The 124,268-nt window shown below is 44.5% G+C and overlaps 3 protein-coding genes across 4 annotated transcripts in view; 2 read left to right on the top strand and 1 right to left on the bottom strand.

Moving 5' to 3' along the window:
* CEP55 (centrosomal protein 55) overlaps window positions 1–42,225 on the top strand; it is a 46,153-nt gene extending 3,928 nt beyond the window's left edge. The window contains exons 2-9 of one of the 2 annotated variants that reach the window (XM_088476986.1): window positions 14,293–14,457; window positions 23,593–23,826; window positions 27,496–27,552; window positions 29,031–29,178; window positions 29,982–30,295; window positions 31,370–31,441; window positions 32,384–32,509; window positions 41,234–42,225. In XM_088476986.1, the coding sequence (XP_088333112.1) occupies window positions 14,302–14,457; window positions 23,593–23,826; window positions 27,496–27,552; window positions 29,031–29,178; window positions 29,982–30,295; window positions 31,370–31,441; window positions 32,384–32,509; window positions 41,234–41,437 (1,311 nt within the window). In that variant the 5' untranslated portion in view covers window positions 14,293–14,301 and the 3' untranslated portion in view covers window positions 41,438–42,225. The remainder of the gene's footprint in view (window positions 1–14,292; window positions 14,458–23,592; window positions 23,827–27,495; window positions 27,553–29,030; window positions 29,179–29,981; window positions 30,296–31,369; window positions 31,442–32,383; window positions 32,510–41,233) is intronic. The other variant, XM_088476987.1, reaches the window with a different exon arrangement.
* An 8,104-nt stretch (window positions 42,226–50,329) lies between these two features.
* On the top strand, window positions 50,330–115,275 carry FFAR4 (free fatty acid receptor 4). Its single transcript, XM_088476985.1, has 3 exons — window positions 50,330–50,863; window positions 112,231–112,359; window positions 114,728–115,275. Exons 1-3 carry the CDS (start codon window positions 50,330–50,332, stop codon window positions 115,118–115,120), a joined length of 1,056 nt encoding a protein of 351 aa, XP_088333111.1. The 3' UTR covers window positions 115,121–115,275.
* Window positions 115,276–123,495: 8,220 nt separating this feature from the next.
* Window positions 123,496–124,268, bottom strand: part of RBP4 (retinol binding protein 4) — a 15,529-nt gene continuing 14,756 nt past the window's right edge. Inside the window, exon 6 of the mRNA XM_088476910.1 lies at window positions 123,496–123,768. Coding sequence (XP_088333036.1) covers window positions 123,755–123,768 — 14 coding nt within the window. The 3' untranslated portion in view covers window positions 123,496–123,754. The remainder of the gene's footprint in view (window positions 123,769–124,268) is intronic.

Here is a 124,268-nt window from a genome sequence, read left to right as displayed (position 1 = left end):
TTATACATATATACACCGCTCTCATCTCACTTATACATATATACACCGCTCTCATCTCTCTTATACATATATACACCGCTCTCATCTCGCTTATACATATATACACCGCTCTCATCTCACTTGTACATATATACACCGCTCTCATCTCACTTGTACATATATACACCGCTCTCATCTCACTTGTACATATATACACCGCTCTCATCTCACTTACATATATATACACCGCTGTCATCTCACTTATACATATATACACCGCTGTCATCTCACTTATACATATATACACCGCTCACTTATACATATATACACCGCTCACTTATACATATATACACCGCTCACTTATACATATATACACCGCTCACTTATACATATATACACCGCTCACTTATACATATATACACCGCTCACTTATACATATATACACCGCTCACTTATACATATATACACCGCTGTCATCTCACTTATACATATACACCGCTGTCATCTCACTTATACATACATATATATACACCGCTGTCATCTCACTTTTCTACTTCAGGGTCCATAGGGTATCCACAGGATACCTTGGGGGTATAAGTGATGACGTCAGTCTTCAGGCACCTCAGAGTTAAAGTTTTCAGCCTCCCAGGATGCATCTGGGTCCCTCCTATACCCCGCCCCCGGGCCAAGGCATCTCAGTTTCGTCGGTGCCTGGCCGGAGTCGGAGGCACTGTGCAGAGGGGGGCTGTGAAGAGCCCCTGAAGTTTCTTTTAAAGGCAGCGCTGGCTGCACATCTGGGAGTACAGCATGGACAGTCAGTACTGACGTCCATGCCATCTCCCCTACACCCCGCCGGTACCAGAATGCCGGTACTGATCCGGGGATGCTGGTAGACATCTGGGGTCACGGCTAGCGGTGTCCCCAGATGTTTTGGACCATGGCCGGATCCAAGGGGATAGCAGGTAAGCAGCGGGGTCCCGCGGTGGGTCCCTGCTGGTCACATGGTCCTGAGTCCCCAGGCAGGGGGCTCCCTGGGGACTGGCTGCAGCGTGGAGCCAGGCGACCAACCTGCGCTTCCACTACCCCCTGGGACAGCGGGCCGCTGCTGAGCGGCATGCGCTGCGGCGTCCCAGGGGTTAAATGCATGCCAGGGGAGCGCGCTTTCCCTGTCTCACAGCCGGCGCCTCCCCTGCTGCACACAGCCTCTCTGCTCTGCCTGATTGGCCACAGTGTGTCAGCTGTCCTCCCCAGGCCGGCCTCCTTCATCCTCTGCTCCTCGGTGGCCATCTTTAAAGCATGGTGAACGCTGCTGGAAGCCTGTGAGCGGTGGCATTGCGGTCTGGGTCCCCCAACATACCTCTCCTCTGTTTGTCACAGGTCAGTGTATGCAGCGCTGAGTCCTACCAGCCTGAGGGTCTGAGTAGTTGAGAACCAGCGCTAATAGTGCAGGGATTTGTTTCTTCTGCATTGTATGTGACTGAACTGCTAGCCTGCTGTCTGTACTTTCACTTTCTACTGTCAGCTTTATTACTGTCCCTGATCTTGCTCTGCTCAAAGCCCTTGCGGTCCGCGGTGTGCAGGGTGTTATTCACACTATACCAATACGTATAGGTGTGAGTGTCACATACTTACCATCATGTCTGAGACTGACTTTCCTCTCCAGCTCATGTGTACTACATGTAAGGTACCAATAGCGGAGGGGGAGGGTAACGCGGAGGGGTTATGTCCCCAGTGCCTGGCACTGTCACGGCCGATTATGGTCACGGTCCCGGTACAGGAACCTCCCTGGGCTTGTTTCGCTAAGGCGCTTACAACCCTTGTGGGCCAGCTAGCTCCGCCACCTGCGTTTACCCAGACGGGTTTGTCCCAGCAGTCAGTGGTGTCGTCACCCATGCGGGAGTTCCCGAGACAATTGATGGTACCCCACAGTCTCCCTGTCCCTTCCCAGGTTTCTCCGGAGCCTGCGTGGGATAATACTCTAACTACATCGGTTCAACATTTGTCCGATGTTTTACAGGGGGAGTCTGTGTTGCGGCCTCATACGGCTGGTGGCGTATTTATCTGCTCCTTATGGGGATGACGATGAGACGTCAGATGATGGGGAGATTCTGGATCTATCTGACCAAGAACCTCTCCGTACCAAAGAGCCGGACGCTAAGTCCAAGGTGTATATCCCTGGTCTTATTCGAGCGGTCCGCTCGGCTTTAGTTATTGAGGATATTGATCCTTTGGTGGCCACATTCATATATGCCTTTTTAAGGATATTAAGGGTGAGGCTACGGTGTTCCCTCTTTCTGCTCAATTAGTGGATCATTTTAGAGGAGGCGTGGAAAAATCCAGGTAAACGGTTTCAGCCCCAGAGGCGCTTAGCCGTGGCTTATCCGTTTGCGGTCAATTATTTTTCTAAGTGGGAATCCCCTACGCAAGTGGATTCACATGTCACACGCCTAGTCAAAAGTGCCACGTTGCCTATGCCTTCGATGTCATCCTTGAAGGATGTCACTGACCGCAAGGTGGAGATCTGCCTCAAATCCGTTTAATCCCTTGCAGGGAAGCATCCAGACCGGCTCTGGCCCTGTGTTGGGTAGCCAGAGCTATGGAGCTCTGGGCGGATAATTTGGAGGCGTCTTTGGACTCTGACTGTTCGGCTGAACAGACCGAGTTGGTGGGCAATCTCCGAGACTCGGCCACTTACATTAATGAAGCGGCCTTAGATATTTGTATGCTCACCTCTAAGATCTCCTCTGCAGCCGTGGCTGCTCGTCGCACCTTATGGTTGCGTTCTTGGAAAGTGGACGCGGATTCCAAAAAGGGATTAGAAGGTCTGGACAGGTACTATTTGGTCCAGATCTGGACAAAATAGTAGCTACGTTGGCAGCAGCAAAATCTGCATGTCTTCCGTCTGCTACGATTCCTTCTAGTGCTGGTGGGACGTCCTTTTGGCCTCACGGCCCAAGGTAGGCCTAAAGTACAGTCCTTTCCACGGCAGGCTGGGACCAAGAAATTGTCCAAGCCCAAGAAACAGGTCTGGAGTACCAGACGTCCGGCTCTTAGGTCAGATAACAAACCTGCGGCCTGACGGTCCAGGCCTCCTTTTGGGGGTTCCCAAAGTGGGGGGCGCCTGCTTCAGTTCGACACTTGGGTTCAGGATGCCCTCTCCTTTCGGGACAGGCCTTCCGCTAGACCCGAGCAAAGCCTCGGAACTGCGGAAGGTTTTACACATTATGCTCCAGGCCGGAGTTTCAGTGCATGTTCCAATTTCCCAGAGGGGCCTGGGTTTCATTCCATTCTATTTTTGGTGCAGAAACCCAATGGGTCTTACTGTTCAATACTAAACCTAAAGGCCCTCAACAAGTCCTTGAGGGTGCCTCTGTTTCGGATGAAGACCCTGCGGTCCATTATTCTGGCACTGGAACCTGGGGACTACATGGTGTCATTGGACATCCAGGACGCTTAGCTGCATGTCCCTATTCTTTTGCGCCATCAGCAGTTCCTCAGATTGGCAATCTGCAACAAACATTTCCAGTTCCGGGCACTGCCTTTTGGCCTGGTGACTGCTCCACGGGTATTCACCAAGGTCATGGCGGTCATGGCGGCTCTCCTGCGGACGCAGGGAGTCCGACTGTTGCCTTATCTGGATGACCTCCTGTTAATAGCGGGGTCTCCAGAGCTTCTTTTACACCATCTGGATCTGACGATTGCGGTACTGCAACGTCACGGCTGGTTGACAAACTGGCAGAGGTCCACTCTCACCCCGTCTCAGGGGATCCTGCACCTCGGGGCCTTATTGGACTCCAGGCAGCAGTGGATCTTTGTGACGGAGGAAAAGATCCTTGCTTTGTAGTTGAAGGTGCGCAGTTGTCTGCAGTGTCGTCGAGTGTCGATACACTTGGCAATGAGGTTATTGGGCTCAATGGTGTCGGTATTCGACATGGTGGAGTACGTCCAATTTCACTCCAAACCTCTGCTGCTGTTGATCCGGTCCAGATGGAATGGATTGCCTCAGTGTCTCAAGTCCCAGACGATGGGGCTCACTCCGGACGTTCGCCTGTCTCTAACCTGGTGTTTGCAGACGACCCACCTCAACAAGGGTCGCCCGTTCTGGGTGGCGAGCTGGGTCCTGTTAACAACAGACGCCTGTCTCCGGGGCTGGGGAGCTGTCACGGGTCCACACTTGTTTCAGGGCAGGTGGACTCGGGCGGTAGCGGAGCTTCCAATAAACATTTTGGAGCTCCATGCGGTGTCAAGAGCTCTCCAGCTGGCACAGCCGGTTCTCCAGGGTCACCCTGTGCAGGTCCCGTCGGACAACGCCACCACGGTGGCCTATTTAAACCAGCAAGGAGGAACCGGGAGAGTGGTCTTTACACCAGGACGTCTTTCGGAGTCTGGTGGACAAGTGGGGTCTTCCAGAGATAGACCTCATGGCGTCCCAGCACAACAACAAGTTGCCGGTGTACGGGTATCGAACAAGAGACGAAAAGGCGTCTCTGGTGTATGCCCTGTCCGTCCAGTAGACGTTCCAGTTTGCCTACCTTTTCCCTCCGTTTTCCCTTCTTCCGCGGGTAATACGGAAATTCAAAGTAAGAAGGAGGTACGCTACTGTTGATAGCTCCCGAGTGGCCCAGACGGCACTGGTTCTCCGACCTCCAGAGTGTGTCAGTAGACGTTCCTCTGAGGTTACCATTACGACCGAATCTGCTGTCACAGGGTCCTTGTCTTCACAGGACCTGACTCGGTGTGGCTGTTGAAACGGTCATGCTAAGGTCCAGAGGGTTTTTCTGGCTCCGTGGTGCAAACCATACTAAGAGCTCGTAAACCTTCCTCGGCAAGAATCTACCATCGTGTGTGGCATACTTTCTTCCGGTGGTGTAGACCTAGAGGGTATTCCCTTAGGGAGTTCCGCCTGTCTAGGGTGTTGGCTTTCCTACAGGCTGGACTGGATCATGGGCTTCGCCTGGCTTCTCTGAAAGTGCAGGTGTCTGCCCTGTCAGTCTGGTTTCATAGTAGGATTGCTGCGCTCTCTGATGTGCACACCTTTATGCGAGGTGTTCTTCGCATTCAGCCACATTTTGTTCCACCGGTGGCGCCTTGGAATTGGGCTGTGGTCCTGAGAGTTCTCCAGGGACCGCCGTTTGAACCACTGGACTCAGTGGACTTTAAATGTCTTACAGCTAAAACCATATTCCTTCTGGCCATTGCCTTGGCCAGAAGGGTTTCGGATTTAGGGGTTCTCTCTTGTAGACCCCCTTTTCTGATTTTTCATAGGAATAGGGCGGTGCTTCGCACTCGTCCGGGATTCCTTCCCGAAGTGGTATCAAGTTTTCACATCAATGAAGAAATTGTTGTGCCGGCTTTCAATTCACCGGGACTTTCAGTGGGTGACGCCACTTGGGATGTTGTGCGGGCATTGAGAATTTATGTTGACCGCACTTCTTCTTTTAGGAAGTCGGACGCTTTGTTTGTCCTCTATGGCTTCCGTAAAAAGGTTGGCCTGCTTCAAAGTAGACTTTGGCAGGCTGGATTCGTATGGCAATTTCAGAAGCTTATCTTCATGAAGGTCTTCCAGTTCCCTCCTTGGTGAGGGCTCATTCCACTAGGTCTGTGGGTCCTTCATGGGCAGCTAGACATGGTGCCTCTGCAGTTCAGATCTGCAAGGCTGTTACGTAGTCTTCTGTCCATACCTTTTGTGAGGTATTACGCTTTTGGCACCTTTGCCTCTCAGGATGCTTCCTTCGGGCGGTGGATTCTCCTCTCAGCACAGGAGCATCCCCACCCTTAAAGGATACTGCTTTGGGACATCCCCAAGGTATCCTGTGCATACCCTATGGACCCTGAAGTAGAAAATATGAGATATGGTAAGAACTTACCCTTGTTATCTCTATTTCTACGAAGTCCATAGGGTTCCACAGGACTCCCGCCCTGTCGCACCTGTACTGCAGATGGGCTTTATTCTGGTCACCGGTTTTTCCGTCTCCCTATGGTGAGAATGTGATTCTTGCGAGTGTCCAGATTTTTTCTTCTCTCTCTTTCGTCTCCTCCTCCGGCCTATGGCTTGTGACGTAACTGAGATGCCTTGGCCCGGGGGGCGGGGTATAGGAGAGGGACCCAGATGCATCCTGGGAGGCTGAAAACTTTAACTCTGTGGTGCCTGAAGACTGACGTCATCACCTATACCCCCAAGGTATCCTGTGGAACCCTATGGACTTCGTAGAAATAGAGATAACAAGGGTAAGTTCTTACCATATCTCATATTATACATATATACACCTCTGTCATCTCACTTATACATATATACACCACTGTCATCTCACTTATACATATATACACCACTGTCATCTCACTCATACATATATACACCACTGTCATCTCACTCATACATATATACACCGCTGTCATCTCACTCATACATATATACACCGCTCTCATCTCACACATATACACACCGCTGTCCTCTCACTTATATACACCGCTGTCATCTCACTCATACATATATACACCGCTGTCATCTCACTCCTACATATATACACCGCTCTCATCTCACTTATACATATATACACCGCTCTCATCTCACTTATGCATACAGTCAGGTCCATAAATATTGGGACATTGACAGAATTTTCATATTTTGGCCTCGATTCACCACCACAATGGCTTTGAAGTGAAACAAACAAGATGTGCTTTAACTGCAGACTTTCAGATTTAATTTGAGGGTAATTACATCCAAATCAGGTGAACGGTGTAGGAATTACAAGGTTTCTATATGTGCCTCCCACTTTTTAAGGGGCCAAAAGTAATGGGACAAACTAAACAATCCTAAATCTAACTTTCACTTTTTAATACTTTGTTGCAAATCCTTTGCAGGCAATTACAGCCTGAAGTCTGGAACGCATAGACATCATCAGACGCTGGGTTTCATCTCTGGTGATGCTCTGCCAGGCCTCTACTGCAAATGTCTTCAGTTCCTGCTTGTTCTTGGGGCATTTTCCCTTCAGTTTTGTCTTCATCAAGTGAAATGCATGCTCAATCGGATTCAGGTCAGGGGATTGACTTGGCCATTGCATAACATTCCACTTTTTAGCCTTAAAAAACTCTTTGGTTGCTTTTGCAGTATGCTTCGGGTCATTGTCCATCTGCACTGTGAAGAGTTCTGAAGCATTTGACTGAATATGAGCATATAATATTGCCTGAAACACTTCAGAATTCATTCTGCTGCTTTTGTCAGCAGTCACATCATCAATAAATACAAGGGAAGCAGTTCCATTGGCAGCCATACATGCCCACGCCATGACACTACCACCACCATGCTTCACTGATGAGGTGGTATGTTTTGGCTCATGAGCAGTTCCTTTCCTTCTCTTCTCTTCCCATCACTCTGGTACAAGTTGATCTTTGTCTCATCTGTCAATAGGATGTTGTTCCAGAACTGTAATGGCTTTTTTAGATGTTGTTTGGCAAACTAATCTGGTCTTCCTGTTTTTGTGGCTCACCAATGGTTTCATCTTGTGGTGAACCCTCTATGCTCACTCTTGTGAAGTCTTCTCTTGATTGTTGACTTTGACACATATACATACACCTCCTGGAGAGTGTTCTTGATTTGGCCAACTGTTGTGAAGGTGTTTTTCTTCACCAGGGAAATAATTCTTTTGTCATCCACCACAGTTGTTTTCTGTGGTCTTCCGGGTCTTTTGGTGTTGCTGAGCTCTCCGGTGCGTTCTTTCTTTTTAAGAATGTTCCAAACAGTTGATTTGGCCACACCTAATGTTTTTGCTATCTCTCTGATGGGTTTGTTTTGATTTTTCAGCCTAATGATGGCTTGCTTCACTGATAGTGACAGCTCTTTGGATCTCATATTGAGAGTTGACAGCAACTGATTCCAAATGCAAATGTCACACCTAGAATCAACTCCAGACCTTTTACCTGCTTAATTGATAATGAAATAATGAGGGAATAGCCCATACCTGTCCATGACATAGCTTTTGAGTTGATAGTCCCATTACTTTTGGCCCCTTAAAAAGTGGGAGGCACATATTGAAACTGTTGTAATTCCTACACCGTTCACCTGATTTGATGTAATTACCCTCAAATTTAAATCTGAAAGTCTGCAGTTATAGCACATCTTGTTTGTTTCATTTCAAAACCATTGTGGTGGTGAATAGAGGCCAAAATCTGAAAATTCTGTCAATGTCCCAATATTTATGGACCTGACTGTATATATACACCGCTCTCATCTCACTTATACATATATATATATACACCGCTGTCCTCTCACTTATACATATATATACACCGCTGTCCTCTCACTTATACATATATATACACCGCTGTCCTCTCACTTATACATATATATACACCGCTGTCCTCTCACTTCTACATATACACCACTAATATCTTATATATTTATATATAGATTCCATAGACCAAAAACCTTGCAGTTTCACATGTCCATTAAGGCTTCTTAGACATGGGCCTGTATTCAATTGGCCATGAAAAAGTATCGGCAATTGTGACTTTTCGTCAGGCGGAAACTTATCTCTGTTTTCAATTGCAAACACTTACCGCGTGAGCGAAAATACAATACAATGTAATAGGCGAAAAAGATTAGTCTATGAATAGGTTTGGAAAAAAGTGCAAAATCGCTATTTTGGGGGTGCAAAGGGGGGGGGGAACCACTCAGCACCTTTGGGACAGCCCCCCAAATGATAACTGCATCAAAAAACCCCATAAAAAAGTGAGGAACACCCCAAAAAAGTCCTTTTGAAAATGGAACAGAAAAGTGCAAAGTCGGGGTACAAACTTAAAAAGTAGCGAAATAAACTTTTGGGGGGTCTGCAAGTATGGGTGAGGTGGTTTTTTTTGATTGCAGGTGCTTGCATCAGGTGTGGTTTTTAAGTTTTATTTTTTTTAATTTACTTTAGCGTCTTTAAACCATGCTAGCACCCATTTTCAAGTACCCCAAATTTGACAGGACTACTTATTTTCACAAAAAAAAACTGCTTAATGCCATTCTTCACCACTTGTGCAAATACGCTAATAAGATATTGACACACCTTAAGTACCCCAAATAGCTTTATTAGGGCTAATCGAGGGCAGGTACATTGATCCCTAATGTTAGTGCATCTTTTAGGGGGTGTCAGGCTGGTTTCCCCAATTCTGACAGCACTTTTCGCCTGTTTTGCATTCGCCGGGTTGCTTTTTCACATCTTTTGGAATTGAATACGGCAAATCATGGGGACACGCTCAATTAGTTTCTGCGGCTAAATACGCAATGTAGGCGAAAAGTCCGGCATGATTGTTCCCAAATACTATTTTTTTTTGTATGTTTTTGCCCTGAAATTTTGGCATGCAGCTCCAAGCGACCCGTCCATGCCAAATTTCAGCTCTGTACATTCAATAGCTTTTTAGCCCCTCAGGAATTCTCTATGGGAAAATAACGTTCATGGACACTGCTGTCCTATCTATTAATGTTCACTCTAGGTCCAGCGCCGGACCTAGAGAAAGGGCACATTTGCGCGCGCCCGAAAAGGGGGCCTATCTTTAAGACGCATACCCTTTTCGTCACTCTTGGGGGCGTGCCGGGCCGCCCCCAAGCGCTGCTGTCAGTGTGAATGGATACCAGGCGGTGACTGCTAACACCGCAGTTTTTCCCACCTGCGGGACACTGCGACCCGTGGGTGGGGGACAGCACCCGCAGGTTCTTTCAGCGGGATGCCGGAGAGCAGGGTGGCATTTTGCCCTTAAGAAATAGGGCAGGGTGCCCCGCTAAAACAGCCTAGTGGGATCGCTATGTATGATATCCCTTAAATTAGATGAATGCAAATAGTATCCTGGAAAGGCGGCTCTCCTCAGACTTATGATTAAATCAAATTAGAATTGAAAGCATAAATCACTACAGCGTTTCATGGCTGCATGGGTCACCCTGAGGAAAGGGCTCTACGTGGTCCTGAAACGTTGGAGGGATTTATGCTTCAAAATATAATTTGATTTTAATTATTTTATTAAGCCTGAGGAGAGCCACCCAGCCCTTTCCAGGTTTTCACTTGCATGTACCTCGTATATGTGTGTGTTTATATCTCTGTATCTATATATAATAGATCAATGCTATCCTATAACTATGGCTGAGGTCGCTATAGTCTCCCATGGTGTGAGTGCTAGGGTAACCAATCCTGCCCCATCTTTGCAATCCCGGGATTCGGGACTGAATTGCACAAAGATACTATTAAAAAAAAAACCACACACACAGACACTGGCCCCCTCAGGATAAAAAAACACATTCATTGCCCCAGCCTCCCCACTAAAGAGTGATCTGACCTCACCTGTCAGACTCTCACTATATTTTAGGCTCAGCCACTTCAACTTGCAGAGTGGAACGCAGTGGAAGAAGAGAGGAGCTTCCAGTCCCTGCCTCACCTGCCTCAGCAACTTCACTACTGCAGAGTATGTGCAGACAGTCCACTATGCGGACTGGACTGATGGAATGCGGCTGCGTGACTTATGATGTCACAACGCCGCATCGCCGTTTATAGGTCTTGTCTGAGCCACCAGATGAGCCCAGAGCTGCCCAGGCCAGAACAAGTTAGCACTGACTGCCTTTAATCCCGAGCTTAAGATCCCAGACTTTTTGAGGCTAAATTCTGGGATCCCGCGGCTTCCCTAGTCAGTGCCTTTACCCCATAATTATCAGTATCCTAACATCAGGCAGTACAGCATGTTAGGTGATGTCTGGCTAAGTTATCACCCTTCTCCCTGCGTAGTAATACATATGTGTCCAGCCACAGTTGTGCCAAACAGCTCCTCTCGGGGTGCGCCAGGTCTCTGGCGACTTGGTCCCGCTGAGCGTTTTGTTTAATAAAATTGTGCATCTTATTGGCATAAATCAGCTGGAAGTGACCAAACTACTTTGCTAGATTACACTGATCAATCAACGCAAGCTGTAGTTTTACACATCATTCGCAATGTCTCCATGATCACAAGGTCCTAAGCAGGCCAATGCGATCCCTGGGAATCCTGGGCGGAGTCCAGGAGGTGGCTGAAAGTGCTTGCAAAAAGAGGGTGGTCTGTGGGCGTGCTATGGGAGTTCCAGGGGTGTGTCTGCGCTCACTGCTACATTCCCAATCACAGAACCACAGACTTAAAGGAACGTTTTAGAGAAACAGGTCACTCGGAATCTGCGCAGAACAGGACTCACTTTACCAGGACTGACTTGAGCAGTCGATGTGCGTCTGATGTTGCATCGATAGAGGTATGTTCTCAACCCCCGGAGGATCTGCAGACGGGACGTGGGTGTAACAACACTTGCACAGTCCGTCACACAGTATATCAGGCGGGGAGTCTGATAGCGGCATTAGCATATTTCCGTACATAAACTGAGAGCACGATTGCAGCTGCGAGTGTAGGAGTGTACACCTCTGAATCAGGCCCCTAGTCACTTTCAGCTAATGAGTCTTTGCAGTATTTGGGGTACATAAAGGTAGCTGAAGGCAGCATGTGCCTGATGCTACATAATACTCTGTATATGGGGGTTAGAGAGGCTCATTGGGTGTTTTTTCGTGTCAATCTGCCTTATGATTGACAGCCTGGTGGGGAGGGCCTTAGCTCACATACTAAAAAGGGGGGAAGCAGGGTTACTTCCTCTTTGTGACTTGCAAATTCCCACCCGTCCCTACCCAATTGTTGATGCATTGTTTTTTTTGTTATTTATCTTCTTTCAGTTATATTGTGAGGCGGAAAAGCATTGCTTCTCAGCGGCCCAACAGGGCGCAAGTGGTAGTTGCGGGGCGCCTGCCTTTCCCAGGGCAAGTTGTCTCTGCCCTTAAGGGGGGACCTGGGTTTCTTCCTAGCAGTGGGGCTCAGTAGTACTAAGCCAAATGAAAGGGGGTGTAGCCTATCGTAACTCAGGTTGCGTCAGAGGCCTTCAGGTAGCCTCATTTATAGTTTATTCGTGGGCTAGAGCTCGGAAAGCAATGCTTTTATTCGCCACCAAAGAGATGTGTATTTTAATAAATATTTGTTCAATTTTTGATTCCACTACAGTTGTCCGTGTCTTCATTAAGGTCAATTAAGACAATAACATCTGTGTAAGGATCTAACGCCTCAGGGCATAGAGGGCTTATGTCTGTAAGGTGGGTTACCAATGTTTTAGACAACTTTGTAATAATGTAAAAATCACTTTGTTTCCATCTGCAAAGTCAAAGAGCGCTTCCCCATCAATATTATCACCTTACTGTACATGTCACACATTTACCTTAATTATGAGCTTTTTAGAGAAAATTGCCTGAAAATTGACTTTATTGGCCAAATTATACCATTTAAACACCTCCTGCTTGATCATCCATTGAGAGTGGTGTATCGACGGTTCTGCACGGTCTCAGCATGTTTACCATAAAATAATTACTTTAGCCATCATTTCCCCTGCTCAGGGGGTGCAAAAAAAAACAAACACGATTTTGCTGTGACAATAGTCTGGGAGTTCGGAATTTAATTGCAAAAAAAAATTTTGGAGATGACTTTTACCTGCAAATTCCTGACTCATCACGCAGATGACCCCCTATGACTACAATGCCACTGGGATTTCATATTCCGAAATAACCTGGAAATTACTGTTGGCTAGAACAATGTACATCTTGCTTATTGGCATTTTTTTATAATCCTGAAATTATTATTATTATATACAAAAGAAAATGGATTGATAAAATATATAGTCTGTCTGTGTAAAATACTGCTTCCATGGTTGGACCTTACTCTGCGGAGAATGGTTTCTGACCAGAGGAAGCTTCTGGGGTCTGGAAAAGGGTTTTCCGGCACCATTATTGCCGGTATGTGTAGCTGACTGTGGTTATCTGGAAAGTGGTTTAACCGGTTGTGGGCAATTGATTCATCTGTCAAGGGACACACGCAAGGTATTTTGTGTAGCAATAAATAGGCAACCTATAATTCTTTAACTGTGAGCCCCACTACCCAATGAGGGCCTTTCCTTAACTGGGGGTGGTCAACGGACTTTATTTTATTTATATTGTGCACACCTCCAAGAAATGCTTAGTGGTTCTTGCTTTGACATGAATCCACTTTTCAAAAACCACAAAAAGCAGAATTCTGCATGCGTGATTCCCTAATGGAACCTGCACGTGAAAATGCATTTTGTTTCACTAGCTTTAATAAAATGGATAACGTTTTGGAATAATACAGTAGCTCAACAAAGCGTAATATTTTGAAAATTAGGCAAACTACCACATCAAATGATTTATTTTAGGCAATAGAACCTCCATTTCTGGACTTCTTATTGCCGTGGGATATGTACTAAAGTGTGGGTTTTTAGAAGTGCAGTTGTTGCCCATAGCTACCCATCAGATTCTACTTATTTCTCTAGCACCTTCTAGAAGATAATAGCTAGAATCTGGTTGCTATGGGCAACCACTTCACTACTAAAAACCCGCACTTTGGTAAATGTAGGGGGTAACATTGTTTGAATGAGAGAATTTCCCTTTTTTAAAAGGAACTTGCCCAGGTGTATAGGTGTCGGGATGGGTGAGCTTGGGCACTTTAAGTCCCCTCCCTGATTCCCTGGCTCCGTTAGTATTTCTACATTACAGGGTGTTCTTGTCTGATCACCAGATATTGTCCACTAAGGGGCCACTCTTCTTTCAAATGGAGGGTGCCCAATAGATTACTGAAGCCCAGATGAGGGATATACGTTTTTGCATGTAATTTTACATGGATTATTATTTATTTTGAACAATGATTGGGGGGAATTCAATTCAGCGCGATGCTGTATAACCCTGGGAGGGAGCTCCTGCAGCTATTCAAGTCAGCGTGCTGTTTACTTTGTCGGGAACCTGTTAAGTCAGTGAATGCTGATTCATGTGACTCAACCTGGGTGTTTAGTCTTGAGAACCGTCATTCTCCGACTAAAGTGCCCACCGCGAGGCTGTTAGCGCTACGCTAAACCATCAAACAGCCAACGCGGCAGGCTCTTTAGTCAGATTTCTCCTCTCACCCTCAGGAGGGTGCAAGAAGAAATCCTATAGTCGGAGCAAACAGCGCACTGAATTGAATAGCTGCAGGAGAAAACTCTCGGGGCTATTCAGCATCACGCTGAATTGCATCCCACCTCCCATTGTGTATTTTAATTTTTTTACATTGATTTAGTTATTGTTAATTTTACTACATACCTCTGGCAGTTTGAGGACCTATTTTTCAAATAGTGTTTATAGCTGTTACATTTGGACCAAATGTATATAACTACTGTTATGTATTTGCTGTTGAGCATGGTGTTTTAAGTTATTCTCTTTATAGTATGTGGATTGTTGCTTCTTTTAGGAAGAAAAAATGAACTCAAAAAACAAGCTCGGCGTAAGATCTGCCATCACCAAATCTGACAATGAATTAGAAAAACTCAAGAAAGAAAATGCAGTCTTAAAAAAGAAATTGGAGGAATCGTCCAAATCAAAAATGTCAGATGCCGAAAGGAACAGACTGTTGGAGGTAATCTACATACTGATGTTCAGTGACGCTTTCTGTTAGTCCTAGTAAAGTGTCATTGGAGCATGTTGTGTGGTCACAGGTGAAATCCTCAGTGTTATGCTGAGAAGCATACTCAGGCCATAGTCAGCTCATTTCTTGATGTAAAGAGAAATGTTTAGTGTCCACAGCACATTTGGGCAACATCTGGTCTTAGGCAGCCTTCCAATGTCATCCCAGCACTAGCTGCCAGGATACAGGATTTATGAAGCTCTCTCTATCATCTGCTCCCAGTACAGAACCTGTGTAATTATGTGCGTCGCTGTCTCCTGACGGGATGTGGTGAGAGCTGCTAGATTAAGCCCATCATAGCTATTCCTGTGGCTAGATGGTGTTGTGCATTGTATTGTCCAAAGCTAATATGTAATCTGCTGCCCCATACAGTACATACTCACAGAATTGGGAGTTTGAATCCCCTGCTTTAGTGCGACTCCCGCAAAGAGTAGGAAGACCAGACAAAAGACAAGGGGGTGTCCAAATATTATTATTATCCTTTATTTATATGGCGCCACAAGTGTTCCGCAGCGCCTTACAAAGTACATAAACAAATAATTTGACATGTGATTTACAGTACAATATACGACAAGGACATGGATAATATATATTGCTACATTAGTGACCATAACACCTAGTTATGCAACAGAGCATAAGCAACCAAGTGTTAGGTGCCCTGGTGGGGGGTAAGAAGTAGATGAAAGTAAGGAGAAGCACAAGAGGGTAGAGCCCCTGCTCGTTAGAGCTTACATTCTAAAGGGGAGGGGCAGACAAACAGGTGTGACACAGATGGGGTAAACAGGATAGGACAATTCTTTTAATTTATAGATGTTGGAATGATTTTCATAAAAGGCAAGTCTAACTTTTTTTTTCTTTTCTACCTACCCATTGGCAGCCATTACAAGGGGTTAAGAGTCCATTCTTGACAGGTAGCAACCGGATTGTACATAATGGGGAAATTTAAATTCTCATTGCGGGAGTGTAGCTCCCAGGTTAAGTGCCCGGAGCTATGACTCTCCGCCTCGTCTCCTAGCTGCAGGCAGGTAGCATATATATATATATATATATATATATATATATATCTTTTTTTTAAGATTTAGTTCACCTTGACTGGGGTTCCTGGAATGCACCATCTTTTGCTGCAGGTCCTGGGCTGGCTACCCTGGGCACTGCAGGCTGCAGCCTCAAGAGCAGTTCTGCCAGCTTGAAAAACTCCGATATATCCCGCATGTTGCGGCAGAATCTGGGGCGCATGCGCACATGTCAGGATACAGGATCAGGCTGGGGCACGCTTTAAAAGGGAAATGGAAGCTACATGTCATGAGCCACACAATGTTACATGGCTTCATCTGCAAGCAAGGGAGCCTGAACCTGCCAGTAAACTTGAGCCTGGCTAAGTAGCTAAAAGACACTGCTCAAGGTAAACAGAGTTGGGCTATTATTTCATTTACTTAAATATTTTATTCTTTATTGAAGAATGTGGCAAAAGGTATACATCGCACTTTCATAATTATACACCGGAAATCAGATAAACAATCAGTGCAACAGATCCAGAAGTTGTACAAACAAAAACTTTAACTACGATTATACATACTGCAATACCTTTTTACAAAGGAGTGAACCCTGACGGGGAAAAGTGGGGTAGGTAAAGCGCTACACCTATTGGGGAGATGTGTGTATTGGTGCTTATTATACAGTTGCGCTGAATATCTGTTCCTCTGAGTAAGTACACATGTAAGTTTGTATGTGCTGATGTGGTCTACCGTTATAATGAATAGTGCAGGAAGCTCCCTGGGGCTTGCGTTTGCCGAGACCCAACCTTAGGGTCTCGTCGCAAGCCCCGATGGTCGCGATGGTCAAGACCATCGCGACCATCACCCTGGTCGGTCGCTAAGCTGTGGGTGGTAACCCACAGCTTAGCTAGCGACCAGGAAGCCGCACTAAAAAAAAGAAGCGGCCTCCCTCATACAGAGAGAGTGATCACTTCTTGCGACCGCCTCTGAATGAGGGCCTAGGTCCCCAGAGCCGGGCTGTATTATGAGGTGGCCGGGGGGCTCATACCGAACCCCAAGATGAAGTTTGCAGAGAGCGCGACCTGGGGCACCAACGTTTGTCGGTACAATTTGGCATAAAGGTAGTAGGGACGGGTACTGAATTAATTGAACCCAAAGAGTAGGAGAGACAGTTTATAGTATAAATGAGTGGGAGGACAATATAAGGAGATGTATATACCATATCAACAATATAAACTGAAGTTCAGTAAGAGAGTGTAAGCCCGATGAGCATAAACATGTATAAAATGAACATAAATAAAATCTCCTTTTAAGTGTTCAGAGTGAACAAAAGAAATGCAAAGGACCTAAAAGTGCTCCACACTTAACATGTATACAAATGGGACACCAATGTGTGTTCACACAGAGATATAGACCATAATCGCCAAATAAAGCTAGCCTTGGTAATTCCAGTTCCTGAATTCCACTGCAAATCTGTTAATAAAACCATAGTTTTCAAGGCATACTGCACTATTATTCCACTCTCTCTTTATATCCCTCCATGTATATGGTGTTGCAATAAGGGAAACTGAGCAGAACCTCAATATAGAGGCATATCAGTGGAATTCAGGAACTGGAATTACCAAGGCTAGCTTTATTTGGTGATTATTGTCTATATCTCTGTGTGAACACACATTGGTGTCCTATTTGTATACATGTTAAGTGGGGAGCGCTTTAAGGTCCTTTGCACATTTTTTTTTTGTTCTATGTACGTCATTGAGTATTGATTTGGGTGTATACTCTTGTGCATTGACTTAGCTGTACCCTATTTTTAACTGCGCAATTATTTCCTCATTTATTTCCTGGAGTGTTCAGAGTGGCCGCTAGGTTTGCTACTAAGCGAAATACAATCAAGAATGTACTGTATGCAAGTCCTGAGTTACACTAGCAGAAAAAGACTTGGCTGGCAATTAAAGTAACCACTAGGTGGCTACAGTAAATTATTCTTGGTAGAACACAGGCAGTGACACTAACAGTAAGAAGATATGACACTGTATAACAAATAGTACAAATACAGAAATTGAAGCGACAAGAAATCAATAGACTTAACAGCCCATGGACTATTAAAAAATTTGATGGAGGACAAAGTGTTCTTGTATGCACACCTGCGCGGGTACGAAATGCGTGATGTTTTATTTTTTCCTGGCTTGCCCACACTTCCAGCGGCTAGAATACCCAGGGTGTATGACTGAATACCAGCTTTCACTTACCGCTAAAATAGTACAGTTGCCGGACTGTCTTCCTCTCTGCTTGCCTGCACTACCTGCCGCTAGAGGTTCCATGTCCCCGAGATGTGTGATTGAATTCTAGCCTTCGTACATCGGCTAGCAGTGCAGTTGGTTTGCGGTCATAATGGGCGATCTGTCTGCGGATTTACTACGAAGTGGTCATCCACTTGACCACCCACTACAATGTTCCTCTTGATATGTAAGCTCTTATGAGCAGGGCCCTCTACCCTCTTGTGCTTCTCCTTACTCTACCTTCATCTACTTCTTACTCTCTACCAGGGCACCTAACACTTGGTTGCTTTGCATTGTTGCTTATCTGGGTGTTATGGTCGCGAATGTAGCAATGTATATTATCCATGTCCTCTAATGTATTGTATTGTACTCAGGGCCGGCGCTAGGCTGTGCAGCGCCCAGTGCCGTATGGAGTTGCCGCCTCATACCTCCTCCGTTCCCTCCCCGAGCTTAAATATTTCCTCTACCCCCGGGAGGGTGGTGGGCATTTCCTGCGTCCTCCGAATACAGTGGCGCTCCGGGCGACGGACCAGCTTGCCCGTGCCTGGAGCCGCTACTGATTATACTGTAAGTCACTGTAAATCAATCTATTTATGTACTTTGTAAGGCACTGCGGAACACTTGTGGCACCATATAAATTAATGATAATGTCATTTCACCGGGCGTCTGCACACTGCTGGTCACCAGACATCTGCGTGGACTGAGGGTCTTTATCCTGGAGTGTCACAGTTAACACAGTGCTCCGAGCTCTCTTAGTAGGGCTGTATTCGCATCCTCACTGGGACCGCAAAGTTTGATATCCTCTTTCGATCTCCCACTAAAGTGCTGCAACAATGTAGCTGGCACATTCTGAGAACTGGCATGTCTGTCTGTGGTTTTAAAATTTATTATAATTGAGGAACAATTTGATACAGATTAGACCCAAGTTTCCAATTTAGATCCACGAATCCCACTCTCTAGTTCATTCCCTGGAGAGAGATTGAGCGATTCAGAACTTTAGATGAGTATATAAAGAAAAAGCAGTGTCACAGGGAGCATTGCTACCAGAAATAAAAACAGCCAATAACAGGTACTTGCCTACACTGGATACTTGGGAAAACCAGGCAGCAGAGAGAAAGTAAGGACAAAGAACAGGGTGCAGGAGGACCACAAACTGAAGAGAAACACTGACACTCGATTGAATGGCAACAGGAGAATCCCAGCTGAGAACTGAGGCATATAGGGTCCGCGGGTTGCAGGAATTGTTCAGACAGTAGAGGCATAGAATGGCTTCACTATAGATCCTACTGGCAGACCACCATAAGTAATTAGCACCAGAAGGAGAACCCCCACAGTGAGTATGGAGGCACTAGAGTTCCGTGTGACAAGGGCACCAGTAACTGAGACTGGCTATTAGCCTAAAGCCAGAGTTCAGTGGTACATATAGTGGGCACGGAGGGTATGACTGGTAACAGAACTACCTCAGTTAAGTCCGTAGAGGAGACAGGGTCTCTGCAATAAGATGGCATCGGGGGGAAAGAATACCCCAAATCCTCTGAATGCCTTCCACTTCGGCGGTGGTAGCTGTCCCCGATTGACCAACAGACTAAACAATGTTGGTGGCGGGAGGAGAGAGGTAGTCCGTGGCGCTCGTTCCCATACGTGGCATATGGTATCAGTGGCATCTGGACCTCAAAACTTGACAGCTCATACATCCAAACCAGGGAGACAAACCATGCACCAGCAGTGAAGCAGAACACAGTGACTGCAAGACCTCAAACTCATTGGAGTGAGGAAAGGCCGATAATGTGGACCAAGATGATTAGTGTAAGGTGACAAGCTTAGTTTACTGCCACCACCCCTTGTGGGGAGTCAGTTGCAGGAAAGGTCCTCAGTTGGTGTGAAAGCTCCCTGTTAGGTTCGTGAATAAGGCCGCACTCCAAAGAAGCTGTCTACAGTCCCTAAAATAGATGCTGATTCCAGGAGAGGGATCCCTTAATTAAGAAATATTTTACTCTCTTGTGAATTGATTAGGCCTTCCGTAAAGGGTACTTTTGTCACCACAACACCAGGGAAGAACAGAAGTGGTAGATGCACTGTCACTGCCATGGAAGTTCATATTCCCTGCTCACAATACGTCTCGCACTGACGTCAGTAGTGGAATAGAAATACAGAACCCCGAAGAGAAGCAGATAGTCTCCCACCACAGAAGATACTGGGTGGAATTGTTGACCATCATTCCAACTGGTTGACCAGTTTCGTGGAACTGGGTGACAAGCTTTCCAAGCCTGCATACATCTCTCCCATTGAGGGGTGGAGAGTTCCACTTGAAAGGACTGATCCATTGCACCACCTGATGGATGAGAAGACTGAAACCTTGGACCCCTAGGTCTAAGTGTACTAACCGGCAAGAAAGGACTCTTTCACCTTGTGGCCTGCAATGTGATCTTATCCTCCTCTGGTCTGAAACAGAACTCCTATGAAAAAAGAACAGGTTCCAGAGTTTTCTTACATTCAACATTCGTTTGCCGGAGCATAATATACAGTAAACCGTGCACAAAAACTGCAGAAGCAGAAATTCTCACCACAAAATGATCGACATCCAAATCTGATTTACCTAGTCCCTCTAAGGCATCTAGCTGGTGCTCCACCAAGCTTAGCAATGCTGCTCTTGGCCTACTTAACAGCAAACACCTCGGGGAGCGCACCATCCATTTGTCCACTGTCTTAATCATCCAAGTGTGTGCTATAATGGGCCTAAAGGAAGAACCAGTCGCATCAAAATTGTATTTAAGTAGGCTCCCACTAAGATGTATCGTCCAATAGGAAAAGGATAACTGGATAAAATTTAGATTCCGGGATGTCTAATTCTTCGTGCTCACCTTTGCCGTTCCAAGGCCTCGCCGCCAGGTAAGTAAAAACCTCCAAATCTGAGCCCCACTTTAACCTTTTACATGGGATGCAATGTCAGATTCTTATCCCAAGCCTGAAACTCTTCCACAAAGGAGCTGGGACATGTGAAAGATTTTTGCAAGGACATATTCATCAGCTTCTGTAAGATATGAGGCAAGATCTATAAACAAGCCATCTCCTCCTCACCAGCTGCTGAAGGTTCTTGACCAGCCAGACTTGGAGGCTTCGTTAGCTATAACAGGAGGACACCAAATGAACTGGGAATTAGACATCTGCTAAACAAGTGGATCAAGGGAGGTAGCCCTGGACCCGGTCCAGGCTAGTTCCAACACCACGGATGCAGTACTCCCTGGCAAAGCCTACCAGGTCTCCTGATTGGCAGGCTGTACAAATGGGATAACACCAGTAGGTACAACTAAACTATTTAGTATGGCAGTGGGATAAGGTAATTCCCTCGATAGGGGGATGGGTATGGGATCCCGGAGGTCAAAATCCTGACACCGGTATCCCCACCAGATTACAATCCCGACTCCTACAGGTAAGTATGCGTAACCCTCCCCGCAGCCTTAACCTAACCTTTCCCTTAGTGCCTACACCTAATCCTCCCTTCCCGCAGCCTAAACCTAACCCTCCACCTAGTGCCTAACCCTCCCCCTAACCCCAGTACTTACCTTCGGGTTCCCTGTGGTCAGGATGCCGGCGCCGGTATTATAAGTGTTGAGATTCCGGCGTTGCATTCTGAACACCAGAATCCCAGTGGTCGGGATTATGACCGCATTACCTCGATAGGAGTAGCCCTCCCAGCCTTTGCCAGCTTTTCTGTCATGTATGAGGAGAACAATCAGCCACCGGACAATAACAATACCCAATTGGATAAATTAAATTAACCTGCAAGACAGCCCATAGAGTAAACTAACCACACACAAAAACTACCCCAAAACCTGGTACCTCACAGCAGGCTGAGAAGGTCGGAACCACATTTCCCCAGAACCCAGTCCAAACATGATAGCCATCCCTAAAGGCTACTTTAATCCTTAGCGGGGTCTTGCTGCGAATAGACACAGATCCATGGTCACCACGACTAAGCAAGAAAAAGCTCTCCCAGAATGTGGGAGAGGATTTATCTACTAGGCAGGTACAGTGTGTGTCCCCTCATGCATTATTGCTGTAGTCGCTCCAAATAGCCCTGCTCGGCGCACCAGATCCCGTGCGACTCAGCTTGTGCCGAGCATCTTTTTCGCTCTAATATGCATCTTGGTCGCAATGCAACAAAAACCTACTTAATGAGACTGCGCTGATTTTCTATGCAACACTTGTGAGAATGAGTTTGAATCTGTATATGAAGTGCTACCAGGCAGCGCCTGCAGATTTTTTTTTCACACCAAGTTCTGTTCTTTATCTGCGACTTTGTGCATATTTAAAACTCGGGACCCCATTTATTAACGAACCTAAATACCAGCGGCATATTTCGTTTAGTATCCTAGTGATACAAACAAGTATGCCACCGGTATTAATAATTACTTACCTCGCCGGTGAGGTCCAGTGACCTCGTCCTCGGCGTGGTCCTCACCTGATGGCAGACTATCGCTGCCAACTACGGACTTCTATGTCATGCACATGGTTGGTTTGCACATGTGCATGACTGTTTAACCCAGTGGGGACCTGGCAGTGTCTGGAAGGCTTCGCTGCAGCCTGAAAGGAGATTGCTAAAGGAGCTATGTATCGTTGTTAAATGGGGCCCTAATTTCTGTACAGTTAAAGTCGCAGCCTTATGTTTCTGGTAGAGATTGGGTGGTATTTTGCTGCGTCTCCAGTGCGAATAACATATAGATATGCTACATTGCTCAGTACTGCTCACTCATTTCGCATGGCATATTGAGTGTATGAGGACACATCTGTAAGTGAACCTGCTCTGCCAGTAGAACCAGCACCAGACTTGGGAGCCCCGATCCGGAGGTACCAATATGGCACCACTAGCTATCGGCTGCTTGTCATTTCTGACTGCATTAGCGGTCCCGTTATCACAAAGAACAAAATAAAGATCTAAACTAAAGCTTCATGTGCAGCACCAAAGGAAAGTCTCTACACTTAGGGGGGAGTTAAGTTTTACTTTACCAGGTGTAAAAAAGGGTGGTAGCCTCGAGCTTTAATTATTATTACCAGTTATTTATATAGCGCACACATATTCCGCAGCGCTTTACAGAGAGTCCATTCACATTATTCCCTGCCCCAGTGGAGCTTACAATCTATGTTCCCTACCACATGCACACACATACACACTAGGGTTAATTTGTTGGGAGCCAATTAAACTACCAGTATATTTTTGGAGTGTGGGAGGAAACCGGAGTACCCGGAGGAAACCCACGCTAACACAGGGAGAATATACAAACTCCACACAGTTAGGGCCGTAGTGGGAATCGAACCCACGACCTCAGTGCTGTGAGGCAGTAATGCTAACCATTACACCATCTGTGCTGCCCCTTATGCCCAGCTCTATTCAATTAGAGCCCCTTTTCTTGCCCGGTAAATTATTTGTTAATAGGCATTAACACACAGGATCGGGTGTGGCACCTGAAAATAGGCTATTTATTAGGGATTTATTTTCTTTCCGGAAAAAAAAAAAATCCCTGTTAACAGCTGTCTTCGGGGCTAATTAAATAGTCCCGGGGGGGAACAACTAGCCTTATGGTAAGTTACTGCGGCTAATTGAATTCTTCCCCCTTCGAAGAGCTTCCATTAAAATAAAGTGCTTACGACAGGCAAGGACTATAGGATTAAGGAGCGATGGACAAGTCTTTAGAGTTAAAGTGCCCGCACTCTTCCAGCACGGCCATAACCCAAAGTATTCCCAGTGTCTCCCCAATAGGCAGAAGAAAATGTTTCTGATCTGATGAGCCTAATGGACTGTTTCTTTTATGCAGACAATTCTTGACTTAGAGACGCAGAAGGTGAAAAATGGTCAGGATCTGGCCAGCCAAGGCGAAGTTATGTGGAATTGTACAGATGTGCTGAATGCTAAATATAATTCCCAGGCGTTAGCTGTAGACACGGCAGCCGGAAAACTGGAAAAAATGTCCAAAGATATTCGGGAACAGCTGCCGGTAGTTCCAGGTCGCAAAGTTGAATCTAAGGCCAGAGTACAACATGGCGTCCAGGTATTCACAGCTGTCTGTGTGACCGCTATTCATCTGTCATTACGTTCAGAGGATTTGTGGCCAGCTGGAGTAATCTTGTCTGGACTAGTTCTTATCTGTGTATACAGCACCAATCTATTCCTCAGAACCATACAGTAGTGATAAAAGCAAATGTGCATTAATAGTAAGGCCGGCAATTTGGCGCTTCTAATTGCCGCCGATGGGGCTATCCAATTAGCCCCACAAGCTGCCGCATACCGGGGATAGTTTAGGCAGGTGAAACAAAATCCCCGAAATCCTCCCATGTATGTGTCCGCGATGGTGAAAACACAGGTTTCACGGACCCTTTGTTTTATCACGAAAACGGGACATTTTACTCTCTGAAAAAACAGGCTTTAATTGGATTGCCCGATAATAACCATCGGATAAAAAAGATTTCCGTGATAAAAATGTTCGTGGCTAATAGGATACTGGCCTAATACAGGAACATTAAAGGGGAGATGTTCTGAGCCTAGGAAAGCGATAAAATGGAGAGAGATAAGGTACCAGCCAATCAGCTCCTAACTGTCCGTTTACAGGCTGTTTGAAAAAATGGCATTTAGGAGCTGATTGGTAATTTATCACTCTCCAAGGCTTAGTACATATCCCCCTAAAAGAGAGTGGTACAGTCGCCCCATGCATACACTTTACCAAATGTCCAGTGCTCATGAACCTTGTACCCAACCAGCTTCTGTTAAAATGCAAAAATAGAGATTTTATTAATGTCCTTTAAAGATGTTCATTTTTGTGTCCATTATTTTTTCTTTGGGAACCACAAATGAACTTTTACAGTATTACCCAGAAATACTATTACATACATTGGTGGAGCGAGAGTAAAGGATTACAAGCCTGCACGTTTCAAATGGGATTTTCCGATACTTTTAGTGACAATAGGAGTCCCCATGCCCTAAATACTCCATAATAAACAAACAAAAAACAGTGCAAAGATGGAATATACCAGGTGTAGGCAACCTGTGGCACTCCAGCTGGTGTGGAACTAAACACCCCAGCATGCCCTGCCACAGTGTTATTATGCTCTAACAGCAAAACTGTGGCAGGATATGCTAGGATGTGTAGTTCCCCAGCAGGAGGAGTAGCACAGGTTGCTGAGCCCTGGAATATATCCTTATCTAAATATGTGTATAAAAATTAAATGTACAAGTGGACAGAGCAATCAGCAATTATATTTTCTGCTAATATTGAAGTAAAAGTTTATGAATTCGCCAGAGTAAATTCTATATATTTTTTGTCATAAGTTCCTAATTTTTGTGTAATTAGTAGCTGAAGATATGGGCACTGAAGTTGAAAACATGTTCTATTAATAATAAACTAATGCAGATAAAACATGATGTGCTAAAAGATGTGGTGTATAACATGCTCTGTATTGCACACGTTATCCTGTATTGGAGTGTCCTAACTCAGACAGACATTGGTAGTGAGAGTGGCGTTCCAAAATATTGAAATGCTGATCCAATCGAGAACCTTATCTTTCACAATGTACGACCATGGCCAAAAGTTCTGAGAATGACACAAGTATTGGTTTTCACAAAGTTTGCTGCTTCAGTGTTTTTAGACCTTTTTGTCAGATGTTACTATGGTATACTGAAGTAAAATTACGAGCATTTCATAAGTGTCAAAGGCTTTTATTGACAATTACATTAAGTTTATGCAAAGAGTCAATATTTGCACAGTTGACCCTTCTTTTTCAAGACCTCTGCAATTCGCCCTGGCATGCTGTCAATCAACTTCTGGGCCACATACTGACTGATGGCCGCCCATTCTTGCCTAATCAATGCTCGGAGTTTGTCAGAATTTGTGGGTTTTTGTCTGGCCACCCACCTCTTGAGTTCTCAATGGGATTAAGGTCTGGGGAGTTTCCTGGCCATGGACCCAAAATTTCGATGTTTTGTTCCCCGAGCCACTTAGTTATCACTTTTGCCTTATGGCAAGGTGCTCCATCATGCTGGAAAAGGCATTTATTTGTCACCAAACTGTTCTTGGATGGTTGGGAGAAATTGCTCTTGGAGGATGTTTTGGTACCATTCTTGATTCATGGCTGGGCAACCCCACACATGAATGGTCTCAGGATGCTTCAGTATACCATAGTAACATAAAAGGGTCTAAAATCACTGCAGCAGCAAACTTTGTGAAAACCAATACTTGTCATTCTCAAACCTTTTGGCCATGGCTGTACAGAGCAAAGTGATAGTTAAGTACTGTACATTATTTCCATGTTCTCATGCGGTAGACCGCAAGGACTTCCTGTGTATGGTCGCCATCTGTTGACAAAATTAGTGCCGACACGTGTCATCAATGTATTGGGCAGACTTTCCCAAGGGGTTTGTAGAGTCCTTTTTCTTTTCTAAAAATGTACATTTAAAAACTTAATAACCTTAACAAGCATGCTTTCAGTTGTATGTGTCATTTTTGTTTTCAAAACTCTCTCACACCAATAAAATTGTGATTGTGGATTTACACCAGACATAAATACATACTCATTTATTTTTTAAAAGTAGATTTGTCAGAACTTTTAAATGTTTATAAGATACTGTATAGCTGAAAATCCAAAGCGGCCTCTAGTTTATCCCGCTCAGCCTGCCTAGGAAAGGAATTACGTGGTTACTGGCAGTTGCCCCAATCGGTACTGAAGACAATTGGGAAGGGTGGGTGATTTTTATGTCAGCCAAGACTCCTTCTTTTGCAGAACTGAGATGAGATTGGTACTAGCTGGCTCACATTGTTATGGATGTGCTCTATTAGAGAGTAACTCATTTTCTTTTCTTGCATAGCAGACCATAATTTAGACACATCCTAGTTTTATGTTATGAAATAGCTAGTAACTAACAATTAAGAAATTTTAGCTGCGTTATATTAAGTTTTATCTTTCGTACATACTGTAGAAAGAAAGCTGGTAATAACATTCATAAATATGTCAAAGGTTCAGGGGTTGATCAGGAACAAACATGTTGATGAATCTGGTAAGCAATTTTCCTGTGTACACCACGCTGCTTGGTGTGTTTAAAAGAGCAGTTGATTGTTGTTTTCTTTTCACAAATGACTCCTGCAAGCTACGTATTTTACCTTTTTATGCAGTCCCCTTGGTAGTACATGGCTCATTCCTCTAGATGGCAATATTTCCCTATCTCCGTTTCAAGAGAGAAATGCTTAAGCAGGCCCCAAAATTAGAGAGTCAGAGAATATATACAACCAATTTCGCCTACCGTAGGGCAAACATTCAGTGCAGACGTATTTCATAACACACGTGCACGCGTGATTGCAGATCGGTACTCGCACAGTGAGTTTCTAAATTTCCTCTGGTGTCTGGTAATGCGACTATAAAAAATAAGCAGGATGGTTTTTATGGTCTTGTTTTATAGAATTAGATTTGTATTGAAGGTCGAGTTTATATATTCATATCCAAACTGGCGTTTCAGAGAATAAAAAAAAAAATACTTTCATCAGGGCATATATAGTGAATGAAGGTAGAAACAGTTCTCTTAATTGACTTTTCTTTTTTTTTTTTTGGTCAGCATTTAGTGAGCACACACCATTTTAAAAACAATTGAAATAGTTAGTAAATGACAAATGGATGAAGCCAGGAAAGATACAGCGTGAATTACCAGTCATGATTGATATGTGTTTTTCTTAAAGGATCCTCAGAAAGAAGCTACAAGTAATGCCTGTGTCCTGGAGGCTCAGTTAAAAGATGTGAGTACCTGTATTTCATTCATTGAAGCACAAGTCCTTTTATATCTGTCGGTTACGAGCACATTATGATCATCCCACAGAGTTGATTATAGGTTGATTTGTTAAACTTATTAGCACTTAACAGTAGTTTGCCTAACACTTGTAGCTCTATATCTGCTTTCTGAAGTCTAATAAGATTCCTTTTGTCTACCTGCAGTTACTGTACCTTTTTTTGCTCACTGATGCTGCTTGCATATTCCAGCTACTTTATCTGTTTTTCTCAGTATATGTTTCTATGTATATTGAAGTTTTTAAAAATTGGAAGTGGCTATAGCAGCCTTTCACTGGCAGGACAATTACTTTACCTTGCAGAGCCTCCAAAGAATAACTAAACAGGATACAAAGATGTAGAAATATAATTTCCCCCCTTGCTGCATGTGCTCCTATGCCCCATTACTTATTACCTTATATACCAGCTGTGGGATCTAGGGGGGTGTCACAAAGCATGCAGCTGGTCGGCATCACTGATTGGCTGTGAGCAGTTGGTGCGTGATCTCAGGGACATCCTGATCCTGTGCTCGCTGCTTGTTATGAGATGTACGAATAGTTGGGTGAGGGCGGATATGAATTATGAGAGAGGAGTTACAGGGTATGAGAAATGAATTACTACCAAAATGTAATCCTACCTGACATAAGAGGCCCTGACTTTGTGTAATGCCTTTTTTCCTAATCAATGAGTAAGCTATGTTTTCTACTGTACTTGGTCATTTATAAGAGCCACCTGGCTGGTATCATTTGTGCCCTTGTTTAATGATATTTGGATAGATTATATCAGCTCTGTTTGCTTTAATAGCCCTATTATGGAGTATTGTCCCAGTTCCCATTAGTCAGCAGCCCACACTTGTCCATCCTTTGCTGGCTATTATGGGTACACAAAGCCGATGTTCTGTACAAACATTAAGTGTCAACATTTAACAGCACAAAGAGATTGTTATTGGTGATCATGTGTCCTGAGATGTCAGGGTTCACCACAACACTGCATATAACCCTACACCCGCCTACTATAACCCAACTATTCTGTCTGCATCTGGTGATTAGATGACCCTCAGTCCCTTGTTTTCCTGACTGCCAATGTCCATTTCTTCAGGTGATAGGTAGCCACACCCTTGTGTTCTTTGCCACTCTGATCCCACCCCTCGCCCTCCAAAAACATCAGCACTGTATCAGTAAAAGCTGGAAGCTGGTAAAGCTCTGGTGCACCTTGGAATAGGCCACCCCTCCTAGCCCATCACCATTGTGACTGGGATTTGCTGATCCCTGGGATTTACCATTTTTTCATATTCCAGTCCCCTCCATTACCCACACATCCAAATGTATGTAGAGCACCCACCCCTGTTGTAAATATCTGCTAGCAGTGGTAATGTCCTTTTGGGTTGCGGTTGAACTCTTCGATCATGCACTTGCTATAACCATGATTATATTTTCCTTCCTCCGGTCAGGCTCTGGAGAAGAACCAGCAGTGGTTGGTGTATGACCAGCAACGTGAGGCTTATGTGCAGGGATTAATGGCTCGCATTTTTGATCTGGAGAAGCAAGTTGCCAATGCAAAACAAAACGAAGAACAAGCAAAGGACAGTAACTCTGATGGTATGGTTTATAGTTTTCTGGGCAAATTGTACTGCTCTCATTTTAAAGAGACACACTAATTTAATTACTGCAGCAAAGTTTGGTTGCCATTGCAGCTAGAAAATACATGCTTGAAACCTTAAGAGTGGGGCGGGTTATTATTGGTGCTGTGGAGTGTAGTCCACACTCTCACCTATCTACAAGAAGACACATACTCTGCCAGGGATTCCCTGCGTCTCAGCTGCAGGCATTGCATGCTCTAGGTATAGGCACTACTGATCATAGCAAATTAAAAAGGATGGCCCGGGGAGCCACTTTGTCCACGGCCCCTCAAGCAAATCAACGGTCCTGATGTAAGCACAGGTTGCTTCAATTTGTATAGTTGCAAGCATTTTCCGCATAGATGTATATTAATAGTCCATCATTCCTATCCTTGTGGCAGAACGTTACATGCAGTCTCTGTGCATGTTCAGTGTGGAGAGATTTGCAGTGGATTGGACCTAATGTATGGTCTCATGTGAACACCGCTTCCTGTAAGACGTACAACACCCTGCTGGATAAAAGAGCTAAAGATAACTGGAGTCGTTGTGGACAACATGAAACATTGTTAAATTCCGTAGAAAGTTTAATGTTAATACAAATACAATGTATTCTTCCCACTGTGTACATACACAATAGCCATAGATAAATTATGTGTTTAATGTACATAGATCAAATGCCTCTGAAGTTTATTTTAGACTTAGGCATTAAGACTGAACTTGGGTTCACCCTCACAAAATTAACCCTGCCATATATTTATTGTATTACATAATTGGTCATTTCAGCTAAAGAAGAAGAGAGACAAAAATATTACGATCGGCTTCTACTCACGGCCAAAAAAGATCTAGAAGGAGAAAGGCAAATCACAGGCCAGCTAAACTCTGAGCTTTCTGACCTGAGAATGAAATACGAGGATAAGAAGAGAGAGGCTGGAGATTTGTCCACAGCCCTAAAATCCCTGCGGGAAACGGAACGACAGAGGCGAGAGGATGACAGGCGGCTTTATAAGGAAAAGATGCAGATACTGAAGAATGAACTTGCTGTTTATCGAGAGAAGTTTGAAGAGGAAAAGATGAAAAACTCTGAACTTTTTAATCAGGTACAGACTCCGCAGTTCCATTCTAGCACGTTTGAGGACACTACTGTAGCTAAGCCAAATGATAAATGTCTGCTCAATGATCCGGATTTTATTTTGAATTTATCACCCAAACGCTATTGTCCGTATATTGACAGCGGCAGTGTTTGAGGAAGGATCTGGTTTCTCACCTATTAAGCCAATGTTTCTAAATGTTTGATTTAAAAGCCATACCAGACAGATGTGTCCTTATACACTATTGCTGCAGCCCTCCTTGGCGCGCCAGGTCACGTGTTCCTAGGCTTGTGCCGGGCATCTATTTCACACCTTTTTTGGCCAAAAATACGTCTGTCTCAAAAGGATGCAGCAAACAACTTCACAAGACTGCACTGATTAATTTGGTATGTGACACTTGTATATCTGTGTGCCTACTGAGTCTATCGGTATATGAAGTGCTACAATGCTGCGCCTTTTTTCCACGCCAAGTTCTGTTGGATTAGTAGGCTGATTCGGTCACACACAGATATACAAGTCACATATCAAATGAATCAGGGCAGTCTTGTGAAGCGGATTGACACATTGTTTGCGAATAGGATGCATTTCTGGCCGAAAATGACAAAAAAAAAAGTCACTGAGTCGCATGGGTTCTGTCGGCTCACTCGTGCCAAACATCTCGTGCCGCATGGCATGTTGAGGCTAGGTGTATTTGGATTTATCTGTATCAGCACACCATGGCTTTTTTTTTTTTTTTGAAATCATAGTCACCATTACATTTATGAGATACTGTTTACAATTTTTCCGATACATTTTGGTAAAAAAAAATGATCAGAGACTACAGTATTGCACACCCAGCTGACATGTCTGTTCAGTCGTCTTACTCCCTTGCTCACTATGATACAGCTTGGTCAGCAGTCCCAGCTACTATTTTATATTTCGTAGAGCAACATTTAAAACAATTTTTTTTCCCAAATATTAAGACAATAAAACATCTCATCAATTGGGTTTTGAAGTTGGTGGTATTTCGACTTGTCTTCAGCCCCTATAACTGGACTGAAATCTTCTTTTTTTTTTTTGTTATTTATTTATTTTTTATTTTAGGTTGAGTTGATTCAGAAATCAATATTGAGACAGAAGGAGGACCAAAAGAGGGTTGCTGCATTGGAAGAGCAGGTACAAATCCAGAACGGTTTCACATCTTATATAGAATATGTTCAGTGTATGTCATGTTGGCCATCCTTTATTTAGAAGAAATTGGTCACAATATAAACAATAGTAGACAAACGGTACGTACACACGTTATCGTTCAGTCATTCACTATATCGTCCATTTTTTACACCAAAACGATGAACGACAACGCGCATTCCCGCGGGTCTTTCGTCATTGTCGTTCATCGGGTAAACGTGCAGGCCAACCTGACAATATTGGAGATGTTGGGGAATGAGGGAGAGAGCCGGGCGCTGAACGATATCATTAATTATATCGTTCAGCGGGTGTGCTCAATGTCATGAACGACATTGAGCACACCCTGCCAGGGACACGCTAGACGATATTGCTCAGGGAGCATATCGTCTAGTGTGTATGCCCCAAAAGAGGGTACTCAAGTCAGTGAAGTAGTATGGGGGTATGTAAGCCAATCCTGGGATCGGGATTTAGGGCAGAAATGTCAGGATTTCAATCTCTGGATTGGTGCCTCCAATCCTGGGATTTTAGGGATTAAACTGCGCGGATGGTCTTCAGCCCGGGGGCAGCACTGAGCACTAGTTCTGTCAGCTCAGACGCTGCCCCCAGGCCTCCTGTGTGTGACATCATAAAGGTCACGCTGTGCAGCTGCACACCAGCCCACCCCCATATACGCCCGCACTGGAGTCTGTGTGCGGCCAACATTGATTAACTCAATCCTGGGTATTCCAGGATTGAGACTTTTTTTTCAATCACGAATCCTGGGATTAAAATAATAAACCAGGTTGGCCTCCCAAGAGCAATTTGGGTTTTCAGAACAATGCACCATTTACTTGTTACTCTTTGTGTTTTTAATTCTTTTAAGTTTATCGTGTTTAAAGATCCTAGCTTCTCATAGACTATTTATGAGATTTTTTTTTCTTCCATTACCAGATCCAAAGGTGCACATCCGACTTAGAAAACGAGAAGATTGACAGACACAGCGTTCAACATCAACTCTATAAAGTACTGAAAGAGCTGCGCAAGACTCGAGAACAGATAACAAAGCTGGAGCCAGTGGTAAGTCCAGAATTCTTACCAGAGACCGTTACAGAGAAATGTTAGTTGGATGAGATATCGGACACCACAAAATGGGATTACCTACCCTTTTAAAGTAGACCACTTACTCTCTGTTAAATACAATCTCCCACATAGGGGTGAACTTACTAAGCCTCAGCTTGTAAAAGCCGCTGTTTCTCCGTGTGTATAAGCAGGAAATATAAATCGGTGACACTCTGAAAAACGCGCCATGTTTTACTTTGAATAATATTGCCATTTTACATTTGCTGCCAATAATCCACCTTCCAAAAAAGTAACAGGATTGTATAATGGTGGTTTTTACAAAAATAAAATCTGCACTCGAAATAAGTATGCATTTTTTTTTTTTTTTTAATTTTTGCTGTCTAGATTTTAAATTCTTCCTTTGTGTAAAAAATATTGTAGCCCAACAAGGCTGACCATTTTGAAAACTAGACAACCTACTGCATTAAATGAGGGATCGCTTACTTTGACACAAGATGGGGGAGACATGGGCTTTATAGCTCTCTATACCCCCACCCCCCATCCGTCTTTGCACTGTTATTGTCTGGTAATCACTAGACTATAACTACTAAGGGGGCACCTCGCTTGAAAGCGGATTCTCCCTTCTTCCAAGACAGGGTGCCCCAATGTATGTGTGGACCAGCAGAGGGAAGTTAGAACACAATGTGCTCTTATCCTATCTATGGAAAGCAATTTTTTCCATAGTGCGGGGTGATATTGTCTGGTGACCACCAGACAATAGCTACTAATGGGCCACGTAATTTGAAAGTAGCTACTCTCCTCTCTCATTGGTGTCCAATCATTTGCATGTGTTATGGGTGTGTGAGGTCACGTAGCGCCCCTCCTATATACGAAAATGTAAGTTTTCTGTAGCATGGGGTAACAAGTGTACACAAGGCAATAATTACTAAGAGGCCACAACATTTGAAAGTGGGGGGAGTCCCCTCTTCTAAAATTGATGCCCCTTAATTAAACCATTGCTGCGGATAACTTGGAAGTATCACTTTAAATAGGTGATCTGAGCGATGAAGTACTGCAAACTGCTGAAAATTAATTTATACTTTAATGCATAAATTTATTTTTTTACAATATTTTTCTGAAAATGCCTTGGGTTGGTTGAAATGTAGATTACAACAGTCATTCTTCCATAGATCCAGTTATTCTTCCACAAAAGAATAATCTCTCTGGAGTCATGAAAAATGGTGGAAGTCTTTTGCAATCCAACTCCCTCGTTGTTCAGGCCATCACTGAGAAGAGGCCCTGTTGGTGTATCAGTGTTACCCCACAGCTTACCTACTGAGCTGAGCAGTGGCCGGCATGGTATGCTAATGTAACCCCACAGCTTACCTACTGAGCTGAGCAGTGGCCGGCATGGTATGCTAATGTTACCCCAGCAACCCTTCGCTCAGAAGCTGTGCAAGACAAGTGGAGTTTATGCAGGAGACTATGGTCACCAGGGGTAGTCAAAGAAAGGTTTAAGCAGCCTTCTTACAAGGATGGGGTTCTTTTGTTTAAAAAATATTTCTCCTTCATCCTCTAGGGGACACTGGAGTTACAAAACTGGGGTATAGACGTGGGTCGAGAGAGCCTGGCACTTTAAAAAATTCTAAAGATGTGACTGGCTCCTCCCCCTCTGTGCCCCATCAGCCCCAGTTTTAAAAATGTTCCCGAGACAAGCCAGAGCACTGTGGGCTGTCTCCAGCTCTTTTGATATATTTTTTTATTATTTTAAGCCTTTTTTTGGTGACGACAGGCAGGCTGCTTTCTGCGACAGCCTGCCTGCTTCGTGGGAGCCGCTTGGGAGGGCACCGCCACGGCTACTGCTGCCAGTGTCCGGTGCCCTGTTAAGGAATTATTTGAGACCTCAGTCTGTGAGCCCGTCACGGCAGAAGCTTTGAGCTGGTGCCGGTCCTCACTCTACTGCAGCCCAGCACCCCAGCTGCAGCAGACACCGCTCCTGATTAACAGGAGCGGTGTTAAGTCTGGGCTCTCCTCCCGCTAGCAGGGCAGGAGAGCTAGTGGCTTTCACAGCGCGGTTCTCCACGTCCATCACACCCCCTGCTGCTTCCCACAGGCAAGTACTGTTGAAGGTGGGGAGCGTGTTAGCGCCAATAGCCCTATAACGGGCAGCTCTTGCAGCACGGTAATCCTGTAACTGGGTCTCCATCAGTGTAATCTCCCTGCTTCTCCCCACGGTACAGGAAAAAGGCCGGTGGGAAGAAGTATAGCGCAGCATAGCCTCCATATATTCCGGCCGGGGACCCGCGACGGAGGGTGCGGAGCTTAAGCATATATACTGAACTGAACGGCGCCATTTTACAGAGGATTGATGCTGGTGCTGCAGGCTCTGCTGGGTTGCCGCGGTCGTGGGTGAGCTAATCCAGAAGTTATGTTTGTTAGCCCCCTTAAGGCGGGAGCTTGTCTGTGGCCTGCTCCTCTCCTTCTATCCCTTTCTCCCTTCCATTCTGTCCTGTCCTTCAGACGTTTGTGTGTGTTTGTGTGTGTGTGTGTCTGACTGTATTGGAATATGACGGCAAGAGAGAAAACCTCACAAAAGATATTTGCTTGCTCTAAATGCAAGAAGAAATTCACAGCTGTACGTTCAGAGAGTAATTCACTATGTGATACAGAACAGTCTATTGCTCCACAGGATGTGCATATGCTTCCATCCTGGATGCAATATTTTACTGTGGCTATGGCGGATCCAACTTCTGAGTTAGCTGCCTCCAGAAGAGAAAGGGAAGCTGCTCGGGTTGGTCCCAGTACTTCCCAACCAATGAATGGGCACAAGGTTTATCTCGTTCGTATGACCGTTTAATGCATATGAGTTCTTTTTCCAGACCATCGAATGTCTGCGTCAACTGGCAGCCCTGAAAATGAACTTTACCAGCGGTTCTCCAATCGGAGGAAGAATCTAATGGAAATGATTCTTCACAGGAAGCGGAAGGTGAGAAACTGTAGGACTCGGCTGTGGAAGTCTTCTCTTACTAACCAGAACCATCGTTGCAAGGGGTGGAGGCTTTGATGCACGCAGTTCGTGAGGTACTTCAGGAGTCGGATACAGATGTGCAGGAATCGGTGAATGCGGACCTGTTTGGTAAGAAAACGAAATCCACTGTTACCTTTCCAGTTTCCCTGAAATTGGACGAACAGATGGCGGCTGCCTGGAAACATCCAGATCGGATGTTTCAATTTCCACGCTGTTTTCTGTTTCTGTATCTTTTTCCCCTAGATAAACGGAGTAGATGGGAAACTCCGCCGCAGGTGGACTCTTCAGTCTCTCTCCTTTCTAAGATTACCCTCCCAGTACCAGGCGCTATGACCTTGAAGGACGGATCAGATCGCAAGATAGATGTCGCGCTCAAGACCATCTACTTGGCTGCAGGGACTCTAGTTAGACCGGCCCTTGTTTTCTCCCGGGTCAACAAGGAGGTGGAAAAGTGGGCTGAGCAACTTGTGGAAGGTCTGTGAACTAATGCGCCTAGATCGGAGCTTTATCACCCTAGCGGAGCATATACAGGAATCTGCTGTATACCTGGGAGAAGCTTCGCATTATATTGGACAGGTAGGCTCTACTATCTCGGCCTCTGATGTGGTGGCTCGTCGAGCCCTGTGGTTGCGCTCCTGGCAGGCGGATGCGAAATCCAAGTGTGCGGTTGAAGGGCTTCCATTTACGGGTGATATTCTATTTGGTCCCGAATTAGACAAATGGATCTCTCTAGCCACGGGTGGTAAAAGCACTTTTTTGCCTTCTTCAACTCCCTTCCCACGCCGACCCTTTAAAAGGCCTTCCTTTCATTCCTCCGCTAAATTCCAGGGCAGACCCAGGGGTGCTTCGTCTGCTACCAGGGGAGGTCGTGCTAATGGACACCAAGCTACCAGCTCTCGTCGTCCTGAACCCAAACCTGCCAACAAGCCTGTCACATGACGGGCTCCTGTCTCACCTCGGGGACTCCAAGGTGGGTGCTCGGCTTCTGGGGTTTGCAGAGGTCTGGGCCAAGGCGTCTTCGGATTCCTGGGTTCGCAGTTTGGTCAGTCAAGGCTACAAGATCGACTTTGCTTTTCCTCCTCCGGTTTGTTTTTTTACCACAGGTCGTCCTGTCAACCCGAAGAAACGTTTGGTCCTTCAGCAGGCAATCAACAGGCTTTTGGCTTCAGAGGTCCTGGTTCCAGTTCCAACTGTTCAAAGGAACCATGGGTTCTTCTCAAATGTTTTCATAGTTTCCAAGCCAGATGGTTCGGTCCGTCCCATCTAAAATCCTTAAACCTTTATCTTTATTATCACAGATTCAAGATGGAATCCCTCCAGTCAGTGATTACGGGATTGGAAGAGGTGGAATGTCTGATCTTATTGGACATCAAGGATGCGTATCATCACATCCCCATTTGGAAGCTGCATCAAGCATTTCTTCGCTTTGCAATTCTGGATTCCCATTACCAGTTTCAGGACCTGCTGTTTTGGCCTATCATCAGCTCCCAGGGTCTTCACCAACGTGATGGTGGTGATGATTGCCAATCTTCGCTCACAGGGAGTCAACATTGGCCCATATTCCGACGACCTTCTCATCAAAGCATCGTCGAGGGAAAGTCTATTGGAACATGTAGTCTTGACACACCGGTTCCTAATTCAACACGGTTGGATCATCAATTTCCAGAAATCCCTGTTGATACCATCTCAACGGCTTCAGTTTCTGGGGATGATCCTGGATACAGTGTTACTGAAAATTTTCCTTCCTCCGGACAAGGCACAGGCTATCCAGGACTTGGTACGGTTAGTCCTCAAACCCAAACGTATTTCTGTCCACCTTTGCATCAGACTCCTGAGGAAGATGGTGGCGTCATTCGAGGCCATCAAGTTCGGCAGGTTCCACTCCAGGACGTTCCAGTTGGATTTTTTGTCCCAATGGTCCGGATCTCATCTGCAGATGCATCATCTGGTTACCTTCTCTCCACAATCTCTGGTCTCCCTACTTTGGTGGCTCCAGACGGATCACCTACTGGCAGGATGTCGATTCGGCATTTGGAACTGGTTCCTGCTGACCACGGATGCCAGTCTCCGCGGTTGGGGGGCAGTGACCTTGAACAACTAGTTCCAGGGCCGCTGGACACGCAAGAAGTCTCTCCTGACAATCAACGTCCTGGAACTTCGAGCAGTCTCTTGCGCTCTCGTTGCAGCGGCTCCTCTGTTACGGGGGACACCGGTTCGTATCCAGTTGGACATCGCCACAGCGGTGGCATACATCAATCGCCAGGGAGCGACTCGCAGCCACAGGGCCATGCGAGAGTCAAGACACAGTCTCAGGTGGACAGAAAGACACATCCCGGCCATCTGAGCGATCTTCATTCTGAGAGTAGACAATTGGGAAGCAGATTACCTTAGTCAGCAGGATCTTCATCCGGGGGAATGGGCTCTTCATCCCGAAGTCTTTCGGCATCTGGACTTCCGTTGGGACGTTCCTCAGATCTCATGGCCTCCAGGAACAATCGCCATTTACCTCTGTATTGCTCCAGGACAAGAGATCCCAAGGCAGTAGGAGCGGACACTTGGCCTCTACCCTGGCCATACGATATGGTGTATCTGTTTCCTCCTTTCCCTCTAATTCCACGGGTTCTCAAGCGCATCAAACGCGAATCAGTGACTGCCTTTTTGGTGGCTCCAGATTGGCCTCGCCGAGCTTGGCACTCGGATCTTCTCTCCCTCCTGGCGGACGATCCTTGGCCTCGACCCCTTCGCTCAGACCTTCTGCAGCAGGGCCCTTTCGTTCACCCCGATTTACGTCACCTTTGTTTGACGGCGTGGTTGTTGAAACCACCATTTTAAGAAGTCGGGGCATCCTGAGGAAGGTGATTCTGACCATGCTTCGGGCTCGTAAGCCGGAATCCTCAGCGCATTCCCATAGGATTTGGAAATCTTATGTGTCCTGGTGTAAGTTGCGTGGTTCCTCCACTTCCTCTTTCCATTTACCTCGTCTCCTTCTTTTTCTCCAACGAGGCATGGATGCGGGGTTTCTGTTGGGTTCCCTTAAGGTGCAGGTTTCTGCATGATCTGTTTTCTCCAGGGAGTTCTTCGTGTACAAACCTCCCTTTGTTCCACCTACGTCCCCTTGGGATCTTAATCTTGTTCTTTCTTCAGTCCATGCTCTTTGAACCTTTGGCTGACGTTGAATTGAAATACCTTACCTGGAAACTGATTTTGTTGTTGGCACTTGCTTCTGCTAGGAGCTTTTCGGAATAGGGCGCCCTTTCTTGCAGTTCTCCATACTTGGTTTTCATGAAGACCGAGCGGTACTACGTACCTGCCTTCTTACCTAAGGTGGTGTCGACTTTTCACCTAAATCCAACCGTAAGACTGGTGCTCTTTTTGTTCTTTATGATGCGGGCCAAGCGAGGTTGGCCGCATCCAAGCAGACATTAGCAAGATGGATCAGACTGACTGTCAGGCTTATTTGGCTATATCTTTTCCCCCCAGCCCGTTTCCATTACAGCGCATCCTACTCGCTCAGTAGCTGCTACTTGGGCGGTGCGTTGGGGGGGCATCCGCTTCTCAACTTTGTAGAGCGGCTACTTGGTCCTCTCTTCATACCTTTGTCAAGTTTTACAGGTTTGATACCTTTGCGGCCTCAGATGCTAGTTTTGGCCGTAGGGTGTTACAAGTCTCACAGCGCTCTCCCTCCCATGAGGGGGGCTTTGGGACGTCCCCAGTGTTGTAACTCCAGTGTTCCCTAGTGGATGAAGGACAAAACCGGATTTTGGTAGGTACTTACCGGTAAATCTGTTTCTCCGATTCCACGGGGAAACTGGACGCCCTCCCTGTGTTGTTTTCTTCTGCATTCTTTGCTACAGTGTGTTGTGGTTACTGGTGTGACTGCTGTATACTGTGCAGTGTGGTTGGTTCGCAACGGTGCTCATTTATTTTTTAGCTGTTCCTTCTCCTTTTTATGTGTTTCCTCCGTCTTCTCTCGGCTCAGTTTTTTTAACTGGGGCTGATGGGGCATAGAGGGGGAGGAGCCAGTCACATCTTTAGAATTTTTTAAAGTGCCAGGCTCTCTTGACCCACGTCTGTACCCCAGTGTCCCCTGTGGAATCGGAGAAACCGATTTACCGGTAAGTACCAAAGTCTTGTTATATATATTTTATGGCTGTTATAAAGGAAAGTTAAAAGCACACTTTAAAGTTATCAACGTAGCTAAACGACAGGGGACCAGCGCGGCAGTCGTTTAACCAGTTTAATCTCACGCACAAGTGGTCAACGGCACTAAAATATTTAGTTCTACAGCAGCAAAAGAATAATTGTTGTGATGCTGAGACTATCCGAATATACTGACATGGACTCCGGGCCGCTCTGTTTTGTTAGTGGGTAGAGCAGGGGAGTGGAACATTTATAATTGGCTGACATGATTTCTACCTCTTAACAGCTCTTATTTAAGCATTGCACCAATAAACAATATTAGATGCAAGTTTGAAAATAAAAATAATTGTCAGTTCAATCCTGAGTTTTTATTAAAACAAAATGCTGTATGTCAGATATACAGTACATATGGAATTTAGATGGTACTGTACATAGAAAGGAACTCTTCCAGTTCTTGAATTTACTGTTCTTTGTAGGCAGACCCATGATTCAGCAAGTTCTCCAATTCTGTTGTCTCTGAGTCTGTTTGCATACAGATCTTCTGCAATTGTACCTGCTCCAGGGTGGACACCATGACCTTGAAATTAGGAGCCACCCACTTATTATAGAGAGGCAAAGAATCTGTGTGCCGTCTGGGGTCTATACAAGGCTTCCTAAAAAGTTACGTCCCGCGGTATAGCGGCTTATATACAGTACGTCATATTTTCTGCAGGTTTCTTCAAGAATATTGTACTTTTATACGGATGTTAGCAATATGAAAAGCGCACAATTCCCTGATTTCTAAGGTGACTGTCGCTTCGCTTAGACATAGTATCTGTAGAATCCACAAAAAGAAATGAGCTCTGTTCATTGTGAAGTTAGCATTTTTTTTTAGTAAGAATTCCTTAAAATTTTCTGATATGCACATTAATCCATCGCACATTCATCCTGCGTGTTTATAACACTGGAGATTACGCTAAAGCTGTTTCTTTTGCATGTGTAATAGGTTTATTATGAGCTCTTGTTCAGTATGCGGAACAAAGCAAGGTAAAAGAAGACTCATGAAAAAGATTATTATCCTCCAGTGATGATGCATCTTGTTATGGAGAGCTAACAAGACTCCTGTAACCTTGTAAAAGCAGACCCTCCACGCACACACTACATGGCACACAAGTGTTACTCGCAGTATATTTATAATCTAGTGTAAAACTATCCTACAATGCTCAGTCCAGTGGTTCCCAAACTGTGTGCCGTGGCACCCTGGGGTGACTCGGGACACTTGCAGGGGTGCCTCATGTTGGTGCTCAAGCACAAAATAAAATAATTTATGGTCAATGTAATGTAAATATGTGGACATAAGGGAGCTCAACCCTGTCCACCAACGAACCTAAGGATGACAGGTGAGCACAATTTACTTCACTTTCTCAATAACAAACTTTTGCCTTAGGGGTGCCGTGAAAACAATGCTGATACTCTAGGGCACCTTGATTCCAAAAAGTTTGGGAACCACTGGCTCAGTCTACTGTGTGTTGGCGATGAGCAAGTTGAACATTTAATTTTTTACTTTGTTTTTCTTTCACTTCTCTTACGATCAGAAACGTGACCTTTACTACGTGGACACCTCCTGCAACTTTGCATCTGACTTCAATGACAAGCTGAAGGTGCGAGAAGAGCATCCGTCTCCGAGGCACAACAGTCTCTTGGATGAAAGTTTCTTGGAGTGTCCGCGATGCAGAGCTGTGTACCCCACCAGCCAGCATCGGGAGCTCCTCGCGCACATAGACTTCTGCACCAGCTGAAGGAGAAATGCCATGATTACCGCTGTCTAAACAGAAACTGTATCGTTATGTGGAAGGGTCAAGTGAGGTTTTGACTCTGTTACACTCCTTATTCTGTTTTTTTTTTTTTTTTCATCTGTAAAAATTAATCTCAATTTATATTATGTACAATTTTATTTTTTTATTCATTATGCCTGTATGAACAGAAGTCTTACAAAGAGGTAATTAGTTCATGCAGTTTTAAAACGTCCGTTACTGGGCTTGCATTCCTTAGATGTGCCGGAAGCAATGATATTCCTAGTTACTGTATAAGCATTATAATGGATTCTATGACATAACAGGTATATGGACAAAACTACTGACCAGTCATGGTGATCTTTTCTCCTGGGGTTAATCAAACTGACACAGTCCTTTTACAAGATTAGGTTCTGATTCACGTTATGCACTTTCTCACTTGCCTGAAGAACATCGACCTCAAAATATCAGCTTCTAAGAACTAATGTCGCCTGTCGTGCACTGATTTCAGCCTGGCTGCCCTCCTAAATATTATGACTCCTGTTTTTTTATATATAGAACAACTTGAACGCTTTTAGCTAAACTGTTAAAACGATGAACAAATGTTCTGCTTAAATTATAACATTGCACTTTTTTATTTGCTGCATTTGTTTAAAGTACTCTGCTTATGGCCTCTATGGATTTTTTTTTTTTTCAAGCTAAATTTTTGACTCAGGGCCAGTAATATATTTAGAATTAAATATTTGTATATTGTTGGTATGAAAAATGGGAATTTAATAAAGGTTTTTGTTTTTGCGAAGAACAAAGCCTGTGTATGTTGAATATTTTTAAAAATCTGTTTATTATTACAGTGTAATTAGGAAGAAGACAGCGCCAATCAAAGACTTAAAAGTAATGCGGCACACTTTGGCTCTAAATGCTATTGTGTTAATGTATTAAATTAGAGCTAGACCAGGCGGTAGTTTGGCATCTGCTTAAGGTGGCAGTGTAATCAGAGGGGGGCGATTCAGACCCGGACGCTAAGCCGCGATCACTCGCATCCAAAAGGGGCCGGGTATGCAAATTCCACAATCGCACTGTCTGGTGTATGGATGCCCTCTATGTCTTAGAGAGCGACGGTAGAGTGAGCGCCCACACCGGTATAAAGCCGCCCACTTTTCTTTCTTAGCACACGTCATCTCCAGGAAGTGTATGATTAATCAGAACCATCGGAGCTGCACGCAGCCCTTGAGGTAGACTCTACCCCACCGCAAGCACTGCGATCACTGCAGGCTGAAATACGACCAAGTGACGTGTACAATGACACTTCCATACTAATTATGCACACCCTTAAAACTCCGTTTTGACGGCCAGGCACGTCTGCGTTTGCAGCACCTTCCCCTGTTACCACCCACAAACGGAACTATCTGTCACTCAAAGTAGCGCTCAGTCTTTGTGCTACGAGCGCACGAATTCCTGAGCACAGTGAGTGACTCGCGCATATTGACGCATGCTCAGACGGGCGACTATCGGCCATAGCATGGTTCGCGGTTTAGTGTCCGGGTCTGAATCACGCCCATAGTCCCTAGCTATTTTTCTTTTCTCTTTTTTTTTTCCTCTTAAACCAATGGTACTCTTTGTGATCAGAGCTGTTGGAGGAGTCTCCTGCTTCCCTGAGCTATAGATTTTGGTACTTCTGGAACGGCTTTTAGATTTGGGCATTTTGCAAACCTCATGGCGTACCGCTGTTGATTAGTGGTCTTACCAGTCTTCCTAAAGTGGGCCCCACTCTTCCCCCAATAGCTGCACTAACTATTCCACTTCATCAGGACAATTAATTAATGGCAGCTTGGTAGCTTACCTACCTAGGCTGTCTCTTAGCTTCCCTGCCCCACCAACAGGCCTGGAGGATGAGAAGCCCGCACATCCTGTGCCCTGCCAAATAATACACTGACACATCTCTTCTGCTAATATGCACATTTACCTGATCTCTCCTAGCAGCACTGTTTGCCAGCATTGCCACCTGGTGACTGCATCAATACTTACTACCACCTATATCTTTTAAAAGAACTAGAACATTTTTCTGTACTTGTGGGACCACTGATTCAGTGTTAATGTCTCGTAACAACTCAAAAGCATTGCATTGTTCTGAGCAATTACTTATTATGCTGTCCACATGAGCTAACTTTTAGATCTCCCACCTGGTTCTTAATAGTACAGACAAGACTTCTTGCTACAGTCATCTCATGGTGCGTAAATCTCCAGAGAGGGAAAAGTGGTGGCGTTCCCACCTCACACACCTTTGCCCTTCCTGATGCAGACATCGATTCACCTACAATACCTTCTACAAAGGCAAACCTCACAGAAATAAGTAACGTCATTATTGAACTGAGAAATTAGTTCTGATTAGATCTGCAGAAAGCTATTACCAACTTCAAAAATGAAATGACTGCCCTTTTTCTCAAAGAATTTAAACTGCGGAAACTTAAATGGACTCTAGCATTAAGTTCTAGAGTGAAACGATGAGCCTAGATTGCCTTTTAAAGAAAACTCATTTTTGTGTATCAGAAACTAGCTGAAGAACCCGGCGTTGCCCGGGTTTAAATCTTCAAGTTATTAAGTTGGGCATCCCAGACCAATTGCCACCCCTCTGTGACGTTTTCATCCAAATCCATCCAGTGGAAGGCCCACAACAGGCTCCCCAGGTTAAAGTTCTACCAAGCATACACCAACAGAAGGTCAGGACCCCAACCCCCCTAAAACCTGGCCAGGATACAACTAGACCACCTCGCATTGGTTTCATCCCAATCGCTGCAGGGGTGACCGAATGCATAACCGGACAGACAAACAGACCAATTTAATTGTATATATAAGATGTTCTGGAATGAGTGGTCCCAGGCAGCCTAGAACAATACCTAATCCATTAATTCCAATCTTTGTTAATGCGCCTCAATAGTCAACACTTGCATATAGAGAGCATTCACAGGTCTCTTTTACCCAAAGACTCAAAACCATAACGCAGCATAATCCTGAAATTGCTATCTTTAAAAACTTAAGGAATCTATTCTGGTAGCAGGTAGTAACTGTTGATATGTGTGTACTATTTGTGGTGGTATACAGGTTATGAATAGTAGATACCAGCGGAATCCAGATACAGCAGACAGTAAAATTACTTAACCAGTGGTTTGGTTTATTTAAGTGTAGTAGAGGTGTTTTGTACACCCCTACTAAGTTATACACACAGTGGATCTGGATGGAGCGAACATACAGAGGACCCAGCCGGTTATATATCAGGGTAGGGGTGGAGCAATGTTGAGGCAATTTTCCTTCAGAACTCTCAACAAACTGGGTTCCCTATGGTTCTTGTGGTTTGGTTGGATTAATGCTGTAAAAATGGACATTTTCACAAAGCTATCGCATCTGTTTTTACACAATACCTGTGTCTGCCTCTTTCCTTAGTCCGTTAAAACATCTAACCGATTAATCTGGAACGGTAAGCAAGCTAGGGATAATTATTGCTGCCCTGTGAAACCCACCAGCTCGGGAGATCTGGGCTTACCCATCTTTACAATATATAATTATTCCACTAAACTAAGCCACAATATTGGTGTAAACAAGTGAGTTGATATAGAGAATGCCAAAAATTGTCTCACTCAATTCGCTACCATGGCTTCACAGAAATCACAGACCAGCCTCAGTTTATGCCATTCCTCATATATGTTACACATTAGATATAGGTTAAAAGGCACAATCTTTCCAACTATCCCATTCCCCCCCTAAGCTTGATCTGCAGACACCCTTACTTCCCTATGGGAAACATTGAAAAATATGCTCTACCATGGACTTGGGCAAGTGTCATATGAGCCTATGCCCTGAGATCCTTCCATCAGGGAGGTAAAGAACTCCCAATTGTATTTACCTACCACCAAGAGATTGCTCTATGTAGGGTTCTTGATTGCACAAGGGAAGGGGGAAGGAGAAAAAAACTGGATGGATATTGAGAACTTATCTTCCTCTGTGCCATTGCAATTCCTTCCCTGGGACCAGAGAATCCAATCTGTGAACCACCTTGACCATAGGTCCTACACTGGTGATGTGGAGAAAATTAAGGTCCAAGGGATGTGTCTCTTCAATTTCCTCATCACTGCCCCCCTTCCTACATAATACCTTATTTCAACTGGTAGCTCAGTGGGAGGAGTTTTGTTTATGGATTGATGCAGGGCTGTCAAGAGCAGGTCTCCTTCTAACTAACAGTTCACTCAAATATTTTCAGGTCCTTCAGAATGAATTTTATTTGGGACAGATATTTAGTGCCTAAGGGGGACGAAGTAGTGTCTCAAAGTTATACAGCGCGTGTAATGCCTGCTCATGAGGTCCTTGAAACACACAATCCCTAGTATTAACAAGATGGTATAGATGTTCAGACACAAATCCATAAGTACTCAACTTCTAAGTCTTCTGCTGGAGATGTGGAGTAGCAAAAAGCTAAATTTTCCATATCTGGTGGGATTGTCCTCTTATAGTGACTTCCTGGAACAAGGTCATTGGTTTAGCCAAAGACTCAGTGAGTCCTTCTGTACTCTTATATTTCAGTGTCCTTATATAAAAAGTATTTGTTAAAACATATCCATGTTGGTACTGGTGATGCTACTGCTTGTATCGGCTATCAACAGATACATTTTTTGTTTTTCACAGAATGTATTACTCTCCACTTAGTCACTTTAATATGGGGATTTGGGTTGATTTGAACTGTTGTAGATGTGGGTTGTCAGAAGCAGCGTTCTAACATCTCATTTGGGATTGTCGGGATGTGTCCTTACTACTCCTATCTACATTGCCTCCTCTTGATCCATTCACATACAGTACTGTGCAAAAATTTTAGGCAGGTGTGGAAAAAATGCTGCAAATGAAGTGCTTTCAAAAATAGAAGTGTTGTTAATTGATAAAAATAAACTATTAAGATGCAAAGTGAATGAACAGAAGAGAAATCTAAATCCAATCAATATTTGGCGTGACCACCCCTTTTCTTCAATACAGCATCAATTCTAGGTACACTTGCACACAGTTTTTGAATGAACTTGGCAGGGAAGTTGTTCCAAACATCTTGGAGAACTAACCACAGATCTTCTGTGGATGTAGGCTTGCTCAAATCCTTCTGTCTCTTCATGTAATCCCAGACAGACTCGATGTTGAGATCAGGACTTTGTGGGGACCATATCATCACTTCCAGGACTCCTTGTTGTTCTTTACGCTGAAGACCGTTCTTAATGACATTGGCTGTATGTTTGGGGCCGTTGTTCTGCTGCTGAATAAATTTGGAGCCAGTCAGACGCCTCCCTGATGGTATTGCATGATGGATAAGTACCTGCCTGTATTTCTCGGCATTGAGGACACCATTAATCCTGACCAAATCCAACACTCCACTTGCTGAAATGCAGCCCCAAACTTGCAAGGAACCTCCACCCTGCTTCACTGTTGCCTGCAGCACTCCTTAATGTACCGGTCTCCAGCCCTTCGGTGAACAAACTGCCTTCTGTTACAGCCAAATATTTCACATTTTGACTCCTCCAGAGCACCTGCTGCAATTTTTCTCCACCCCAGGTTCTATGTTTTTGTGCATAGTTGAGTCACTCTACCTTGTTTCCACATCGAAGGTATAACACTTTGGCAGCAATTCTTCCTTGAAGACCACTTCTGGCTAGACTTCTTGGAACAGTAGAAGTGTGTACCTGGGTCCCACTTGTTTCTGCCAGTTCTGAGATGATGGCACTGCTGGACATCTTCCGATTTCGAAGGGAAGTAAGCATGATGTGTCTTTCATCTGATGCGCTAAGTTTCCTTGGGAGACCACTGCGTCTACGGTCAACGTTGCCAGTTTCTTTGTGCTTCAAAAGACCTTGAACAGCACATCTTGATACCCCAGTCTGTTTTTGAAATCTTTGCCTGGAAGAGACCTTGCTGATGCAGTAAATTCTACCTTGTGTCTTGTTGGTGTGCTCAGTCTTGCCATGGTGTGTGACCTGTGATATGAAACTGTCTTCCACAACCTCACCTTTTTGTAGCAGAGTTTGGCTGTTCCTCACCCACTTTTAAGCCGCCTCCTGTTTCTGTTTCAGTTAATGACTGTTTCAACCTACATATGAAAATAATGATCATTATCACCTGTTTGGAATGATTTGGTTAATCGTACACCTGACCATATTCCTGCAAAATCCCTGACCTTGTGTAAGTGTACCTAGAATAATTGATGCTGTTTTGAAGGCAAGGGGTGATCACACCAAATATTGATTTGATTTAGATTTCTCTTCTGTTCATTCACTTTTCATTTTGTTAATTGATAAAAATAAACTATTAGCACTTCTATTTTTGAAAGCATTCTTACTTTCCAGCACTTTTTCCACACCTGCCTAAAACTTTTGCACAGTACTGTATATCATTGGTTTCTCTATCGAAGAACCATTAAATGTTCTAACATAAGTTCCTGCCCTTAGCTAAAGTTATTATAGCGTGGAAGTGGTTGGTGGTTAATCCATCTGATTTCCAATATTTGGATATCACTGGTTAATGATACTGTCAATCAAGAGCGATACCTGTATATGGCTAGAGGGGCTTAACTGGTTGGAGAAGTGGAGTTCTTCCATCACTCTGAGCAGTGTATTTTTTTGTTTTTGTTTTGGGGGTGGAGAAGGGGCTGTAAGCGCACTATTGCTGTTTTTGTTTTTTTGTTTTTTATCCTATGTGTTTTGCTTCATTTGTTCTACATATTTTCAATGTGATTTCTATGTATTGTACACTTTTTGTCTGTTTGAGTATCCATTACGTTGTATGGTCTTGATGTTGGCAGGTGAGGAGCTTACATCCTGTTATGTATATGTTGACGTATAGGGCCTGATTCTGAGTTGGGAGTTGAGCAAACAAATGCAAGTAACTTTGCAGGTATTTAAAAAAAACAAAAACATGTGGCTCTGTAGGTGGTGCAGATGTAAAATGTGCAGAGAGATTTAGGAGGGGAATTAAATTAGACGTGGTAAGACAAACTTTTCGTGCATTAACTTATCAAACCTATCGCCCATTAATTTTAATGCCTGTATGCTTTCTGCCATTTTTAGCACAATTCAATTCGAAAAGTCGCCTTCTGACATTCGCACAATAATTCTTGCAGGCTTGTCATTTTAGGCCACTTTAAAAAAAAAAAAAAAACACCTTCAAAATTCATCTCTCAACAACCACCTGCACTCTTAAAAACACCTGTCCCATTCATACAGCACCCCCCATATACCTGACCCACAACAATTAACCCATTTTCCTGCAAATTTTTATCCCAGAAATTACATAATTATTGGCTAAATTAAGCTAATTAAATAAAATATTTTTGCCTAGTTAGTTATTAAGGAAGATGTCCCAATGGCTCTGAATCAAGCCCTGACATTTATACCTTAAAACAGGGATTTTCCCCAACTTTTCACCTGCACAGGAGGTTGTGAAAAAATTTTTGCATTAGAATATCACACATTAACTTGCAGTCTAATTGAATATCACACATTAACTTGCAGTCTAATTGAATAGGGTGATAAAAGTTTTTTCAACCAAAATTCACTTTTACGCGTGAAAGCGGGTTATCGCGGCTATTACAGTCCCCCCTTAGATGGGTATGCAGTCGGGAAGCCAGGGGACCTAATCCCGACAGCCGGCTTCCCAACTGCTTTATCCCGGCGAGGGTTAAATGACCGGCATCTAAATCTAGACGCCTGTCATTTTACCGACGCCGGGAGATCGGCGCCAGGGATCCCGATTGAAGGGATGCCGGGCGCGGACAGGAGGGTTAGGTTTAGGGCTCCCGAGGGAGACTTAGGGTTAGGCACCCCCTCAGGAGGTTAGGGTTAGGCTAGGGGGAGGGAGGGTTATGGTTAGGCACCCCTGGGTGGACTTTGGTTTAGGCGGCGAGGGAGGGGGTGGTTAGGTTTAGGCACTTAGAGGGGGGATTAGGGTTAGTAACTGGGGGGGAAGGTTAGGGTTAGGGGGTTAGAAATAGGTTAGTGAATACTTACCTTCGACGATCGGGATTTCCTCCTCTGCCGGGATGCCGCTGTCGGGATTCCAACCGCCGGGCAGGGGTCCGGCGGTAAATCATACCGATTCCCTTAGATGTGGGAGGGGCGCATCCGAACTCAAATCTAAAGTGCACTGTAAACAAAAAGCTGCCCAGTATTTGTGGGCTACATGCAAAAGCAGCCAGTATTTATCCTGCCTGAATAATAATAAATGTATTTGCACCTATTGATAGTTACTATAGTACCAGAAGTCATATTTATATCGTGCTTTTTCTGTTTTTAAGGGAAACTGTATATTTTTGTTGTAGTGCCTTCTCATCAAGGATTGACCATAACTAAAAAAGTAATTTCATAAGAAAATAATAATAAAAAACTAGTTTTCATTCTGCAGTTACCAGGTGCAGGCTAAGCATTAGTACGGGAAATACAATGCCACTTTAATCTTAGCTTGTGGGGAATTGAACAAGCAAATTAATGGAAAGTTTACACTCTGCAAATATTGCGTAAGACAATGAAACGTCCCTATTATTTGGTCGTAGAAAAGAGTGTATCATAAAAACACAACACCTTCATCTTTGCTTTAGATGGGTGGATATTTACAAGAATGCTGTGCAACTTCCTTGTTTGAAATGACATAGCAATCGTCTGGTCACCCTGCAGCATGCAGACCTGCACTGCATCTGACCTGGGCTGCTGTCACAGATTTGGGCTGCAATCCTGCTGCCAGCCCCCCCTTATGACATCTGCTTGACGTAAGAGTCCTCCTCTTTTTAAATGCCCCATCTTTGGACTGTGGCAGGGCACGGCTGGGCACACCATGCTTTGTTTTTGATTTTGGAATGCTGCTGGCGTTTGCAGAAAAAGAATAATGGGGCACGTGTCTCTCGTGTTTCGGTCTGAACAACAAGGAAACCAAACGCATTTTGGATTTTACTCCGAATTTAACAAGACAGTCGCTGTGACCGTGGTGGAGACGGTGTCCCTGTGCTTGGTGTTTGCGTTTTCGTGCCTGGCGAACATTTGTGCCATACTCTTGCTCGTCAGGAAGAAGAGGCTGGTGACATCCAACTGCTTCGTATTAAACCTGTTTTGTTCAGATCTACTCTTCGTCAGCATGATCCCTTTCATCGTGGTCATCCGCTGGTCAGAAGCCTGGGTCTTGGGCGATGTCTTGTGCCACTTGCTGTTCTATGTTATGTGCCTTAGTGGTTGTGTCATTCTGATCTCCCTGTCTGCAGTCAGCCTGGAAAGGATGATCTGTATCATGAAGGTGACGCAGACAACCACCTGTGATGTGAAGGTGGTAGTGGTGGGGCTTCTAGTCATCTGGGGCTTCTCGGCCATAACCGCATTACCTTTATGCTTGTTCTTCACAGTGGTGAAAGAGAGGGTGAATGGTGAGGTAAGTCACGGCTTGCTTACATAATCTATTCTTTATGAATATGTGAAATGCCATTTTTGCGATGGGGAGTCCCTTGGCGTATCTTCCAACATGACCTATTGCTGTGTAAAGGTTTGTTGCATTTATTTCCCAACTGAATTGTGTAACCCGTTGACTTCAAATGTAAATTTAATAACTCATTGCTTTTAAATGTGAGATTAACAACCGGCACTTTTTTTTTTAAACTAATTTTGTTTAGGTTACTTATTTTCTTTATTTTTACCCCATATGTGGTCTCTTGCCCAGTTGTCACTTCCTATTGGCAGGAAGTAGCCAAGATACTGACAAAGATTTCTGGGATCCTCATGCATCCAGATTTTGATTTGTTCCTCTAAGTGTCTTGTTTCCAAATGCATTCATCATTGTTTCCCGAGATTTATTGACTTTCAGATCTGCCTTTGCTGGGAGAAATCATCGTTCCTATACTCTCCTAAAATCTAATATAGAATGTTTTATAGTATATGCCAGAGGTTCTCAAACTCTGTCCTCAGGACCCCAAACAGTGCATGTTTTGCAGGTCTCCTCACATAATTACTAATTAAATAGTTAGCTGCACCTGTGGATTTTTTAAAATGTGTCAGTGAGTAATGAATACACCTGTGCACCTTCTGGGTGATCTGCAAAAAGTGAACTGTGTGGGGTCCTGAGGGCCGAGTTTGAGAACCACTGGTATATGCTATTGATTGTCGAACTACAAGTTGTGTTGCTCACTTTCTCAGGTATTCTTAAGATTGGGAGTAATTTCCAAAGTTGTTTTCTCAGTGTATGCTTGTACTTAATATACTTTAATAATAATCATCATTTGGATGCATAAATTGATTAAAAAAAAACTATTGAACCTAAAGAATAATTACTTTTTTCTGGTGTCACATTACATGTAAGAGGCAGCAGATCTATTGCATTTGTGCTTCTGTTGAAATATGGAGTGTGCTACCTCCAGGAATGCCCCTAAGTTGAAGCATTCTACCAGGGCCGGCTCCAGGCACGCTCAGTGTGTGCGGCCGCACAAGGGCGCCGGGGGCCGGCTGTAGAAGATCCCCACCCTACACCCACTTGTTACCGTAATTATTTTATTTCAAGCTCAGGGGCAGGGCACAGTGAGGGGAGGGGGTAGCAAGGGGTGGCGCTGGGTGCCAAGACACCTAGCACCAGCCCTGCATTCTACCTAACCAAGATGGCTGCCGTATGGTCTGTGCGACGCCCACTTATCACCGTGTATGACCACCATAGTGGGACACAGGCGTGTTCTACTTAGCTCCAGAGACCTTGCTACATTATTCTGCATATTGGCCTGTATATACTGCAAATCCTGCTAGGAACATACATCACCGGCTGATGCTCTGTGTGTTCCGAACCATCCAGATTAACAAGTATGTAACTGTGAGTACGGCTGTACCAGTTACTACTATTCCACTTATTAACTGACACCTGGTTGAGCACCTGGACTGTGTATCTGTAATTCTGCTGGTGTTGCTATTTAACTCTGCATAACACCGCCAAATAGCACTCGCATATCTCATCAGTTTCAAGGTCCATTATGCCGAATGTCACACACAAAATGTTTTACATAAATAAAGTATTTAAATAGATAATGAATCGGAACATTCCTGTTTCATTAGGATTTGAAAATGTTCCCAAAATTGTTGATGAGCTGTGGAAATAAGCTGCTTCCACATCACCGAAGCAGCATCCGCCCTGGGAGTAAGATCTCCAAGTTATTGCAGCAGCAGAGTTTTTAGAGTAGTATAATCCCAATTTTTCAGTCCGCAGTATTCAGTTCTTTCTGTATACCGTGTCTTCTCCTTACCCTTCACTAAATTCAATGAACAGCACAGGGGTTATGTACAAAGATTTGTAGTTGAAATGACTTGGGTACAGGATGCCGACGGCCAGAATACCGACAGATTTTTGTAAGTATTATAACCTTAACCCACCCCCAAGTGCCTAACCCTAAGAGCCGTATTCAATTAGAGTGGACCCGCGATACTTTTCCGCCTCCCAGACTTTTCGCCTACATCGCGTGTTTTGTAGGCGTAAAAGTATCGCGCGCGTGCCCGCTTTACCCCGTATTCAATTTGAAATTACGCGAAAACGGGACCCAGTGAAACTTGAACAGGTGGAAAGTACTGTCAGATTTGGGGAAATCAGCCTGACACCCCCCAAAAGATGCTCTGACATGGGGGTTAGCTATGGTACCCCCCGATTTGGCTTGTTGAAGGTATTTGGTGTTTTTAAACGGGCTCAATAGCTGCTAAATAGCATTTTTGTATAAGTGGTGAAGAATAGTATTCAGGAGGTTTTTTTGCATAAAATAACTTATCCCAGCAAATTTGGGGTACTTGAAAATGGGGGCCAGCATATTTTAAAGTTGCTAAAGTGAAGTTGAAAAAATCATGTAAAATCCACCTTCCACAAGCTCCTGCAATGAAAAAAAAACACTTGGGGCATACTTGGGGACCCCCCAGAGTCAAGTTTGCTAGTTTTTATCTTTGTCCCCCAACATTTTTTTTTACGCCCCCAAATTCAAAGTAATTTTTTGGGGTGTTAAGTGTTTTAAAAAAAATTTGACCGTTTATCTTTGGGGGATTGTCTGAAGGCTGTAGGGGGTTCCCACAACGTTGCACCCCAAAACCCCAATTCTGCACTTTTTTCCGCCTCCTATTCATAGGCGAAACTTTTTCGCCTATTACATTGCATTGACTTTCCGCCTAGGTGGAAAATCTTCCAAATTGAATACGGAGTAAAGACAAAACAGGCAAAAATGATGTCATCGGCGAAAAGTTTCCGCCAAAAGCACGCGAAAACTGACTTTCGCTTCAAATTGAATACGTACCTAAGTCTTCCACAGACCCTAATACTTACCTCCACAATCTGTCGGGCTTCTGACTGTCGGGATGCCAACTACATCTATCCCATTGCACATGTATCTAAAAGGAAAAAAAATGTGCAGACCAGTTAAACAAAATGGAAAGATTAGGAACTATGGCCCTCATTCAGAGCCGTACGCTCTGAGCAGAGCGCACGCTCTGAATGAGGGCCGCCCTCCATAATTCTGGAGCGTCCTCCTGGACGCTCGTATAGCTGTGGGTCACCACCCACAGCCTATACGAGCGTGCAGTTTGATGGCCGCGATGGTCGTTGAGGTTTTCAACCACAAGGCCCGGAGTGATTTTGGCTCTATCAGAGCCAAAATCACTCCCACTGACATCACTAGTGATGTCAGTGGGTCTGCTTCTGACGGTAGGCGTTCCCTTGGGAACGCCCCCGTCAGGGAGGCACGCCCACCAAAGGGGGCGTGCTGTCAATCAACATCGACAGCACGCCCCCTTTGATCAGACACAACGAGCGAAGGACTTTCCTGCACTTTCCCGCACGACGGCGGAGCTCCCGCCGTCGTGCGCATGCGCAGTGCTCAACATCTAACCCACTTGCGAGCGGACAGCCGCTTGCGAGTGGGTCTGAATCAGGCCCTATGATTCTTACAGCGTCGTATTACCTATGTATTTCTATATGCACAATATGGTGGAGGTTTGGATATTTGCAGTATTTCCTTAATGGAAGTGCATACACGCAATGACTACATTCAGTCAGTGAGAAACGCCTGTCCCTGCACATACACAATTCCGATACTGGGACACATGGATATAATAGCACTTCTGCTTTATGTCGCGTATCCACTAGCCGATAAAATACACGATAATGATATCGTTATCGTTCATTATATCGGCCAGTGGATGTGTCGTCCACTACCAGAAATGCGCGCTCCCGCTGGTCGTTGACGTCGCTCATCGTCCGTACTTGCACCGCAACCTGATGATATTGTCACGGATATGAGGGAGGGTGACGTCACTGAATGATATCGTGATTGATATCATTCAGTGTGAGTGCTCAATGTTGTTAATGATATTGAGCACATCACTGCCGGGGCCACTCTACACGATATCACTCATAGAGCGAATCATGTAGTGGATATGCGCCTATAGGGGCCCATTTATCACCGAATTTTATCATATGCAACAAGTGATAAAACTCCACTTCTCCACTGTTTGCACTGCTTGACACCTCAACCCCAGAGACGTATAAGGTAGACAGAATAAATTAATACATGGGGGGAAAAAAAAGCAGGCGCGCCAATAGCTGTGCCGGGCCTGGGTAAAAGGGGGTATGGCCTAATCACAGGAGGCATGGTCATGCCCCCTTAGGTAAAAAAGAAAATAAAGGTAGAATTTTTGTATGCGCTCTGGGGAGGTGGGTGCTGTGAGCCCCCTCAGCCCAACGCATAGCAAGTGGGGGGCGTGATCAGTGTGATCGCTCCCCCCACAGGCATAGGAGACTGCTGCGTGAGCAGTCTCCCACTAGTGCTGGGCTGCTGTGATGTAAGAGGGAGGGGGGCGGGGCCGAGTCGCTCCAGCAAGTACCCGCTACCCCCCCTCTTGGCGCCCCTGAAAAAAAGTAGGGAGGGCCCTGCTCATGAGAGAGGTTATATTCTAACTGGAAGAGGGCACAGCTGTAGCAAGATGAGCGAGTGGAGATCAGTGGATATTGGGACAGTTGTGAGGGGGTATTGGTGTAAGTAGTATAGGTGGGAATACTGTAAGGTAAGCTTCTAATAAAGAGAGAGGTTTCTACAATATACAATAAAAGCTGCTTTAGTTAAAAAGAAAAAAGTAAAAGATGTTGAAGATGACCCAGGAAAATGATTAAACCTCATAAAAGATATATCTTACATTTTGAATGTGACAAGCTATATCCTGTCTCCTTTTGTGTTTGTGCATATATATATTATATATAATATATATATATATATATATATATATATATATATATGCGCTACTCCTAACAATTACAATCTGATCTAATATTTTCAGAAACATAACCGCACATAAGATATGTGAAGCCTGATTGTGTCGGAGAGAACATTTTGCCTATGAACATCAGATTTCCTGTCAGTTTAACCCTAATATCTGATTGTGTAAATCTCCAGTGACCAGAAGTGATAGCTGAGGATAATTAAAATGCTTTCAGGTTTCACTTGTTCCATACTGAGAAAGCAGAGCTCATCTTGTGACCACAGCCTATATACAGGGGTGTAACTAGGTATTTGAAGGCCCCATAGCAAAAGTTTGTATGGGCCCCTATGTAGCACCCAGTGGTGATAAATGTATATAACACATGTAACTTTGACAAGGAAGATGGCCCCCCCTCAAGTCTGGGTCCCCAGAGTAGCTGCACCCCTTGCACCTACGGTAGTTATTCCCATGCCTATATATGAGTGCATCTGTCAGCCGCCAGCGCCAATGGCCACATGGGATCTGAGAAATCAGACTCATCACAGAATAACTGGGGGGTCTATTTACTAAGCAGTGTTAAGAGACAGAGTGAAAAGTGATAACATAGCCTGTGAGATGACGACAGTTAGGAGCGGATTGGCTGGTACCTTATCACTTTTCACTCTGTCTGCTAACACATCTCATGCGATTTGTTTTGGTCAGGCTGATAGCTGGTTGCACAAATTAGGAACTGGCCTAAGTGTATAGAAACACACCGCAAAGAGTCTTTTGGCACCTGAATGGCTGATAACGGATAACACTTACAATAAGGTAGATTACCAGGATATCTACATCTTTGCTGCCCATCATTCTCTATTGCATGTTTAGGGAGCCTGCTGATACATCTACACCACAATAGCTGACCTAAAAACTAATCTGTACATCTCTAAAGGAGTGTGAGATATGGTACTGGCTTCAGATGGATCTTGGATTTGGTAGGTGCCATTTTTAGTCCATCTGGTGCTTGGAGCCATTAGTGAGATGTGTCCACGCAGTGCTTGTAGTGATAAGCAGGCCACTACAGGGAACACAGCACAGAGAAATATATAACATACATTATGTACCTGTAATGATGTTTTCCATCTCCAAGTAGGGTGTGGTATAGAAGATTGACAGTGTCTACATAGACACTCAGTAGATCAACAACAGATGGTAGACAGACAATAGGTTGACAGGGACAAAAGGTCAACCGGTACAAATGGTCAACACACATATGGTCGACAGTGCAAGTGGTCGTCAGGTACATTGCTTGATTTGAACATATGGTCGATACAAAAAAATGGTAGACATGTTTTTTTTTTGTTTGTTTTTTTTCTTTAAGCCTAATCTTCACCCTAACCCTTCCCCAAGTGCCTTAGCCTAACCCTAACCGTCTACTTCCGCAGCCTAACCGTCACCCTAACCTTAAAAATGTTGAAAAAGCATGTCAACCATTTGTCAGTTGACCTTGTGTTCTTGTCGACCATATGGTGTCAACCCACTGAGTGTCTATCTAGACCAGTGTTGGCTAACCTTGACACTCCAGCTGTTATGGAACTACATAACCCAGCATGCACTGCTACAGTTTTGCTATTAGGGCATGCTAAAACTGTGGCAGGGCATGCTGGGATATATAGTTCCACAACAGCTGGAGTGTCAAGGTTAGCCAACACTGATCTAGACACTGTGGAGCTTAATCCAAGTACTCTCCAAGTAGTATATTTAGGGCTAGCCTAAAATGTTGTTTATTTCTCTGGAATCTATTGAAATAATAATGTTTTACCATGTTTGACTCCTATAAAACAAGCTACATGTGCCCAAAAGTGACAAGTGGAACCCATGGCAAACTCTGCTGTGCAATAGTGTGTACCATCACATTTCTGCTCACTAGGAGGCAGATGATTATACTTGTACTGTGGTTCTCATTTTTTTCACCCTGCGTACCCCCAGCCAGGGGCGCTGAGAGGGGAGCAGGGAGCTGGGACTATTTACCTGGGCCTGTTGAAGGTGCCTGGCGAGGGCCTGGTTCTTGCAGCCTGCCCCCGTCCCAGCCGTCACCGTCAAGGTCGGGCAGCAGGGAGAGAGGCTGCTGCAGTAGCAGTCAGACCTCCCTCCCTGCGTTATATGTGGGAGGGGGGAGCGATTGCGCTCTCACTCCCTGACACCTGCGCCCCCTATGCGGTGCATGTGGCTGAGAACATAGTCATTTTTTTTTTGTTTCGGAAGGAGGTGGTCTGGCCACACCTCCCTGGTTGGCCACGCCCCCTCCTGTACCTGGGCCCGGCAAAGCTGTCGGTAGCCCTGCCCCCAACTGCCCATTTCTGTTATATTTACAATGCAAAATGTGGCAGTATATTTACTGTGCCAGAAATTATCAGGATTCCGCTAAATCCAGATAATCTCCTTTATGCAGGAAAATTAAGTGATCTTTGAGATTTATCAAAGCTTGGAGAGAGAGAAAGTGGAGAGAGATAAACTACCCAACCTATCATCTTTTTCCTATCATTTTTCAAACAGCCTGTAAAATGACAGGAGCTGGTTGGTTGGTACTTTATCTCACCCCATGGCTTTCATAAAGCTCCCCCTAGGTGTCTATGGCTTACAATGTTATTGTCTCTGTATGTTTGTATTCTTTTTCATTTGTTTTGAGGAAGTACCCAAAAGGATAGGAATGATTTTGGGCCCTTAAACTATTGGATTTATTCCTGCACTTACCAAAGAGATTTGGATCAATGTTTGCATATGGGGTAACATTTATTCACTGATTAAGTAAGGTGTGCTTTTTAATTAGCTCCTCAACAATTTTCGTTGCTTTTTAGATGTAACTTTGCCTGCATTTTATTATTTTGTTTTTAACTGCTGTGACTCCTTGGCAGTCAGCTGGTGCTACCATTCAGCTAGCATAGGCCACTGCCCAGGGTGCCAGGGGTTAGGGGGCACTTAAATCCCTGAATAGGTGACCTAAGGTCACTCATCCTAGGATTTGCACAGTCGGCTGCCGACATGCAGGAGAAACAGTCAGCTGCTGCTCCTCCATGTCAGTTTTATGCTGGAAGTGTGGTGCCTGGTTATAAATGTAAAACCAAGGCCACACTACCAATCTGAGAATGTCGCCCCCTGCATGCAAAGGTAAGAAGCAGCAGAGTTGGGGTTGCCATGTTTGAATGGGTCTGGACGTGACTGCAGATGTAATGCAAATTGATATACTGTAGTTACTTTGGGCTATATTTGACATAGATCAGAGGTTCCCAGATCAGAGTCTGTCTTCCCCACCCCGCTCCCCTCCGCCAGCTACCTGACCGCCTGGACCCTGACAGGCTGTAGCCACGGACCCTGACCTCCCGCCTGGCTTGCTGAAGATTTTTTTTTATCTTCTATTGTTTTTTTTTTTTTTACTTTACTGTGTTCTGCCAGGAGAACAGAGTGTCAGAGCAGTAGCCGGAGCCGGAGGAGGGACCAGGGAGTGATGGAGGGAGCCGGAGGAGGGACCAGGGAGTGATGGAGGGAGCCGGAGGAGGACCTGCCCTGCTGAAAGCAGGTAAGTGTAACCCCACTATTAGCCACCTGACAGTGGCGTATAGTAACACCATCAAATTCCGAAAATACATAATTTTCGGAATTTGATGAATAGCCTATTTTCGACATCCCCATACTAATGTACTATTGTATGGGGAGTGTGGAAATTAACACAGGCGGATTTAACCAGGAGATATCAGTGATATCTCCTGTGTTAAGTGTGTTAGTGAATACTAAAATAACGGTAATTAAGGAAATGTCATTTAAAACCGTTATTTTAGTGTTGATGAATAGGCCCCTGAGGCACTAATTAAGTCACCTGTTGACAAGCATGGTTATCCTTAAAGCCTAGACCATTGGGAACCTCTGTCATAGGTTCTCAAACTCGGTCCTCAGGATCCCAAATAGTTAATGTTTTCCATGTCTCCTCACAGAATCACAAGAATAATTAGCTCCACCTGTGGATTCTTTAAAATGTGTCAGTGAGTAATGAATACACCTGTGCACCTGCTAGGTGACCTGGATAATATGAACTGTTCAGGGTCCTGAGGACCAAGTTTGAGAACCATTGACCTAGATATTTCCATTATCGAAAATCAATTATCGTCACAATTTAACAAGAAAATACTCCGCTACCAACGATACTGGCTCGTAGGTTCTCAAACTCTGTACTCAGGACCCCAAACAGTGCATGTTTCCCAAATGTCCTCATAGAATCGCAAGTGAAATAATAAGCTCCACCTGTGGATTTTTTAAAATGTGTAAGTTAGTAGTGAATACACCTGTGCCACTGGTGTAATCTAAAGGTGCATACACACGTAACAATTTTGTAACCAACGTCTGTCAGATTTTCCCTTGAAAAGTGAACGATTTTTTGAAGTGTAATGAACGATTTTTACAACAATGAACGAAAAATGTTCCTCCCCTTAATGAAAATCGTTATGTTGGACAGTCTGAAATGAACTACAAACGGGAGCGCGCTTGAACGATTTTCGTTTATTGTTATAACTCAGAAACGGAACAATTTTTTGAACAATAACGACGTTGTTATAGTTAAATAGTTAAAAAAATCGTTGTGTGTACTAGGGGTGAGCGGGTTCGGATTTCTGAAATCCGAGCCCCCCCGATCCGAGGCCGATCCGAGTCAGGCTCGACTTTTCCCGCCTGACTCGGATCTGAAATCGAGGCAAAACGTCATCATCCCGCCTTCCGGGTCTCGCGGGTTTTGGATCCTAAATAAGGTACCCGCGTCGGCGCCATTTTCTCACTCGGCTGTGGACAGTGAAGAGGGAGGGTGGGAGTTAGGGCTGGCTGGGCAGTGTAGTGTTGTGCTGTGCTGCGTGGTGCTGCTGTTGTCCATAGGGACTGTGTCCACTACTTCAAAGTCCATAGGGGCTAGCTGGACTGTGTTGTGCAGTCAGTTGTCCATAGGGGCTGTGTCCACTCCAAAGTCCTGTGCAGTGTCCCAGTCCTAAAGGGGTGCTGTAGTGTTGTCCAGGGGGTGCTCTGTCCGTCAGGGGTGCTCCCCCCAAGTGCTGAAAAAAAAAATAATATTTTGTCTGTGTTTGTGAATTGTGTGCACTGTGGCTGCACGTGATTCAACAAAGGAGCAGCGCCAAGCGTGTGCCTGTGTCCCATAAGTAAAAGGCCGGCTGGCTTGTCCGTTAAAGGGTGCTGTAACCCCCAAAGGGCACTCCAAACAAAATAAAAAAATATATTTTTTTGTGTTTGTGAATTGTGTGCGCAGTAGCCGCACGTGCATCAACAAAGTAGTGCCAAGCGTGCGCCTGTGGTCCCATAAATAAAGGGCCGGCTGGATTGACCGCTAAAGGGTGCTGTAACCCCCACAGTACACTCCAAACAAAATAAAAAAATATTTTCTGTGTTTGTGAATTGTGTGCGCAGTAGCCGCACGTGCATCAACAAAGGAGCAGCGCCAAGCGTGCGCCTGTGTCCCATAAGTAAAGAGCCGGTTAGCTCATTTCTTAAAGGGTGGTGTAACCCACAAAGTGCACTAGTCTCCAGCAAAAATTAAAAAAAAAAATTCTGTGTTTGTGTGCGCCTTAGTCGCACGTATATATCAAATCAATATAACATAAATGGAGGACCAAACTTTCTCCGATAAAAATAAAATAGGGAAAGATCAAGAACCACTTCCTCCTAGTGCTGAAGCTGTTGCCACTAGTCATGACATAGACGATAAAATGCCATCAACGTCGTCTGCCAAGGCCGATGCCCAATGTCATAGTAGAGGGCACATACAATCCCAAATGACAAAGTTCAGGAAAATGACCTTAAAAAAAACATTTAAATCTTCTGAAGAGAAACGTAAACTTGCCAATATGCCACTTACGACACGGAGTGGCAAGGAACGGCTAAGGTCTTTCAATATGTTCATGACTAGTGGTTCAGCTTCACATGACGACGGAAGCCCTCCTCCCGCTAAAAAAATCAAACGAATTAAGCTAGCAAAAGCACAGCAAAGAACTGTGCGTTCTAAGAAGATATCACAAATCCCCAAGGAGAGTCCAAGTGTGGTGGCGGTTGCGATGCCTGACCTTCCCAGCACTGGACGGGAAGAGGTGGCTCTTTCCACCATTTGCACGCCCCCTGCAAGTGCTGAAAGGAGCACCCACAGTCCACTTGCTGATATGCAAATTGAAGATGTCACTGATGAAGTACAACAGGATGAGGATACTGGTGTAGCTGGCGCTGAGGAGGAAGTTGGCGAGGAGGATTCTGATGGTGATGTGGTTTGTTTAAATCAGGCTCCGGGGGAGGCAGTTGTTGTCCGTGGGATGAAAAAGCCCATCACGGTCATGCCTGGGCAGAAGACCAAACATTCCACCTCTTTGGTCTGGCAATATTTCTATCCAAATCCGGACAACAACTGTCTTGCCATATGTACCATATGTAAAGTTGAAATAAGTAGGGGTAGGGACATTAACCTCCTAGGAACATCCTCCCTTATATGGCACCTGCAGCGCGTTCATAAAAAGTTACTGTCAAGTTCAGAAACTTTGGCTAAGACCGTAAGCAGTCCAGGGACACCTAAATCCCGTTGTCCTGTTGTATCCAAGCGCCTACAAACCACACCGTCAACTCCCTCCTCGTCAATTTCCTCCTTAGTCAGGATCTTGCCTCCGTAGAGCCAGTTTGTGCAGGGACAGAATAATTGCCAGCTTGTTTTGTGGGGGCCCAAACAAACCAATCATTTCAGCCACAGTTGTGTGGCAGACCCTGGCGCTGAAATGATTGGTTTGTTAAAGTGTGCATGTCCTGTTTATACGACATAAGGGTGGGTGGGAGGGCCCAAGGACAATTCCATCTTGCACCTCTTTTTTTTCTTTGCATTATGTACAGTTTGGGGCCTAGTTTTTCAAACTGCCATCCTGTTTGCCACTGCAGTATCACTCCTAGATGGGTCACGTGTTTGTGCCGCCCACTCGTGTCGCTTAGCATAGTCATCCAGCTACCTCGGTGCAACCTTTTGGACATAAAAACACTATTGTGAGGTGTTCAGAATAGACTGGAAATGAGTGGAAATTAAGGTTATTGAGGTTAATAATAGCATAGGAGCAGAAAAACCCACAAATTCTGTGATTTTAGCTGTTTTTATGCTTTTTTTTCAAAAAAATACAGATCCAAAACACAGAACCCAAAACACGGAAGGGTGGTTTTGGCAAAACCAATCCAGATCCAAAACACGAAGAAAGATCCAGAGCCAAAACACGAAAAGTGGCCGGTGCACACCCCTAGTGTGTGCGCACCTATACTGCTTCGCTAACCATCTGCACACATTGGGCCAGGGTTTTTTTTTTTTTTTTTTTTATTAAGCCAGATCAGGGGCTTATTTTTTTCATTTTAAATTAATTAAACCAGGCCAGGGGCTTTTTTTTTTTTCTTTCTTTTTGTTATTATTAAAGCCAGGCCAATGGCTTTTATTTATAATTTATCCAAGGCAGTGTCTTTATTTCTTAATTAATACCCCTTTTCCACCAAAATTCCGGGTCTGAACTGGAGTTGGAACAGGGTTCCTATCCGGATCAGACCCGGAATTTAGCCTACACCGACTCGGGATATTCCCGAGTCAGCGCCGCTCACACTGCAGTCGGGTCTGCATAGATCCGGCTTTTCCGACGTGAAAGTGGACGCTTGGAGATGATGTCATCTCCAAGCGCCACTGAAGCCGGACCAATCGGCCGGCTTGCGGCACACTGTAGGTCATCAAGACCCGGAGTGCGCCGTATACACAGCAGGGTTTCATGGGCTACGCCCGTGTTAAACCATGCTATTTACCTGGGTTGGATGCCGGGTCACTCGGTGATCCAGCCCTCACCCCTTTTACACCAAGGAGCTGCCTGGGTTGACCCTGCAATAACCCTGGTTTTAGCTCCGGTGTAAAAGGGGTATAAGCAAATAGTTTTTATTTATTTTTATTAAGCCAGACCAGGGGCTTTTTTTTTAAACTAAGCCAGGCCAGAGACTTTTTATTATAATTTATCCAGGCCAATGGTTTTAAATTTTTTACTTAAGCAAGCCAGGGGCTTTGACTATTATTACTTAGGTCTGTTTTTTTTTAAATAAATTAATTATGCCTTTAAGCTAGGCCATGGGGGTGAGGGAGATGGTTTGCAGACAAGAATGCATGCCATCCTCCTTTTAATATGGCTCGAAAGCCAAAAATATCAGTCAGTTATTGATATATTCTGGATATGTTAACGGCAGCATATTCGGAAGTATCACTAAACTAAATATGCCACTAGTATTTGGTATTGTTCTTAAATGGAACCCAATAAGACCATGTATCAAAAAATGACCTCATCAACAATGACATTAGCATCACAAGATTATTCTACAAACCCTAATATGCGGATCACTGGCGGACCCTATCAAACACTGACAGTAAGATTACTAGCGGACTCCACCATCACCCCATCAGTAAATTAAAAGCTCTCGCTCACAGATAATTATCCCTTTTCTCACCCTACAGAGATTTTAGTAATTTATGCCCCCACCTGCTTTACATGAATAAAGATCTCTCACTTTCCATACACATATATTAATACCTTTTTTCACCATCTCCTACACTTATATTAAAATGACACTTCCCTAATGATTACACGTTTAGGCCCCCATCTATTAACGAGTTTTATCACCAAAACGATTGATAAATGTCACAGTGTATGACAAATGGTGCTCCAGCCAATCAGCTCCCAACTGTCATTTTTCTAACAGTTGACAGTTGGGAGCTGATTGGCTGGAGCACCGTTTATCATACACAGTGACATTTATCACTCGTTTTGGTGATAAAACTCGTTAATAAACGAGGCCCTTAATTTGCAATATAAAGTGCTCTCTCACACACCTATCTGTGGCTCTGCCATCGCTGCTGCATTCTCTCTCCTGCAGCACGGAACACTCTGTGAGAGATAGAGGGGCACCGCAGGAACAGAGGGCGCTGCGAGAGAGACGAGAGAGGAGGAACGCAATCCACACAGATCAGTGCGATCCGCGGCCAGGGACCAAAGTGTACATCAGCGCTGAGCCATTGCTCCTTCATGTGCTTTCCGGGCAGTGAGTTCCTGGGAGTCCTGATGCTACCCCGCCAATCAACTGAACTTTCTTGTGCATATGTGCCTTTTTGAAGTTGTAAAAAGGTCATCAACAGCCGAGCATTAGATGAGGGGCCCATCAGAGAAGGGGCCCCGGGGCATGTGCCCAGTGTCCCCCCTTTAATCCAGTTAACCCCATGACGCCTTCGTCCACCTCCCCGCCCACCCCTGTGACACCCCGATACAACTCAGTCTTACACGCAGTATATAAAGTAGTATTGTTTCATTTTAGCTACTTTATGAGGCTCAGCCTGGTGGACTTTTGGCGTGATAAGTAATGGGAGCATGCGGCACTCGCATCCGCCGGAACAACAACTGAATAGCTTCGTTGAGCGCACATTACTTTTGGATCAGAAAAAAAAATATACTGTTGAATTCCCCCTATAGTTTGTTAAATCTTTAGGCAGTTATTACATATGCAGTATAATATTGCTACATATTGTTTTACAACGTACTAATAACCGTGGTCTCCAAATGCTACTTTCCACAGGCCGCCATCTTGATGTATCTTGTGAATGTAACTGCAGAAGTTAGGACAGCACCTGGCATAAAGCCCTGACACAAACTCTGTGCTCTGTAAATGTTTTTATGATATGATGATTTGTCTGCTTAAGTAAGACTATGGGGCCTATTCATGATGTTAATTAACATTCTAACTCAACGTGGAATTCGGAGTAAGTCACCATTGCTCCGGCACGGTGACAGCTGATGTGATATCGTCTGTCCCCACAAACTGCTTCACTGCTCCTTTTCGGAGCAGTGAATCTTTTCAGTGCTTCTTTCGGGGCGGTGACGCTAGTGCACATGTGCGACCTACAGGTCACGCATGCGAACACAAGAGACCCGGCAGAAGGAGTCAGACAGAGGCGGAGGGATCAAAAAGGTCCCTCTTTGCTACCCGGACCTCTTTCCCATAGGGAAGGAGCAGGTTGCGATCCACAAGCATTAGCATGGCGAATGCTACCGCACTCAAGCTCCGAAAGTATTGTATTTTCAGAGATTGATGAATTCTGTTCCCATACTAGTGTATGGGGACAACGAGCCATTCTGCAAAAGGAAGGTAAGCAGGAGATATCTGTGATACTAGTGTATGGGGACAGCAGGCTATTCCGGCAGAGGAAGGTAAGTAGGAGATATCTGTGATACTAGTGTATGGGGACAGCGGGCCATTCCACAAGAGGAAGGTAAGTAAGAGATATTTGTGATACTAGTGTATGAGGACAGCGGGCCATTCCGCAAGAGGAAGGCAAGTAGGAGATCTCTGTGATACTAGTGTATGGGGACAACGAGCCATTCTGCAAAAGGAAGGTAAGCAGGAGATATCTGTGATACTAGTGTATGGGGACAGCAGGCTATTCCGGCAGAGGAAGGTAAGTAGGAGATATCTGTGATACTAGTGTATGGGGACAGCGGGCCATTCCGCAAGAGGAAGGCAAGTAGGAGATCTCTGTGATACTAGTGTATGGGGACAGCGGGCCATTCCGCAAAAGGAAGGTAAGTAGGAGATGTCTGTGATATCTCTTGCATTACTTTCGTGATGAATGGCCCGGATAACTGAATTTTTACAATTGCTGGTGGAAATGTTCATTTTAGCCTGCTTTTGTAAAAATTAGGTTATGATGAATAGGCCTCTATATAACCTACTGTATGGAGACCATTTTGAGGGAGACCGTTCCATGATGCAGTGCTCTATACCTAATGCATATGTATGTAACTAACCTATTAATAAATCATTTGCTTTGCACTGAAATATCTAGAGTGGACATTTTCATAAATGGATCGTGATATTTCCTTATCAATATATATATATATATATATATATATATATATATATATACACACACACACTCACTCTATGATACCATGCTGTATCCACATTGACCTTCCTGAAAGAGTTAAATGCTTGATGGGAGGTAGATAATATCAGCTATCAGGAAATAAGACAAGTTCACTGATACGGACAAGCAGTAAATGATAACGACTTGTGCCAAGTCACACACAGCTTTGACGATCTCCTTTTCAAAATGTCTGTTTGCTTTCCAACGAGTTGCACTCCCAGTACAAACTACATATAAATCCATTTACTGATCCACAAGATCGGGGTGACTCATGAGGAAAGTGTTTTTTATTAGTATTACTTACACATTTGCCACAAAGATCTTTTATATTTTACAGTGGCTGATGAAAAGTCCATACTCAGAGATGTATGTGTCCGAGGGAGATGTAACCAGTTCTCTTCCCCATGGGGTGATAAAATCTGCACAAATCAGCTGACAGGTCTCCTGGCATGGGAAAAGGTCATAAAGAGCAAAGTAAACAGATCCCTACTTATACAAGTTATTAATTCCCACTGAAAGAGATAGTAAAATGCAAGTGTGTAGCTTAACGTGATGCAAACTTCATATGTACGCAAAAGGCTGGCAATGGCACATACATATGAATTATAGAAATAATGTCACAGAAATAATGCTGTACAATAGTACTGATGTCATAAAATGCACCGTAGCCCTATTCTATTGCCAGCATGTCTTCTAGTGGGACTATAGAGCTGAGGGCCTGATTCAGGGCGTTTTTTTTTTATTTGCGACCTCCTGGCCGCTCGCATAGCTGTGGGTGACCACCCACAGCTTTTGCGAGCGGCCAGGTGATGGTCGCGACGAGACCCTTGTGGTAGAGTCTCGTCCGTCGCAAGCCCCAGTGAGCTTCTGGCTCTAATAGAGTCAGTGGGGCCGCCCCCAAATGGCAGGCGTTCCTTCGGGAACGCCTCCGTTTGGCCAGCCACCCCTCCGACCCGCCTACCAAACGGGCGAGCTGTCGATCAACATCGACAGCCGCCCCTTTTGGATGCGAGCGTGATTTCTCGCTCCGGGGCTCGCGCACGCACTGCCTGGCCATCGACCTGCTTGCAAGCGGGTCTGAATCAGGCCCTGAGTACACACTAGGCGATATATTGCCTGTTAAATATATATCACAAGCATGTAGGTAGTTGTGTACCCCCGATATGTCTGTGAATGACGAGTATGCCATAGGAATCATTGTGCCTTATAACCAATGTTGGGATATGGCACTGATTCATGGATGCCAGAACACGGAGGGCAAGGGGGCTACTTGTCCACCTAACTTTTGAGAGAGGCTCCAGGGGCACACAGAGAGAACTGCACAAGTGCATTACTGGGAGCTGAGTAAATCTCATGAGCAGGGCCGGACTGGGACTTAAAATAGGCCCTGGCATTTAAATCTCAAAGGCCCACCTCATGTCAGCGTCTGGCTCCTGACATAGACTCCTCCCCTTAGTACTCCTGACTCCTCCCGCTTAGCTTATGCCATTACAAATATAATTAATATTAGAACCTACAAGTGTACATCCAATCTCTGTATTAAAATACACATACAGAGCTAAGAGCTCACCCTGTAGGGGATTCAAACATGTGCCATAGTTAGACATTTGGTTGGTTCTGTTAGGTAAAGCTGGCACTTCATTGGTGTAAGTCGCAGGTTCTCAAACTCGATCCTCAGGACTCCAGACAGTGCATCTTTTCCATCTCAACTCACAGAATCACAAGTGAAATAATTAGCTCCACCTGTGGATCTTTTAAAATGTGTCAGTGAGTAATGAATACAGCTGTGCACCTGCTGGGTGACCTGGAAAACATCAACTGTGTTTGGTCCTGAGGACCGAGTTTGAGAACCATTGGTGTAGTGGGGCACATCCACTAGCAGACCAAAACACGACTGCATGATTATGACATTGTAAACGTGCAGTCGTTTACAGTTTGTGCTGTGCCTACACTGAACGATTGATCGTTCAGTGTAGGCACCCTCCATCATCTGTGAACACGTCCAGCGACAGATTGTCCGACTTGTTCACCCGATCATTGATGTAGGAAACGACCAGCGGGAGAACGCATCGCTGGTCGTTACTGACATAGAAGTGCACGATTAATGGACGATTGTTATCGTTCAATCGCTCATTGAAATCGCCAAGTGGATGTGCGCGCTATGTTACACACAAAGAAAAGGGAAGGCATTTTCCCAATTGACCAAGCCCTAGCTTAGCAGTTGTAGAGGATTCGATGGTGATGACTGTAGGAATTGTTTAGAATAGGAATGCTGAACACAGAGGACACATCTGTGCACACCAAAGCAGGGCCGTAATTCCACATTCGGGTGCTTTGTGTACATAAAGAGCATAGGTATCCCCATCCACAATTGAAGTAGGGAGAGACAGCGGCGCAGCGAGAGTGTGCGCCTGGCGTGGTCTCATTGCGATGGGGCCTGATCACACAATAGTACCCCCAATTCAAATTATGCCACACAGTAGTGCCCCTTTATCACATTACACCCATACTTGTCAACTCTCCCTCATTTTCAGGGAGACTCCCTGAAGCAGTAGCAATCTCCCGGACTCCCTGAAGAGTCTAGCTATCTCCCTGATTGCACCTTACCCCCATTATGTAGCTTTTATATACTTAAGAAAAATAAATAAATCAGAGATATATACATTCAAATGGGATTATCACTGCCATTTCCCTGCATTGGTTATAAGGCAACAAATCCCGATAGCAGTATCTCGACCACTGGCATCAAGAAGGTAAGTATCACCAGTTAGGGTGCGGAGTTATTGTTAGGCACTAGGGGGGGGGGGAGGTTAGGTTTGTGCACCACTGGGGGGGGGTTAGGGTTCGGTACTAAGGGGGGAGGGTTAGGCTTAGGAAAGAAAGGGGGGAGACTTAGGTTTAGACACTAACGGGGAGGCTTAGGGGGAGAAGGGGGAGGGTAAGTATACTTACCCGACCCCTGTTGGGATACCAACCATCGGGATGCCGCTGTTGGTATTCTGACGGGAGGCATCCCGACAGCCGGCATTACATACCCATTCCTTAAATAGTCTTCTATTGCAAATATAATGCATATTTGTATGCCCAGCCGGCATTCAGCCAGAAACAACCCCTACATGCCCAGCTTCTCCCATAGAAAGATGAGAACATATTGCACCCCTGCAGAGACCACCCTCGTGGCCAGCAAATCTATTTTCACTTTAAAAATGGGTTAATTTATATAAATACGAGTGCGGGTATATCTGCCTGAAATGTACATGTTCCATTCCTATAAATAATCTTCAGAGAGAAGAAAGCAATAAGAGGAAGGATCTAATAATAGAGGGCCTCTATGGGGGAAACATAAGTGAACTGAAATAATAATAAAACAATCAAGTATAATGAGCAAATATAAATGAACAAGTTCCGGTGTTAAGACATAAGACCAGATCTGGCTAATATTTTAAAATGACTGGTACTGTACATTACATGTACGGCGCCGACGTCTGCATATAGCATCCGCCTGGCATCTGTAGTAGGTGGCATCCATCAGGTGTCTCTGAAGAAGACTTTGCTCACATTCCGCCCCCACCCGCACTAGGCTTTTCATACCTGGCCACATCATGACACAGCCACACGTCACACTCTCCTCAGCACGGTGCCGCTGGGCAGCTCACAGGAGCTTAGAATGGCGTCCAGCCAGATTAACTCTGGGCCCCACCCCTGCCGCACATCGAGAGCTGGCTGAATAGCGTACGGCCGCCCACCCGCCCAATTCCAAATTCCCCAATGTTTCTTACACACAGCTGCAGGCCACGTGATGATGTCATGATGCGGCTGCGTCATGACATCATTATGGCTGCGGCACATAGTAAACAAGGCGCCGGCCCAGGGGGCAGTACTGCAGTGCCGGGTAAGCCTGCACTCGCCTGGACCAGCGCATTTGCCAGAAGTGCCAGATGGCCAGTCCGTCCCTGCCCATGAGACACTACAAAAGGTCAGGGAGGCATGTGCTAAGCTCTGATTGGTGGAGTTCATCACATGCTTCTCTGATGAAGGGTGCCCACGTGGATGGTAAGGAATGACGTTGGACAGTAGCTGATGACGTCAGGGTACAAAAACTGAGGGGGATCTATCCACTGCCAACCTTTTGGAGCTTCCTGTAATGAGCAGAGGCAGTGAGGTAATTACTATGTATGATACACATATACACCTGTATATAACATGTCTGACATATTAGAGGATAACGTTTAGGGAAAATGATTTTGCATATTTGTTTATTGTTGACCATACTGGCAACTCACAATACTGTACATACTACTGACACCTCCTATAGTAGAACTATTGTTGGTGTTTGGTCATTATAAGGTGAAGTCTGAGCCTGTCTTCCTCCTCTGGGTGTAACCAGCCAGCAGGGTGTGTAGTGGCATGTGATAATTCCCATGTGTGGCATGGACGATGTGTGTACTGCACCTATTGTGATAAACGTATTTCATTATCAGTTGTTGCATGAATTGCTGGATAGGAGGGATTGGGAGTCCCTATGTCTGTATTTGAGTGATTGACATTGTAGTTACTATACGCGCATGTTCATGTCTGTACATAGGGCGGTCTGATGGAGCAAAGTTTGTGGCGTTTGATAAGTATATTTGTTTCTCATCCTTGAATTGTTTTTCTTGGTATATATCTACATAGTATTTGCAGTGGCGTTTGTGTATAGTACAGGGAACAGCAGGGTGCATACACTGGGCTCCATCCTATTAGGTGTGAGTAGGGTCCTGCGAGTCATTCTTATGGTGAACTCGCATTGCATGATGATCTCTGTAGTCCTGGAGCGAGGCTCAGTGCACTGTAGTGATAAGCTCTTAAGCCTATGTCAAACTACAACTCCCGGCAACATGCAGGTAGCCATCCTCCTCCTCTCCCGGTGCTGGTTGGATAAATTGTCTGTATGGGACACGTGTTTGGCTGCATGTGTTCCCGGAGCTGCGCAGTAGTGTTGTGTCTATGAGTGAGGAGGCAGGGAGAGCAGTGATGTCCACATACAGAGACCAACTCAGCAAAAACAAAGACCCCTTTGGCTTACCGATCTCTGTCATCAGGTAGGTGGTGTGGCAAAATTCTCCAGCTTTCCCTGAGGGAGAGACATTCAGCAATTTAGGGGCACCAAAATTAAATTATATCTTGGCCCCCACCTAAAAATGTTGTGCTGCCCTTGCACTGATAATACCATTTGAATGTATATATCTCTGATTTATTGTTTTTTTTCCAGTTATACAACAGCTACATACAGTAAGTAATGAGGGTAAAGTGCAATCCTGGAGATTGCTAGACTCTTCAGGGAGTCAAGGAGATTGCTGCTATTTCAGAGAGTTTCCCCTGACAACCAGGGAGAGTTGGCAAGTATGATTTGATGCTGTCAGGAATGCGGCCTGGGATCGGTCACTACTCACCACTGTGCAGGCATCCTCAGGCTCTCAGGCGTCCACACGCCAGGTGTGGAGGTGAGTGGTGGGCTGACTATTCTCCCCAGGGACTGCTAGGGCTTTCATGCGTACGTCCTGGTTCCTGCAGTGGCAGACAGGGGCGCAGACATGTTAGTCTAAGTCATCTGACTAGTCTCACCCAATGGCAGTCCTGCGGTCTGTCAGCTGATCTCACGATCCAATGACCAACTGCCTAGGGGTATTTAAGTCTTTCTCCTGCAGCAGATAGTTGCCTGCACAACTTAAATTTTCCAGTGATTACTACTGTGTCTGCTTCCTGGCTTCACCAGTGTACACTGCATTTCCCAGGCTGTCTCCAATTCTCAGAGATTATCTGTGAGCTTTCATTGGACTTCCAGAGCAGTTCACATATTGTATCCAGTATTTTCTGGGCTGTCTTCAGTCCTCAGTGTGGATTATTCCTTTACTCTTCTGCCTTCAGTTGTTTATAATGAGCTATTCAGTTCCCTGACTTTTTCCCTGTGTTGCTGTGGTGTCAGCTTCCATTCTAATTGCTAATTAGCTCTCAGCTGGACCTCTAGCAGTCCTAGTACATGTCTGCATTCACAGCTCTCTGCTTCTCTATACAAATGAGTGTATCTTACTCAGTATCCGACTGTGTTTAGCTCCAGGCTCCACAGCTGATTCCAGTGCTCCGGACAATTATCTCCACAACCATCTAGTTACTAGTATTATTCTTTCCGTATATGATTGGTCCTCAGTATTTATTACCATCTCCTACGTTTGGATGTGTCCTTTGTTGTCACTGTTAACGATTACCAGTGATCCAACCCTTCTCACGAGTTTCTCCCAGCTATTGGAACATCTCCTATGTTTTCTCCCCAGAATTTTTCTAGTTATAACCAAGTTTTCTTGTGCTACTCCTGACATGTCTTACTAAGCTAACGTAAGGCATCAAAGTTTCTTGCGCCCTAAGCTTACTGAGTTTGAACGTCAGCGCCACTGGGAACTACATCTTTGCTTATATTGTGGTTATAATGACCATTTTATTAAAGACTGTGCTCTTCATCCTTCAAGAAGTGGTGGCAAGTGTGTGTTCCCCAATGACTGCTCTGTCAGTTCTTTCCATCAACCATCTGTGATTTCTATTCCTCTAGTTTCAAGCAAAGAGGGAATGTTCTCCAAGCAAAAGGAAGTTCAAGTTTATGATTGGGGCCCTGTTGCGAGATGCTTCTCCCCTCATCCAGGGAATTTTGGAAGAATATGTCAACCTCCTAGAGTCAGAGACCCACTCCATTCCATTACTACTGACTCAGCCTGGACGTTTCCTGTTCTATAGGAGGACTCCAACTGGTGGCCCCTGAAGAACCATCTGAAAAGCCAGATTTAAACTCTTCAGTTTCAAGTCCTGTACCCCAGGAGGGGGTTACAAGTTTCTCGCCCCAGGAGGGGGTCTCTGATTCGAGTTTCATACCCCAGGAGGTGGCTTCAGATTTTGAGCCCCAGGAGGGGAATTTAAGTTTCAAGCCTCAAGAGAGGAATTCAAGTCTTGTACCCTGGGAGGGGGTTTCAAGTTTCACACCCCAAGAGCAAGTCTTCGTTTTGAGTTTCACACCCCAGGAGGGGAACTTAAGTTTTATTTCCCAGGAGGGAATTTCTAGTTCGTTACCCCAGGAGGGGGAGTTAAGTTCAATTTTTTTAGAAGAAAGTCCTTGTTTTATACCACAAGGCGAAGATTTAAGCTTCGCACCCCAGAAGGGAGTCTTCGTCTCAAGTCTCACACCCCAGACTGAGGTTTCTAGTTCCTCACCCAAGGAGGATCCTTCCAGTGTTTTGTCTGAGGAAATAGTATCCAATGTCATGTCTACTTCAGTCAGTGACTCTTGTTTGTCTCTTCCAAACTCAGTTTAACCACATCAGTTGGTCCATTTAAAGATGCTTCTACTTTCGAGAAAAACACTGTCCTACCAATTCCTGATAACGTTACCAGAGATCCAGCCTCAAGGAAAACTTTCAGTTCCTCAGAGCCCGCTGCTGGTTCTTCTCAATATATCATCCCACTGGAGGACAGTCTTTGTAATGCTTCTTCAACTTTATTGTTGGATTCTGCTCTTTCTGGCACCTGCCAGAGTCCACCTTCGCCAGTTTTGACAGTTTCTACGGTTTCCACTTCCTCTGGATCCAATTCAGTTCCACTTATTAGTTCGAGTGAAGGATGTCAATCTGAGTCCATAATTACAATGCCTCTTCAGTTAAAAATTTCACAAGCTAAAGCTATTTCTGCTCCTGTATGTATCACACAGTCTCATATCACCCGGTACCTATCTGATGTTCCTATACCCATTTGCATTGATGGAGACATAACACAGTATTACGCATTAGTGGAACAATTCCTTGCTATTATGAAATCTTCTTCGTCATTTGGAATCATGCCTACCAATATTGTACAGTTGATTATCTCGTCTTTTCAAGCTAAAGCTTTGGACTGGGTTGCCCCTATTTACGACTCTAAAGATCTGATGCTTCTAGATTTAGTAGTCTTTAGTGAAGCGGTAATTAAAGAATTTGGTCCAACTTCTCCAGACAGTTCAATGAAAATCTCAACGAAGACCTGTGTGAGTGAATATAATTCTGTCAATCTCTTTCCTGCGTCTGAGTATGAACCACCAGTTCTAAATACTCCTGAGTGCATTTTCTTTTTGATGGGAATTTGGCACAATATTTTGTATTACTCCAACTGTTACAAGTCCAGTCCAGGACTTGTCTCCTGCCAGTATTCCTCCTGCTCCTGACCATGCTTGGTCGGTTGCTAGGAGACACAGACGTCAGAGGATTTCACATGTTTCCTCCTAGTATTGCCTGATTGGCACCTGGTCCTATTTGAACTTCCTGGACTGTCGCCGCCCTGTCGGCTATAGAGTTTTCATGTGGAACTTTTGGTTATGCAAGCTGCTCTCTGTGCATCCAGACTTCCAGCTATATTTTCTACATGCTGTGTGTATTCTGCTCACCGGCTTTTAAGCGACCCAAGTACCCTGGGTCCAAGCAACGCTGTCTCCAGGGTCCTCCAGGCCATACAGCTATCCTTCTATACCACGGTTCAAGCATCGCTGTCTACAGAGCCTCCAGGTCATACAGCTATCCTGCTTTTATACCACGGGTCAAGCATCGCTGTCTACTAAGCCCTCCAGGCCATACAGCTATCCTGCTTCTATACCACGGTTCAAGCATCGCTGTCTACAGAGCCCTGCAGGCTATACAGCTATCCTGCTTCTATACCACGGTTCAAGCTTCACTGTCTACAGAGCCTCCAGGACATACAGCTATTCTGCTTCTATACCACGGTTCAAGCTACGCTGTCTACTAGGCCCTTCAGGCCATACAGCAATCCTGCTTCAACACCATGTTTCAAGCACCGCTGTCTACTAGGCCCTCCAGGCCATACAGCAATCCTGCTTCAACACCACGTTTCAAGCACCACTGTCTACTAGGCCCTCCTGGCCATACAGCAATCCTGCTTCTACACCAGGTTTCAAACATCGCTGTCTGCTAGGCCCTCCAGGCCATGCTGCAATCCTTCTTCTTCACCACGTTTCAAGCATTGCTTTCTACTAGGCCTACTGGCCATTTAACAACTTTAGTTTGGACTGTAACCTACAGTATATTCTATTGACCGTCCTATGGTTTCAGCTCCTTATTGCACCATTGACATGTTGTGTTTTCACTGGTCCATCATATCATTTATTTAGTAAACTGCCATGATTTAACTATCCTTCTTGTGTTTGTTCTTTGATGTGCCACGTATCTCCAACACCTCCATCTCGGTCCTAGCAATTGCTAGAGGATCGTAACACCAACATTATGAGAACTGATCCTTCCAGTAGTATTTCTCCGGCCAACATCGTTACATTTCTTCTCACTAAATTCAGGGGACAGGCGTTGACATGGTCTACCCTATTAATAGAGCACAAGGATCCAGTTCTTCAGAATTTGATAGCTTTCAGTACTGCTGTTGTCAAAAGATTTGCCCCAACAAGTCCACTTGTAGACACTTCTCCTTATGAAGGCTCTAGCTCTGGTTTACCATCTTCTACCATTAAGCTCAGTTGCACTTCTCTGAGTCCTTCTCAAAATAATCCTTGTCAAAATCAATCTGTCCAAAAGAAAAAGTCTCAAGGAATCGTTAGAACCAACCCTGATGGTGTTAGAAGGTTGGTTTCTGTTTCACTTTGCCAGTCCCAGGAGTCCTCTAAGCTTTCTAATCAAATTTATTCTTCCATTATCCCTCTAGATACAGATTTGGAATCCAAATTTGATTCAGTACGTGATACACCCTTCCCTATAGACTATCCGTCGTCTGACTCTATCCTTCCTAGTAAGGTATTTTCACAAGAGCTACCAGTAAGAACTACAACCCAGCAAAAGAAAATCGCTTCCTTTCATACAAGATACCAACTCAATATGGAGAAGTCCACAGCTACTTGCACAGAGGAGTAAATTTACTAAGGGTCGAGTTTGTTTGAGTTTGTGTGTTTGCAAACTCACGTGAGTTTAGCCATTTTTTTATCTCGCAAATTTACTAAAGACAAACTCGAGTGAGTTTGAAGTGAGTTCTCTTTTTTCACTGTTAAAACTCATGTGAGTTTGCAAACTCGAAAAAACTCACCATCAGCCAAAATAGGAAGTACTTTAGATGAAATAGATGCAACTCGCAAATTTACTAAGATTCGAGTTTCCAATCTCATGTGAGATTGTAGCAAACTCACTGTGAAATAGAAGTTTTAAACACTCACCTCCTGATCTGCGAGTTTGGCTGAAACATACACATATCATAGTGATTTGTGTGTGTTTTTTTTTTTAACTTGTTTAAGTAGGATTAATTATGTAAAAAAAAATTGTGAAGTCCCCCCCAAAAGACTAACTAGCCCCGGACTTGCCAGCCTGTCCTGGTACCTAAAATTACACGGAACAAAATGAGTAGGGTTCCACTGTAAATTAGGTACCAGCACCAGGCTGCAGGGCCAGTCCTGGTTTTAATTATGGGGTAAAAAATTTGCGTAGGGGTACCCCTATAATTAAAACCAGCACTGGACCCTTTCTAGCGGGGAGCTGATGCCACAGCCAAGGGTAACCTTTCACCGGGCCCCCCAGCTGCAGCATCAGCCCTGACCGCTAGTCAGCCCAGGCCAGAGATCCCTGGGGAGTTGGGCACCTCTCCAATAAAGGGGTCCCCCTCTCCGGGGCACCCCTGGCCTAGGCTGATAGCCCGGGGCTATCCCCGCCATCCCTGGGCGGTGGGTGGCAGGTTGATAGTGTAGGTGTAGTGTTAAAAATATAATTAACAACATTGTCTTTACAGTAGAACTGCAGGTCCCAGCAAGCCTCCCCCGCATGCTGGTACTTGGAGAACCACAAGTACCAGCATGCAGGGCATTAAGGGGCCACTTGTACCTGTAGTTCACCTGTAGCGAAATGTGTAAAAAAACACAAGACACACACACCAGGAAAATAAAGTTTTATTACATCAATAAACACTCACTTACTCACCTTCTTCCAGATGTTCACTTCCCCTTCTCAACGTAAAGTATCCAATGGAAGTACCTGTAAAAAAAAAAAAAATCAAATATTCACCTTTTGTCCCACGATGTTCTCTGCAGTAATCCAAATAGGACCTTTGACAGAGTGTAACAAGACGCTATAGCATATTGTTACAGTAATGCTAATGACAGCTCTGGGCTTGAGCTATAATTCGTGTCGGGTGGCCAGCCAATCAGCGGCGGCTTAACATTAGTGGCCCCTCATTGGATGGAACCCACGTGGAGAAGCCGCTCATTGGCTAAGCGCACATGGGTCCCAGCCAATGAGCGGCCTCTAATGGAAGCCGCCGCTGATTGGCTGGCCGTCCGGCACTAATGATAGCTCAAGCCCAGAGCTGTCATTAGCGCTACTGTAAAAGTATGCTGTAGCATCTTGTTACAGTGTGTCCTATTTGGATTACTGTGGAGAACATCGTGGGACAAAAGGTGAGTATTGGTTCTTTTTTTACAGGTACTTCTATTGGATACTTTACGTTGAGAAGAGGACATCTGGAAGAAAGTGAGTATGTGAGTGTGTATGGATGTAATAAAACTTTATTTTCACGGTGTGTGTGTCTTGTATTTTTTTACACATTTTATTACAGGTGAACTACAGGTACAAGTGGCCCCTTAATGCCCCGCATGCTGGTACTTGTGGTTCTCCAAGTACCAGCATGTGGGGGAGGCTTGCTGGGACCTGCAGCTCTACTGTAAAGACAATGTTGTTAATTATTTTAACACTACACCTACACCATCAACCTGCCACCCACCGCCCAAGGGTGGCGGGGATAGCCCCGGGCTATCAGCCTAGACCAGGGGTGCCCCGGAGAGGAGGACCCCTTTATTGGAGGGCTCCCCAACTCCCCAGGGATCCCTGGCCTGGGCTGACTAGCGGTCAGGGCTGATGCTGTGGGTGGGGAGCCCGGTGAATGTGCTACCCTGTCTGTGGCATCAGCCCCCTGCTAGAAATGGTCCAGTGCTGGTTTTAATTATAGGGGTACCCCTATGCAAATTTTTTACCTCTATAATTAAAACCAGGACTGGCCCTGCAGCCTGGTGCTGGTACTTAATTTACGGTGGAACCCTACTCATTTTGTTCCCCATAATTTTAGGTACCAGGACAGGCTGGCAAGTCCGGGGCTGGTTAAGCTTTGGGGGGAAACCCTATGTCATTTTTTTTTAATTATTTAACCAGTTTTTACAGGTATTAAAACACACAAGCAGCTTACACATATCTCACTGATATGTGCAGGCTGCTTGCTCGGGTGAGTTTTGCAGAGAGAAAACACTGCAATCTCGAGTAAGTAATCTCATCTAAACTCTCATCTAAACTCGCAATTTGGGGGAAAAAACTCGATCTGTTTCACCATCAAAAAACTCACTTTCAGCTAAACTCACTTCTTAGTAAATTTGCGAGTTTGATAAGGGAAAACTCACCCGAGTTTGGTGAAGCAAAGTGAGTTTAAAAACTAAAATACTCGACCAAACTCGAATCTTAGTAAATATATCCCTAAGTCTTTGTGTACATCATTCTTTGAGAATACTCCTTTTACAGGCATCACCAAAGACTTTTTAGGTGATAGTTCTGTCTATGTGCTCTGAGGATGAGAGTAATTTTTTAGTATACGAAAGTTGGGAAGATGTCTTCAATCAGAAACCTTGATCTTCTGATGTCTTCAATCAGGATTTTTTTTTTTTGTTCGAGTCAAGATTTTTTTGTTTTCTAGTGCACATTTTTGGTGTCTGGAGTCCACCCTAAAAGGGGGGGTACTGTCAGGAATGTGGCCTGGGATTGGTCACTACTCATCACTGTGCCGGCATCCTCGGGCTCTCAGACGCCAGGCGTGGAGGTGAGTGGTGGGCTGACTATTCTCCCCAGGGACTGCTAGGGCTTTCATGTGTGCACCCTGGTTCCCGCGTTGGTGAACATGGGCGCAGCCATGTTAGTCTAAGTCATCTGACTAGTCTCTCCCAATGGCAGTCCTGTGGTCTGTCAGCTGATCTCACGATCCAATGACCAACTGCCTAGGGGTATTTAAGTCTGTCTCCTGCAGCAAGTAGTTGCCTGCACAACTTCAATTCTCCAGTGATTACTACTGTGTCTGCTTCTTGGCTTCATGATTGTACACTACATTTCCCAGGCTGGCTCCAGTTCTCAGAGAAGATCACCTGTGAGCTTTCATAGGACTTCCAGAGCAGTTCACACCATTGTACCCAGTATTTCCTGGGCTGTCTTCAGTCCTCGGTGTGGAATATTCCTTTACTCTTCAGCCTTCAGTTGTTTATAATGAGCTATTCAGTTCCCTGACTTTTTCCCTGTGTTGCTGTGGTGTCAGCTTTCATGCTAATTGATATTTAGCTTTCAGCTGGACCTCTAGCATTCCTAGTACATGCCTGCATTCAGCTCTCTGCTTCTCTATACAAGTGAGTGTATCTTACTCAGTAGCCTACTGTGTTTTGCTCGAGACTCCAAGGCAGATACCAGTGCTATGGACTATTATCTCCACAAGCATCTAGTTATTAGTATTATTCTTTCCATATATGATTGGTCCTCAGTATTTATTACCATCTCCTACGTTTGGATACTAGTGCCAGTGAAATCCTATCATAATCTCATGTGTCCGGATACCAACTTTTATTAGCATTCTATGTTACCAGGATTCCAGTATTTATTTCTGTCTACTGCGTCTGACACCAATACTAGTGAATTCTCTCTTTCATTCCCATAGTGTTCTCAACTCTCTTCATGGATCACGTTACAATTATCAGCACGTCCACCTGTGTCCTCTAGCTTGTATATACGTTCTTACATTTGTCCCCATTAGCATCAGACACCTGACCAAAGGACCGCGACCTGCCTATCGGGTGCAGCTAAAACCCATATCCCGATTGGAGGAGTCACACCTCCTGATAGGTTAGACTCCGCGCCTTTGACCAGGTCTTGTCAACGTCTGGTGCTAGTGGATGAAGAAGACGTATATACAGGTTCTTCGCCTCCGATACCTTCCTCATCCTAAACCCTCACCTTCTAACTCCATGGCTATGATTATCACTCCTAGTTTCGTGACAGTTGCACTGTTTCCGGTCTGTGGGACTGGATAAGTCTGTTCAGTCTCCGTTCTGCTTGTGCATCCACTAGCCATTTACCACCATAGGCCTTTCACCCAGGCCCAGCTTTTTATTCTGCTGGGCCACACTGTGTGTGCACTGTAACAACTACTGCTCTCAAACAATTCACCAGTGCAGTCATATTGCTAATGCTTGTACAGCTGCTGCCAGCGCCAACAATCATTGCACATTCAAATCCTGTCAGATGGCTTCATTTACCCATTAAATCATGAGTAATACATTTAATTGGTCTCTGCATACCTCCACCTTCCTGTTCTTCTTATACAGCATCTGATAACCTATGTCAGCATTATCTGCAAAATTTTGCATAAAATCCACAGATGGTCATAATTATCTGCCCACTTGGTGTGCGTCAGGTAATGAAGGGAGTAAAGGGCAAACCCCCTATTTGATACACGATAACCACACATATGACATAAAGCACTTCCTGCTGTAAACTATAGGAGTATTAGCAGGGCCGGTGCTACCATTAGGTAGCTTTAGGCAGCTGCCTAGGGACACTGGCCACTGGATCCACAATTTTGGGGCACATGTGTGGCATATATGAGGGGCATTGTTTTAGCATAATTCATGGCTATGTGGCATACTTTACATTTGGTGGCATATTATGTATTGGAGGCATTGATGAGTAGCATAATTATGAATTGGGGATACAGCTATGTGGCATATAATGAATTTGTGGCACAGATGAATGACATTATGAACTGGGGCAGTATTATGAGACACAGTATGATTTTGGGGATCTGCTGTGTGGCATATTAGATGGGCATATATTATGAATTTGGGACACTGCTATGTGGTATATTATAAATAGGCGACACTAATGTTTAGCATAGTATGAATTGGAAGGAGCAGGGGCGGTGGATGAAATTTTGCCTAGGGCGTCCAGACACCTTGCACCGGCCCTAGGTATTAGAACATGAAGTCAGCAAAGACCTTTTGTGATGTAAATGCTTTTTATACCTGCCTCAGGAATCTGAAGCTGCATACACATGGTACGATCTGTACAACCAATGATATCGCTGAACGATTTCCCTTGAACTTTCTGTAGTGCAGGACAAACGATATTGTCCTATCTTTCAATGAAGTCATCCTGCCACATCTCTGAACAGGCAAAATCTTGATGAAATCGTCAAATTGGCCTGCATGCACGGACGACCATAGATTTCGTTATCGCCCATGCTGGAACGCGCATCATTGGTCGTTCGCTGCATAAGACAGAACGATATAAACGATTTATCATTGAACAATATCGTTATCGTTCATAGTCGTACTGTGTGTACACATCTTTAGTCGACTTCTAATATCCGTAATAGTTTGCATTAAGCCGTGCAATGTTTTTTATAAATCTCCAGTGCTCCTAATGAACTCTGATGTGATGACATCACAACTCACTGTTTGTACAGACATTGTTTATAGGACTTTACACACATTTATGAGTATAGCTTGTGTATTGTAGAACCATGAAGTTTCTCACTTAAGCAGATTGTCAGATCTTTACTCTAGAGATAAGGCCAAGATAAGGTTAGGGCTACACAAACAATGCACTTATGGCTTATGGTGGTGGAGAACAGAGCCTGAATACAAGCAATTGTATGCTATAAGTCACAAGCATTTTATTTTATTTTTGCTTTTATAGGTCATATTTATTTTACTACTAATTTTCTGCTGTGCCATTAATGTGATTTCATGTAAATGAATGAATTTAGGTGTATGGAAAAAGTGATTGGGGCATGAAATATAAATCCAGTGATGCCAGGTAAGTGCTGCCTGTGTCATAGACTATGGGGCATATTCCCTCTATATCCACATTTTAAGGTGATACCCGCAAATATTAAGTATCCCCTGAATGCATAATGGAGAGACCACAGCAGATACGGAGGTATCTGCTGTGGTCCCTCCAATTCCGACAGCAGACCCAACCCCCATAAGTTTCTATGGGGGATGCAATGCTGTCAGATTTACCAAGCTCCGAAACGCCAAGCATTTTGCAGTTTGCCCCCGCAGCTGTAACCTGTGGCCTACACTTGGCAAAAATGGCCATCACACATGCGTGGTCAGTAGGCCGCATATGTGCTTTAGTCCCGAGAGCAAAGTGAAGAGACCGTTGATGCAAGCACATCGTAGGGACAGGCTCCTTTCTGAGAGCTTGTCCCTGCGTGCAGAGGCATATCTATAATGTGTGTGGGGCACACGGACCCCTGGGTCCAGGGGGGCCTCTCACCACACACTCTGCACCCATAATATTACTTACCTTTCCGGAGTCCCACATCGGCGCGGGGGTCCGGTGCTGTAAAAACGACTGGAAAATGGCCACCGCGGCCATTTTCCCGTCATTTGCGCATACTATATAGACTCTGGGAGCACTGTAAGGTGTAGAGTCTATAACTCCGACGCTGGTCGCACACAGCTCAGCGTGTTGCTGGCCACCAGACATAGAGAAGGGGGCCTGTGTCGGAGACTGCACACGGCCCCCGTGCAGTTACATGTCTTGATCTAAATACAATTAGCGCAAAAGATTATACATTAACAAGGTACAGTCGATACATACGCAAGCGCTCTGGATCCAGATTTCCCGGCATCAAAGGTGAAACCTCCATCAAAAGAAAGAATAACTACTAACTACTAACTACTGGACATAGAGTGCTTGAATATATACCATACAGAGAGTGGGAAAGACAATAGAAACGAGTTGGCATAATCCCATTGGTTCTTCCTCTTGGTTCTTCTGTTACGATACAGTTCATTGGTCAATTTGTACAGTAGTGGTTCAGCCCTCCAGTGGCTTTTTGTGTGTGTTTTCCCGCCGAATAACTAATCAATAGACACTACATACAAAGTACATTCTATCACCTAATTCTCTATAATTCATAACTTGTAGACGCATGTTGCGATCTCCTTGCCGATGGAACCGGAGATCTGCAAATAAACAGTGGTTTAGAACGGCACCAAACATGGTCTGCTTATCATGTACTAAACCTTAGATATCAAATACATTCATTTCACAATATAATTGGTAACAAATAAAACCTCTAATATTAACCTTAATGCTAGGGAACCTTTCAGTGTAAGTGTGCAATGTGTAAGTGTGGGGATATTAAGTAAAGACGCTAGTATGTGTTGTGAGTCTTATGTGTAGAACGCTTTTGTTAAACAGCGCAACTGTGCGCTGTGCGTCTTGTATATTATATGTATCATTTAATGTTCGTATGGGTTATGGTAGGACTTTTAACAGTGTGCGGTAGCAATGCAGTCGCACGATGCTAATAATAGCGTATTAGTATCGCACACAATGGTTTCATGCTGACGACGCAAGATGGCGTCGTCAGGGACAACTTAAGATGGCGTCACTCGATATTAATATTAAGATCTGGTCTCAGCCAATCATCCGGCTTCGACTCATATAACATAAGATTGTCTGAAACTACACCTGAAACTGAAAAACGGGCCTCTAGCTTCTTTGACACTTGGGAGAGTTATGTGCATATACTCTTGCCAGCATTTATGAGAATACATGATTCCTTCAAACATACTGGGGCTGATTCAGAAATGGATGCAGGGAAGCCATCAGGCTCAAGTAACTGATGTCTTTCCTCTGGCGTCTGGGCTGCACTAAGCATGCACTGCAATGGTTACCGCAAGGAGATGCAGATCCAAATTTCATGGAGCCATGGCCAAAAGTTTTGAGAATGACACAAGTATTGGTTTTCACAAAGTTTGCGGCTTCAGTGTTTTTAGACCTTTTTGTCAGATGTTACTATGGTACTGAAGTAGAATTACAAGCATTCATAGGTGTCAAAGGCTTTCATTGACAATGACATTAAGTTTATGCAAAGAGTCAATATTTGCTGTGGTGAACCTTCTTTTTCAAGACCTCTGCAATTCCCCGTGGCATGCTGTCAATCAAATTCTGGGCCACATACTGACTGATGGCTCACTCACAATTTTGCCTAAGAACACAACCATGAATAAAGAATGGTGCCAAAACATCCTTTAAGAGCAATTTCTCCCAACCATCCCAACAGTGGTGACTACAAGTTTGTACTGCACCTGGTAATACACTGTGGTGACTACAAGCCTGTACTGCACCTGGTAATACACAGTGGTGACTACAAGCCTGTACTGCACCTGGTAATACACAGTGGTGACTACAAGCCTGTACTGCACCTGGTAATACACAGTGGTGACTACAAGCCTGTACTGCACCTGGTAATACACAGTGGTGACTACAAGCCTGTACTGCACCTGGTAATACACAGTGGTGACTACAAGCCTGTACTGCACCTGGTAATACACTGTGGTGACTACTAAGGATACCGCCTTTGAACCTCTATATACCCCTGCCTATACCTTCTAATTTGCTACCTATAAACCTCTAAGGATGACGCTAATTTGCGTACGCAGTCATACAGTAAATAAAGACGCCAGACCTAGAATCTATGGTTCCAAAGCACAAAGTAGTATTCAAGTAAAAGTACTTCAATCACACGCTATGATCCTCATATAATCTTAGCGCAAAGAGATTATACAGACCCAAGTACAATTATACATACGCAGTGCTCTCTGGTCCAGATGTTAGGCATCAGCAAGAAACCCCTCGTCAATCAGCATTCAGCACAAAGACTAGGAACCCAGGGTCAGAGCACACATATTTATACCCCCCAGAAATAAACAACACAATAGAGAAGTTTGTTGCTAATACCATTGGTCCTAAAGGAGAGGGCATATGTTACAAGGCATTTAACAGGTTGATTCAAATAGACACAACCCAGCCTCTAACAACTGGGGGTCTCTGGTTTCCTGCCTCATGTAACATCCTAACAGTTGTTCATATAATGTACATTTTGTTGCTTGAAGTCTCTGCGGTCCATAAGTTGAGAATGCATGATGCGATCTCCACACCAATGGTACCGGAATACTGTTGAAAGAGTACGCATCAGTACAATACCAATCACGGATTACTTATCATGTGTAAAACCTTAGTTACCAAATAATCTTTATTTCACAGCATTTATGCTAAATGAACATACTTGAATCTTATACCTTAAAGCTTATGGAACTTTGTATGTGAATATGTAAGGTGTGAGTATGTGGGGTTTGATGTAAAGAGGCTAGTTAACTTGGGGCAGATGCATGTGCATGGAGCTAATATTCAGCGTTTTCATACAGGGTCTTATGCATTCGCTAATATGCGACTAGTTAACAGCGCAATTGTGCGTATTAATGTGTGTATGAGAAATGGTGCACTTAAATCTCACTTAAACTAAGTGAACACCCAGCAGTGTGGAATGCTGAGCCTTATAGTTCCATGCCTTGCTCATGCCCCAGCAGCCCCCACCCTTTTCAGGCTCAAAAATACTGGTCTTTGTTCTCTCAGGGCCTGTGTGGATGCAAATTAGCACAGCTACAAGACCCAAACCTCAGATAACACTCTTGGCTTTGAAGGTATTTTATTGTAGGAAGCCTGCTAATGTAAGGTGCTACAAATGACCCTCTTGCTGTATTCGAGCAGGGCCACCTGGAGTGATAGCAGACGTTATGTCTAGGAAGCTTGTCTACACAGGCTAGTTGTCACGTGGCCATTTGCTCTGTTTAGCTAGTGCAATCCAATTTTGACATACTGTACAGCGATTTCTGAAATATATCCTTTAAGGGAATTATAATAATATACACACTTTATCCAGAGCACCCAAACTACGTAAAGTCATGAAATGGGCTTTTGATTAATCGCCGTAACTTATGGCGATGGTCACAGATGCAATCGCATGATGCTAATAGTAATATCGCCACATGTGTGAGTTTATCTAAAATGGCGCTTAGGCGGCCATTCGCAAAATTCCAGCTTCGACAGTCCACCCTTTGATAGCGAACAACATGCTATCACAATCTGATTTTAAAATATAATTTAGGCTTACATTTATATACTATTTAGTGTTATTATGGGATGGCACAAGGTGGTTCTTAATCCATCAATAATGTGTCTCTGAGTGGGGACATAAAACTACTATTATACGCACACCGCGGATCTTGGAAGATCATGTGAAAGGTGTGGGGATACACCAGTCCTATTTAGGCAGTCTTGAAGGGGAATTGAGACTTTACATTATTTGAGGTGTTTTTAAAAATAACATTTCAATAATACATTCTATGCATGTCTAAATATAATACATTAAATGATGGTATTTCCTAGTTCAGGGTTGTAATGCAGTTCTGTATTTACCTCGGTATTCATACTGACCACCATCATAATTTCATTCTTTTGTTTTACTCTATTCTTACATTTTCCACACTTCAACACAATAGGAACACACCGGACACATATGCCAATTATTATGATGACAATCAGTATAAGGATTAAGAATTTGCCTATACTGGCGATCATTTCCTGGACCCATTCCCCTAAACCTGAGAACCATTTCACTGGGTTCAGCCATGAAACCCATCCTTCTATCTTCTCCCTTACTTCAGCCACTGAAGCATTATGGTTCTTACGAAACTCCCATTTTAGCTGCAGAATTTCATCTATCTTCCGGTCTATCACCTCCTTGGGGTTGCTGGTATCATTGGTGACATAGGTGCAACATTTTACTCCAAATTGGGTGGCCAACGTTACGCAATACCCTCTAGTAACAGCAGTTAAATAATTTAACACTATCCTGTGTTGCACCAGTTCTTTCTTGTACGCTTGCAATTCTCTCCCTGTATACCTGAATGTGTCATCGTACATCTTGGTGATATTATCTATCAATTTAGCAAGTTCCTCAATATATATAAAGTTTAATGTACCGCGAGCGATTATGGTGGGATCCAATGCGACTAAAACTTGAAAGCCAGTTGTCTCACTAATTAACTGAGTGGCTTTGTGCACGTCACCAGGTATCATATTTCGTTTGCCTCTGTGTTCATATTGTGTGTGAAGATACGGTGACGGTGTGTTTTTATGTATACCAAGCATTTCAACATGTGTGAGGGTCATAACTTCTGGGACTACTCTTCCCAGGTAACACAAACCTTCGGAACTCGGGGAGAGCCACTTATACGCTTGTCTTTCACATATAAAATATACATTATCAGGGAGAACATAAGGAATGGTGTGCATCATTATCATTAAGCACATTTCCCTTGCAAACAATCCTATTTCTGGGTCTTCCATCTGGTACATGCAAGTTTCTGGCTGTATTATTTTAGCACAATAACCATCTGGCACCTTACCAATAATTTATTTGGTGGAACTCAATGTATACCGATACCTAAAATGTTTCCCATTAGATTTAATTGAGCATAACAGATCATGGTTTATGGACTCATTACCAGCTCTTTGTGAGAAGGTCATCATCTGATTATTCCCTGTCACTTCCCAACTCCCGGGTTTATTGGGTTTGGTTATGTTTAAACACAAAAGTGATCTATCTACTTGGAATTGATAGAGTTTGAAATGAGGTGGTTTGGATGAGAGGAATTTTTCATCCAATGTTTTCCCTTTCTGTAATTCTAAAATTTCCGTGATATTCAGCGGAAATGGCACCAACCCTACATTATGCTGTCCCTGTGGCACATGTAAACACACCCAGCAATCAGTTTGATTTAACACTTTGCCTACCATGCTATGATAATCCTCTAAAGGATACCCACCCCAGTACGGGTTATATTTAGGTTGGCACCGTTGGATACAGTTCTCATCAATTAGGGACCCACAAAGCTCACAAATTTTGTGCTTGCAGTTTGGAGGCATGAAGGGAGTCAGCATTAGGAGGAGGTGCTGATCCTTATAGTGCCATGTGGAGGTTTTTTGGGGTACCTCCAAGTTAAGTTAGCTCTCAGCTCATACATGTACTGTTATCATGCAGTACATCAATTTGTAATTATATGACCCAGAGTGGGTGCTACTATTATGTAGCAATAATTATTTTGGGGTGAGCGTTTGGGAGTGGGACCCCCGGGGTTGTTCTGGCTGGACCTTGCTCATGGCCTCACCACTTAATTCACATAGAATATTTTTTCACTTCTCTATTCGTTTGTATATTATTTATGTCATTTTAATTCTTTTACATTTCATTACCACTTATTGATTTATCTTTACACATCTATCCTTTTACACTTCACTATCACTTTTTTTCCCCTTTTCGTGTGATGCCCTGGGGATGGTCCTTGGCTGGAATTTTTTGGGGTGCCTTGCTTCTCGGACGTGAACCCCTTCATGTTAGGGACGCTGGTATAGCCCAAAGCTTATTCATATATTTGCAAATGTATGTAAACCAATACCTCTGAATTTCTATTATCATGTAGGATTCAAGTATTTTTGATTTATCTGCAGTGTGCTGAGGGGAAATTTTCTTTTTTCTGTGTTCAGTGTAAACCCCGCCCTTTACATGCACCTGTAGTATATTATTAAGCTGATTGAGCAACTACCATATTTTGTGCTTGACCTTACCAATAATTTCTTTGGTGGAACTCAATGTATACCGATACCTAAAATGTTTCCCACTAGATTTAATTGAGCATAACAGATCATGGTTTATGGACCCATCAACTCTTTGTGAGAAGGTCATCATCTGATTATTTCCTGTCACTTCCCAACTCCCGGGTTTATTGGGGTTGGTTATGTTTAAACACAAAAGTGATCTATCTACTTGGAATTGATAGAGTTTGAAATGAGGTGGTTTGGATGAGAGGAATTTTCCATCCAATGTTTTCCCTTTCTGTAATTCTAAAATTTCCGTGATATTCAGCGGAAATGGCACCAACCCTACATTATGCTGTCCCTGTGGCACATGTGAACACACCCAGCAATCAGTTGATTTAACTCTTTGCCTACCATGCTATGATAATCCTCTAAAGGATACCCACCCCAGTACGGGTTATATTTAGGTTGGCACGTTGGATATAGTTCTCATCAACTAGGGACCCACAAAGCTCACAAATACTGGAATCTTCAGACGATAAACCTCCACACCTTCCCCGAGTCTCCGGAATGGCAGCTCTCTTAACAATAACAGTACTAAGATTGGTCAGACACTTCCCTGATTGGCATTGCACTCCTCCTGACTCCATTCCATCAGCACTGCCATCAGCTCCCGTTCCTTCAATCGGTCCCCCATCACAGAAACTGGATATTCCCAAACCGACCAGGATGGTGAACACTCTAAAAGAGAATATGAAAATGAACACAGCAGGCCCGTCCATTGTCACAAGACTTGCAAATTTCTCTTAGTTCAGGTATCTCACTATGACCTTTTCAATCCTCCCGGAACAAGTTCGCGAGCGACAGGTCCACGCTATCAGCCTTGTCTCCGACTTGTTTCTCCACCAGTTGATTGACCTTTTTGCAGTGAGTGGAATGGACCCAGGTATCTCTCTCAGCCACCTTAAAAGATGTAGTACTTGTCAGCAGAACCTGGTGTGGACCTTCCCACCGATCAGTCAAACAACCTGAACGCAAGAAATTTCTGATCATAACATATTCTCCTGGTTCAACATCATGACAGTTAGTTTCAGGCATATCATGGGACAACAATTTCAGTTTCTGCTGATGTTGCTTTAGCTGCTTACTCATTGATATAAGATACTTTACAGTTACCTCGTTGTTACCCTTCAAGTCTTCCTGTGGACTTATAATCAAATGAGGTTGTCTACCGAACAGTATTTCAAATGGGGACAGATTTAGAGGGGGTCTAGGAGTGGTCCTTATGCTATGTAGGACCAAAGGTAATGCTTCTGGCCATCCTAGTCCAGTCTCTGCCATGATTTTACTTAACTTATTTTTAATAGTCCCGATCATCCACTCTACCTTGGCACTGGCTTGCGGTCGGTAGGGGGTGTGAAGTCGGCTATTAATACCCATCAGCTTACACATATTTTGAAAAACATCACCTGTGAAATGAGTACCCCTGTCACTCTCAATGATTTTAGGGATACCGTACCTGCATACAAATTCCTGAACTATTTTCTTGGCAGTAAATGCAGCAGTATTAGTGGCCGCTCTGTAGGCCTCAACCCAATTAGAAAATACATCAGTGCACACTAATACATACTTGAGATTCCTGCAGGGTGGTAATTGGATGAAATCAATTTGTATCACCTGGAAAGGTCCATCAGTCGGTGGAATGTGGGACGGTTCAGTAGGGATCGCTTTCCCTATGTTCTTCCTCAAGCAGGTCAGACAGGACATTGCTATCTTTTCTGCTTGTGAAGAAAAACCTGGTGCGCAGCAGTATGCTCTCACCAACTTGCACATACCTTGTTTTCCCAGATGAGTCAGACCGTGTGCTGCCTCAGCCAGGCTGGGGTAATATGCCTTGGGGGCTACTGGTTTACCTTGTCTGTCCCTCCAGAGCCCGGAGGACTCTTGCCCACATCCCTTGGACTTCCAAATGGTCTTTTCCTGAATTGAACACAAATTTTGCATCTCAATTAATTTCAGCATATCAATTGTTTGGAAAGACATATTTTTTTCAGTGGGAGAAAACATTTTTAACCCTGCTGCCAATTTTGCAGCTTCATCGGCTCTGTTGTTGCCCAGTGACACCAGATCATCCTCACATGTATGGGCTTTACATTTAATTACTGCCACCGCTTTGGGCAGTTGGATTGCTTCTAAAAGATGTTTTATGTGTCTGGAATGTGCAACTGGTGTGCCTGCTGCTGTCATAAAATTTCTCAGACGCCATAGAGCCCCAAAATCGTGCACCACCCCGAACGCGTACCTCGAGTCAGTGTAAATGTTAGCAGATTTGCCTGCTGCCAGTTCACACGCTCTAGTTAGTGCTACTAACTCTGCCACCTGGGCTGAGTGAGGAGGACCAAGAGGTGTAGCTTCTATGATGTCTGTGTCATTTACAACAGCATAACCTGTACATAATTCACCTGTGTCTGTTTGTCTATGACAACTCCCATCCGTATAAAAAGTCACATCCACATTCTCTAAAGGTGTGTCATGTATGTCAGCTCTAGCAGTAAAGGTCTGATTCAGATATTCCATACAATCGTGCTTATCATTATGTCCGCTGAACTCACCTCCCGCCAGCAACTCGCCTCCTTCCACCCTTTGTACATCATGTTGTACATATGGTAAATACGTTGCTGGATTCAGCGTGCTGCAACGTTTAACAGTGATGTTTGCGGGTGCGATTAGAGCTAGTTCCCATTTGGTAAACCTAGCCGAAGAGACATGTCTGGCTTGAGCTGAGTTCAACAGAGCAGATACAGCATGGGGAGTGTAGACAATCATATCATGACCCAATACTACGTCCTCACTTTTACTCACCAATAAAGTGGTAGCTGCTACACTTCTCAAACAAGTGGGGCGTGATCTTGCCACAGTGTCCAATTGGGCACTCTAGTATGCTACGGGCCTACTGGCATCACCATGTTTTTGTGTAAGGACACCTGCAGCACAACCATCGGCTTCCGTACAATACAAATCAAAAGGTTTTTCATAATCAGGTATTCCCAATGCAGGAGCTTTTGTCAGACTATCCTTAAGATTAAGAAAAGCCTGCTCTGTTTCCTCTGTGTGTATGACACGATCGGGCTTTGAGGAGGAGACTAATTCCTGTAAAGGCAAGGCCAAAATAGAAAAACCTGGGATCCACATTCTACAGTATCTACACATTCCCAAGAAGGTACGAGTATGCTGTTGATTCTGCGGCAGTGTCATGTTCTGTATGGCCTGGATTCTATCATTTGTAAGATGTTGTAACCCCTGGGTTAGGCAGTGTCCCAAATATTTTACTCTGGATTGGCACGGCTGTAGTTTGTCCTTAGCCATCTTGTGTCCTGTATGCGAGAGATGAAGCAACAAAAGTTTAGTATCATTCAAACATGACATAAACGAGTCAGAACATAGCAATAAATCATCCACATATTGAATTAGAACAGATCCATTGGCAGGTTGAAAAGATTGTAAACAGTCATGCAATGCCTGGGAGAAGATACTGGGGCTGTCTATGAAACCTTGGGGCAACTGTGTCCATGTGTATTGTACACCTCTGTATGTAAATGCAAATAGATACTGACAGTCAGGGTGGAGAGGCACAGAGAAGAAAGCAGAACAGAGGTCAATGACAGTGAAATGGGTTGAATTGGGTGGGATCTGCATCAGGATGACAGCTGGATTTGGCACTACAGGGAATTGGCTCTCTACTACCTTATTAACACCTCTAAGGTCTTGTACCAGCCTATAACCCCTCCCACCACTCTTCTTCACCGGGAAGATGGGACTGTTGCCTACACTAGCTGTACGAACTAAAATTCCCTGTTGCAATAATCGCTCAATTATTGGAAAAACCCCTAATTCTACCTCATGTTTTAGTGGGTACTGGGGAATTTTTGGAGCTTGCCTACCGCTTTTTAAATTTACCATTACAGGGCTTACGTTTGCCATTAATCCAGTGTCCTGTCCATCCTTAGTCCAAAGGGAATCTGGAATTTGGGACAACATTTCATCTACCTGAGATGGATTTTCATTTAAACTTGTAGAGTGATACATTATTCTTTGGGGAGTGTCCAACATATCCCGCACCTCGTGTGCAACTGTCTCTGGGATATCTAAAAATACACCATCAGGGGTGCAATATATAACACATCCCATGTTACATAACAAGTCTCTACCTAGCAGGTTAGTAGGAGTCGCAGCAGCCAGAAGGAAAGAATGCCTGGTATGCAACGGCCCAATAGTAACCTCTGTGGACTTTGTTAAAGGATAATGTTCCACTTTACCTGTTACACCCATTGTTGGTACTGTCTCGTTGGTCACCTGCAAATTAATGGGAGATTTTATCACTGACCTGGTCGCCCCTGTGTCTACAATAAAAGGATATTCAGTACCAGCTACATCAACCATCATGACCGGTTCTTCCCTAGTACTTCCTGTTAACCTGACTATCTGTACACTACAGGTATGACCTGACCCCTAGCGTTGGCTACCATTTTCCAATAAAGCATTTACGGCCACAATTGGAGCTGGTGCCTGCTGGACATTTGCTGGTCTCTGTGCATATCCCTTATGGGGATGTCCAGGTCATCCCTGATTTGGGGTTCCTACTCTTTTTACTGTACAGTTTCTACTTAAGTGTCCTGTTTGTTTACAATTAAAACATGTTCGTGGATCGGGTGAAGACACGTGTTGTTGTGAGGTTTGAGCAGAGGGTAAAGGTGGTGGGTATGGGTAAGGATAGGGAGGGTAAGGGTATTGTGGGGGATATGAGGTTTGTGAGTAGTATGGGACCTGTGGGTGTATAGGGTTTGTGGAATAGAGCTGTGTTTGTTGTTGCGTGGGGTTAGTGAGGGCATATAACTGTTCAGGTGTAAGTGTGTGTGCAGATGCGAGTGTGTCTGTTGGCTGTGATGTTACCGTCATTCCCTCCAGAGCTTGTATACTGACAGCCATTAGTTTTTCGCTCTGGGTCTCTCTCTTCTTTGAGATGCTTTTATCATGTTCTATGGCAGATTCTATGAGGGTATCTATGGCAGATTCTATGAGGGTAACTCCCCTCCAGCCAGGTTGTGAGGTCTGAACCCGAGTCTTTAAATTCTCTTTCAGACCGTCCATGAGTACCGTGACTATCATTCCCCTGTGGTGAGTGCTATCTTTAATATCTTCTAACCAAGTATACTGGGTGATAGTCTGCAGAGCCCGGTCGCAATAATCTTCTGCAGATTCACTCTCCTTTTGCTTAATGGTGAAAATTTTGTTCCAGTTAACTACTACCGGAAAATATATACCCAATTGAGTCACAATGCGGGAAATATTACCTTGGTGTACTTGGTATGTTAAGGGAACGTCACCATCCAATACACAATCCGTGATAAATTTTGTCACGTCGGTACTGCGTGGTAGACAGGCCCTTAACACCACACGCCAATCTTTATTAGTTGGCTCATGAGAACTACCCAAATTTCTCAAAAATCTTTGACATTTGGCTAGTTCCTTGTTGGGATCGGGGAAATCATTTATGATGGAATTTAGTTCTGCTCTTGTCCAGGGACAATGCATTACTACTTCCCTCGTGGGCACTACACCATTCGCATCTGCATTTCCATTAGGAATGGTTATTGTCCGAATGGGATGCAGACCGGCAGCCCTGCTACCTTTGACCTTGTTACCTGGCTGGGAGTTTAATCTGCTGCTGCTACGTATGGTATTAACAACTTTGTCTACGGGTGCAGAGGGTGTTAGCACTTCCCTTGCTGTTACCGATGGAGATGGCGGCACCACTCGTGATTGTGGTGATGCAGCATCTATCATTTGCATAGCATGGGAAATGGCAGACGATAGGCTTATCATCCACATCATAAACATTTTCTTTATGGTTGCTTAAGAGAGGGTACAAATTGCTTGTTATATTTTTATGGGTATTTTAGGTAACTGTACTTGCACCTCCATCCACATAAGGTGGGGGTGGTGAGCGTGAACTGCTGGCAATACTCTCCACAATGCTACCTTGCTGCACATGCGCGCCATTTTGCGGCTCGCCCGTATTGCAATTTAGCGTCGCGGATGTATTCTCTGGCAATGTGCTTGCAACGCTAGTTTGCGTCGCTTGCACATTTTTAAGCCACGCATCCCCTTCATGCTGCCACAACTTTAAACATTCATAATATTTTACCTTTTTCTCTCGGGAGCACATCAGACTGATGTGATCCCGGACATTATCTAGTGCATTTTTATCAAAACTACCAATTCTAGGAAACGGTCTAACACTCTTCATCGTCATTTTAAACCATACATCACAATACCTTATCGCATAAGTACCGTACTTAGTATGCATAATACGATGGGCCAATCCAAACGGCGCTTCCATTAGCAGCACATCATTGTCTAACATCTCTATTGTTTGCATGGCCCCCATTCTGAGACAACTCCTATGCTTTTCAATAAAGATTTAAACTGGTGAAAGACAATCAAGATACTTTCACTTACCTGTGGACGATTTAAACGGCAGCGCCCACACACCTGGATAAGATTTGAAAAAGGCAACTTACACACCCGAATAAGATTTAGTAAGGCAACTTCCACACCTATGGAAGTTTAAGTAGGCTACTTCCACGCACCTCTCTACAACAAAGACAACATGTACACCTGCTACTGTGTATAGAACAGTAAGCTGCTTACCGAGCGACTAGCACTTAGCCCTTAAAGGTCATACGGTACCTCTAACTGTAGGGAACAAGTTACCTCTACCAACAAATACTCACTGTTACACACTTTTTCCTGCGCAGAAAAATACACGTTAACCCAGATATTGATAACAATTGAAAAATGTAAACCTCAACGGCTTTATTTAAACACGTGGCAGCACAACCGGAAGTACGTATACGCTATTGTACGACCAGTCACATACACAATAATGCGACTACCACACAACCGTATGATAACTTTTTAGCTGTGTACGCAAAAGTGCGTCTTTACTGTGCGCAAAACTGCGACTCAGCCATGTGCTCAATACTGCGGCGCCCCTTTAAACGTTAGGTTCTATCAACAAAGGAAAACAAACTTTTTCATCTCTTGTCCCTGGATACTAGTCAGCTTCCTTGGCTCACACGAAAATGGATAGCGATCTTTCAGCACAAAGCGGTTGCAGGTAAACCCTGCATGTGGCCACTCCACCCTTTGCTGAGATATCGATAACCGTATGTGCCGTGTGAGTAGGTAAGTGCCTTCACGATGAGCCCCCAACTAAGGATACTGCCTTTGAACCTCTATATACTCCTGCCTATACCTTCTAATATCCTACCTATAAACCTCTAACGATGACGCTAATTTGCGTACGCAGTCATACAGTAAATAAAGACTCCAGACCTAGAATCTGTGGTTCCAAAGCACAAAGTATTATTCAAGTAAAATTCAGCAGTTACACGCTATGATCCTCATATAATCTTAGCGCAAAGAGATTATACAGACCCAAGTACAATTATACATACGCAGCGCTCTCTGGTCCAGATGTTAGGCATCAGCAAGAAACCCCTCGTCAATCCGCGTTCAGCACAAAGACTAGGAGACCAGGGTCAGAGCACACATATTTATACCCCCCAGAAATAAACAACACAATAGAAAAGTTTGTTGCTAATACCATTGGTCCTAAAGGAGAGGGCATATGTTACAATGCATTTAACAGATTGATTCAAATAGACACAACCCAGCCTCTAACAACTGGGGGTCTCTGGTTTCCTGCCTCATGTAACATCCTAACAGTTGTTCATATAATGTACATTTTGTTGCTTGAAGTCTCTGCGGTCCATAAGTTGAGAATGCATGATGCGATCTCCACACCAATGGTACCGGAATACTGTTGAAAGAATACGCATCAGTACAATACCAATCACGGCTTACTTATCATGTATAAAACCTTAGTTACCAAATAATCTTTATTTCACAGCATTTATGCTAAATGAACATACTTGAATCTTATACCTTAAAGCTTATGGAACCTGTATGTGAATATGTAAGGTGTGAGTATGTGGGGTTTGATGTAAAGACGCTAGTTAACTTGGGGCAGATGTGTGTGCATGGAGCTAATATTCAGCGTTTTCAAACAGGGTCTTATGCATTCGCTAATATGCGACTAGTTAACAGCGCAATTGTGCGTATTAATGTGTGTATGAGAAATGGTGCATTTAAATCTCACTTAAATTAAGTGAACACCTAGCAGTGTGGAATGCTGAGCCTTATAGTTCCATGCCTTGCTCATGCCCCAGCAGCTCCCACCCTTTTCAGGCTCAAAAATACTGGTCTTTGTTCTCCCAGGGCCTGTGTGGATGCAAATTAGCACAGCTACAAGACCCAAACCTCAGATAACACTCTTGGCTTTGAAGGTATTTTATTGTAGTAAGCCTGCTAATGTAAGGTGCTACAAACGACCCTCTTGCTGTATTCGAGCAGGGCCACCTGGAGTGAGAGCAGACGTTATGTCTAGGAAGCTTGTCTACACAGGCTAGTTGTCACGTGGCCATTTGCTCTGTTTAGCTAATGCAATCCAATTTTGACATACTGTACAGCCATTTCTGAAATATATCCTTTAGGAGAATTATAATAATATACACACTTTATCCAGAGCACCCAAACTACGTAAAGTCATGAAATGGGCTTTTGATGAATCGCCGTAACTTATGGCGATGGTCACAGATGCAATCGCATGATGCTAATAGTAATATCGCCACATGTACTAAAGTGTGAGTTTACCTAAAATGGCGCTTAGGCGGCCATTTGCAAAATTCCAGCTTCGACAATACAAGCCTGTACTGCACCTGGTAATACACAGTGGTGGCTACAAGTCTGTACTGCACCTGGTGATACACTGTGGTGACTACAAGCCTGTACTGCACCTGGTGATACACAGTAGTGACTACAAGCCTGTACTGCACCTGGTGATACACAGTTATGACTACAAGCCTGTACAGTACTGCACCTGGTGATACACAGTGGTGACTACAAGCCTGTACTGCACCTGGTGATACCCAGTGATGACTACAAGCCTGTAGAGTACTGCACCTGGTGATACACAGTGATGACTACAAACCTGTACAGTACTGCACCTGGTGATACACAGTTGTGACTACAAGCCTGTACTGCACCTGGTGATACACAGTGATGACTACAAGCCTGTACAGTACTGCACCTGGTGATACACAGTGATGACTACAAGCCTGTACTGCACCTGGTGATACACAGTGATGACTACAAGGAGAGGCGGATTGGGATGGAAAACCAGCCCGGGAAATCTGCAGTAGCAGCCCTAATGGGGGCGGGTCAGTTGTAGGGGTGGGGTCTGTGAGTATGCAGTCGGGAAGCCGGCTGACGTAATCCCAACAGCCGGCTTCCCGACTGCTGTATCCCGGCGTGGGATAAATGACCGGCGTCTATATCTAGACGCCTGTCATTTTCCCGATGCCGGGAAACCGGCGCCCGGCATCCCGATCAAAGGGACGCCGGGCGCCGCGAGCGGACAGCCTTTTAGGTTTAGAGCACCCGGGGGGGACTTAGGGTTAGGCACCCCCCCGAGAGGGTTAGAGTTAGGCTAGGGGGAGGGAGGGTTAGGGTTAGTCTAGGGGGAGGGAGGGTTAGGGATAGGCACCCTCGGGGGGACTTAGGTTTAGGCAGCGGGGAAGGGGGGGTTAGTGTTAGGCACTTGGGGGGGAGGTTAGGGTTAGGCACCCCTAAGGAGGGTTAGGTTAGGTTAGTATATACCTACCTTAGGGACGATCGGGCTTTCCAGCGCTGTCGGGCTTCCGCTGCCGTGATCTCTGCATTTGTCGAGCTGTCACTGCCGAGAATCGAATTGCCGGCCATGCGGCTGGCGGTATTTCATACCGATTCCGGTCTGTGAAGGGAGGAGAATAATTCCATCTAGGGGCGGTGCTAGGGTGTTTGGCGCCCTCCTGCAAACTATTGCATTTGCACCCTTCCTTCCAGTTTTCTACAAAGTGACAGTGCGCACGGTACACAAAGGGGCGTGGTCTCACAGGGGGCGTGGTCACACAATAGTTTCCCCAATTCAAATGAAACCACACAGTAGCACAACCTTATTCACATTACACCGCACATAGTGCCCATGATTCACATTACACCACATAGTAGTATCCCCTATTCCCGTTACGGCAGTAGTGCCCCTTATACACAATGCCCATAGTAGTGCCCCTTTTGCAATGTCAATCGTAGTGCCCCTTACGCAATGTCAACAATAGTAGTGCCCCTTACGCAGTGACCCCAGTAGTAGTGCCCCTTACGCAGTGCCCCCAGTAGTAGTGCCCTTTACGCAGTGCCCCCGGTAGTAATGCCCCTTACGGAGTGCCCCCAGTAGTAATACCCCTTACACATAAAGTCACAGACACACACACACCACAATACTATACTTACCTGAAGCCCCGCTCCGGCGTCCGCCACTGTCTAACTACTGCGTCCATGGGCTGGGCAATATGGGAGAGATGTCATGACGTCTCTCCCTTCACCCACTGCGGAAGCAGGAAGGCGGAGCTCAGGAGTGGGCTCCAGCTGCCGCTTCAGGGAAGGAGCTGCTGGGCACCCGCTGGTAACAAAATCCCGGGAAATGGAGTAGGCAGCGGCGGCGCCTCCCCAGGCCGCCGCTTCCCTGCAGCAAAGGGCCGGATGGTTACGTTGCGCCGGCCATGGTCCTAACCCTCCCAAACCGCAGTCTACAACTAACTCCATTAGTGCCTGAAACCTAATCTATCACCCCCCTCACAGCCTAAATCTAAGCTCCCCTTAGTGCCTACCGCTAACTCTCCCCTTAACCCTAGTACTTACCTCCAGTATTCTGATACGTGTCGGGATTCCAGCGACGGCATTCTGACTGCCGGAATCCCAACAGTCGGGATTATGACCACATCAATAATAAATAATAATAAATAATATATTTAATATATTTTTTTTAAAATCCAATAAATTTTTATTGTAGATTTTCTTTTTGTACATGAAAAGTTACAACATTGAAGCAATTGTAAACATTACAAAATTGCTATTAAACAATTAAAATACTTAACATACATGAGTGGTTTCTCTTCTGTCTGTATCAGTAGCATTACATACATCACATTCCTCCGCATATGAACAATGCAGGAACCAAGTTTAACTGACTCTAACACATATAATAATGTCAACACATACATCTCTGCATTTAAAGTAGTGACCGACTAGTATAATACTTGGAGCTATCCAAATCATGGGCAAAGAGAACTCACACCCGACCGACCAAATGGAGAGTCCAACCATCTATCCCATACTTTATAATATTTCAGTATTATACCCCTAGCAGTGTAAACATATTTTTCATGTGCGGCGACAGCTCCAACCAAAGATATCCAGGATTCAAGGCTAGGCCCAGAGGATGCCATCCATTCTCTTGCTATACACACTTTAGCAAGCGTGCAAAGGTTATTAGTGTATCTCACAACAGGCTTGTCAATAATGTCTACATCTAAAGCGGCCAGAACACATGCCGCAGGGGTAAAAATGTCCTGAGGCACACCTGTAGAGACAATAATTCTGATCACACTCTGCCAAAACGAATTCACTATAGGACATAGCCATAACATATGCCAGAAGGTACCCTCTGAGGAATTGCATTTGGGACACTTTGAGTCCATTCTACCCCCAATTCTCAATAACCGGACAGGTGTCATATATACCCTATGTAATATAAAATATTGTATCTGCTGATACCTCACAGACATAGTGGCAAGGCGAGGACTGGCAAGGGCTATGCTCCAATCATCATCCGACAGTACCCCAATGTCGTTTTCCCATTGTTGTTTTATGGATACCAAATCAGACTTGTGATGCTTGCGCAATAAGTTATTATAAATCACAGATATCAAGCGACCAGAACTGACCGATAATAATAGAGTTTTAATAGGAGATTCTTGTATGGATAAAGGAACCTCAGAGAATTGGGCATTATTAGCATGCCGGAGCTGTAGATAACGAAAGAAAAAATGGTTAGGGACCCCGAACTCTAGCTGCAATTGGTAAAAAGATTTTAAGACACCCGTCTGAAATCGCTGTCCCAGAGATCCTACCTTCCACTGACCCCAAGCCTCTCCAACCTGGATAGCATGAAGTTCCTTGAGGCACTTAGCATGAGCCAGCGGGGTATCTGGATCTATGCCTTCTGCTTGCACTATACGTGAATCAAGTCTCCAAATAGTGATGGCCTGCCTAACTAAAGGGATATCCACTATATGTATATTATCACTCAGTAGTAGGCTTAATGGCGTTAAACCTGTTTTGGACTGTGCCATTACAAGGGCAGGCAGGGATTCAGAACTTTTATCATTTAACCATTCCCATATATGAGATAGTTGTGCAGCGTAGTAGTATAATTTAAAAAGGGGTAATGCCAGGCCACCACAATCACGGGGTCTGGTCAGAGTGTCTAATTTAATCCTAACTCTCTTACTGACCCATAGTAGTGAGGACAATTGACCATCAATCTGTTTTAAAAATTTCTGGGGAATATATACTGGAGAGTGATTCAAAATATACAGAATTTTAGGTTGGAGGACCATTTTGACTATGTTTACTCTACCAGTTAGAGTTAATGGCAATTTACCCCATACCAGGACGCGGGACCTAAGGTATTCAATCTGCGGTTGTACATTCAAAGATAAATATTTTTGTGGTGTATTAGAAATCCAAATACCCAAGTATTTAAACGAGTCCACCCACTTCAGGGGAAGATCTATAATAGGGTTTTTGGGGCAGGTTCCCCTGAATGGAAGGATACAAGATTTGTCCCAATTAATTAGTAAACCTGAGTATTTCCCATATAAGTCGATAATTTCAAGGACCGTGGGCATAGAGATCTCATAGCGCGAAATAAATAGTAATATGTCGTCAGCATACAATGCAATTTTATCTACCCTAGGACCCAGCTGAAACCCGGAAATGTTTGAGTGACCTCTAATCATACATGCCAAAGGCTCCATAGCCATAGCAAACAAGATGGGTCACAGAGGGCAACCCTGTCTTGTTCCCCTATACAATGGAAATGCCGTAGAGGTGAAGCCGTTTACCGACACCCTTGCTACAGGGATCATATATAAAAGTTTTACCCACTTAATATATCCCGGGCCAATACCAAAGCGTTCCATAGTTTCCCACAAAAACAACCACTCGACCGAATCGAACACCTTAGCTGCATCCAATGAGACAATAACAGATGATTGTGCGTCTGCCCTTTGTAATTGTAAATGTGTAAATAAACGACGTAAATTGACTGCCGTAGACTTACCAGGCATGAAGCCTGTCTGATCAGGATGAATCAGTTGAGTTATAACTTGATTAATCCTGGAGGCCAGTACTTTTGCTAAGATTTTTACATCTGTTGGAAGGAGTGATATAGGTCTGTAGGAATTGGGCTTGGTAGGATCCTTGTCTGGTTTGGGTAGGACAATTATTAAAGCCTCGGACATTGATTTAGGTAGTGTATTGTTTATATACATTTGATTAAAGATATCAAATAAATGGGGTACAAGTATTTTATTATGTTTTTTGTACACTTCGAGGGGGATCCCATCTAGACCTGGGGCTTTACCACTGGGAAATGAGTTTAATGCCACCTCAATTTCCTCCAGTGTCAAGGGAGCATCCAAAAAAACCCTCGCCTCTGGAGACAATGTCGGCAATGGAATGTCAGATAGGAAACCATGCACTTCTGGTTGAGTATATGCTAACCTAGATTTGTATAGTTGTTGATAGAACCTAACAAATTCCTCCGCAATTTCTGGGGTGCGCACAAAAGTAGCGTTATCTAAACCAACTAGTTCAACCACAGCATTAGATGACTTCTGTTCTATTCGAGCCAAACTAGCCAAGTACGAACCAGGTCTATCTCCTGTTGCATATTGTACATGCGAGTTAAAAAGAATTTTATATTGGGCCTTATCCATTAAGCAATCCTTCCATAGTTTTTGGGCCTCACACCATGCTTTTTTATTTGTGTCTGATTCATCAGATATATAGGCTAATTCTAATGATTTGCAGGAAGCTTCCAGATCCAATTCTGTTTTTTTATAAAAAGACTTTAAATTAGCAACTCTGACTTAAATGTATCCCAAAGGACATCAGCGGATACAGTGCCTCTATTTAATAGAAAAAATTCTGTCCAAGCGGCCTCCAACTCTGCTCCAGTGCCCATGCGTGACAGCCAGAACTGGTTAAATTTCCAGAATTGTTGACCCCGTAGACCCTCCATATCCAAACTGATTGTCAATGGGGAATGATCAGATATACCCCTAGTTTCATATATAACCTTATGAACCCTTGGCAGCAAACCTATTGTAACCAAAGCCATATCTATTCTGGAGAACGAAGAATGCGTATACGAGAAGCACGAATACTGTTTCACTTTAGGATATCTCGTCCTCCAGGCATCTACCAAGCCCATTCCCCGGACCATATTTGAAAACCCGGCGCCCCTTCCCCGTATATCTGGAGCAGACCTGCTATGCCTATCTAACAATGGGTCTAGTATATTATTAAAATCTCCCAGGCACAGAGCAGGTGTGTCCGGGAATAAGGCCATAAATTCAGCCACCTTTTTTAGAACTTCATGCGAGTACGGTGGAGGGATATATAATGCCAACAGCAGTATAGACATAGAGTTAATTTTACATTTAGGAACACATATCTACCCCAGGCATCACACTGCACCTGTTCCATAGAGAACTGGACAGTTTTACGCACTAATATGGACACGCCACTGGATGCAGAAGTGTGTGTAGAATGATATGTCCAGCCTATCCATGGTTTTTTCAAAGACAACAATTTCCCCCTACTAAGTGAGTTTCCAACAAACAAATAATATCTGAAGCATACTGTTTCAATTGTCGAATCACCAATGATCTCTTGACTTTGTCGTTTAAACCCCTCACGTTCCAAGTGAGAATATTAACCTTTTGCGAGTCCATCATTTGACATGTTCTTTAAAAGATTTAAACAGCCATGGCAACAGACGGAGAAGGTTTCTATGGTACCACACATAACAGAAGAAAACCATTACACACAAAAACGTAGTAGAAATTCCCATACCAACTAATATGGGCCTAACCCCCAAACCGCCCCCCACCCTGTACACCAGACCCAACTTAGGCATACCTTATACGAGAATGCCCTATTCCATGCTATCAAATTAAACTAGGCAATACAATTTAAAAAAAAAAAAAATTAAATAACTATATCACCGTGCTAAAAAACAAAAAATAAGAAACAAGAAGCAAAATATATAATGGAAATAGAGCAAGGCACATGGAGGCCTCCTTATACGGAGTCATCCCCCGGGAACAAACACACATCTGAAAAATTACAGTATATAAATAGTCGACACCTAACTAGCTGAGCGACACATATTACTCCACCACTAAAAGATTGTATAAATTAGGCACACAAAATACGGTCAAAATAGCTACCCCACCCGGACATTATATATCACTGAATGTCGGATATAGGACCGTAAGTATACAATACTGTTACCAGAATACCCTTCTATATACTTATTGTGTCTATACATATAAAACGGAACATTGTTTGACGAACCATATAAAACACAACAAATAGGCAATGGCCGTGCAATGGCAAGGGATTAATGTAGCACAAACTAACACAGATTCAGTCATTAGCCAATGCTTCTCTTGCGGGTCTGCGGCGATCCAGCCACAGCGCTGCCTCCCTCGGTGTCATAAAGAATTTGGTTTCCCCATCTGCCACCACACGGAGTTTAGATGGGTATATCATGGCATAGGAAATGTTAAGGTCACAAAGACGTCTTTTAATTGGGATAAATTGGGCCCTATCCTTTTGTATTTCCATAGCAAAATCCGGGAACATTGAGACACGAGTCCTGTTCCATTGTAAGGGACCATTAGTGCGGGCCAGTCTAAGAACAGAGTTGCGGTCACGATAGTGCAGGAACTTTGCAATTAGGGTGCGCGGCGGCGCCCCAAGCGGCATGGGTCTAAAGGGCACCCTGTGAGCTCTCTCAACTGTGAAATATGATGAGAAGGAAGTAGGACCAAACGTGTCTGACAGCCATTTTTCCAAGAATTTTTCCGGAATGGGACCCTCCTCCTTCTCTGGTAACCCCACGAAGCGAATATTGTTTCGCCTTAGGCGTCCCTCCATGTCAGACATTTTCCTCTGTATAGAAAGGAGCTGTGAATCCATAGAATTGACTCGAACACTTAAAGGTGATATCTTATCTTCCAGGGTAGAAGTGCGAGTTTCCACCTCGCCAACTCTCTCACGCACACACTGCAGGTCATGGTGAATAATTGAGAGATCCGACTGCACTTTTCCAATTTTTTCTGACAGCCTAGTCTCGCAGGCAGTCACTGCCTCGAGAACGCGTTGCAGCGCAGCGTCAGATGGCTCAGCCGACACTGTCGACTCTGCTGGTGGTGTAGGTGGAGAGTTGTCACCCTGTGTAGTAGAAGTGGATTGAGCAGGGGGTACCCTGGAGAATTTTTCCAGCTTCGCCGTAGCCGCGGAATTCTTCCCCATCATGAGATTGTATACCAGGAGAGGGTCTGGGTGTATATTACTGTATAGCACAGATACTAGTGCTGTGAAAAAGAATGTACAGACTGCTGTTCCTTAATAGTATGGGACACAGAGGAAAGTTGTGGCAATAGCAGCAGTTGCCAGGTGGTATAGTGAAGGGTAGGCAACCATAGCCTGTGAAGCGCTGCGTGGGAGATAACAGCGCTGCCCACTGACAGGGATCTCAAATCCAATATGCAGGGTATGAAGGAAGCCACACATACGCAGCCACAGCAGGAATACCTTCCTTTAATATGACTGCACCTCTTGTTGCCGCCGATGAGAAGTGCCTCTGGGTCTCCAAGTCAGACAGTCGCCGGGACACCACGCTCTGGGGGAAGATGGCGCCAGCGGGACATGTGACCAGGCCCCTCCGCACTCGGATTCAGATTGCCGGGTACAACAGCCACCGGAGCCGCAGACAGGCAGTACACCACACTCACTGCACCTTCAGCCAGCCAGGTAGGCAATCGAAAATCCCGGGGGAGCTGGCAGGATATGCGGACCGGATAATTGATAGAGGAGAGCGCACCAAGCTGCGTGCACTCACATACTCCTCGTAGCCACGCCCCCAATATATTTAATATTTTGAATTAAATATACACTGTGTATATTACATTTCAAATATTAAATATATTATTTATTAAATGAATACACATACACATATTACCTTATTAAATAGATATATTATAAACATTTAAAATAAAACACTTACCTTTTTTTCTGCAACTATTTGCTTCTTCTGTTTTCTTTACCCCTTATCAATTTCTCCTCTTCAGCTGGACGCCATCGGCACTGGAGACTGCCTTTATTCAGATAGCCAGGCCAGGTGGGGAGGGGAGGAGAGCCAGGTCAGGTGGGGCGGAGAGCAAGGCCAGGTGGGGGGGGAACAAGGTCAGGTGGGGGGAGGAGCCAGGTCAGGTGGGGAGGGGGGGGGAGCCAGTTCAAGTGAGGAGGAGAGGAAAGCCAGGTCAGGTGGAGGGGGGGGGCAGAGAGCCAGGTCAAGTGGGGAGGGGGTGGGGAGCCAGGTGAGGTGAGGAGGAGAGGAAAGCCAGGTCAGGTGGGGAGGGGGGGAGAGCCAGGTGAGGTGGGGGAGCCAGGTGAGGAGGAGAGGAACGCCAGGTCATGTGGGGAGGGGGGAGGGCCAGGTCAAGTGGGGAGGGGGGGGGAGAGCCAGGTCAGGTGGGGAGCGGAGACAGCCAGGTCAGGTGGGTAGGAGAAAAGAGCCAGGTCAGGTTTTGAGGGGGAAAAGAGGGGACTCTGGAGTAGGTCCGGGTCACTGGCCTGATTCGCGGTTTTTAAAAAGGGGCAGGGCCAAATGTCGGGAGGGCGGGGCTTAGCTGTGGGCGGCAGCCGGCAGCTCTGGTACAAGAATGCCTGGCAGGTCAGTGCAAACTCCTGTGTAATCCTGTGCTGTCTGCTGCAAGGCAGATTGCTGCAGACTCAGAGAAGCCAGATGCTGAAGAGGGGGCGGGCCGCAGATGGCATGTAGGCGGAGCCCTCAGTGGTCACTAATGGGCTCCGCAAGGGCTTATGGGAGGAGCTGCTGCTGCTGGGCATGGGCAGTAGCTCCCCCGGCGGCCATTTTGTTTGTTTACTTTATTGAGCTGCCCATCGGAGCCAAGCTCCGATCGCGCCAGCCCGGCCACTGGCAGTTCAGCAGGGGTGAGTGAAGGAAGGGCAGCGGCCACTAAAGGGAACACAAGGGCCGGCCCAGCGGGAACCGTCCCGGTGTCCTGGCGGCCCAATCCGCCCCTGACTACAAGCCTGTACAGTACTGCACCTGGTGATACACCACAGTGATGACTACAAGCCTGTACAGTACTGCACCTGGTGATGCACAGTGGTGACTACAAGCCTGTACTGCACTTGGTGATACACAGTGGTGAGTAAAAGTCTGTATTGCACCTGGTGATACACAGTGTTAACTACAAGCCTGTACTGCACCTGGTCATACACAGTGGTGACTACAAGTCTGTACTGCACCTAGTGATACACTGTGGTGACTACAAGCCTGTACAGTACTGCACCTTGTGATACACAGTGGTGACTACAAGCCTGTACTGCACCTGGTGATACACAGTGATGACTACAAGCCTGTACAGTACTGCACCTGGTGATACACAGTGATAACTACAAGCCTGTACAGTACTGCACCTGGTGATACACAGTGGTGACTACAAGCTTGGTGATACACAGTGATGACTACAAGTTTGTACAGTACTGCACCTGGTGATACACAGTGATGACTACAAGCCTGTACATTACTGCACCTGGTGATACACAGTGATGACTACAAACCTGTACAGTACTGCACCTGGTGATACACAGTGATGACTACAAGCCTGTACAGTAGTGCACCTGGTGATACACAGTGATGACTACAAGCCTGTACAGTACTGCACCTGGTGATACAGAGTGATGACTACACACCTGTACAGTACTGCACCAGGTGATACACAGTGGTGACTACAAGCCTGTACTGCACCTGGTGATACACAGTGATGACTACAAGCCTGTACAGTACTGCACCTGGTGATACACAGGGGTGACTACAAGCCTGTACTGCACCTGGTGATACACAGTGATGACTACAAGCCTGTACAGTACTGCACCTGGTGATACACAGTGATAACTACAAACCTGTACAGTACTGCACCTGGTGATACACAGTGGTGACTACAAGCCTGGTGATACACAGTGATGACTACAAGCTTGTACAGTACTGCACCTGGTGATACACAGTGATGACTACAAGCCTGTACATTACTGCACCTGGTGATACACAGTGATGACTACAAACCTGTACAGTACTGCACCTGGTGATACACAGTGATGACTACAAGCCTGTACAGTAGTGCACCTGGTGATACACAGTGATGACTACAAGCCTGTACAGTACTGCACCTGGTGATACACAGTGATGACTACACACCTGTACAGTACTGTACCAGGTGATACACAGTGATGACTACACACCTGTACTGTACTGCACCTGGTGATACACAGTGGTGACTACAAGCCTGTACTGCACCTGGTGATACACAGTGATGACTACAAGCCTGTACAGTACTGCACCTGGTGATACACAGGGGTGACTACAAGCCTGTACAGTACTGCACCTGGTGATACACAGTGATGACTACAAGCCTGTACTGCACCTGGCTATACACAGTGATGACTACAAGCCTGTACAGTACTGCACCTGGTGACACACAGTGATGACTACAAGCCTGTACTGCACCTAGCGATACACAGTGATGACTACAAGCCTGTACTGCACCTGGCGATACACAGTGATGACTACAAGCCTGTGCTTCACCTGGCAATACACAGTGATGACTACAAGCCTGTACTGCACCTGGCGATACACAGTGATGACTGCAAGCCTGTACTGCACCTGGCGATGCACAGTGATGACTACAAGCCTGTACTGCACCTGGTGATACACAGTGATGACTACAAGCCTGTATACACAGTGATGACTACAAGCCTGTACTGCACCTGGCGATACACAGTGATGACTACAAGCCTGTACTGCACCTGGCGATACACAGTGATAACTAAAAGCCTGTACTACACCTGGTGATACACAGTGATGACTACAAGCCTGTACTGCACCTGGTGATACACTGTGATGACTACAAGCCTGTACTGCACCTGGTGATACACAGTGATGACTACAAGCCTGTACTGCACCTGGTGATACACAGTGATGACTACAAGCCTGTACTGCACCTGGTGATACACAGTGATGACTACAAGCCTGTACTGCACCTGGTGATACACAGTGATGACTACAAGCCTGTACAGTACTGCACCTGGTGATACACAGTGGTGACTACAAGCCTGTACTGCACCTGGTGCTCAGCTGGGCTGGCTGCATGTAAAGTCATTATCAGCTGTGTCCGGCTCTTCCCCTAGTTCCCAGCCAACAATGAGCAGCACTAGGGAGATATAAAAAGAGATAAATATTATTGTAGTAAATCATACTGTTGGAATGTCATTGTTATTAAAACAGGAAGAACATCCTGTAATAACACGTATACTGGGCTTCATACCGTTTTAATAAAGGGATCTTGCTTGCTTCGATGGGAACGACTTATTATTTCAAGCCTCTGATTGGCCAGTATACTGTGGATATCCGTGTTGGAGCGTCTTTAGATGCACAATCGGACGCGCCATTGAGACTTTCACCAGCATTATGGCAGGTGAATTTTCTCTGTCTAAATATATGGCTTCCTGTGTGAGCGGCTGTGCGTCTTCAGACACAGCTGCTGTCAGAGACATGCCCACGTCTGCCTAGCCACCTCTCTGTTCCCTTCCAGGAACGCCCACCAAAAACCATACCCCCTGCTTCCAAATTCATTCTGCGCCTTGGTGTGATAACTATCAGGACACATGCAGTGCAACTCAGATACATGACAAATACTTAAAACCATCAGTCAACTGTGCTCATATTGGCATAGCATGCGACACTGATGCTCTCTATTATATGGCGCTCACTGATGCTCTATACAATATATTGTACTGTATGAAGGCAACTGATGTTCTCTGCATTATATAGCGATCACTGATGCAATTGGTATTATATATGGTGGGTCACCAATGCTCTTTGTACTATATGGCACTGGGATAAGTTCAGTATCCCAACGCAGGGAATGCCGGTACTTAAAATCCTGGCACAGGAATCCCGACATCTGTCAGAATCCCGGCACTGGCATCCCAACCGCCGGCATCCTGAAGATAAGTAGCGGGGTTGGGGAGAGGGTAAGGGTTTAGTGTTCGGCACTAGGGGAGGAGTTAGGGTTAGGCAATAAGGGGGAGGGTTACATTTAGGTTGTGGGGAGGGGGATGTTAAGTTTAGACACTAGGGGGGGAGGTTAGGTTCAGGCACCGGAGAGGGAGGGTTAGTGTAGGGAGAGGGGGATGGGTACGGGATCTCGAGCGCTGGCATCCCGTACCCATCCCATGCCACTCACACAATCACACCTGCATCCAGCCTCCCAGAATTTAAATGTGCTCTTTAAACTCAACTCTTAATTCAAGCCTATAACGCCTCCTCTTAACTCCCCTGTGTCTGCATATCCCACCTCTGCTCTCTCACAGCTTCTGTATGTAGGAAAGGCTTAGTGGAAAAGATAATGCAATTATCGTATTGTAGAGAGTAAGCTATTGCTCTCTACAGCACTTAACATCTCTGCTATATATTGTAATTTTTTGTATATAACCCTTGTGACACTATGAAAATATAAGATAACAATAGTATAAATCTTTTTTAAAGTATTTTTATTCACATATTTTTTATTCAGGTAAAATTGATATACAGTATGTTTCCTTGTTAAGATTTATTTTGGTTTTGCACATTAATTAGACCCTACAGCAGAGGTTCCCAACCACGGTCCTCAAGGCACACTAACAGTCCAAGTTTTAGGGATAGCCATACTTGAGCACAAGTGACTTAATTAGTACCGCAGTTATTTTGATTTACCCATCTGGTCACAATCATGGATATCACTAAAACCAGGACTGCTAGTGTGCCTTGGCGACAGAGGTTGGGAATCATTGCCCTACAGTATAAGCGCTTTATATTCTGTCTTTATTTTTGTGATATTATTATTCCAGGAGTTTACTGTCCTCGCCTTTCCTATAGAGCAGTGATTCCCAACCTCAGTCCTCAAGGCCATGATTGTGACTAGATGCTTAAATCAAAATAACTGCGGTACTAATTAAGTCACTTGTGCTCAAGTATGGCTATCCCTAAAACCTGGTCTGTTAGTGTGCCTTGAGGACCGTGGTTGGGTACCCCTGCTATAGAGCTTCCGAAGGCCATATCTTTTGCAGATTTGTGCAAAGACTTCTCTTCCTTTTACTGAACAACAATAAGCAACTTGTGTGTTTTTTGTTTGTTTTCATGAATTGGTATATTTCTTGACAAAACTACTAGCTAGCCTCGCTCAATTCAGGAGGATCCCGTTACCTGCTGCTGTGATATTTCTGTACAGTAGATCAGACAAACTGCAAAAGATAGATGTAAAGCTGCTCTAGATACAGATGTTGGCTGACATTTACTTCCTCCATCTACAATGATTAATGTTAGCTGGCAGAGGCTATTTTTCCTACTAATAGGAAAAATTGGATTGTGCAAATGACAGGGGTCTTAGAAGTGTGTGTGTGTGACCAAAGTACTATTGTGCATAAAATAGGTTATAATAAACATACAGTAATACCAAACTGAAGGCATTTTTAGAACAAAATATGTAGATGCAATTTCTGTTATTGTGCCACCTAATTCTGTAGTGAGGCTAATTTATAAATGTTTATTTTTTATTTTTTGCATTTGTTAATGTTCTCATCTCTACCCAACAGGAGGTCCAGATCTGCACTCTCCAGTGGCCCGATCTTACAGAAGAAATCTTTTGGGACATTTCATTTATCATTTTGGATTTTGTAATACCTGGTTTAAGCATTGTAGTCAGCTACACCAAAATCTTTAAGGTAAATGCAGCATCCAAACTTCCATTGTGTATGTTTATATATTTAAAGCTGCACAAACACCTACTAAATTAATTTGACCAAGTTTCACTCTACCCTAGCTGACGACCCAAATGCTGCAGCCATTTATCCCAGTGTTCCTCTGGTTTAGGGATGGCCATCGGAAATGATAGTTGGCAGCATTCAATGCCCCAGATTTGATGGAAATGGTTTTTCCATTCAGTGGTGGGATTGCTGTAGATGGCACCATTGTACGCTTGTTTTCCCATGGATCATTAATTTTGTAATTAGGTCTTTTCAGCTGCAGACACCCTGAAGTGATGTCCGCAGTCAAGCTCCAGTATGCATGCCAGAATTTCTGGCTTCTCCTGTGCATGCACACTTAATACCCATCGACCACCATACCTTTTGATTGCTAAATGCTACTGCAGGGCAACACCACCACTATTCAATATCGAGCTTGCGATAGCCATCATTACTCATTTTGTTTTCACAGCACCGGCCACTGAAGTTGTGTGTGGCATTATCAATCACAAGTTACAATCAAGAGATTGTGGCATGTGATTGGCTATTCCTCCCACTCTACACCAGTATTTTAATTTTGCGAGTGAAAATATTTTGACTGTTCTGTATTACTTCAGCTACGGTGGCAGAAACTTAGTAATAGGAATAAAATCAATGGTACTGCAGCTTAACAAAATGGTATTTGTATGTTTATATAGACTTGTAAACAAATGTGTAATGAATATGGCTACTGGATTGACCATAACTCCATTCGGACGCTGCAGTTATTAGACAGCTCCATCCCAGGCAGGTGTGATAGCCATCCAAGCTTGACCACAGCTACCAAAGTTTTCTTCTCCTCCTTCATTCCACTCTCAGTGACTACACTCAACATGGTGTGTGCACGGTGGAAAGAGGAGCGTTTTTTTAAAAGCAGACACTTTAAATTATGTGAGCCAGGTGTTTTTTGCAGGAAATCTGCTATCATACACTATGTAGACAAAAGTGATTGGACACTGACAGCAAATAGATCAACAAGATTTTGACGTCAGTACTTTGTAGGTCCACCACGTGCAGTGATAACTGCAGATACCTGTCTTGGCAAATTGTCCACAAGGTCCTGGACAACAGCAGGAGGTATGTTTTGCCATTCCGCCTTAAGTACAGTGACCAACTGTGACATTGAAGAAGGTTGATCGGCCTAGAATGCACCCGTCACTCCAATTCGTCCCAGAGGTTCTCAGCTGGCCAGTCCATCCAGGTTACCAAATATTCTGTATACCAGTCCAGCGTTGCCCTGGAAACATAACAGGTGGAATTGTCGTCCTGATAAAAACATTTGTTGTTTCTGTAAATCTGTAAATGTAGGGAGCACAGAGTTATCGAGAACATCTCTATACTTCTCATTTTATACATTCAGGAACACGTGTCTGCAGCAGGAGCACACCATTTCGCTTGTGCAGGGGTGTCCAATCACTTTTGTCTGCATAGTGTAGATTGATTGAGGCCTAGCCTGTGTTATTTTATTTCAAATGTGCCCAGTCTCGCCGGAGTGGGTGCATGTGCAGTCCAGAACCCCAGAAGATTAATTTTATATCATGAAGAGTCTGTTTGCATTCGCATGTGTACAATTCATGGGCCCGGAAGAGAAGCTTCTCAGCCCTCAAAAGGCCCCCCAAAAAGCAACAGCTGGAAGTGGCAGAATCCACGGCAGAAATACAGAGGGGGAGGGGGGGACAGCACACCCAATAATATTGCCATGGGGCAGCCTGACTCCTAAACCTGGGCAGGACACAGAAAAATGTGATATGTAACACATAGCCAGGGCAGGCGGCAAGCACAATAAATGGTTCACAGTCAAGGTTTGAGACAGGCAGCAAGCAGAGAGAGTAACCGGTAATAACCCAAGGTCAGAACAATATGAGTCAGCGATATGAATCAGTCAGAGTAGCAAAATACAGAGCAGATATCACACGGTCAACATACAAAATAGCCAGCAAAAATGTAAAGGAGGAGTCTCTATTCAGTGCTGGACCAATGGGAGAGCAGGGGAGACTCAGCCCAATGCAATCACCGATTGAATGACACCTGGGTGAGCCTGTGAAGAAACAGATGCATCTCATACACATCACAAATACGCACAACTGCAACCCAGAAGTAGCAGCATAAACTCATCCATGCGGCTCAATTGCATCAACCCGAAAGTCAGCGATCTGTTGCCAGGCAACAATCACAATTGTTTATAACACGGCCTTTATAGTTTGACAATTATATATGTGCCTTAAATGCATTATTTTTCTTTCAACACTATATTTCCTTTACTGTACGATTTTACGATGTAAACAGTGATTATTTTGTTCATTTGCAGATCACAAAAGACATGAGGAAACGTATGCTCACCAGCACAGCTTATTCCGAGAACCACCAAATCCGCGTCTCCCAACGCGACTACGCGCTCTTTCGGACCCTCTTCATTCTGATGATCTCCTTCTTCGTCATGTGGACTCCGGTATTCATGGTTGTCCTTCTGCTCCTGATCCAGAACTTGGATAATAGCTTCATTCTCTCACCAACGGTCTTCTTCTGGATTTTATTGTTTACAATTTCAAACTCGATAGTCAACCCCATTCTGTACAACATTAATTTATTTAAGAAGAAATGGTGGCTGATTATTTTCTGCTGCGCCCCTGAGGACAGTCTGGACACAGAGACCACAAGCAACCGGAATAACAATCATAATGCCTCCATGGAGAATAAATAGTGGAGCTTCCTCTTACGTTAATGGATTTACGAACCGTAAAGGGAGAACTCCATGCGAGATAACATTCTAGTGCAGTACAAAATATATAAACTAGCAAAACTATTGCGGCCCGGCCCAGCTCATCACATCGTCTCCTCTCGCTACCCTAATTCAGACTTGGTGACATGCTGAATTCTTAGTGTGCTTTGGCCTGTACAGTAATGTGACTGGAGGTACTTGGGGAGTGAGTACCCAACAAACTTCAAGGTGCTGGAGTACTTGTTTTCGGACTGGGGGCGGGAGACCTTATTCATTGTGCTACGGTTCCCATTTAAATTTTTACTCTCACACAAAGTTCTGCTCAGCCAATTACAAACAAATTAAAACTGCAGTTACAAATATTTGTTTGTGCCAGATTGTACCATTAAAGTAGTTTACAAAGTAATGTTATAAATGTTGCTACAAAGACGGGTATTTATATTACATAATGACATGGCATAACCATCCTTAAACTGGGTACAGACATTATACGATGTATCGTATGATATCGTACACATTGTATAGTGTGTACGCCCAATTCATCGTTCACAACGGTTGTTTATCGCATTGTCCCATCCAAAGGCGTAACTAGACTTTTTCGTGCCCTGTGCCAGAGAGAGCATTGGTGCCCCCCCCCAATTTTTTAAATAGGGACATAAGATAGTGCACCTGAAAAAGGGCCATGGCCTAGTTACGGCCCTTGTCCCATCAGCTGTTCTGTTCTGCACGGCAGATGGGACTATGCAATGAACGACGCTGAGCAGTTACATGCAGCATGTGACTGCACATCGCTCCGATGTACACCGGATTGTACAGTGTGCGCCATCGTCTGGTGTGTACCCAAGTGTAACATTTGCAGCTAAGAAAAAATCCAGCTAACGGTATAAATTTCGCACCTAACTGAATTAAGCCCATTAACGTTTTAAACTAAAATCATCATTGTCAAAGACCATGACAATGTTACAGTATAGCTGTTGGTTATTGTCCTTCCTGACCATTGTGTATTTATTAGGCTGTAGTTAGATTACTGGCGGGCAGAATGCGGCCGCTGGAATCCCATCAATGGAAGCCTGACCCTTGACTAAAGATAGGCGTAAAAATCCTGATGCCTATCTTTAGCCCCATGACAAAATCCCGATGGCCAGCAGCCCGAACGAAGGTAAGCAGGGCTTTCTAGCTGTCAGCCGTGGGGGGTGAGGGTTAGGGTTAGGCACCCCCTGGGGAGGGTTAGGGTTAGGCACCTCCCGGGGAGGGTTAGGGTTAGGCTAGGGAAAGGGGGGGTTAGGGTCAGGCACCACTGGGGGGAGGTTAGGGTTAGGCACCCCCCCGGAAGGGTTAGGTTTAGGGTGCGGAAAGGGGGGGGTTAGGATTAGGCACCACTGGGGGGGAGGTTAGGGTCAGGCACCCCCCGGGAGGGTTAGGTTTAGGGTGCGGGAAGGGGGGGTTAGGATTTGGCACCACTGGGGGGGAGGTTAGGGTTTGGCACCCCTATTGGTCCATATCCACTGCACAATATAAATGGACGATTGAACGATAACAACATTGTTATGTTCAATCATTCATTAATAGTGCAGTGAATATACCGGCAACGACCAGCTATATGCGATCTCGCTGGTATTTGTCAGCATCTGTCATCGCCTGAACATACTGCCCAACCTGCTGATATCGTCAGGTTGTGCATGCTCGGAGATGAGGGAGGATGTCTGCACTGAAAGACATATCGTTCACTGTGGGCACATTATCCACTGCACAGTGTAATGAACGATTGAACGATGTCATTATCGTTAAGTCGTTCATTAGTCATGTAGACGATATGCACCATAAGGGACGGTTAGGAGGGGGGGACAGGGGAGGGTAAGGGTACTTACCAGCACCTGCCGAGATGTAGACCGTTCGGGCTTCCGGCGTCAGTATTTCATCCGGCGGCTAATGAGCCGCCGGCATTGTGCACCAATTCCTATTTATTACTGGTCGTTTACCCACTCTATATTATCTGTGTATTACTGCCAGCACTTATACATATGTCTGATTTTTGTCATACTAAAGTTGTGTAAGGAAATTATTCTATTATATTATCAGGTAATTCAAAGTGTTTGTGACCAGTCTCATCACTTTGTAATATTAGTGTGTAGTGCACCTAGACAGTGCTTTTCTATAGCAACGTTTATGGGAATGACGGACTATGGGGCCTATTCATCATCATCACTTAAGTTTTACAAAAGCAGGTGAAAATCCACATTTTCACCTGTAATTAGTTATTGGGCCATTCATTAAGAAGGTAAAGCAGAAGATATCACAGATATCTCCTACATACCTACCTCTGGCGGAATGGCCCACTGCCCCATACACTAGTATCACAGATATCTCCTACTTACCTACCTCTGGCGTAATGGCCCGCTGCCCCCATACACTAGTATGGGGACAGAATTCATCAAGCTCTAAAAATACAATATTTTCGGAGCTTGATTGCGGGAGCATTCGCCATCTTTAGATGGCGAGTGTTCCCGCTACTATCTTCAGATGGTGAGTCCTGGGTTGCAAAGAGGGATCCTTTTGGATCCTTCCGCCGGACGTCAGGGCTTCGGTCCGAAAGGAGCAGTGAAGCCGCTCGCAGGGACGGCTGATTTTCCCATCAGCTGTCTCCGTGCCGCAGCAATGATGAATTGCTCCGGCGTCCGTGGCGAGTTAGTATGTTAATTAGCGAAGTCCGATAATTAACATCATGGATCATGGATATATGTTAAATATTAAAATGACAGGTGAAAACATATGCCATACAAAATATTTATGTACTATGTACCATTATCAGTGAATGGGCATTATTGGGGATTGTGATGACCATAGCCGTGTTGTCAGGGGGGGAGATGTACTAAGCCTTGGAAAGTGGTAATGTGAAGAGTGATAAAGTACCAACCAATCAGCTCCGAACTGTCACTTTACAGTGTTTGAAAAATGGCAGTTAGGAGCTGATTACTTGGTACTTTATCACTCTCCACTTTATCACTTTTCATGGCTTAGTACATCTCCCCACAGAAGTGGTGAAATGTTGCTTCTTATTTCAGCTGCAGACAGGAAATACACAATATTTCACTATTTAATGTTTATGTTAATAGACCGGTTGGGGGTATCGCTACACAGTGAATTACATGTTAAGGACTTTTCTGAGATGTTTGAGTATATGGGGCTCGGGGGAGATGTATCAAACCTTTGAGAGATATAAAGTGGAAAAGCAACCAATCAGCTTCTAGCTGTAAATCATGTATCTAGCATAAAATAAAGAAATAAAAGCCATCGGTGCTGCAAAGAACAAACCCTATAAGTATATATACACACACACCAATTGGTGTTGATAATGCAGGTGTTTCACGCTGCTGTTAAAGGTTGGTAACCATAGAAAAAACAAACAAAGGAAAGAATATAACAGCGCTGTGAAACACCTGAAACCTTGGAATGTAATAAAAAGAATAATGAATGATGAGATTAAATAAAATTAAATAAATAAATAAAAATAAAAATATATAAATGTAGAACAACTATGTCAGTTACAATTAAATCAATGTAATAATACACTGTAAATGGCAAAATTCAATATATAACAGACATCATTGGCCAATGAGAATACACGTAAAAGATAAAATAACAGCAGATAGCGAAAAATATATATTAAAAAAATGACCAATAGATATCAATCAATAAATAGAGGGTTAATGGAACAAGAAAAGGTAAAAAATCATTGATTCATTTAGGTCACCACAGTATTAGGTATCTATTACCATTTGAGATAGATCATTTGAATTATTGATGTTTCACATTCCACATATGGGGAAAAAGTTTTTGTTATAGTTCCAGCAAAAATATCACATGTGTATGAGTCAAAGTGAAACAAGTTCCACGGGAGAAACTCACTTTGTAATGATTGAAATAGACTAAAGGACTTTAGGATAGTTTCCAAGTCAATTCCTATTAATGAAGTAGTTATAGTTTCCCACAATGGATACAAATGGCAATGTCTTGCTGGTATGTAATAGAGACCTAATACTGTGGTGACCTAAATGAATCAATGATTTTTTACCTTTTCGTGGGGGAGATGTACGAAGCCCAGAAACGGTATCAGCGCACGTTATGAGCAATGATACCGCTTCTCCCCTATTTATGATCGGGGGTCTGGGCAGTAAATGACAGGGGCGCTATGTGCCCCTGTCCTTATCGGCGCTGCTATCTACAAGATAGCAGTGCTGATAACCTGGGCCATGTACGAATGGCCATATCGCCTGACCATTCAGCCCACTGTAGCTGTCGTCATCGACAGCTACAGCCTGGCGCTAGCCTATCCCGACAGCAGGGACAGTGCTGTCCCTGCTGCAGCGGCTGCCGGCTCCAGGCTGCACGCGGGGATCTCGCGATACTTGCGAGATCCCGCGCATGCTCTGTGGAGCCAGCTGGGACAGAGACACACGCATCAGCACTAGGCTGATGCGCTGTGGTCTCTAGCGGGTAGCGCCGGAGGGGGAGTTAACGCTGCCCCCCTCTCCGGCCGATGAGATGTTCTAACATGAGATGTTATATCATCTCATCGGTAGTGCTTCCGGGTTCGCCTTGGTAAAGAGGCGAAGTGGGAAGCGTTATAGCGGCATGGTAAGTGCCACTATCACATCTACCCCCTTGTTCCATTAATCTCTATTTATTGATTGATATCTATTGGTAATTTTTATATATTTATATATATATATCCAGCACTCCTCCTAAATACAAAGCAAATGCTCCGGTACCTTCCCATATCATATTGTATAGACCACAGGACAGGCGGCACTCGATGAGACTTCACAGCAATCAAATAAAACTCAGCAATACTTTGCTTCTTAAGTCAACGTTTCAGTGTCACCACTTTTATCAAGATATATATATATATTTTTTTTTTTTTCGCTATCTGCTGCTATTTTATCTTTTTTGTATATTCTCATTGGCCAATGATGTATGTTATATATTGAATTTTACCATTTACAGTGTATTATTAAATTGATTCAATTGTGACTGACATACCGTAGTTGTTCTACATTTATATATTTTTATTTATTTATTTCAATTCTATTTATTTTATTTCATCTCATCATTCATTATTCTTTTTATTACATTCCAAGGTTTCAGGTGTTTCACAGCGCTGTTATATTCTTTCCTTTGTATGTATCTAGCGTAGTCTATGAAATGTCAGAAGTTGATTGGTTGCTTTGGGTTCCATGTTATCTCTCTTGAAAGTTTGATACGTCTCCCCCTCACTGTCTCAAACAACAGGTATACCAGTGTTTTAATTTTCCCATTTGAGTGTGTTCCTCTTTATATGTGACAAGGGGACACGTTCAATATCCCGGCAGATGGGATTCCGGCAGTCAGAATGCCAATGCCAGCATCCCGACTGCCAGAATCCTGAAGGTAAGTAGCAGGGTTAGGGGGAGGGTTAGGAGTTAGGCACTAGGGGGGGTTAGGGTTAGGTTTAGGGTGCGGGGATGGGGAGGTTAGGTTTAGGCACTAGGGAAGAGGCTAGGTTTAGGGACCGGGGAGGGAGGGTAAAGCTGGGTACACACTAAATGATGTGTGTACCCAGCGATCTGACACACGACCCAGCTGCCGACAGGCCGACATATTGGGTGGTCCATACACACTGGGTGATCTGGTGCCCAACCGCCCGATATGCCAGCCCCCCTGTATAGCGCTGCATGGGACCGTCAGCAGCATCACCTGATCTTACATGCTGCGCACAAGATCAGGCGATGAGCTGACGACGCCATGGGAGCACGCACTACACGATGTACTGCTTACACACTGCACATTTTTTAACGACTTGTCGTCCGATGTGTTGGAATTGGCCAAATCATTAAAGAAATTGTGTAGTGTGTACCCAGTTTTACAGCTAGGGTAGGGAGAGGGGTGGGGGGGGGAGGGGGTTAGGGGAATCGGCTGCCTGACATGGCTGTAAAATCACGATCATCCCAATGTAAGTATTAACTAACCTAACCTCCCCCCTGACCCTAACCCTCCTTAAGGGTGCCTAACCCTAACCTTCCCCCCAGTGCCTAACCCTAATCCCCCCTCTAAGTGCCTAACCCTAACCCTCCCTTCCCCTAGCCTAACCCTAACCTCCCGGGGGGGTGCCTAACCTTAAGTCCCCCCCATGAGCCTAAACCATACCCTCCCCCCTGCGGCTATCCGCGCTCGGCGCCTGGCATCACTTCGATCGGGATGCCGGGCACCGGTCTCCCGGCGTCTGTAAAATGACAGGTGTCTAGATTTAGACGCCTGTCATTTAACCCTCGCCGTGATAAAGCAGCCGGGAAGCCGGCTGTCGGGATTACATCCGCCGGCTTCCCGACCGCATACCGGGTTAGGATACCAACCGACAGTTGTCTGTATCCTAACCCCGCTGAGATGCCCGTGTCGGGATTTCGAATGCTGGCATCCCGTACCCATACCGTATCCATCCCGTGACAAGTTGCCAAGTTTAGAAGGAAACTGGCAATTTTTTTGGACAATTTGTTTAATAGCAGATGTTTGCACATTAAATGATGTTATTGATGTAATTTATTATAATGATGTGCCCATACTAAGTGCTCAGTCTACAATGTTCATACCCTCATTTGTTAATTGTAATTAATCCTTGACAATTAATAACTCCAATAAAGTTTCTAAAAAGGGAAATATCTACCCCTAGATGTTGTTTTTCTACCTTTATTTGTTACTTAAGGTAGAAAGATTTTCTTTTTTTTATCTATGCCTTACAGTTCTGGCAATACAATAATTTCCATATTTAATGCATCTCATATATCTTTTTGGAATTGCCCTTTTGCTTATACAATTATAATACGGATGTATTATAATTTCTTTGGGGTACGTATTTGCAATACCAACTTCATGTTAAATTCCTCCTCTTATTTCTCTATTTCTTTGAATGTTCAAATAAAAAGTCATTTGAGAGCAGGAAGATCACATCTCAGCGGAGTATGATTTCCATGCGTTCTCAATGTCAGAGAGATCTATTGTGTATTTTTGTTGCATGTATCCTATATATTTATTCATATCGCACAAAAGTTGCACATTTGCAGGTTTAAGTGGAACAATTGACAATCTCAGGGACCAGATGATACGGTACTGTAGGTGTTATTTATCGAGTACATAGACGCTTATAGTATGTTGGTTGCCATGGGTTATAGAAAATGTGCAGCAGCTCTGGAAGTCACACTGTCAGTGAACTGATTAGAATTCGGGAATGAATACAGTCTATAGATTCATTTAAAAAGCGGCATCAAACCTGCCTATTTTCAATGGTCTTTCCTTCAAGAGAATCCCGAAGGGTTTTTGCCAAGTGGGAGGTACAGGATAGTGGAGGCATCATTGCAGCACCGCCCCAGAGGGGAAACTTCAAAGTTGCAAGTGTGAACTGCTATTGTTGTGGCTAGATCCCCTTCAGCTAAAGGACCCTGACATCATCACTGACTATCCACGTAGACATCTATTGGGAATAGTAACCCCGTGGCGAAGTGAGCCACCATGCCTGAAGCGTGGCGAGCAAAGTGAGCCAGCGAGGTTACAAGTTCCTACTGTTGGTGGCCGGATACTACATTTGAGACAAAATAACAGCGCTTACAGGGCATGGAAACGCACTTCGCCCTCACTGTCACGACCGGGTCCATTCACTGAAAGGGATCTAGGCACTAAGCTCAACAAAACTGCTAGCGCCTGAGACATCAAAGACAACCGACATCCCCTTCCCATCAAGTAACCTAAAATATTTGTTTCTGTACATCCCTCCGCCAGTTTTATGTACTGTGATTCTCAAATAGCTTAGTTGAATCTGCTCTGAAGTTTGAAAATTCTATGGAAAATGATCTCTAATGTCGTGTAAAGAAGTGAAGGACAGGTGTAGAGTGGGACCGCTAGAAAATAGATTACTGTGGTGACTTCAGTTGCTCTCTGTCTACGTAGACTGTGAGGCCATTCTCCCCATGTGCTAATGCCTAATGTGACATATTGTTTCATCGCTATGTCCATAGTGATTTCCATTTGACTTGGATACAAAGAATTCTCACTTGCTACATTTTACAAATAGTCATATATTGATTATACGCACACAGGAAATGTGCCACATCTGAGTTGTCTTGTTGACATTTTGCATCTTGTTTCTGTAATGGATCATGTTAATTCTACAAAGCCGGGATTTTCCACATCACCAGACAAAACCAAAAGGACCTCCTGCTTGCTGAGCTCATATGTAAAGATAAAAGCGTGTTAATTATGTACAGTATGTAGTGTGTAAACATATTGGATCAACACAAAGTAAATGAAACCACAAATGCTGATATCTTTACACTAGAAAATAATGTTTATTGCGTCAAAATGTTAATCACAAATGTAAGGAAAGAGGTTTACAGCTTATTTCTGAAGTGCTACAAACATATAATTAAACATAGTATAAAATATGTACATTAGTGCTATACTCATACCATTACTATTTATTGAAGATTAATTTGAAAAAAATAAAATAAAATGCTGAGGGGGTCGTGATCGATCTTCTTGTAAACGTGAAATCATCAGGCTTCTTGGGAAATTAACAATAGTGTGTGGGGTTTAATTGCAGTACCCTGTAAATAGACAAGACGAGCAGGTTAATCATGGAGGCCACAGGAAGTGTGGTGCGCAAGGTATAAAACATTCTGGGATAGATGTACTAAGCCTTGGAGAAGAGCTGGATTGAGGCTTTGGGGGCCCCGAAGCACTTAAGATTGGGGGGGCCCTAAAGAGCAAAATTTGGGATGCAAAAAATCGATTCTCGTGCGATAGACTTCGGTACGTACATGAAAAGGGAGCGTGATTACACATCGCGCCCCCAATTCATGTCTCACAGGGTGCATGTATTTTGCTTTCCCAAGCTGCTGGGCTGTACTGTCCCTTGTGCGCACAGTAGGTGAGAGCATTTGCTCCCTATCTTTCCTCCCCGCACGGCAATGAAGCCCGAGGGAGGGAGTGGGGGGGGGACAGACAGTACTTGAAAAGCGGGGTATGCATACATACTTAGTCCTACACGTACAGTTACAGCAACACACATATATACATACATACAGTCACAGGCAGTCACATGCAT

Source organism: Taudactylus pleione, unplaced genomic scaffold (assembly GCF_031769625.1).
Source record: "Taudactylus pleione unplaced genomic scaffold, aTauple2 ptg000198l, whole genome shotgun sequence".
NCBI lineage: Eukaryota > Metazoa > Chordata > Amphibia > Anura > Myobatrachidae > Taudactylus > Taudactylus pleione.
The sequence above is the reverse complement of the archived record's forward strand: the minus strand, read 5'-3'. Positions and strand labels throughout refer to the sequence as shown.

What these genes read in the sequence shown, in the direction of transcription:
- FFAR4 (XM_088476985.1), top strand. Translation starts at nt 50,330, where the DNA reads ATGGGGCACGTGTCTCTCGTGTTTCGGTCTGAACAACAAGGAAACCAA. An exon ending in AAGAGAGGGTGAATGGTGAG is followed by an intron (nt 50,864 to 112,230) that starts GTAAGTCACGGC and finishes TCTACCCAACAG; the next exon opens with GAGGTCCAGATCTGCACTCT. An exon ending in GCTACACCAAAATCTTTAAG is followed by an intron (nt 112,360 to 114,727) that starts GTAAATGCAGCA and finishes GTTCATTTGCAG; the next exon opens with ATCACAAAAGACATGAGGAA.